The sequence below is a fragment of the Micromys minutus genome (assembly GCF_963924665.1).
Source record: "Micromys minutus genome assembly, chromosome: 10".
NCBI lineage: Eukaryota > Metazoa > Chordata > Mammalia > Rodentia > Muridae > Micromys > Micromys minutus.
In genome coordinates, this window is record NC_137979.1 from 47,377,647 (window position 1) to 47,520,928 (window position 143,282).

General features: G+C 46.5%; 3 protein-coding genes across 6 annotated transcripts; 1 reads left to right on the top strand and 2 right to left on the bottom strand.

Annotated features, from left to right (window-relative positions):
* Positions 1 to 35,331: 35,331 nt before the first annotated feature.
* On the top strand, positions 35,332 to 61,074 carry LOC308426693 (signal transducer and activator of transcription 5A). Of its 2 annotated transcripts, XM_080924580.1 has the most exons (19): positions 35,332 to 35,468; positions 36,224 to 36,361; positions 36,638 to 36,794; positions 38,072 to 38,161; positions 40,682 to 40,856; positions 48,336 to 48,466; positions 48,656 to 48,807; positions 49,242 to 49,397; positions 49,728 to 49,907; positions 52,889 to 52,976; positions 53,054 to 53,176; positions 55,245 to 55,337; positions 55,639 to 55,845; positions 56,317 to 56,411; positions 56,515 to 56,645; positions 57,092 to 57,247; positions 57,815 to 57,866; positions 58,109 to 58,213; positions 59,944 to 61,074. In XM_080924580.1, exons 2-19 carry the CDS (start codon positions 36,234 to 36,236, stop codon positions 60,104 to 60,106), a joined length of 2,382 nt encoding a protein of 793 aa, XP_080780706.1. In that variant the 5' UTR covers positions 35,332 to 35,468; positions 36,224 to 36,233; the 3' UTR covers positions 60,107 to 61,074. The 2 variants fall into 2 exon arrangements, with proteins under 2 accessions (XP_080780706.1, XP_080780707.1); XM_080924581.1 differs by lacking the exon at positions 57,815 to 57,866 and having other exon boundaries at positions 59,944 to 60,074.
* Positions 61,075 to 62,485: 1,411 nt separating this feature from the next.
* Positions 62,486 to 112,490, bottom strand: STAT3 (signal transducer and activator of transcription 3). Of its 2 annotated transcripts, none has more exons than XM_080923354.1 (24): positions 112,324 to 112,490; positions 85,315 to 85,465; positions 82,711 to 82,855; positions 82,064 to 82,162; positions 79,619 to 79,714; positions 79,390 to 79,471; positions 78,979 to 79,073; positions 78,676 to 78,827; positions 77,302 to 77,460; positions 76,945 to 77,037; positions 76,314 to 76,373; positions 73,643 to 73,672; positions 73,455 to 73,548; positions 73,285 to 73,332; positions 71,472 to 71,555; positions 70,461 to 70,559; positions 70,206 to 70,341; positions 69,542 to 69,594; positions 69,237 to 69,331; positions 69,013 to 69,152; positions 68,423 to 68,632; positions 65,558 to 65,600; positions 65,160 to 65,272; positions 62,486 to 64,434 (listed from the first exon to the last, which is right to left on the bottom strand). In XM_080923354.1, the coding sequence occupies exons 2-24, from the start codon at positions 85,440 to 85,442 to the stop codon at positions 64,379 to 64,381; spliced, it is 2,310 nt and encodes a 769-aa protein (XP_080779480.1). In that variant the 5' UTR covers positions 85,443 to 85,465; positions 112,324 to 112,490; the 3' UTR covers positions 62,486 to 64,378. The 2 variants fall into 2 exon arrangements, with proteins under 2 accessions (XP_080779480.1, XP_080779479.1); XM_080923353.1 differs by having other exon boundaries at positions 68,420 to 68,632.
* A 15,992-nt stretch (positions 112,491 to 128,482) lies between these two features.
* Positions 128,483 to 142,035, bottom strand: CAVIN1 (caveolae associated protein 1). 2 transcript variants are annotated; one of them, XM_080923355.1, is made up of 2 exons: positions 141,412 to 142,035; positions 128,483 to 131,088 (listed from the first exon to the last, which is right to left on the bottom strand). In XM_080923355.1, exons 1-2 carry the CDS (start codon positions 141,886 to 141,888, stop codon positions 130,387 to 130,389), a joined length of 1,179 nt encoding a protein of 392 aa, XP_080779481.1. In that variant the 5' UTR covers positions 141,889 to 142,035; the 3' UTR covers positions 128,483 to 130,386. The 2 variants fall into 2 exon arrangements, with proteins under 2 accessions (XP_080779481.1, XP_080779482.1); XM_080923356.1 differs by lacking the exon at positions 128,483 to 131,088 and adding an exon at positions 133,364 to 135,858.
* Between the last annotated feature and the right edge of the window lie 1,247 nt (positions 142,036 to 143,282).

Consider the following 143,282-nt stretch of genomic DNA (forward strand, 5'->3'; position numbering starts at 1 on the left):
GTCTCGAGGCTGCTTTAGAGTAAAAGCTACAGAATGAATTATGCCAGAGTGCACCTTCCAAACAGACACGACTCAAAAGAAAGCTTTAAATTGGGTCTTTCTGGAAGCCTTCAAGTACAACTGGAGGAAGCCATAGGAGGGTTTAGTGCATCTTCATCCTTCTGAACCAATCAGAAGTCAGCTGAAAGCTTGGGGTTGTGAAGGTAAACAAGGGGAGGACCATCCTGTGAGAGGGCAGCTCTCTGGTGAAGTTAATACCTCGGGCCTGACAGCTCCTGGGTCAAAACGGGCAGTGAAGTGTGTTAGGATGCCAGCTGTACTGTTATTTATGACCAACACTAACCATAGGTCATGGTCAGCTCTGGTTTTCATAAAGGGACAGTCACTCATACCAATGATAAAACAACCCACCAACTATCCCAGGGGGCAGAATAGGACTGGCTAGTTTAGGGGGCTGAAGCTGGGTATCCCCTGGGAAGCTGTTCACACAGTAAAATAATTTAGCATCCATTTACCTACAGCTGGTGCACCTGAAACCAAAGAGGAGTAAGTTCCTAGAGGAGTAAGTTAGAGATAACTGTTGCTATCTCAGTATGCTTTAAATATGAGCTGAATGCTAGGAATCCTCAGGGTTCTCCAAGCCATGCTACAAAGGAGCAGATAATGGGAGACAAAGTCTGGATTTTACCTTATGCATGACATATCCAGGGGGAGACTGAGAACAAGGACATCTGACAATCTCAGACTCCTAAGAAAGGTGGTCCCTCGTACACTTTCACTCCTCAGTGAGAAACAGGACCACAACAATGCTGTGTCTTCTGTCGTCTTGAGCACCTCATTTGACAAGACAGACTGCACTAGTCTCTAGAGTTACAATTTACCCCGCACTCTGCTTGGTACATGGTAGGTATTTGGTAATTGAGTATTACATATCATTTCAATAGGTCTCCATGTTACAAAGGGAACCAAATTGGGAGGAATAGCCAGCAGGCCAATTATTTTCTTCAATGTGTTATTTTTAACACATTATTTGAATCCTTATTAGAGGAGTAATGGGAGTGAATCACATTTTATAGAAGCTGTGACGGAGGTTTTGACTCATCATCAGTGTTAATCCACAGATGAACCATCCACAAACATCGTGACGAGTTTGGAAAAATAGAGCTAACGCCTCACAGTAGCGACTCCAAGGGAGAGAATGAAATGGGCTGTGAGACCGCTGATCTGCACCTGAAGCCTCAGGAAAATTCCCTTCATCTCCAAGCACACTAACCTGTCTCCTTTAATGACATACGGAGGAAGACGCTGAGTAGAAATGGAAGAAGGCAGGGCACTCACCGGCAGCAGCACACTCCTCCAGTTACCATGCTTGCCACTAAATGCCACCCAGAGAGATTTAGTACCATGCCAAAACAACATGATGAGGCCTGACATCCCCAATACAGATTAAGGTGATGACTCAGGGCTCACAGCAGCGCCTGTCACACACAGAACCTATGCTATTTTCCCCCATCCCCCACCCCCTGAGAGTACTTCATCTGTAGGACACGATGCCAACTTGAGATATTTTGGTAGAAACAGCCATCTTTGACTACAGACACTTTTTAAATATGAGATGTATTTCCTCCGTGTATGGTAAACTTAGCTATGGATGTCCCCTGTCCCTGCCAAAAATGACAAGCTGCTTGCTCAAAAACTGTCACTAATTAGCTACTGCTGTAAAGAACACCAGAGGAGGTGCCAATAAAAGCATATTGAACTGAAAGAAGGCCCTATAACAAGGAGTGGGAAACAGAACCTATTTGTGGCTGGTAAACTTTATACACACACGAAATCTAAATCTGGGAGAGGTGGGGGTGGGATGATAATGACCATAGATGCCAGTTCCTCTTTAAACAGGAAGGGTGGGAGGATGCTCCCAGGGTACCAGTGCCACAGAGCTCCTACTGCGATCTTTATCGGTCCAGAATGACCTGAGTATGGGTGAGTGTTCACTGTCTGGCTCTCTACGGGTACCTTAGCACCTGTGTTTGTAAACGCCCATAAAAAAGGAACTCTAAAAGCACATTTTACATTCCACTGGCTTCAGCTGAAACATTAATGGTTCCGGATTGAGTTGAACTGTTGGCCTCAAGTTTTACAGGCTGAAAAACGGAGCCAAGGCAGGTAATATGGGTCCACCTGATGCAAATAAGCAGAGGACACAGAGAAAAAGCACCATGGTACAGCTTATGTTCAGAGCTCCGGTAGAGACTTCAGAGCCAGGGGCTGAACACATAGCTCGGCGGTTTAGAGCACTTGTTGCTCTTGCAGAGGACTGGGGCTCAATTCTCAGCACCTACATAATAGATCAGAACTGTCTTAACTCCAGTTTTGGGGATCCCATTCCCTCTTCTGACCCCCGTCAGCACCAGGCACACATACATACCCGCAGGCAGAAACCATTTATACACATAAAATTAAATAAATCTGGAAAAAAATAGAGTCTAGAGTGAGAGTCTGAGGAGACAGCTTCCTTCTGAACAAGCACAGGGACCTGAGTTTGATTCCCAGCACCATATAAAAAGCCATGCTTAGAATGCCAGCCATGGGGGTTAGGGGTGGAGACAGGGGGATCCCTGAGGCTTTCTGGCCAGTAAGAGACCCTGTCTCAATAAACAATCTCGGAGCTTGCCCAATGGTTAGTGTTAGCCACACAAAAGAGAGGACCTGAGTCCATATCCCCAGAACCCACATAAATGTCAGGCGGCATAGGGGCCATCTGTGATTCTAGCCTTGGAAGATGGAGATGGGATCCCCAGGGCAAACTAGCCAGTAGGACTACATCTTCAAGCTCTGGGTTTAATGAGATCCTGTCTCAATGAATAGGCGGAAGAACAATCAAGAATGATTCTTGACAACAACCTCCTGTCTTTAGATACACATGCACACATATGTGTATACACACACACACACACACACACACACACACACACACGAACACAGAAGAAGGAAAAGAAGGTGGAAAACTCCTGAGAAACCGAGGTTGATTTATGCCTTCCACATAGGCGCACACACACACAAGTTCAGAAGGAGAAGCTGAGGTGCAGCTCAGTGGTAGAGCACAGAGCCCTGGGCTCCATGCCCAGCACCAAGGAAAACAAGATTCTATTTAAAAGTTAAATTCAGATTTTTTTAAAAAAAGAATTTTGAGTCAGGGTCCCATGTCACACAGGGTGGCTTTGAACTTGTTAAAGCTGATCTTGAATTCCCGATCCTCCTCTACCTTCACCCCTGAGTGCACATGGTACACAGATAACTTTTCAAATCATTCTCCAAGGCTATCCTTTCCTCCTTGGTATAGCTCTAAGAACACTATAGACCTCCCTGATCCACTTTCTCACCCTCAACTCTCCACATCTCTCTCCTTTAAGGTGGGCTCCGGGAGGATTGGGACTAGTTCATCTCTATCTGGACGCAGAGGGTCATGTTGCTTCTGTACCAACTACTCCAAAATCTTAGAATGAACAATAAAGAAGAAAAAGAAGGGGGAAGGATAGCAAAGGGGAAGGGGAGAAAGAAAGAAAACTAAGAAGGGGGGGTGGGAGGTGCACAGGGCAGCAACAAGCATAGGCTTGACTTCAGGCATAACCACGACTTCACAGTGGGGTCGCCATCAAACCCTCTTCTGTCATAGAGGCCCCTTGTGTGCAGAATGCTAAATATCTGTATAAGCAATTACATCAGTGTACCGGTAAATTTCCAGCCCATAATCAAGTTTAAAGAAGAACAATTTGTTTTATGAAACATGGAGAAAGGCTAATCTCCAATATTACTGTCGGTGCAGGCTTATCAGCAAGACTTGGAGGAGATAAGCCAGCAGACATCCTGATTAGGAATCACAGCTTCAAAGGTTTAATACCCCCCTAGTGGTACACCACAACTGTTGTATTAACTTGTCTCTGGGTCCTTACTGTGCATGTGTCTCTGCATAGGTCTGGGCACAAAGCAGGAACTAGATTATCAGGAAGGAGAGGGCTGCCAGATCTCCGAGGAGGGAAGGAGAGAGGCTGGCAGGACACAGGGACAATTATTGTGTGAATCCACTTACGTGAGGCACATGAAAGAGTCCAGATCATGCACACAGGAGTCTGGTGGTGGCTGGGGTGAGGGGCAGATGGAGAGTTATTCTTTAACGAACAGTTTTTGTTTTGGATGACAGCGATTGCACAATGTGTGTGTCCTTAGTGCCTCTGAACGGTACACTTGAAAATGATTAAAGTCAGGACTGGGGATGTAGAAACTTGGTGACAACCAGCCTAGCACATGTGGGGCTTTGGGTTCCATACCCAGTATAGAGCACAGTCTCCCTGTGCCTGCCAAATTTTTTTTAATAGTATGTTTTATTATGTGTTGTTACAATTTTTAAAACAAGGCAGCGGTTTTATCTAGTAAACACTCCTCCCATTTTAAATACTGAAATCCAAAGGAAGCCAAGTGCTTTCCTGCTTCTTAAGTTTCTAGAAAAGGGTAAGTCTTTCTGAGAGTTGATGTTCTCTGGATATACCAGCTGTGCTGAGGCTGAGGGGATCAATGGAATCCAGGTGTTCCACCGTGGGATCCAGGTGTTTCACTACAGAATCCAGGTGTTCCACCATGGGATCCAGGTGTTTCACCACAGAACCCAGGTGTTCCACTGTGAGATCCAGGTGTTTCACCACAGAATCCAGGTGTTCCACAGTCAATCAGCGGTGATCTTCCAAGATGAGCACCTGTTTGTCATTAACAGAGCCGGAGCAAACCTCTTGTGAAAACACAGTGTATTTACTGGGCTCCGTTACATGCCAGGCTCAGTTACAGATCCCAACATACAGTGATGACCACAGCAGACATACATTCACCAAACGTGGACTCTGGTATCTCATATCAAATGCTTGGAAGTTGTGCAGACTTCAAATGTGCCTCTGCTATATTTTCTGGTCTTGTTTTTCGTTTTCTTCTACTTCTGTTGGGGGTGGGGGGAAGAGGATGCCAACTGAGTCTAAAAAATCCTACAGGTGAGCAATGGAGTGTGTGTATCCAAACCAGTATTTCAAAAATAGTTTTAAAAGTCTGTCAAAAAATGCCAGATCAACAGGAATTACTGACTTTGGGGAAGCCGCAAACGTGTGCGAGCAATTTCTGATCAAGTCAGGACATCTGTCCACCACTGCCAAAAGCCGATCATCTTTATGTGCCAAACAAATCGGGGTCAAGCAGGGATAGCACAGCAGAGAAAGAGTCCAGCTCTTCTCAACGATGCAGTTTTACTTGCAGGAAAACTTGACACAGTCAAACCAAATCCTCTTTCAAAGAGGATCTGCAGATTAAGCTCTACCAAGCATGGAGTTAAATTCCATAAGACGGAAGGACCCACACACAGAGGGAGCAGTACAGGTGGCAGTTTCTTCTCCCCATGGAATAAAATAGAGGTCAAACACTACTAAGACAACAAATGTTTATTTACATGTAACAAAAATGAATATAACAAAAATGCGTGAAACATTTGAAAATGACCACTTGTTTCTTAATTCAGCATTGTTGCAGAATCAACATAAACTTTAAAGCAATATATATACATATATATGTGTATACATATATACACATATGTGTGTGTGTGTGTATATATATATATATATATATATATATATATATATATATATATATATATATATATATATATATCGGTTGCCTTGGACCATGACAACATTCACACAGGCTCTTAAATTTCCACCTTTGCCGGTTGTGGTGGCGCACACCGGTAGGATTTGCTGAAGGAGGCAGAGGCAGGAGGATCACGAGTTCGAGGCCAGCCTAAATTTCCACCTTTAAAGAAATGATTTTGAGATTCTAAATTATGTTCTGATTCTATATTTAGTTAAAGGTGTTTCCCCCCTTTATGGAAATAATTCCTCATTATTAATTTTTTTTACATTGTATGTATTTGGGGAGGGCATGTGCCAACGTTCCTATGTGGAGGTCAGCTGACGACTCGAGGGAATCAGTTTTCCTTTATAACCATGTGGGTTCTGGCGACTGGACTCAGGCTGACAGGGTTGGGAGCGGGCGTCTTCACCAGCTGAGCCCACTCTCCGCCCCATCCCTCATTCTATATGGAGGAATAAATCACGTGTGCTGAACTGCATCAAGATATTTTCAGCATTCCTTACTTTGGCACTGCACTAAGATAATCAGCAGCTTAAAGCTCACTCTGCAGTAAAAGCTAATGAGTACTTTATTTGACATTTTAATGATGGACAAATTTTGCTTAGGTACAAGGTCACATTCAAAGTGACACACAAGTTCTATCCATTTTTTTTCAGAGGCTCCTTCAACACTAGAGAGTCTAAAAAGATTGTTAGGATAAACAAAGTAGGTCCAGATTAGGGACACGTGCCTGTAACCCCAGGATTGAGAGGCAGAGACAAGACAATCATAAAAGCTCCCAGGGCAAGGTGAGTTAGAGCCACACGCTGAGACCCTTTGTCAAAAACCAAACTAAACCAGATGCTCCAAGTCGGAGGTAAACTGAGGAATGGAGAAAGCCAGGGCTCAGCACCGCCCACAGTGGCACTGCAGTGGGCCCCAAAGCTCTGGTCAGCTCTTCATACCTGCTTGGAGACAGCAGCTATCGCAGGGCCTGGCAGTTTAGAGAGAAACCCTTCATCACCTCATTGAAAATCACAGCCTTACCCCTAGCTCCCCAAATTAAAGGAACTGAGGGGGAAAATCTCTGGAGAAAAACAATTCTTCACTTGTGACTAGGTTTCAAGTTTCAAACACTGGCTTCTGTAGAGTTATTATTTCTATTACTGTGTGTATTCATGACGTGTGTGAGAGGGCATGCAGCACACGTGTGGAGGTCAGAGGGCAGCTTTGTGGGAGTCAGTTCTCTCTTGGCCCCCAAGCTCGATCAGCAAGTGCCTTTTACCTGCTGAGCTATCTAGCCAGTCCTTGAGAATCAGCTTTATGTGCCTTGTGAATAGTGGCTGAGTTCAAAACATGAGCATGGGTTTGTTTTTCTCAGAAAACTCAGTTTCACAAAGACAAGCAAGAAAGCAAACCAAAACAATGTACACGTACACATCCTGTAGCCAAACAAAAATAGCAAAACTCCCAGCTGCCTAAAAGTCCTCTGATAACAAGGCACATCTGGAGCAGGGTGGCTGGTTAAGTCTCAGAGTGGGAAGGCTTGTGGATGACCAGAGACTTCTCTGGTGGATGTATCAGACCCTGCTCAACACTGTAGCAAAATCACCCATTTTCCAGGCCCTCCTGCCCCCTGCCCAGTCTCCACACAGATGGAATGACATTCTAAAATTCATTTGCACATATGCTCTTTAGAACACAGAACACTTCCCACCAGCACGTTAGAGACAGAAGGAAGATTTTTAGGCGAGTGAATGCTCACAAACCAAAAAAGCCCAGCTACACTTTATACTTTAGGGGCTTATTTTATTTTATTTTATTTTATATTTTAAATTACAATTTAATTTTGGGGAGGGGTGCCTCTGTCCCATGGCCCATGTGTTAATTTTAGGATTAGCTTTGCTCCTTCCACTATGTGGGTTCTGGGGATCAAACTCAGGTGGTCTGTCTCCCAGAACTAGGATAAGAGATGTGTACCATCACACCCACAAGTTTTACTTCCAGAGAAAAAGATACTAGAACTTCTTGACAGGAACACTGGGAATAAAAAAGGAATCCCCCATGTCAGTGTGTTTCCCCTGCCCCGCCCTAACTAAGCTTCTCTGCTTCTAAGAGGGGAGGGGCCCAGAATTAGAAAACACTGTGCAGACACCAGAATTTGAGTTCAGTCCCCAGCAGCCACGTGAAAGCCAGACGGGAGGAACATTCCTGTAATCAGTCCCTGCCCTGGAAAGGCAAAGGCAGGAAGATCCCCGGGGCTAGCTGGCCAGCAAAACCTGGTGAGTGCCAAGTTCAGTGACAAACAAGTCTGAGGTGGAGAACAGTGAGGACAGACAGACAGACAGACAGGCACACACACACACACACACACACACACACACACACACACACACACACACACACACATATGCTCCTTTACAAGTACAGAAGGAGGCAGACAGTGGGAGTTTGCAGGATGGGCACAGGTCTTCCACCATGGGAACAACAGTTTCCAAACCAGCTGCAGCTGGGGGAGTCTGTGTGTCTTAGAGTGGGAATCTGTGTCCCTTAGACAGCAGTGGCTCCAGGAGACAATCTGTATCCTATTTTACAGTTGGCAGTCCCTTATCCTCAGAAGATACATTCCAAGACTCCAGTGGATGCTAAAAATCTCAGATAGGACCAAATCCTATAATGCATATTGCTCTTGGGTGTTTATAACACACCCCTAGGGCTACATTAAAGTTATATATCATCATAAGAAATTACCAACTGTCCTTGCTAGTTTATTGTCAAAATGACATAAGCTCAAATTACTTCCATAAGATTAGCCTGTGTGCAAGCTGGGTGTTGTGGCACATGCCAGCCCTAAAGAGGCAGAAGCAGGCAGATCTCTGAGTTCAAGACCAGCCTGGTCTACAAAGTGATTTCCAGGACAGCCAATGCTACACAGAGAAACCCCAAACTAAATGCATGCATGCATACATACATAAAATAAAAGTCAGCTTATAGACAAGCCTTCAGGGCATTTTGTCAATTTGAGCTTGATGTGAGAGGGCCCTGCTCATTTCGGGTGGTGCTACCCCTGGACAGGTGGTCCTGGGCTGTACTGGAAGGCTGGTCGAGCAAGCCATGAGGAGTAAGCCGGCATGCAGCACCTCTCCATGGTCTCTGCCTCAGTTCTTGCCTTTAGGCTCCTGCCTTGAGTCCCTGCCCTGACTTCCTTCAATAATGAACTGTGAGGTAGAACTGTAAGTTGAAATAAACCCTTCCTTCCTCACGGTGCTGTTAATTGTGTTCTATCGCAGCAACAGAAACAAATAATAACCAATGAGCTGGAGTAATCGTGACACAGTTATGAAAGTTAGATAACTCTTCCCTTGGAGTGTCTTACTGGTTTGTGCTCAGCCATGGGATGAGATTGTGTGGCTGGTGTAGGGACCGGGATGGATGCACATAAAGCTGCTGGGGATGGACTGCTAAATGCAAGCTTGGCAATATCTCAAGGCTTGATCTGAGGCCGAAGACTAGCTAACAGTGACTGGCCAGCAGGTGACCTGCTGTCATAAATCCTCTGGACAGAAGGATGAGTCAGGCCCAGGTGAGACACACAGCACAGTTCAAGAGCTCATGATCTTGAGAACAGTGTGCAACTCAAACATGGATTATTTTTCTGGAATTTTCTATTTATTATTTTCAGACTACAGTTGACTGTGGGGAACAGGAATCTCAGGAAAGTGGATGCTCGGGTAAAGGGACTGATGTACTTCTATACCAGGGTTAGGACCACCTTGGCCTCTACAAGCCGCATATGCTATAAACTAAGCACTTAAAACAGAGGAACTGACTTTTAATTTTCAATTTAATTAGCTTAGGAAGCCATGTCTGTCACCCAGCGCTCAAAAGGTAAGAAAATCAAGAATGAATAAACCCCTATGTCTACATAGGGAGTTCCAGGCTACCCTGGGCTACATGAGACCCCATGTCAACAACTTCCCATTCTCCTTACAACAAATGAAAAAACTCATGTTCAGTTCAGTTATTGGAAACAAATTGAGTGACTATGTGGATCTACTTTATCAAGAAGAAAAGCTTTACGAAATCTTGCCAGAAAAGATGATGCATGCCTTTAACCACTTGGGAGGTAGAGGCAGGTAGATCTCTGAATTCAAGGCCAGCCTGGTCTACAGAGCCAGTTCCAGGACTGCTGGGGCTACACAGGCCTGTCTTGAAAGGCCAAAAAAAAAAAAAAAAAGTTTTATGAATTCTGAACAGCTTAAAATACACATCAATTGAGATATTACATATGGGTAAAATACACACCGATTTCTGAGCTAGGTATTAAAAATTTAAATAAAATACATCACAATAATTTTCATATTTATTACTTGCTGACACTTTTATATTTTGAGTTACATGCTAATGTTAGGTGGTGGTGGTGGTTTTTGTTTTCCTGAGACAATGTGTCACTCTGTTGTCCTGGCTGGCTTCAAACTGACGGTCATACTCCTGCCTCAGCCTCTTGAGTGTGAGTATTCAGGTGTGCACTACCACAACCAGCTTAAAACTAAACTGTGCCTGGTTTTGCTGTTTACCATTTAGTGTGACGAGTATTAAACAATTACACTTGCTACCCATATAATCACATTATTCTAGCAGGCAAAACTACTTTAGAATATAAATATTTTATATTCCTATGTGCACCCAGTGCTTGAAGTTTCTGGTTCACCCAAACCTCACCCACCCATAACATTGAAACTTTAGTCTATCTATGTTTCGCTGGGGAGAAAACCTTCAGAACTGTTCTGGAGACCTTTTCCTGTATTTACTGAAACAGTAGAATGAAATTACAGTGTTTGAGTTCAAAGTGCAGATACTATTTTTAAAAATTACTGTTTTGTTACATAGTCTCTATGAAAATGTGTCTACAGTTCTAGTAAAGCTTAAAAAATAATTTTTATTGAGACAGAGTCTTGCTATGTAGCTCAGCTGGTCTGAAATTCATTAGCCTCTGGCCTCAGCCTCCTGGGTGCTGGGATCACAGGTAAGCATCATCATGCCAAGCCTACAATTCATTTATTTAGTGACATGAAAGTGTCCAGTGTCTGTTCAAAGAATGTAAAGTCATTTTGACACTTTAAAAAAAAAATCAACCCCAGGGCTGGAGAGATGGTTCAGTGGTTAAGAGCACTGTCTGTTCTTCCAGAGGTCCTGGGTTCAATTCCCAACAACCACATGGTGGCTCACAACCATCTGGAATGGGATCTGATGGCATCTTCTGTTGTGTCTGAAGACAGCTATAGTGTACTCATGTACATAGAATAAATACATCTTTTAAAAAAATCAGTCCCAGTCCTGGGCACACTGGTGCACCCCTTTAGTTCTAGCACTCGGGGGGTGGAGGCAGGCTAGCCTGATCTACCTAGAGAGGTCCAGGCAGCCAGGCCTCCATTGTCTCAAAGAAAGACAACCTACTCTAATGCATATTTCAAAGAGAATGAGTTACTATTAGGGACATCATTCTCTGAAAAAACAAGTAACAATCCAAAGAAAATGTAAGATTTTTGACACATTGGAGACATGCTGAGAGCAGATTTGAACATGTATAAAGACTTAAAAAAAAAGACTTATTTATTATATATAAGTACACTGTAGCTGTCTTCAGACACACCAGAAGAGGGCAGCAGATCCCATTCCAGATGGTTGTAAGCCACCATGTGGTTGCTGGGATTTGAACTCAGGACCTCTGGAAGAGCAGTCAATGCTCTTAACCACCGAGCCATCTCCCCAACCCCACGTATAAAGATTTGATATATGGTAAAAATGTACTGGCACACCAGAAAGGGTAGAAAAATTATAGGTTTTTTTTTTTTTTTTTTTTTTAGCTAATTGTCAAGTCATTTGGATTAAAGTATCAGCCTGTGAAACATTTGCAAAGCACCTGTCTCAAAATGTTAATTATTGGGTGTGGTGGAACATATCCTTAATCCTAGCACTTGAGAAACAGAGGTCGGAGGATCTCCATGGGTTCAAGTACAGCCTGGTCTACAAATGAGTTACAGGCCAACCACAGCTAGTAAGACCCTGTCTCAAAAATTATAATTATATATATATGTGCATTTATGCATACATATTAGTTATCATTAAGAAAAAAGCAGTACTAATTTCCTCTTACTTCTTATATAGTAATTGGAAAAATAAAACAAAAATGTTTTAATATCATTATATTTCTAATTATGTTTATGTGTTGTGGGGTTCAGCTGCCTGCTGAGACCAGACACATCAGATCCCCCTGGAGCTGGAGTTACAGGTGGTTGTAAGCCACCTGACATGGGTGCTGGGAACTGAACTCAAGGTCCTCTCCACCCCCACACCGAGAGTGAAAACTTGTTTGTATTATGTGCACGTATACAGCACACATACGCAGTGTAGCACACATATGCAATGCATGCATGCGGAAGTCAGAGGGCAGCCCACAGGAGCCTGTATTCTTCTTCTGCCTCCACATGGACCTGAAGTCTGGTTTTTAGGCTTTTGTGTCAACTGCTTTTACCTGCCATCTTACCAGCCCCCCAAATATTTTGCAAATATAAAGTTTTGGGAGGGATTTTTTTTTTTTTAAAAAGCATGTCTTCATAACCAGACTAGAAAGAATTAAACCAGAGTGCATAAAACTTTAGCATTTTATACAAAGTTAAATGGCAAAAACAAAAATGGAAGAAAAACACACGACAGAAGGTTTTTAAAAGGAGCATCAGGAATGGCTTCGTTAGATGATCTACAGGCAAACACGGCAGGAAGGAAATGGACTCTGGAGGTGAGAGCCAGCCTTCCCAGAAACCAAAAACTTGCCTCTGCCGCAGAGGCTTCAAAGCTATGGAACTGGAGACCTCAGCATGTATCCGTTAATGGGGGGCAAACAGACCGGGCCAGTTTGGGGAAAAGTTTGTTGTTTATGCAAACGACTCAGCAACTACATTCTAGAACTTTCAGCACAGAGAATAGTCTGACCGGGGAGAAAACAACTGACTTAAGCTAAGTCTTTTCCACAATGTTCACCAAACTGAAAAACTGGAGACAACCCAAGCCAACTATTATTTATAGCGTCATTTTGTTTGCGGATTAAATACCGGGGTGGTGGAGATATATCATGGAATATAAATCTTTAAAATGTTGAACACCTATGGGCTTCTCCAGGGACATTCTTCTCCACTGAGCCCCAAGTAAAACCAAACTGGAGGTCTGTTTTAAGCACACATCTGGACGCCATAACTGTTTCCTATACCTTCTGCGGCCTGTTAGCTGCCCCTGTTAGATCCTACCCTGAGTCTATGAGCCTCTCAAACAGCAGACTAAACTTTTCTGTATATTCTACTAGATCAGGGCAATTAATATGCTCATTAGAATCTTGAAAACCCCTCCCTGGTTCTCAAACAGTTGAAACCTTTGGGTTATATAGTTTAAAGGGTCAATTTGTCATCTACCTTGACCTTAAAAAGCAAATGTGATTACACGGCCCAGTCATTCACTGGTCACAAACATTTACTTGGTTCTAAGTTGTACTTTGCCTGATAACACAATTAACAAAAGATTTAGGGATAAGTTTCTTTACTCACTTTATAAGCAATGTAAACACACGTACACAGATCCCCTCAAGAGCTCAACAGCAACAAGGAGACAAAAGAAGAAAACTAGACTAAGAATTATAAAGAAAATTTTAGAATTAGCTTCCCAAATTAGGGTTTCTTTGGTTTTTTTTTTTTTTTTTTTTTTAGAAATTATGTATATATGTTAAATGTTTTAGCCCCATACTATGTGCTTGCAAGTGCCCACAGAGGCCAGAAGAGGGCACTGGATTCCATGGAACTGAAGCTTCAGACCAGTTTGTGAGCTGTCATGTGGGTGCTGGGAATCTAACCTGGGTCCTTTGGAAGAGCAGCCACTGAGCCATCTCTTCAGCTCCACTTCCCCCTGCCGTCTATCACATCTTCTGTTTGAGACAGGGTCTCACTCACTGTGTTGCCTTAGCTGGCCTGGAGCTTGTGATGTGTAGTCCAAGCTCCAGGACTTGGACACATAGTTCGTACCCGCTCTTGCCTTTGAATTAATGTGCTTGGGTTAAATGCATGTACCACGCTGTGCCCTGCCTCCAAATTAGGTTTTTCGGTTTTGTATTTGTTTCTGAATCATCTCTTGAATCTTATGTACATTGGAACTCCTTAATTGGAGATAACTTTAAAATGTACAGACTTGGGAAAAGAATTGCTATTTAAGTTCAAAAAGTCAAATCAATACTAGGGCACAGGCAAGTACTTAGTTCTAAATGAAGACAGCAGCAAATCTTTTTTTGTATTAGTTTAAAACTATATATTCTAAAATTTGCTAGTATTATGTCAAGTTTGAGGCCCCAAATTTATATGGATTTTTAAGACATACCCTGGTCTGGTGAAAATGACTCCAATACCTAAGGAAGGGAGGGAATATTCTAACTGGCTATCCTGATATCCTCTGGATAAGCCAAGAGCCCAACAAAGATAGCAATAATAAATGAGCTGAACATGAAGAAAGCATATTATTTAGTGTATTTTATTTTCTTGGACAGTGTCTTGCTGTGTACCCCTCACTGGCCTAAAACTCACAGTGTAGACCAGGCACGACTCAAACTCACAGAGACCTGCTCTGCTTCTGTGTACAGGGACTAAAGGTATGTGTCACCACACCTCACAAGAAAACACAATTTGATTTAACTGAAAAAAGTGTATTTTTAAAGGCAGATGAGGTAAGAGGTAATAAAAACAAGCCCCCCCACCAAGTCAATAACAGTGTTTTTTTTTTTTTGTTTTGTTTTTTTTTTGTTTTTTTTTGTTTTTTTGCTTTTTCTTTAAACATTAGCAAGAAGCAGAAACAGGCAGATCTCTGTGAGCTAGAGGCCAGCCTGGTCTACTGCAAACCTCAGGCCAACCAGGGCTCTGTAGTGAGATCCTGTCTCAAAAACAAACAAAATAAAAAGTAAAGTAATCTGAGTCTTTAACATAAAAATGTTTGTTTACATGCATTTCAATCATCAAAGATACACACACATATACATATATACATACATATATACACATACACATACATATATACATATACACATGCATATACACATATATGACACTAAAAGAAATAAATGCTATATTTATTTTATTATTGCCCAAATTGGGTTAAACTAAATTTTTAGTATAGCAAATTCCATTATAGTAAATTATAAAGCACAAGGTAAGGCAGACGTCTAGCTACTTTATGTGAAATAAATAGACGTGCTAGGCTCAAAGGTATTTTCATACAGTTGTCGCTGTGGTCGCTCCAGGGGTGATAAGCCTGAAACAGCTGTGCTCCAGAATCCTCCAGCAACGTCACCTTGTACCTTATTTTTAGTTCTCTTCTGTAATTCTTGTTAAAAATGTTAAAAAAATGTCTTCATGCACAAAGTCACAAACAAACCAATGTGACTTTAATTAGGGGACATGGCAATGGACTCAGGTGTCAGCAATGACGGGTGCCCAAGAGGGACTCTTCTCTGAAAAGGTTTCCTCAACAGACTCAGTCCCAAGTGAGTACAATACACATTGAAAGTCAGAGGCCTGGCTGGTGGGATGGGGAGGGACGATGTGGGTTGGCATCTCTCACAGCTGTCACCAGGACAGGGAGAGCGGTAGCAATGAGAAACAATGGAAGTATCCCATTTCAGAGTGACAGGAAGGTCAGATGAACACCAGACACAAGTTCTTAAAAGATGAAAGGACACAAACACACATCTTCAGTACTAATGAATGGTAGTTTGTCATGAAACGCACATGATACAACAATATCATCTATTATATTTACAAAACAGCATGATTCATCCGTTTCTACCTAAAAACACAGGTTATTTCACCAAGAATAGCAACCAACTCTGTCCTCAGATTCAAGGTTTTGTAATTCTGAAAATACTGAATACAATGAAGACGATTTCAGTGAAAGACGCTACCTCACTGCAGCCAACAAACGTTTAGCAGAAACATCACTACTCACTTTTCTGCTCCTTAGAACTGAAAACAAAAACAAGTTTATATTCTAAGATGAGTCAACACTGAAGAGCCATTTTAGAAACAACAATACGAAAATTCTGTTTGTTATTATCTGTTTGTTACGGAAGGATGGGAAGAGACTAGAAAGTTCCCTGCCCAGAGCTCTAATATCCTACAACCGAGAAATCACTCTCAGGACTTGCTCGTGGTTTTTTCCTAAGGAAAACCGTTGGTGTGAAATTGTTTTATATTTTGAATTTTTCACTTACTAATTGTATTGTGAACTTTATGTAATCACTAAGTATTGTTTTATAACATGGTTTGAAACAGCCAAGTGACATCACATGACAGAACCAGAGACTGAGGAATAATTTAAACTATTAGTTCTCTGAAGCAAAACACCAAGGGTACCAGCCCCCCCAACATAGTATCTTTTCAGTATTATTAGTCCTCATAAATCTAATTGGAAAAAAACTTGTTTTTGACTCGAGTATCATGATTTCTAGTTCAGCTGAACAGTTTTATGTAATTTTTGGCCATTGTTTATCTTCTTTTTGCCTCTTCCTCTGTAGGGCCCAGCTTTTCCTTCTTTTTTATATCAATAATGTAGACTATAATATATATACATTACATATATTATGTGTGTACATATGCATATATTGTATATAATATACATTATAACATATACTACATTATATAAATTATCAATATGTTATATACATGTAACTAAAACAAATATAAAATAAATGAATAACCTATAACCCTAGAATGAAGGCACTGTTTTTCTTATACTGATATTTTAATATCTGAAACTTGGAGGAGTATAATTGTTTTATCATTTCTCTTTATATATATACTTATATATACACACATATTTCTTTTTATAAATTACTTTATAAAAGCTATATTTGTCCTCTTCAAACATTTTCATAACCTTTCTAACTTACTCTCAGCTACAGACCTACAGTGTATCTCACATTTGGGTATTACAAATGCAAAATGGGTTGCTGAGAATGTAGTTCAGTTGCTAGAATACTTGCATTGTATGCACGAAACCATGGGTTCAATTATCAGCCCACCCCACACACAAAAAGATTAAAAATAAATTAAAATTTAAAACCACTAGTGGCCCACTGTTGTGGCAAAACATAAAGTCCTGTGGTGGCCTTCCCTTCGACACTGAGTGCTCTTCTCTGGCATTGTGAAATCAGAGGGTCACACTTCATCGCTAGCTCGGCTTGTACATTACAGCCATGTCATTCAGGAAGCCAAATATTTTCTATTTTGTTTTTGAAGTCTTCAACAGTCGGGGAGGGGCAGCCGACATGTGCTCCAACACGTAGGGTGTTAGCGCTTGATACTCATTGCAAGACCAACTCATCTTGGCAAGACAAGCACATTCAGATTCCGCAAATACATTAGTTACAGAGTAGAGCAGTAGCCACAGAGAAAGCCAGAGGCAGTATTTGTATCATCTGCCTATAGGAAAAGCCTCTCCTGCTGCCTGGTTTTCACTGTAAACATGGCCCTAAAACACTAACACTCCTTCTAAACTGCTTCATCCTGTTAAAACTCTATATTTCTGTCACTCTCCAGATTGCAATATTCTCAGGCTTAAAATATGACCCGGGCCTAAGGATGTAACTCAGTGGGAGAGCACTTATGTAATGTGCACAAATCCCTGGGTCAGTCTACATATATACACACACACACATTAAACAAAATAAAAATATATAAAATAATAATAAAGTATAAAAAATAAAATTGGCTTGACTCTGAAGTACAGTAGCATTCACGCCTGTGTATTCCAGGTCTTGGAGGGCTGAACTTCCTACAAGATGGAGGCTAGCCTTGGCTACATTGAACTGACTCAAAAAATAAACAAGGGCTGGAGAGATGGCTCAGTGGTTAGGAGCACTGACTGCTCTTCCAGAGGTCCTGAGTTCAAATTCCAGCAACCACATGGTGGCTCACAACCATCTGTAATAGCATCTGATACTCTCTTCTGGTGTGTCTGAAGACAGCTACAGTGTACTCACATACATAAAATAAATAAATATTAAGAAAAAAAGAAACTAAACTTTTTAAAAAAAGAACAAAAACAAGTAAATGAACAATAACCTTATTTCTGAGAGAACATTCTGCTTATTTAAAACTCTGGCTATCCTGCATATATTTTAGGGCTGATAAAGTCCAATGTTTAGTAATTTGACAGATTAAGTGTCCTGAGGTTTCCTTCTGCTGTAAGCATGTTGTATTAAATTATGCGGGTGTGATTTATTTAAGACAGTTGGCCTAGGTTGGACTTTTAACATCCTACACTTCCCCCAAACCATGCTCTCCTATCTCTAGGCTTTGCATTTCAGACAACATGAATGAGTTTTCACAACCTTTCTAATTTACTCTCACCTAAAATGCTGGAAAACCCCCACTGAAGGCTTTACCAACTTACAAGACACAGGAAGGGAGACACAGAGGAACAGCTTGAGCCGTGTGCTCTCACCGCTGAGAACATGAGGAAAGTCTGACTTACAGCCATTTCACATTAAGCTTTTTCCACTGACAATGTAACTTTTGTCAACATTCAAAGAAAATTCAACCCAGGTCAAAGGTGCCGGTGATAATCACAGGTGCTGACATCCTGTTTGTTTGGACAGGGATAGACTTTCTGCTCAGGGAATTTGGATTTTTCTCACTGTCACCAGCTCCCGACTTTACAACGCATCCTTTCGGTGGGGGTAGGGGGTTGCCTTGGTTTGAATGCACAGTAATTCATCAGATGGCTCAGCAGTTAAGAGCAGGTACTGCTCTTACAGTGGACCCCGGTTAAGTTCCCAGCACACAAGTGAGGTAACTTGCAACTCCAGCCTCAGGGATCCAACCCCCCACTGGGCTTGGCACTAGAGCTCACCTGCATGTACCCATATGCAAACACATATATACATAGGGTTTAAAAGTAACTCCATGTAAATGTCTGTATTTCCGATTTTATGATTGGTTGCTCTATAAAAGCTTCAGCGAGACAATAATAGAGGCTTAAGTCCCTGGGAAATCAAGTGGTAAATAAAGCTGGTCAGACACTTGGTTCTCAATAAAGAGGCAAATCTCATATAGACTAAAGTTACCACAAATTACCCTTCTGTGAGTGCCCAGGGGCCAAAGGGGGCAGCTCCTAACCCTTCTTCTCCTATGGAAACAACAGGTTTAAGGAAACCACCCCTGTCACTACAAAGCTGCAGGTGGCCTCTGTCCCTGAGCGCAGTGGTTAAGGATAGGTCAGGGTTTAGCCCTGATCCTGTGGTTACTAGCAGTGTGACCTTGGATGAGTTACTTAACTTCTCTGTGGTCATTTCTTCACTTTTATCTGGAGATAATATCCATTCCTCTCAGGACTATAAAACAAGGCAACAGGGAGCTGGGGAGATGACTCAGTGTGAAAGTCTCTGCCACACAAGCATAGGGGCCTGAGCCCACATAGAGACGGTGGGCATGGTGGCAAATATCTGTAATCCCAGCCCTGAGAAGATAGAGAAAGGAAGATTCCACTCCTGGGGACCACTGGCCAGACATTCAAACCCAGTCAGCAAGCCACAGGTCCCATGAGAAACTGTCTCAAAAAGCAAGGCAGATTGCTCCTAAGACTAAGACCTGAAATTCACCTCTAGCTTACACATGCACGTAGGAGCACTCTCATGTGCTCAAGTACACACACACACAACAAGCACACACCTGTAACAGTGTCTGTCTGACAGACTGAACATGAACAATAAATATTAGGTATTATTATCATAATCTTTCTATGAGTTTAAGGCACTGGATCATCTATTCAGCTCTGGATTTGGATATCAGTTGAGGTAACTTTTAATTAATTTTCTGTTTATTTCTTGAGAGATAGCAAACGTAATTAGCATATATTCAGTGTATCCGTTTGTAAGGCCATGTTATACAGTCTTGTAGCTCACTGTGTTAAACAGCAACAACAACAGCATTTAAGACAGGATCACACTATGCAGCCCTGCCTGGAACTTACTATTTACATTAGGCTGGTTTCGAACTCACAGACTCCCCCCTGCTCTGCCTCCCTAGTTCTGGGATGAAAGATATGTGCCACCACATCTGGTCTTCAGCAATTATTTTTTAATACAAATCATACATGTGGCTACGGCTGGTAACTTACAGCCTGGTTCCCCATATACAAAGAAATCCCCTGTCAGGGAAGACCAAACAATTTCAGAAAACCCTGAGGTTTGTCCGATCATTGCTGCAGAGTCAAGCCAACCTCATATCTACTAGCCCATTGGACACTGAAAGTATTACTCACCAAATTAATTGCAACAAATAACAATAATTGATTGGCTCATTGATGTATTTCCCCTTGTCTTCCCCAACCTTTCTACAACCAGTCATAAAGGAAAGTTTTTGTATTTTCTGAGAATCTCATTACAGCTCTCAAACCATCCTCTCTATCTTAGTATAATTTTTAAAAATGAGTCAGTACAAGCACCTCAAAAAAAAAAAAAAAAAAAAAAAAAAAAAAAAAAAAAAACCCTAGCAGTGCATAGGATATGCAGTTATTTCTCTTCATAATAGAAATGTGCCAAGAATTCTTAAAGGGCTCTTCAGAGTGCCAGAGGCAATAGAAGTATTCGTGGAGAATGAAGTGGCCGTAGGTTTGACAGATTAGGGCAGGTCAGAAGAGACAACCTGTCCCTCAACCAGTGCCCAAATTTTTCATCTCCATAGTACAATACAGGGGAAAATGGGTGTAATTACTGTGATTAAACCCCAAGAAGAAAATACCCTGTGAAACAAATTTCACCCTTTCTCTCTTGGACACTGATCTGGAAGGGGACAGGAGGCCAAGATTCCCTGAGGCTTAGCTCAACTTGCAGATTTTCACAATGAGTAGCGCCCCCCCCCCACTCCACACTAAGGAGTGCTATTTCTTTCAGGATTGTGGTCCAAAAGAAAATATAGAAGAGAAAAACTGCTTTGAAACCACAAACGCACCAGCAGTAGAGTGTGTTTCGAGTCTCTTTAGTCATTACACTAGAAGAAAGTTAGTGGAGAGGGAAACAGAAACATGGCTCCTTCTCCCCAAGGCTCCCCAGCACTCCCTCTGCAGCATTTAGACTCACGGTGACTTACTACATAAAAATCACCGAGGGGTTAGCAGCTTAACTGGTAGAGCACTTAGGGACTACTAAGGCCTCCGTCTTCTCTCCAGCACTTCATCAAACCTGTTATTCTAGCACTCTGGAGGTGAACAAAGGGATCAGAAGTTCAAGACCACTCTGGGCTGGCTACAGAGTTCAAGGCCAGGCTGGGCTACATAAGACCCTAGAGCAATGGTTCTCACCTGTCCTAATGCTGAGGCTACCCCTTTAGTAGAGTTTCTCATGTTATGGTGATCCCAGAGGATCAAGAGTCATAACGTTGAGGGTGATCCCTTCAGAGATCTCCTGCTAGACCTGAATTTCTGCTGGTTCTTACATCATTCTCCATGATACTGTGGATGGATTTTGGGTAAGACCAGGAAAGCTGCTACAGTTTGCGGGGGGGGGGCTTCAGCCCCCACACTAGGGCAACTCCTCCTTAGAGCACAAACATTGGACTCTAACTTCACCCTGTGTCTTCTAGGCACCTGGGAGGAAACACCTGGCAACAGCCCCATGTCTCTGGTAACTGCGCCTCTGTTGTGGAGTCTTTAAGGCTTCTTCCAAAAGTGCCCCGCCTTGAAGAGAGATGGGAAAAGATCCAAGAATGCCTTGTGTTCCCAACTGGGTCTTGGACTGAGCTCAGTGATGCTGTTCCATGAAGCAGGACAACAGAGTCAAAAGACAAAGCACATGACGTGTGATGCTTGCCTTCATGTGCTTGAAGCACAGCCCCGGCCTGGTGAGAAGGGTAACGCGGGGACCTAATTTTGAAAATATAAACAGGAAGCACCCCCACCCCAATATTACCATTTAAAAGAAAGAAAGAAAAAAAAAGGAAAGCAAACCTCAAAAATACCTTCCAAGGAAGTCATGGGTGTGACAAAGTAACAGAAGTTATAAGACTGCAACCACCAAAGAGAGAGGGGTTCATTCTGTCAAGATCTGACCCCTGCAGTTTTCCTGCATAGGATTTAATACACCAAGTCTTCTTTAAAATGTCTTCTTCTTTTTTTCTAATTGTTTGGTTTGTTTTTTGGTAGTAAAGTTTATCTTTAATCAAATATCCATTTTTACCATTTCTCTTCAAATAAAGCTATTATAACTAGGAACAAATACTTTTTTTAAAATTTCACCATGATGTTTACAATTTAAATGTGTGTGCGCGCGCGCACACACACACACACACACACACACACAAGCCCTGCTAACCAATGGAAACTGGATTGGAAACTGCACTGTTAAGTTTGACTTTCTTATTCCCAGAAATAATCACAGAACTGCTGAGTCCACACCACTCTAGAGGAAAAAGCCATTTCTTGTTTTAAAACAGTTTTATTCATAAAATTCAAATTTTTAAAAAACATGGAGATAGACCTGTTGACTCAGGCCTGTCCTTGGAGGCTGAGCAGAATAACAGGACCATCACAAAGTCAAGGGGAGATTGGACTATGGAGTAAGACCTTGTCTCAAAAACAAAAGCAGGACAAAAACAAAAACAAAAATAAACAGATTTTTAAAAAAAGATTCCTTTACATATGACACATTTGGAAACCATGATATTTTGAGACCCCCTTCCTCCCCATGGGGGGGATGCCTTTAGGTATTGGATACAGAGACACTTACATACGCTGAGCTACATCCCCAAATCTTTTTTTCTTGTGTTGAAACAGACTCTTGATTATCGGGCCAGGCTAGCCTCAAACTCCGAATCCTCCTGTCTCAGGTTCCCTGTCATCTGGAATTATTAGCATGCATGATTATGCCTGGCTTTTGGGCAAACCAAAACTAAAAAACCAGAGATGGGTGGAGGGGGCAGAGGAGGCGATAAAGTTCCTGAGTTGAAGTACTTGGATATTTTACTACATAATACAAGACTATTCCTCAGGCTGGGCAGTGGTAGCTCATGCCTTTGATCCTAGTGCTCAGAAGGTAGAGGCAGGAGGAACTCTGTGAGTTCAAGGCCAGCCTAGTCTAAAACGTACCAGGACAGCGAGGGTTACACAGAGAATCTTTGTCTTGAAGAGAGAAAAATATATACGTATACGCACGCACACACGCACACAAACACACACGTACACTCTTCAGAAGAACTCAGTAATAGGAGGTAACTTAAAATCATCATCTGCAGCTTAAAAAATTTCTCAAATACTCAAACAACAAAATAAAAACACCTGTGGAGTTTGCTTTCTCTTTAGAGTGCATGCTTTGTAGGGATTCTAAGGTCGTATACACTCCAGATGAAAGGCAAGGCGGCATGACTTCACAGATGCACACACACCTTACTGGGCATTAGAACAGCGGGGCTTCCATCAAGCCCACTTTCAACTAACACCAGCTTTAAGGGTGTTATTTTCCTCTTTGTGGACCCTTTACTGTAAGGCCACATGGATCACCCGTCTACACAACAAGCCAGAGGAACCGCAGCAAGTCTATTCCCCCATGTGAGCCTGATACACTGTAACATCATTGGGAGGAAAAAAAGCAAACATATACCAAAAAGCAGTAAGGGATACTTTTGATCTCGATGGGGTCCTTGTGTATACAGAAGAGGAGGAAGAAAAAAAATCAATGGAGACAAAGAAAATGGAGGTGAAATGAGAAGTCAGGGTTAATAGGAAGTGTTGGCCAAAACATTTCTGTTGCAATCCCCCGAGCACTGATAGCACTTGTTAGCCCACCCCCTACACACACACCACTAAGTACACTCAGAAATATATCCATCTTAAAGTCCATACAACATATATCAATGGCTTCTTGGCAGAAACAAGAAAACAGGGAAGGTAAGAATTAGGGAGATCGCTGGGTCTGCAGGAAAGATTTTTTTTTTTTTTAGAGAAATTTAACTCTGAGTTATGCAATCACCAGACTGCTAGTGGCAGAAATCAACTCTTGTTTTTGTCTTCTTTCAGATGTGAGAAGGGGGGAGGGTCAGGGAGGGGAGCGGTGGGGAGGGGAGGGGGAGAAGAGACAGAGGCTTTTCCGTTCTCTCTGAGCGTTCAACTTCATGCTGGAATTTACCATTCTCCAAAGCCTACAGAAAACATGCTATCCTCTGGTGATACCTGACATGGGGTAGGCAGGTATTTTAACAACTAGAAGCCCCTTCCCGTTTACCACTGTCAATTTTAACAACTGTATTCCTTCATAAAATGGAGATTGCTACCATAAAAACACATAAACAACTCAGAGGCCAGTCCACAGAATTCCCCAGCTGAAAAGGCTCAAAATCAACCCCGTGTTCCCAAATGAAATGAGAGGAACACAAGATAAATAATGCACAAATAAAATACATCCAACAGACACACCAAACACCAAAAGCAAACGGACAAGAGCAGAAAAATGGGTAAGAGGCAAGGGCCCATATCCCAACTGAATGATAACCAAATTATGTGAGATAATGCAGACTCAACAGCTGAAAGCCTATTATGGCACCAGCAGCTATCCAACCGATTTGGAAGCCCAAGCAGATGATAAACGCCCCTGCTACAAGGCTACACAAAGCCATCAGCCCAGTGACACACTAGCCCTTTCAAGGGACACTCTCTGAGGATACTACAACCTACAGAATCTTACTGAGGCAAACATCTACTTCACGGCACAAGATGGGTCCTCGAGGGTGTGAGTCCATAAACTACTAAATAGAAACGCACTTGTGACCTGAGTTGTCAGCTACATCCATCTATCTGGGCCTCAGTTTTTCCAATAAAAGAATGTAGTATTAGCTCAGGGGTGGAGGCTTCCCAAATCTAAGATTCTATAAGCCAGTTTGCCACTATGTGATACAAGTGTTTGTAATGTAATACAAGTTATAACCCACAGCCAGACAAGCACAGAAGTGTGCATAGGTCCTTGAGGAAACGGACTGTATCTCTTCTTGCCTTAAAATCCTTATGGCTCTCATTAATCCTAGATTTCTAAATGCTGGCGCTTGTTTTTCTTTGCCTTTTCCATCACTGCTGGCTACAAGTGTTTGCAAACGCCTCCTGCTCCAGACAAGTTTTTTTTTTCCCCATCTTTGATCACTCTGACCATCTTGCCAGATTCCTTTAGACTCAGACCAGCTTCTGTGATAAGACAGCTCTCCTTCCGACTCCCCATATCTACCCCCGACACCAGGATCACTTTTTTTTTTTAACTCTTTAACCTTGGCTAGAAAAAAAAATAGAAAGAAAGGAAAAGAAAAAGAAAGAACAGCCCACCCGCATCCCACCACCACACATTCAAGCCCAGGCCTGGCAGGTCCTGATGTGAGATCCCGCAGCCCAGAGCCTTATCAAAATGTTCGTATTTGTTGTCTTGACTCCATATAAGGCACTATTTCTTGAAGCTTTGCTTATATCCCCCACCCCACCGGGTACCTTTGGCTCATCTCTTTCCCCGGAGTCTCGGGCACCCCCGTCCCCGGCTTTGGGAGCATTTAATAATAAGAGGAAAAACTGGGAGACAGCAGGGACTCTTCAGAAATGCAACAGGAAGGTGTGAGGCGGCCGACAGCAGTCTCTTAGCTCCCAGGGGATCGGCTCTGTCCCCGTCCCTCACACACCCATCGTGACATGCACGCGCCAATACTTTCCACGGCATCCACTGTGCCCCCTGCCACGGCCTCCGCGCGCCTCCCTCGCCTGCGCCCCGGGCCCCTCTGCAGCTGCCCGGAGCGCGGCCCCCGCGGCCTCCCCACTGCCCCGGAGCGATGGCGGCGGCTCGGCCCTGCCCAGCTTCTAGGCAGCAGGAGCACGGGGCCCCGCCCGGCTCCCCGGTCCCCCGGCCCCGAGCGGGTCGCAGCTCCTACCTCGTTCTGCCCCACCAGAGCCAGCGGTCTCTCCGGCTCCGCACGCTCTCTCGCGCGCCCGCTCGCTCCCTCCCCGTACAGGACCTCCGCGCGTCGTCGCCGGCGCTCGGTCCCCGCCCGGGGTGACGGCTTGGGCCGCGGACTCTCCTCCCGCCGGGGCCCACGGGGGCGCGCGCGCCGCTCTCGCGCCCAGGCTCCGGGGACGCGCGCCCGCCCGTAACCCGGAGCGCGCCCCGCTTCCTGGTTCCTGCCCGCGCGCGCTCGCCACCCCCGAGGTCCCTCCGCGCCCCCCTGCGCGGCCGCCCTGCGGGGCCCCGGAACCCACTGCGCGCAGCGGGGCTCGGGGGCGCGCTCGGCTGGGCCTGCGCCGCGCGCTTCCGCTGCCGGCCGAGCCCGCGCCCTGCCGCCCTGGACACCCCCGCAAGGCCCCAGGACTCCCAACACATGCTGCTTTGTTTGGGTGGGGGGCAACCCTCGTTCAAGGGCACAGGAGGCGGTGGTCTTGGAGATTGGGACACCCCCTCCGCGGCCCGCCCACCACCCTCCCGCCTGGAAAACAGGCCGGCGTTCCGGGTCCTTTAGCTCTCAGGCCGAGGGCATAAGTCCATAGTAGCCCCGATCAATAATTATCCCGAGCTTGCTCCCTGGAGGGAGGCTTAAACTAGGGCCTCAGTCTCACTACCCCGACGGGCACAGGCAGGACCGGGCCAACTGGATCGGTGGACTGCCCCTGGGTGAATCTATGGGGCGCAGGGGAGCTGTCTTCCTCCCTGGGAATTTTTGCTGGTAACTAATTATGGTTATGGGAGTGACAGGTTTATCCAGGGCCGTCTGGGTTCTCTCCAGGGCAAGAGGGTCTCTAAGATTCTTTCCCCAGTGTTGGGAAGAGGTTCTTTCTTGTTTGAGAGAAGGCAACCTGAGTCACCCACTCTACCGTGCTCCATCTCCGGAGCTGGCCAGTGGTTTCCCTGGCAACCCTCCAAGGGCCAGCCCGGCTAGCCCGGAAGCAAGGCACATCAGTGGTACAGAAACCCCAGCTGCAGAAACCTCAGCTGCAGGGGCAAAAGAGAGAAGCCCCCTTCCCAGCCCTGCACAGAACGCCTGCCTATTCTCTATAGTCACCTACAAATTATCAGCTGAAAATTTTCTTAGCCAGGCAGGACCAAGAGGCAAGCTCTCCCATGATCCTCTTCCCAGCAGCCTTCCCAGGCACAAAGGTTTTGGGGTATTAACTGATCACAAAGCCCTCCTGCTCTTGCCCCACAGGCCGGGCCAACACCTGACACGGTGCTTGGCACAAGAGGAGAGAGGTTGGAGGCTGGGCCAGGAAGCTGGATGGCGGCTCTGGGCTTTTCGCGCGGTCAGCTTAGGATGAGTTAAAACTTCAGGGCACATTTCTGCGTTCAAGCATTGGTACCTGTATGCATGCTATCATCTCTTCCAGGCACACACTCCTGGCCTCTCAATGCCTACCTTTCTGTACGAGATGCTTGCTCTAGGGCAGTGGTTCTCAACCTTCCTAATGCTGTGACCCTTTAATACAGTTCTTCATGTTGCGGTGACTCCAACCATAAAATTATTTTCGTTGCTACTTCCTAACTATAAATTTTCTACTGCTATTTATCGTCCTTGTACGTAGCTGTGTTTTTAATGGTCTTAACCACTGTGAAAGGGTGCCTAGATCCCCAAATGGGTCTCAACCAACAGGTTGTTGCTCTATGGCTCAGAATCTAGGCGGTATAACCATTACCCTCCTGTTTCCCACCACCTGCTTCATGGCGTGCCTACCAACATACCTCTGGTGTTGAAGAACAATTTCTTGTAAGCATGTGTCTCCTCCAAAGGTAGACACAATATCCTGTTCACCTTTAAATCCCCCCACCCACACCCAGCCCTGTGCAGACACCCAGTAAATATGCTATACCCTGGAAAAGGAAACTACAAGGACTATGCACATATCAAGAGCACAAGGTCCAAAAGCAGCCGTACCATTGTGAACATTTTTCTGCCTTGTTTTCTGTTCTCACGACATAGCAATATCACTACTGTCTACTTCATGGCACCCTGAGAACCAAGTGAACTCAGAGACATGAGATACTTCAAACACCGCCACCCACGATATTTATGTTAACTATTATTGTTATTAATAAGAGCTAAGATTTAAATTCCTTTCCTGAGATTGGATAAGGTCTAGGACTCAACTCAAGCTACCATAGTTGATGACCAACATCATTCAAAAGACCACAGCACACCTCTGACTACTCCTTAGGTGGCCAGTTAGTCCTGTGTTTGGAGGCACAGAGGATGGAATGTTCTGTGGCTACCTCAGGAAAACAGAAAGCTGTCATTCTGACAGGAAGAAAGGCCCATAATCCCCGTCTGAAAATTCAGATGAGTCCAGATACCTCTTCTTTGGATCATAGGACTGTGCTACTTCTGCTATGTTGTGAGGACACCAGTCTTAGGATACAGAAAGTGCTAGAAGGAAATTGAATAGGAAAGTAGGATCTTGGAAAAATCCAGAAAGATTCCTGGAGGTGTAGAGATGACCACTTGGGGACAGCTCTCAGTCACTCTGACCTGACCAAGAGAGAAAGAGACTGCATGGAAGAGCTCTAAGTAGAGGGATGGAGGTGTAGATCCAGCATGACATAGCTCATGACCTCTAGCCATATATCCTTTCTGTTCTTAGCCAGGACTAACTGGAGCCTCCTTCCTTCATGCTCGTGGATGACCATGTGGCTGCCACAGAGAACAGCTCCTTCATTTCACATCCTTCCTTCATAGCCACAGGGAGATCATGAGACCATTTTCTTGAAACGTAATTGAAACCACAACCATGATCCCTTTCAGCTAGAGACCCATGTTTATGTGGCTTCCTCGTGAATATTTCTCTGGATCCCAGGAATCAGGCTGGCCCTGGAGATCCCCCTGGAGCACATTAGCCAGGGAAGGGCAGTCGTGGGAATTTTTCTTCTGTGGTATGGGAAGAAGTCAGATCAGGCCTTTCAAGCAATAGAGGAGGCTAGACCCTTAACAGACAGGACAGGAGAGACCACAGAGCTCTAGGACCTATGGAAGCTGACATAGCCAATGCCTGTGAGGGGCTCTGGTGGGATGCAGAATTGCTTCTGCCCAAGATTAACAGTAGATTTTCATCCAAATTTCAGGCCACTTTGTCAGCTTATCAGCCATGTTGCTCAAACTGCTTGACATCTCTGAAAGCCTCAGTTTCCCCTCCTGGGCAAGTCAACATTAGGGGGGTAAAGTGAATATAATCTTTCAGGGTACATGCAAGACTCTAATAACAGTGGGTATCCTACCAGAAGGGACATGAAGAACAGGGAAAGGAGACCCAGTTGTTCTCTGTCTGTCCTTTTGGATCAAGTGCCTCTTATATCATGTAAAATGTTAAATGAATGCGTTGTTTTTAAAGGAAAAGAGAAGTGTGGCTGGGTGTGCAGAGGCAGCCCTGCAGTCCCCACATGGGAAGCAAGAGTTGGAGCATCATGGCAAGTTTAAGCCCATGAGAGAGAGAGGGAGAGAGAGAGAGAGAGAGAGAGAGAGAGAGAGAGAGAGAGAGAGAGAGAGAGAATATGAAACCAACTAAGCATGTTGCCTGGTTTAAGGAAAAGCATGTAACAAAAGTGCTTTGTTTCCTTCTTTCAGCCTAGTCCCAGCCAGCTTGCTGGATCGGGAGGGAGTAGATTTTTGCTGAGGGGAGGGACGGGTGGGGAGGGGGAGGGAGGGGAGTAGAGGGATGGAGGTGTAGATCCAGGCAGGACTCACCACCTGGAGATTCTCAAGCACGCCTATCTGGAGCCTGTGTACCTCACCTATCTGGGCACCCTTCCAGGAATAGTTAAGGGGTGGCTCTCTGGAAAGCTCAAGGGCCCCCATGTCTCCTGGGACAGGGTCACCATGCCCTCTTCACCCAGAGTCCTGAGGCGATGGTGCATTAACCAAGGGAGGGTGTGGCTGATGCAGGGGAAAGAACAGTGCCAGCACAACCAGTATCTTGCCAGCTTGCAGGGCAGGTTAGGAACTCAAAAGCCAGCCCAGCAGCAGGCAAAGATGCTGCAGCCGCTGCTGCTGCTGCGGCCACCACTGTAAGCTGGAAAGCAGGTCAGTGGGATGTGAGCAGCCTGAGGCTAGGACTGTGAAAGCCAGAGAGAGCCATTGTGGGGCTCTGGGTTGGGGATAGTGATCTAGGATATGCCCTGAACTTGAAGTTCCAGGAAGTCCTGAGCTGTCTTAGGAGCCTTCTTGTCCAACAAACATGTATAAAGCCTCTGTTTTGAATTTGCAATAGAACACAGTCTTTGGAAGAAAAACAAAACAAAAGCAAAAACAACAACAACAAAAATGGATTAGGGCTGTAAGAAGGGACACACAATACACCTGGGATGCACAATACACATAGTGCCAGGCACTATAACTGAGTCTTGATTGGTTGGTTTGCTGGTGGACCTTGAGTTCACTGTGTAGCCCCAACAATTCTGTCTCAGCCTCCCTGGTGCCAAGATGGCAGGCACGAGGCATTATTCCTGGCCTTGTGGCTGAGTCTCAACAATATCTGGACAGGTCTTGTTGGCCTCCTTTTGGGAAAGAGGGTGTTCAGTTCTGAAAGGTTGCTGAGGTTATGCAAGATCACATGGCAGAGTCAAACTTTGTATCATGTCTGTATAATTCTAAAGACGGGGTTTTCCTCTAGATCACCAAGACTCTTGTGAACAAATAAAAGGGTGTCAGCAAGGGACCAAAGGGGCACTGGTGCTCCAGGTGGGTAGATGGAGAGTAAAGGCTGAGAAGGGGTACAAGGTGACTAGGGTGGCTGAAGGTCAGGGTGAAGGGAAAGCCTATGACCGGGACTGAGCTTGGCAGTACACAGAGACCAGGCCCCAAGCCAAAGGTTTTGGTCTTTTTGAGGTTGTGGTCTCCATTTGCTCCTGGGACCATTAAGCCCTAGTTAGAAGCTTAGAGCACAGGGAGCAGACAGGGACAATGTGGGTGGGTTGGAGACTTAAGAACAATGAGAAACAAGCAGTAAGAAAGAAAGCCCCTGGGGCCATAACAAAGGGAAATGGCCACTTGGGGGGTGGCAGGGAAGGAACCCATTCCCACATACTCCCAGAAGACTCGAGGTCAGGTACAGGCTGGTCATGGCACAAAAGAGTTCTTGTTGAGCTGGAAGAAGGGCAAACTAGCTCAGCGGGAAGAGGGGACAATCATCATTAGGGTGAGGACACAAAGCCAGCCTGGCCTAGGGTGCTCAGAACTGTGGCCAAGCCCATTCCTGCCCTTTCTACCCTCTCCCACCACGTTCCTGGCCTATGCCTGCCATGAGCAGGCGTTCAAAGTGCAGGTTTTCCCTGCACACCTGGCCAGAGAGAAGCTGGGCACCCAGTATAGTATCTGCACCCTCGCCTGTGTGTCTAGAGTTCCTGGCCTGCCAGCCTCTCCTCTGGGTAGGTGGGCATGGCAGCTGGCAAAGATCCTGTCCTCCACTGCACCACCCAAGCTAGTCCCACATCCTCCCTCCCTTCCCTCTATTCCCAGAAACAAAGGACAGTCACTGTGCCTCTGGCAAGGTAGCCTAGCTGTTCTCTGGGTGAGTTCTCTGTAAATTGACTTCTCTGAAGAGTGTTAGAGACCAGGGGACAAAGGTGGAAAGGGGTTTCACCTCAATCCTGAGGGTCCTTCCCCTTCTCAGTATTTACAGAGGACACACACACACACACACACACACACACACACACATTCCCCAACTCCTATTCTGGCCTATTCTGGCTTCATGTTCCTTAATTTCTACATAGAAGTAAGGTAGGTGCTGAGCACTGATCTGTGACCAAGGCTGGGGACTGGAGCAGTTGTAGGCAGTCCAAGCAGAACTCAGATGGATAAAGGAGGATGTTTAAGAGCCTCAGGGGTATCTGCTCTCCCCTTCCAGCCATAGGACACAAACACTTCCTGGGACACCTCTAATTTTCTTGGGAACACTCCTCTGGCTCCCAAGCAGCAGAAACTCTCCTCAAAGAGGAGACAGAGTAAAAGAAGCAGGTGATTCTGTTCCACCTGCCTAACTAGGCACACTGAAGCCAAGGGAGACGTCTACCTCTGCCTGCAGGCCTTTCAAACTAGCCTGATGTCTGAGAGCAAGGCTAAAGGGTCACTTAGAATTATCTTTCCCTTCTCCATAAAGTTAAGCCCACCTTCACACAACACATGGTCACAGGGACTCGCTCTGTACAATGGGGCTCTGCTTAGCATAGGGATGCAGGAGCTGTGATCGATACCAAGAACCATCTGGGCTAGATCAGCCAGTGGAGATCTCTTTACTCTCTAAGTATGGCCTAGGCTTAGAGGCAGCACAACTAGAAATGGTCACTGAGACCTTGCCCACAGGCTGTTGGTGGCAGCAACCACATACAATACCAGACATTCGGCTTCAGCTAGGTCTCTTTCAGGATGAATCACTGGGATGATCCCAACCCTGTCTTCATTCAGTGTTGGCATAAATGTGCCATGATTCAGGTCAAGATGGGTGTGGAGGGAGGTGTGTTTCTGTGTGATTTTGAGGCATGTGGGAATGTGTATGTGTACACGTATATGTACGACTACCTATGTGTGTATCCAGGTGGAGGCCAGAGGTCAACCTCAGGAAGTGTGCACCTTCACTGGGACTTGGGGCAGTTGACTGTGCTAGGATGGCTGGACCGTGAGGTTCAGGGACCCCACTTGCTTTCACTGCCCCTGAGCTAAAATCAAAAAGTGCATGCCATCATTTCAGACTATCTTGTGAGATTTTGTTTCGAATCCACCCCCTTACCCCAATGAATACTGCAGCCCACAAAATGCCTCAGTGGGTGGTTAAGACACTATCTCCAATTCCACCCAGGTCCAGGGCTATTTCTGATCTTCCTAACTCCTTTCCCCCAGGATGAAATTTTCTCCCTTAGAGCTTGGTCCCTTAAAACCCCCAGAGTGCTTTGTGGTGGGAAATAGCAGAGACCAAAACAAAGGACTGAAAGCAAAAGCAAACAAACAAAGAACCCAAAACAAAAACAAACAAGCAAACAAAAAATGCCCCAAAAGCCAAATTTGACACTTCCGGTAGCTGTATTATCTGGAGTCATAACCACAGTCACCGCTGCCCCCAACCTAACTCAACCCCTTCCCTCCTCAGCTCCCATCTTGGGAAGGATGTAAGGATATAGAGTTGCCCTCCTCCCCATCTGCCCAGTGTGTCTCTTCGAGAGAGACATAAAAAAAGCTAGACACAAGCAGTAAAAGACACAAGCGGAGAACTGGCAAAATGCCTCAGTGGGTAGTCAAGGCACTTGCCAAGCAAGTTTGGCAACCCATACATGATTGATAGACACTATTTTATGATTGCTGTCCCCTCCACACAAGGGCCACAGCATATGCACACACAATAGTGTTAAGAAACAAGAAAATGATGTGTAAAGATACAAGGATTTTGGAGCCTCAAAATGGCCCAATGAAAAGAGAGCCAGAGGTAAGTCAGGGAGCCAATTGTCTGCAGCCCTGGTAGAGACTGGGGGCATGAGTGGGCTCCGCAGACTCTTCTGCAGTTCTGCTCAGTGGCACCTCCATCCTAGCTTTTGAGTAAGCAGGCCTAACCACTTTTCCCAGCAAGCCAAGCCCAACCCAGCCAGATGTGGGAGCCCCAGACTTCTGTGGGTCCTGGGGGTGGGGGCATCTGAAGAAGCTAATGTCTGGAAGTGGGTGGGAAGGTCTGTACCACCCACTCCTGCATGTCCAGATGGAGGGTATGACCAGCGTCGTCCTCTGCCTATAGATGTAGCTCAGAGAACTTGGGAAACCTAAATGAATCTGCTGTCATGTCCTGTGAAAGACTGGGAGACACGGGTGCCAAGTGGGGCCCACCTATCACAGGCTTGGATCTGCCACGTGGGCTCCAAGAGTCTGGTCAAGTCGTTTCCATTATCGGGTCTTTTTATTGTTCCCATTGGTAAAATCATCTTCATGGCACTGACAGCTTTGTTTGTTGATGTTCGTCTGGAGCTGAGGGTCTAACTGGATCCCATCCAATCCGTTGTACAGGATAGAGGAGGAAGACGGGGGGGGGGGAGTGGCGTGGGGGGTGGAGAAGCTTATGCTTCCTCCTCCTGAGCCCCTTACCCTATCTGGTCCTGGTAGAGCATCTGAAAGAAAAGCAAGGTCCCTTCCATCCTGCGGTTCTCCTTACAACCCCCCCCCACCTCAGTTTTCAATTCCTTTCCTCGTGATCCTGCCAAGTAAAGTCACTGTGACCACACACAGAGGGCGGGGACAACCCAGACATTTCAACTTCTGCAGAAAAGGTTCAGGTTTTCCCCCCTCTAAAGTAAAAAGAGTAAAAAGAGGAGGTTGAAAGAGCAGAAAGAAGGATCAGGAACTAGGAATGGAAAGAAAAGATACTAGAAGAAATTAGTAAGAGAGGAAGCCAATTAAAATGATTCCCCCCAGGCCACTGGGTCTTGGCCTAGATGGTTTGTGAGTAGGCAGCCAGGCTGGCCCCTCCTTTGGTACTGCCTATGCCAACTGCCAGGCAGAGAGGAGGCCCAGAGGAGAGGGAAGCTGGGCAAAGGGGATGGCAGACTTCCAGCCTGGCCTTGTCCAACCCCTGGGCCTTGAGGGGGACTCTTAGGGATGGGAACTATGATCCAGGCAAAGCTCCAGGGGGCAGGTCTACTACTATGGCAAAGTCTGCAGGCAGATGTAAAGTTAAAAAGTGCAAAATGCCCCTTCCTGGGCCTTTTTAAAAGGTAGGACCAACTTCAGATGTAACCCTCCTAGGTGACTGGATGGACTGAATCGTTCGTGGGTCACAGTCAGCTGATGAGACTGTGTGATGTGACCACAGTGTGTCCTGGGCAGGCCCCTTCTCTTCTCTGGATTGACGTTTTTTACCTGCAAAGGTCGGAAGGGGGCGGAGGGCAGAAACATGATTACCAAGGTCTTTCTTGCTCCGGCTTTTACGGGGAAGGTCACATGGTAAAAGTCACGCAAGGAGGGAGACCTTAGAGGTGGGCTTGGCTTCTCTGGAATCCCCAGTCTTTCTAAAGTTTTGACTCTGAAGGGCCAGAGAAGCTACATACATACACCCTTACCTGAACACACACACACACACACACACACACACACACACACACACACACACCCCACGCAGGCTGCACACCATATTTTGTAAATCTAAAGACAGAGTAGTTGACGCCAGAGGTAGAAACCATCTCTAGTTAGCTTTTTTTTTTCTTCCTCCCTAACCTCCCCTCCCTTTTTTTTTTTTTTTTTTTTTTTTTTTAACAGATGATAAAACTGAGGCCCTAGTTAGGGATTTTCAGAGTTCGGGACTTCCCGGCACCCTCCGGCTGCTCCAACTCAGCTGTCCCAGGACGCTCCTCCCTCACACCCCCCCCCGCCCCCCCAAGCCGCAGGGGAGCACAGACCGAGAGTCCCGGTGTGAGTGTGAGGGGACCCCCCCCCGCGCCGTAGGGGCGGTCCTCCGCACAGCGCCGCCCAACCTAGTGGTGGGTCTTGTAAGCGGGGAGCCCTAGCGCACTCGCTGGGGAGCCGGTGATCGAGGGCGGAGGCAAGGAGGGAGCGACCGCTGCTGGGAGGGGTGTCAGCGCGAGCTCGCGCGCTGTGTATGGTCTATCGGAGGCAGCTGACCTTTGAGGAGGAAATCGCTGCTCTCTGCTCCTTCCTGTAGTAACAGCCTCCACCGCTGCCTCCAAGAGCCGTCAGGAGCCGTCAGAAGCCCGGCCCGGAGCGACAGCGGCGGACACTCCGCAGCACCAGGTGGGTGGGTCACCGTAGCGGAGTCCGCGGCGCGTGGACAGGGGATCTAGGCTGCAGCCATGTCTCCGGGACCCAGCACCCTGGAGTCCCCACGGCCTGACGTGGGACAGGCATCCGTCCTGGCTTCGAATGGGAGCTTCAGAGGGAGCAGGGACAAGGGACCAGTGCAGGCAGCAGCTAGGGGTGGTTCACACAGTGGACACCGACACTGTCAGGCCCCACCTGGAGCGGGCAGACTCTGGAGTGCAGCCTAGGACTCCTCCAATGACAGCGTCGAGCCCTTGTCTCCTGTCCCTGACAGCCCCCAGACACGTGCCTGGGGAGAAACCTGCACCTCCAGTGGCCATCGCTACATTGGCCTAACTTTTAGGTTGGAACAGTTTTCCTTTCCAGAAATTGAGTGTGGGTCCTAGGGTGGGTAGGAAGAATTTTTGTGTTTGTCTAGTTGGGGACTGTGGGCCTCTGTGTCATAAGTTTCTCTTTCGGTGTGTAGACCCCCTTTTCTTTATTTAGTCTGGGGATATCTCCATGAAGCGAAGGTACAGGAAGAGAGGAAGGGGACCTCGAGGATTTCTTGTTGGGAAGAGTGGCCATCTATCTCTCTTCCCAGACAGGAAAGTGTGCCAGGGGTGGGGGTGGGGTGTGAGGGAGGAGCCTGGCTTCACGTCGGTCCTTAGGTCCTTTGGTGGCATTGCAGGGCACTGGCAGGCTAGAGACACCGGCAGAACAAATAAATGACTTATCTTCTACCCCAGGTGAACAGCCATGGCGGGCTGGATTCAGGCCCAGCAGCTGCAGGGAGATGCTCTGCGCCAGATGCAAGTGTTGTACGGGCAACATTTCCCCATCGAGGTCCGGCACTACCTGGCTCAGTGGATCGAGAGCCAGCCGTGGTAGGTGCCCCATGCCCTGAGTCTTCACTTTCAGAGTGTGTCCCTGCTATCCAGGCCAAGGGTCTCCTCTTGTGGTTTGGTTTGACTCTGGTTCTATCTGTCCTTGTGCGGAAGGGGTGTGGTGTCCCTGGGAAAGGGGAAGAGGGAAACAGGAGCTATCAGAGGGGAGACTCTTCTAGAGTGGATGCTTACACAGCTACCAAGAGCAAGATTTGTGGGGCTGGAAAGCCCTGAGTTACTCTTGCTTCTTTTTCTCTCCCCTTTTTACATCCCAAGGGATACTATTGACTTGGACAATCCCCAGGATCGAGGCCAGGCCACCCAGCTCCTGGAGGGCCTGGTGCAGGAACTGCAGAAGAAGGCGGAACACCAGGTGGGGGAAGATGGGTTTTTGCTGAAGATCAAGCTAGGGCACTATGCCACACAGCTCCAGGTGGGTGTGAATTGCTTTCTGCAGGAAGGGGCCCCCTTAAACTTTCTCTCCCAGCATCAGAACCCCTGGGATTTTTACTGGCTTGGCCACTGAGTCACCATGTGACCAAAAGCTTACTGGCAACTTTTCTTCAACTTCCCCCACCCCCTCTTTCTAAGTCAGACCTGTGAGGTCTTTTTTAACATATTACAAAGCAAGAGGTGGGAGTGTGTGGGGAGGGAGGTGGGGGGTGTTTCCAGCAAGGGGGCCGGTGAACAGCACTGTGGATAGATCTAGCAGTAGAGATGGAGACACTTGAGTCAGGTGGACCCCTCTGCAGGACAAAGGAAGCCTGGCAGTCTAGAATAAGGCAAACAGTTCCCCTTGGAGCTCATTTAAAATCAAGACAGCTGCCGAATCAGAATGGCCCTGGAGCAAGAGCTGGATAAAAAGCTTTGCAAGGGTGGAACCTCTCCTGTATATGGAGGGGGCAGGGATTTTTATGGAATCAGGAAAAGGGTGTGGGTGGTGTTCATGGTCAAGCATTTATCAGAACTCATTTGTATTTCTTAGAGATCCCCTCTTACATCCAAACAATGGGATGTAAGGGGAATAAAAGCTCATCCTAGAGAGAGGAAGAAACAGAAAGAACAGGAGAAGAAGCAAAATAGGAACCCAGGACCAGGTGCCTAGAGAAAGCACCTTGATGCTGGCCTCACATGCTCCTAGTCTGTCTGTCTGTCTGTCTCTGTCTCCTCTCTGTGTCTGTTTCCATCTCTTTCTGTATCTCTCTCTGTCTTCTCTCTGTGTGCCTCTGTCTCTGTCTGTCTCTGTGTCTCTGTCTCTCTGTCTATCTCTGTATCTGTCTGTCTCTTTGTCTCTGTCTCTTTGCCTCTGTCTCTTTCTGGCTTTCTCTGTGTCTCTGTCTCTGTCTATCTCTGCCTGTCTTTTTTTATCATTTGCCTCAGGACACATGCCTACCCTATCTGAACATCAATTTTTCCATCCATGACTTGAGAACAGTTTGAGTTTCTGTTGTAGGATTTCCGTGTGCAAGAGAGTCAAAACTGGTGGGAGGCTGGAAGTGCTTAGTGTTTAGACTATGAGTTTCTAAATCATTATAAACCCAGTAAGAAGTTCTAGGAGGAAGGGGCAAAGGAGAATTGAAGGTGTCTCTGATAATCCTGGGGCTCCCCAGGAAAAGCTGAGGCTTAGGGGAGAAGAAGGAATGGGCACAGCAAGGAAGCCAGTGCGATCAGAACCAGGTGGCCATCTGTGGTTCCTGTGTCCTCTTTCAGAACACTTATGACCGCTGTCCCATGGAGCTGGTTCGCTGTATCCGTCACATTCTGTACAACGAACAGAGGCTGGTTCGAGAAGCCAACAATGTGAGTGTCTGCAGGCGTGGGGAGAGGAGCTGGGGAGGCTCCTATGACTTCCTCTTTAGATCCCACTGTGTTTATGTAATGTGGTTAAGAGGAGTGCACAGGAGAAATAAAAGACAGGTGTGAGAGACAGTGTATTTTAGGCTGTGAACAATGTGACCCCCTGGGCTCAGCTCCTGGTTCTCTAAGCCTTTACTTCTTTTCTTTCATTTCCTTCCCTTTCTCTGGCTTTCTCAAAAATAAGAGTTGTCTTACTTTTGACTTTTAACCTCATGTGCAAGTGAGCTTGGAAACTGGAGGCATCAGGTTCCCTGCAGGTGGTTGTGAGCTGCCTATCTTTGGGTGCTGGGAACTCAGTTCGTGTCCTCTGCTAAAGCAGTGTGTGTGTTCTTCATGCTGAGCCTTCTCTTCAATATCTTTCATCTTTTCCTTTCTTTTCTTCCTTCTTCCTTTCCTGGTTTCTAATAATGACCCAAGGCTTCTAACCTGCTAAGCAAGTGCTCTACCAATGTGTCACCAGCTCCCACTGTTGTAAAATGACTATAGTAATAGTGCTTTCGAGATAAGGTTATCATGAGGAGTAAATGAATTTGTGTGCGTGCTGATGGTGGACAGCCGCACTACAGGACGGAAGAGAGTTTTACTCATGTGCATGGCTGTGTGCATGTGTATGTGTGTGCTCACTAAATAAATCTTTAAAATAAAGTAAATACTTAAAACAGCAGTCTCCACCTAGGAGACCCAGCAAAGACAGGACTGAGTTGTAGGAAGATACAGGACAGTTGACAGGAATTTGTCCTGAGGGGAGAGGAAGGAAGGAACAAGGACGAAGGATCCCTTTTGTATCCTAAAATCACAATGGTGTACTTTGGGGCAGGAAGGTGTTGGTGATGCCTTACGGTTGAAGACTTGCAAGTAGTTAGCACAGCAAGAAAAACAACGGGCATGGAGTCGAGAGCCAGGCCCTGCATCCCCCAGCCCAATTCTGCATCCCTGAATTGTTGAGATTACAGAGCCACCTATAAAGCACACAAAACAATTCACCTGGGTTGAGAAACTCTGTGTCTACAATATGGGGTTGAAGTACCCGTGTCAGGAAGATCTACCAGGATGCTCGAGGCTGATTGCATAGCAAGTGCAAAGGTCCTGGGGTAGGCATATTCGAGGTTGAAGAAACAGATGCAGAAAAGCACACATACCTGCTGCCCTTTGGCAACAGGAAAGCTGGGAGACACCAACAGAGGCCATCTGCCAGGCTGGCTAAAGCCGGGCCAAGGATTTGAGTTTTATTTTGAGAACATTTAATTGGAAAGTCTCTGAATACATGGTTGCCTCTCAACCAGACGTTGTAGGAATGGTGAAATTCAAAGAGACATTCGTGATGTCTCTCCCTGTCACTTTAGTATGCCCCCTGTGATGGGTTTGTTCCTTTCCCTGTCCCTCCAGGTGTGAGTGAGGACGCAAAGACTGTGTGTGCAAGGGCTCTGTCTCTTACTTGTCCCCAGCACTTGGAGCAGTCAGTGGCGTTGTGTCAATAGATAACCAAAAAACTGGGGCACATCATCCCTAGGAAGATTCCCCTTAGGGAATCATGGGATGCCTGCCATGTGTTCCCTCCCAGTTTCTCTAAAGGAGATTTGATAGACTCTCCATAATCTCTGGTGTAAACCAAATCAGAAACAGACATTTCTTTTAATTTTTTTTAATTGGATATTTTCTTTACTTACGTTTCAAATGTTACCCCCTTTCCTGGTTTTCCCTCTGGAATCCCCCATCCCATTCCCCTCCCCCTGCCTCTATGAGAGTGTTCCCCCACCCACCTACCCACTCCCTCCCACTTCCCTGCCCTGGCATTCCCCTACACTGGGGAATTGAGCCTTTAAAGGGCCAAGGGCCTCTCCTTGATGCCTGATCAGGCCATCCTCTGCTACATATGGGGCTGGAGCCATGTGTCCCTCCATGTGTACTCTTTGGTTGGTGGTTTAGTCTCTGGGAGCTCTGGGGGTTCTGGAGGGGTTGGGGGCTCTGATTGGCTGATATTGTTCTTCCTATGGAGTTGAAAACCCCTTTAGCTCCTCCACTGAGGAGTTAGAAAAACCCCGTTCCAATGGTTGGCTGAGAGCATCCACAGAGACATTTCTGTCACAGACTCTCCACTATTTGCCAGATGCCCTGTTTAACTTCTCCTTTTCCTTTCTGTTCCAAGTCTGCCATCTTCTAGTCCCCTCTTCTAATCCCTGATTTGGGGTTTGGGGTGTCTGGTGTTGATCCCCTTCTTTCTGTCTGGCACCCAGCTCCTATCACTTTAATTGACTCTATCCTTATTTGGTTGTTTGCTTTTTCTTCCTTCCTCCCTTCCTTTCTTTCTTTTTTAACTTTGGTTTTTTGAGACAGGGTTTCTCTGCACTGCCCTGGCTGTCCTGGAACTCCCAGAGATCCACCTGCCTCTGCCTCCCAAGTGCTGGGATCAAAGGTGTGCACCACCACTGCCCACCCAGCTTAGTCAACCTATTCTGTCCCTAGTGCAGCTCCCCTGCTGGTGTCCTGGTTGACGCCATGTCCCAGAAGCACCTCCAGATCAACCAGACGTTTGAGGAGCTGCGCCTGATCACACAGGACACGGAGAATGAGCTGAAGAAACTGCAGCAGACCCAAGAGTACTTCATCATCCAGTACCAGGAGAGCCTGCGGATCCAAGGTGAGGCCTGAAACAGGATCCAGGATGCTGGGAACATCTCATAGGTGGGAGGGAAAAACATTCTGTGATTTCCAGCAGGAGGGGAGACTCACCATCCCTTGGGCACTCTACCCAAAACCTGGTAAGAACCATCATGACTTCCAGGGGCTTTGAGCCTCTGCTGAGCTAAGCAACCTCCCAAGGAACCTGCAGAGGGCAGAGCCTGATGTCTTTGTTTTACAAGGGAAGTTTAAAGAGAACACATAACTTGGCCTAGGTTGCTGTGAGTTGCAGGAGCAGATCTTAACTAGAGATAGGTCATAAACCCCTGTTATCTTCCTCACCAAGAGTCTCCCCCTAGACTCAGGCAGTCAGTGAAATTCGAGCAAACAAAAAGATATGGATCAAATGTGCCCCAACCAGAAGGAGCACTTGACATGGAGTCTGCTGGTCAGATGGGCTGAGAAGAACAAATATACCAGCTTTCCTTCTACTTGAGATTCCATGGGGACCTGGTCCTAGAGCAAGGTGGCTGACATTTTTTTCTGCTATCTCCTAGCTCTGGAGTTTGTCATTGGCTGTTCCAGTAACAGTGTGGGGAAAAAAACCATTGTTTCCTCAGGTAGAGACCTAGCTATGGATTTTAGTACACTAGTATGTACTGAGTTATATAAATGTATAATCAAAACTCAACTCCATCTATTTATATGTACTTATCTACATAAAATATTATGTCTGTCACAGGAACCGTAAGAAAGAGTGATTTTTAGTTTGTTGAGACAAGATCTTACTATGCAGCCTGGGAAGACCTAGAACTCAATGCAGACCAGGCTAGATTCGAACTCACAGAGATCCACCCACCCTGACCCTCCTGAGTATGGAAATTCAAGGCACAGAAAGAGTGAATGTCATGCTCTCTCTGTGTATATTTTTCAAAGATAGAAATCTTCCTTTACAAACTGCTTTACAGTTCCCTGTGCTTTTGAAGATACTATGAGTGTTCTTTGAAATATTTCTAATCTCTCTTGTGATTAAGCCTATCACCTCTGTTTTGTTTAGAAAGGCACTGTCTGATTTCCATCTGTCTGCCAAGTTTCAACGCTGCACTTTTATTAACCTTGATACTATCTTTTTATCGAACTCTTCCTTGACTAGAGAATATGTTCCGTATGTTCTCAGAACTAACAACTTTACTGAGACTTTGATATGGCCCAGAATATGCTCTGTCTTGGTGATCTCAACTTGTGTGCTCGAAAAGACTGTGTCTTCTATGGCTGTGTCCTTAGACAACAGCAGAGAAAGCAGACATTTACTAATGTGCCCATAAAAGGAGAATTTAAAAAATTACTCTAAAGGGCTAAAGAGATGGCTCAGTGGTTAAAAGCACTGACTGCTCTTCCAGAGGTCCTGAGTTCAATTCCCAGCAACCACATGGTGGCTCACAACCATCTGCAATGGGATCCGACGCCCTCTTCTGATGTGTCTGAAGACAGTTGCAGTGTACTCATCTATGTAAAATAAATAAATAATTTTTTAAATGCTCTAGATTTTCCAAAGTCAGATTTAGTGAGTAGTATGGAAGTGACCGTCCCCCACCCTCTTAGGTTTGTCCACATGGAGTTTCTCTGTGTAGCCTCCCTGTCCTGGAACTCACTCTGAGCATCAGGCTGGCCTCGAACTCACAGAGATCTGCCTGCCTCTGCCTCCCAAGAGCTAGGATTAAAGGCGTGCACCCTCCCCCACCCCCACCAGAGTAGCTCTCAGCTATTCGTGTACCACACAACAATGCCTCGGTCATCAGTGGAACACAGCTCTATGTTACCTACCACGTAGGCTAAGTGTATGTAAGCCATGACATCTAATCTGTGAAGTTTTCTGATATCCACACAATGACACATCCCCTAACGATGCATTTCTCAGAATATATCCACATCCTTAAGCAACGCATGACTGTATTTGTGAATCTCGTTCATGTTAGCCTTGATAAAGGATGGCTGTGTCTTTCAAGCTGTGGTAATGTCATGTAGCCGCTGGAAAACTCCATGGTACACTTGTTAGCTATCAAGAATGAAGGCTCATCTCTCTAATGTGAGTCCTGGCCATTGAACTTGGAACTTGGGTCTCCGGGCTTGCCAGAAAGCATCCCTGACCCGGGCTGATGACCCTTTTATTTCAAAAGAGTTTTTGTTGTGGTGGTCATTGGAGATTTTTGGTTTGGTTTTTTGTTGTTGGTTTAGATGATTTCACCAACTACTAAAAGAAGGGGATCAAACTATCCTACCATGATTGTGCTCTAGTGCTTTTTGTAAGCATTTCCTTTATGAATTTTGAAAGTATATGAATTATGAAATTTGAAATGTTAGTAGGTGCAGGTGCAAATACTTACAGTTAGTTTGCTTCTCTGATCAATCATCCTGACAGTTTGGTTTCTTTTCTTTTCTTATTTATTTATTTGTTTATTTATTTATTTTAAGGCTTTTGAGACAAGGCTGTGCCATGTAGCCTTGGCTGGCTTTGAACTCATGATCCTCCAGCCTTAGCCTTCCAAGTGCCTGGATTACAGATTGCTTTGTCGTGCCTGTCACTTCCTTCCTTTCTTTCTCTCTCTCTCCTTCACTTCCCCCTTACTCTCTCTCTCTCTCTCTCTCTCTCTCTCTCTCTCTCTCTCTTTATACCTTCCTTTTCTTTAGGATTTATTTTATTTGTGTGTGTATGTATTCTGAAGGCACAGGCAGTTGTGAACTAGGACACAGGATCTAGAAATCAAACTGGGGTCCCTGGAAGAACAGTAAGAACTTTTAAATACTGAGTATCTATCATACCTTTTTTTCCCTTTTTTTTAAAGGCAAAATCTTACTGTGTAGTCTTAATGATCCTGGAACTCACTATGTAGATCAGGCTAGCTTTGAACTCAGAGAAATTTATCTGGCTCTGCCTACCAAGTGCTGGGACTAAAAGTGGCTGCTACTCTTGGTTTATCATGGTCATTCTTAAATTTTCTCCCCTCACCCCCGCCCACTCTTTCTTCTTGTCTTCTGTGCATGTGTGCATGTGTGACTCTTTCTTCTTGTCTTCTGTGCATGTGTGCATGTGCATGTGTGCATGTGTTCATATACATGTGTGAATGTGAGCATGTATACATGTGAGCACTGGTGTCCTTGTGCACTTTTACCCATGGAGGTCAGAGGTTGGTACCTAGTGTCCTGTTAGTTTCTCTCCATCATAATTTTGGATCTCTCAGAGCTACAGAGATCTTCCTTCTCTGGCCCCCACCCCCACCCTACCCCCATCTCTGTATGGAGCTGGGGTTTCAGATGAGCCCCTTCATGCTGGGCTTTTATGTGGGTGCTGGGATGCATGCTCAAGTTCTGAAGCTTACAAGTAAACACTTTAGTCACTGAGCAAGTTCACTGGCTCCTTATCCATGCTTTAAAAAAAATGTATGACTAGTTATAACATAAAAGGGGTTATAATGTAGACACCATGCTACTGAGTTTTGCTTTGTATTTATTCTACTTCATTTCTAAGCTCAGGCAAGCCCCAGACTCCCTATGTACCTGACAATGAACTGTCTCAGCCTCCCAAGTGCTGGGGTTTCAGGCATGTACTATTGCCCCCTGACAATCCGTTTTTGATTGGGCTGTTTTCGTTGCCTGTGTACAGTACTAGCTTTGTGTTCTGAGTGAGGTCTGCATCCATATGTGTGTGGTGTTGACTTGTCTTGTTTATCCAGCTCGATACCATAAGCAGGTTGGACATATAGTTCAGTCAAAGAACATTTGGCTGGCAGGCACGGCGCTCTGGATTTGCTTTCTAGCACTGCAAATCAAAACACGAAGTACTGATCTGTTTGCAGAAGAGAAGACCCAGTTCCTCCGATGGAGCCAATGGTTGTCTTGGATCCTCTGGCCTCCTTCCCAGAAACCTGTGCAAATGGCCAGGAGAAATCTAAACGGATCCTTGAAGGGGAGTCTGGCCCAGGGCATTGGCGATACTGTGTTCAACAGGAAGTTCTGAATCTAGTCAGCAATCCTTCCACCCACCCACCACACTGCAGGAAGATGGGAACCATATTCCTGTGAGCTTGTCCTGGCTGCGAGTGTTGCTTTTGTCTGTCCCAGCTTGTGTGTCCCTGGGGCAAGGATCAGGTCAGTGTGACATGGTTCTCGGAGGCCAGCCAGGAACTTGAATAAGACATGCCAGTTTGCACAGTTTCTTGACTAGACCTAAGTAAGGATTAAGGAAGGCTCAAGAACCACTAAGAGAGTGGTAAATGCCAGCATTGAGGGCCCTTTGAATGTGGCACAGGGGAGGGTTGCCAGCAGAGAAGATAGCTTCAACCCTGAACGTGTCTGACGATGAGCTGAGCCGCTGAGTTGGTGTTCCCTGCATGGCTCTCTCACATGAGTCTCAGGATCTCTTCTCAAATGTGAAAAGGGTGCTGGGGTGAGGGGTGAAGCTCAGCTGGTAGAGCACTTGCCCGACATGCAGGAAGTCACCCAGTTCCCAGTACCACAGACAGCTGTGTATGGTGGGCTCCGTCTGTGGCCCCGGCACTGGAAGTAAGTCAGGAGAATAAAGGTTCAAGATTATCCCTGGCAACACAGTGAGTTCAGGGCCCTCCTCAGTTCCATGATCCCTGTGTCAACACCCACCTCTGACACAACATACACACACACACACACACACACACACACACACACGTACATACACACATACATATGTACATACACACATGCATACATACATGCATACATATGTACATACACACATACATACATACATATGTACATACACACATACACACATATGTACATACACACATGCATACATGCATACATACATATACACACACGCATACATACATACATGCATGCATACATATGTACACACACATACATACATACATACATACATATGTACACACACATACATACATACGTACATATACACACACACAAACACACATGCTGGAGCACATGCACCCCCATGGACATACCCATGCTCATTAGTATTAGAACCTCAGTCAACACCTGTTCCTGACACCCATGGGCTTCCCAACAGTTGATGGTGAGACCCTGTCACCTCTCACCTTGTTCCTTATGAGAATCTTGCTAGTTGTTATGGCTGTTCCTGATTGTCCACTTGACTATATCTGGAATGAACTACAATCCAGAATTGGAGGGCTCACCTGTGATCCAGATCTTGAGGCTGGAAGACACAGGTTTCTGACCTGGATCTTGGCGTGGAGCTCTAGAAGCTGCTATACCAGATGCAGTTTCCTTACTTGAACAAATTAACACATCTCCTGGTCCCTGGTATGCAGCTATTGATCTAGCAAATGCCTTCTTCTCAGTACCTGTCCATAAGGACCACCAGAAGCAATTTGCTTTCAGTTGGCAAGGCCAGCAGTATACCTTTACAACTTTGCCTCAAGGATATATTAATTCTCCTGCCCTGTGTCATAACTTAGTTAGAAGAGATCTTGATCATTTGTCTCTCCCACAAAATATCACATTGGTGCACTATATTGATGACATTGTGCTGATTGGACCAAGTGAGCAGGAAATAGCAACCACTTTGAACACATTGGTAACACATATGTGTATCAGAGGATGGGGAAAAAAATCCAACCAAAATTCAAGTATCATTTACCTCAGTGAAATTCTTAGGGGTCCAGTGATGTGGAACATGCAGAGATAGTCCTTCTAAGGTGAAAGAGAAGTTATTACACCTGCTCCCTCCCACCACCGAGAAAGCAGTTGCTCAAATGCCTATGGTTTTTACTCCTGTTACAATACCATCTGCTGCTGAGCATGCGTCTATAGCCTCATGGGGTGTTCCCTATGACCGGCTGACTAAAGAAGAGAAGACTAGGACCTGATTTACTGATGGCTCTGCACGCTATGCAGGCACCACCCGGAAGTGGACAGCCACAACATTACAACCCCTATCCGGGACAACCCTGAAAGATACAGAGGAAGGAAAATCTTCACAGTGGGCAGAACTTCGGGCAGTACATATGGTATTACAGTTTGATTGGAAGAAGGAATGGCCAGATGTACGATTGTTCACTGACTCATGGGCTGTAGACAATGGATTGGCTGGATGGTCAGGGACTTGGAAAGATCAGGATTGGAAAATTGGTGGGAAAGATATCTGGGGAAGAAGTATGAGGTTAGATCTCTCCAAATGGGCAAAGGATGTGAAGATATCTGTGTCCCAAGTAAATGCTCATCAAAAGGTGACTTCATCTGAGGAGGAGTTCAATAATCAAGTGGATAAGATGACCTGGGACAGTCAGCCTCTTTCCCCAGCCATCCCTGCCTTTGTTCAATGGGCACATGTGGCCATGGTGGTCAAAATGGAGGTTATGCTTGGGCTCAACAATGCAAACTTTCACTCACCAAGGCTGACCTCGCGACAGCTGCTGCTGAATGCCAGATCTGCCAACAGCAGAGACCAACACTGAGCCCCAGATAGGGCACCACTTCTCAAGGTGACCAGCAGCAACCTGGTGGCAGTTGACATTTCCCTCCCTGGACCTCCCTGGATATTCCAGGAAACCCTGGAAATGCTTGTGTGTGTCTGTCCATCTGCCTCTCCTTCCTTCTTAGCTGGGTGCTTGACTGAGCTCTTGGTGGCCCACCCTGGTCAGACATCATGGGCACCATGCAGTCCCAGCCAGTTATACTGCTTCGGAAAAAGCACTGCTTAACTCCAGGGATGAGATGGAAGAGCCAGGGCCTCTGGATGGTGCTCCCATGGCAGGGACAGGGCTGAAGGAGCTTGTCTCTGTCACCCCTGCACCCCCATTTCTAACTTTCGTCTGTCCACCAATTAGGACCAACCTGCATAGATCTCACATGTGACAGGCACTTTACAGTACGGTCAGCTTTTCAATCACCATAATAGCCCACTGAGCTTTTACAAATGGGGAAATTGGGGCACTGGAAAGCGAGGTATTTGTCCATCTTCACCCAGCTTTTTTTTTTTTTTTTTAAGATTTACTTATTTATTTTATATGAATTGATGTTTTTCTTGCATGTGTGTCTGTGTGAGGGTGTTGGATCTCCTGAAGTTGGAATTACAGACAGTTGTGAGCTTCCGTGTGGGTGCGGGGAATTGAACCCAGGTCCTCTGGAAGAGTAGCCAGTGCTACTCTTAACCTCAGAGCAGGGCCTACTTGTGCCCATCTCCAAACCCTGTGAGGAGGCTTGCTGACAGTCATGGGGGTGCAGACAAGGGCCACCAAGCAAGGTTCTCTTCTGCTTCGCTCTGGACACTGACTCTCACTACTAGGGGAGATTCATCAGGAGGCTTGTGAGTACAGTCTGGAAGCATCTTCCAAGGGTATGACCTCGGGCACTCATGCCTGTAGGCACCCTGACTTGTGACTGATGGAATGCCAGACTAGAAGCTCACTCCAGAGCACATGAGCGCAGATACTAAAAGGTTCCTGATGGACGACCAGAGATGATGTCCTGTCCCCTCCTCCAGCTCAGTTTGCCCAGCTGGCCCAGCTGAACCCCCAGGAGCGCATGAGCAGGGAGACGGCCCTCCAGCAGAAGCAAGTGTCCCTGGAGACCTGGCTGCAGCGAGAGGCACAGACACTGCAGCAGTACCGCGTGGTTAGTGGTTCCTTCATCCCTCTGAGAGGGGTTCGGAGGGGGGGCTCTGTCACCTGAGATTCGGGGCACCAGGTGGGGGACAGAGCCTGGGAGAGCAGGTCCCCTCTCTGCTGGAGTGGAGCAGGTGTGAGAGGGCCAGGCCCCGAGGAATGCTCCCCGGAGCCAGAGAGCTGTGGTGTCCTCACACAGGAGCTGGCTGAGAAGCACCAGAAGACCCTGCAGCTGCTGCGCAAGCAGCAGACCATCATCCTGGACGACGAGCTGATCCAGTGGAAGCGGCGGCAGCAGCTGGCCGGGAACGGGGGTCCCCCCGAGGGCAGCCTGGACGTGCTGCAGTCCTGGTGAGGCTGAGAGCTGGGTGGGGTGGGCAGCTCGGGCAGCTCAGGCGAGGATGCCAGCTGCCTCTTCTGTCCCTGCGTTGGCGTGAGCAGCAGATTCCCACTGTGTGACAGCTCTCACTTTAGCAGTATCTTGGCTCCTGGTGGGACTTGGCTCCTCACACCTGTGCCACCTCCCCCAAGGGACAGTGGTGACTTGGAATGGGCAGGGCTACTCTTGAGGTGTGTGGTGCCAAGTTGGGGCCACCCTGACTGCCCTCTGCTTTTGGAAAGTGGGACTGTGCTCTGTGCCTGTGCAGGGTAGCGGTGGCCAAGGCCAGCACCCTCTGGGGGGGGGTGCTCTGTTGGGAAGGAGGAAGACTCTCATGCATCTTCCTCCCCTGGCCTGGGCTGGAACAGAAGCCACTGTCCCTCTGAAGGCCCCGGGCTCTTTGCAGGTGTGAGAAGCTGGCTGAGATCATCTGGCAGAACCGGCAGCAGATCCGAAGGGCTGAGCATCTCTGCCAGCAGCTGCCCATCCCAGGCCCCGTGGAGGAGATGCTGGCTGAGGTCAACGCCACCATCACTGACATCATCTCAGCCCTGGTCACCAGGTGACTGCTGCCTCCTGGCCAGAGGGACATGGCAGTTCACCCAGACCTCTGCCCTAGTCCTGCTCAGCTGCCCTTCCCCTGCCCACTGTGGCTCCAATAACTCTGCTGCTGTGGCTGTCCTGGCCCGGTGTGTGTTGGGGACACTGAGGGAAGCTTCCCTCACACCTGTCTCCAACCCCCATGTCCTCCCCTGGGAACAAGGCCAGGCCCCTCCCCTTCTGCCTGTCTTCCTTCTCCCATCAGGTCCCACAGCAAGACCCTCCCTCCTAGCTGGCTTCCCAGCTCTCTTCCCTGAGCCAGCATCTGTCTGGTCACTTGTGTCCCCTGCAGCACATTCATCATTGAGAAGCAGCCTCCTCAGGTCCTGAAGACCCAGACCAAGTTTGCGGCCACCGTGCGCCTGCTGGTGGGTGGGAAGCTGAATGTGCATATGAACCCTCCTCAGGTGAAGGCGACCATCATCAGTGAGCAGCAGGCCAAGTCCCTGCTCAAGAACGAGAACACCCGCAAGTGAGTGCGCCTGTCCCTCCCTATGGGTGCTGTGTGGGGTCTGTACGTGAGCATAGCCCAGGTTTTGTCCCTTCCAGGCATTCCTGTGTTCCTGGTTCTCCCTAAGTCACCCCTCTCCCTCTGCTTTCTCAGCCTTGCCTGGGTGACACCTAGTAGGGAGCCATTACTGGTACATTCTGCCACTGCCATGCGGTCCTATTGTGTGCGCTGAGCAGTGGATACACAGCTGTAATCAAAAGAGAACTTGCCTGTTTCCCCACTGGACCACTGACCAACCTTAGAGCATTCTTACAATGAACTGTCAGGGCTGGCACAGCTCTCCAACAGACAAGTGCACACACGGTGCCTTATGTGGCTGGTGGTGAGGACTGGCTCTCAGAGCCTGGAGTGGGGTGTGTGTATGCCCAGTGCCTGGCAGAGGCACAAGGGATCAAGAGTTCAAAGGCATCCTCAGCTCCATAGTCAGTTTGAAGCTGAAGTTTGAGAGACGCTGTCCAAATCTAAACCAAACCAAAAACTCCACAACAAGCAAACTCAGCCGGGCATGGTGGCACCTACCTTGATCCCATCGCTTGGGAGGCAGAGGCAGGTGGATCTCTGTGAGTTCAAGGTCAGGAGGATCTACATAGAGAATTTTGGGCCAGCCATGGCTACATAGTGAGACCCACAGTGAGACTCTGCCTTACAAAATAAACAAACAAAAGTTCCAGGTCGGGGTTGGATAGGGAGTGGCTAGTGAAGGGGGTTGTAAAGGGAGTGGCTAGTGAAGGGGGTTGGATAGGGAGTGGCTAGTGAAGGGCGGACAGGACCGGGAGGGGAGAGAGGAGTTGTTTTCATGCAGACAGCACGTGGTGGTGAGCTGTAAGAGTGTAGAGAGGCAGGTGAAAATGGAGAAGCGGGTCAGGACAAGCTATCTATTTGGTGCTTGAGTGAGTGAGTGAGTGAGTGGGTGTGTGGGTGAGTGGGTGGGTGAGTGAGTGAGTGAGTGAGTGAGTGAGTGGGTGTGTGGGTGAGTGGGTGGGTGAGTGAGTGGGTGAGTGAGTGAGTGAGTGGGTGAGTGAGTGAGTGGGTGGGTGAGTGAGTGGGTGAGTGAGTGAGTGGGTGGGTGAGTGAGTGGGTGAGTGGGTGTGTGGGTGAGTGGGTGGGCGAGTGAGTGGGTGGGTGAGTGGGTGAGTGAGTGAGTGAGTGGGTGAGTGAGTGGGTGTGTGGGTGAGTGGGTGGGTGAGTGAGTGAGTGAGTGGGTGTGTGGGTGAGTGGGTGGGTGAGTGAGTGGGTGAGTGAGTGAGTGGGTGTGTGGGTGAGTGGGTGGGTGAGTGAGTGGGTGAGTGAGTGAGTGAGTGGGTGAGTGAGTGGGTGGGTGAGTGAGTGGGTGAGTGAGTGGGTGGGTGAGTGAGTGAGTGAGTGAGTGAGTGGGTGTGTGGGTGAGTGGGTGGGTGAGTGAGTGGGTGGGTGAGTGAGTGGGTGAGTGAGTGAGTGAGTGAGTGGGTGAGTGGGTGGGTGAGTGAGTGGGTGAGTGAGTGAGTGAGTGAGTGAGTGGGTGGGTGAGTGAGTGGGTGAGTGAGTGAGTGGGTGGGTGAGTGAGTGGGTGAGTGAGTGAGTGAGTGGGTGAGTGAGTGGGTGAGTGAGTGAGTGAGTGAGTGGGTGAGTGAGTGGGTGAGTGAGTGAGTGGGTGAGTGAGTGAGTGGGTGAGTGAGTGGGTGAGTGGGTGTGTGAGTGAGTGAGTGAGTGGGTGAGTGAGTGGGTGAGTGAGTGAGTGAGTGAGTGGGTGAGTGAGTGGGTGAGTGAGTGAGTGGGTGAGTGAGTGAGTGAGTGAGTGAGTGAGTGGGTGTGTGAGTGAGTGAGTGAGTGGGTGAGTGAGTGGGTGAGTGAGTGAGTGAGTGGGTGAGTGAGTGAGTGAGTGGGTGAGTGAGTGAGTGGGTGAGTGAGTGAGTGAGTGAGTGGGTGTGTGGGTGAGTGGATGAGTGAGTGGGTGTGTGGGTGAGTGGGTGAGTGAGTGAGTGAGTGGGTGAGTGGGTGGGTGTGTGAGTGGGTGAGTGAGTGGGTGGGTGAGTGGGTGAGTGAGTGGGTGTGTGGGTGAGTGGGTGTGTGGGTGAGTGGGTGAGTGAGTGAGTGAGTGAGTGGGTGAGTGAGTGGGTGTGTGGGTGAGTGGGTGAGTGAGTGAGTGGGTGAGTGAGTGGGTGAGTGAGTGAGTGGGTGAGTGAGTGAGTGAGTGGGTGAGTGAGTGGGTGAGTGAGTGAGTGAGTGAGTGAGTGGGTGAGTGAGTGGGTGAGTGAGTGAGTGGGTGAGTGAGTGAGTGAGTGGGTGAGTGAGTGGGTGAGTGAGTGAGTGAGTGAGTGAGTGGGTGAGTGGGTGAGTGAGTGAGTGAGTGAGTGAGTGGGTGTGTGGGTGAGTGGATGAGTGAGTGGGTGTGTGGGTGAGTGGGTGAGTGAGTGAGTGGGTGAGTGGGTGGGTGTGTGAGTGGGTGAGTGAGTGGGTGGGTGAGTGGGTGAGTGAGTGGGTGTGTGGGTGAGTGGGTGAGTGAGTGAGTGAGTGGGTGGGTGTGTGAGTGGGTGAGTGAGTGGGTGGGTGAGTGGGTGAGTGAGTGGGTGTGTGGGTGAGTGGGTGAGTGAGTGAGTGAGTGAGTGAGTGGGTGAGTGAGTGGGTGTGTGGGTGAGTGGGTGAGTGAGTGAGTGAGTGAGTGGGTGAGTGGGTGAGTGGGTGGGTGTGTGGGTGAGTGAGTGGGTGAGTGAGTGGGTGAGTGTGTGGGTGAGTGAGTGGGTGAGTGGGTGAGTGGGTGGGTGTGTGGGTGGGTGTGTGGGTGAGTGGGTGAATTCATAAAGGATTGTATAGGAGGCTTATCCATCTCTGATGGCTCCATGAAAGCATGTTGCCCAGGCCCAGGGATGTCAGTTAAGGATGCTGTGCCTGTCTAGTGTGCACAAGGTCTGTCCTGGGGCTAGACCTTGGCACCACACTGTGACTCTGAGCGCTTCTCTTTGCAGTGAGTGCAGCGGCGAGATCCTGAACAACTGCTGTGTCATGGAGTACCACCAGGCCACAGGCACCCTCAGCGCCCACTTCAGAAACATGGTGAGGAGCGGTCTGCCTTGGAGGGAAGGTCTGTCTAGGATTGGGGCTTGGTGGCCATTTCATCCTTGGCTTTGCAGTCGCTGAAGAGAATCAAGCGTGCCGACAGGCGTGGTGCCGAGTCTGTGACGGAGGAGAAGTTCACAGTCCTGTTTGAGTCTCAGTTCAGCGTTGGCAGCAATGAGCTGGTGTTCCAGGTGAAGGTGAGGCTCCAGCTACTCCACCCGTGAGGGCCATCCAGCTAAATTAACGGACCTGCCTGAGGTCACCTCCCTCCTGTGGGAAAGCTGCAGATTGAGCTAGAAGTGATGGGCTAATCCATCTAATCTGTAGTCTGTAATCCCCAAAGTCAGGAGCCAAGGTTCAGGGAGGCCTAGGCTCTGTAATAGGTAAGTTCCTGACCAGCCTGAGCTAACAAGAAACATAATGTCTCAAAAGGCAAAGAAGGGCTGGAGAGATGACTCAGAGGTTAAGAGCACTGGCTGCTCTTCCACAGGTCCTGAGTTCAATTCCCAGCACCCAAATGGTGGCTCACAACCATCTGTAATGGGATCGGATGCCCTCTTCTGGCATGCAGGTGTACATGCAGACAGAGCACTCATACATTTAAGAAACAAATCTCATTTTTTAAAAAGAGCAAGCAAAAATTGTTCTTAAAACAAAAAAACAAAAAAACAACAACCAAAAAAAAAAAAAAAAAAAACAAAAAACCACGGGCTGGAGGGCAGGAGAGATGACTCAGTAGTTAAGAACAATGGTTGTCCTTCCAGAGGACCAGGATTCAATTCCTAGTGTCCACATCAAAGCTTACAACTGTAACTCTGATTCCTGGGGATCTAATACCCTCTAGGGGCACTGCATGAATGTGGGGGTACATACATGCATGTAGATAAAACACCCATAAAAATGAATAAATCTTAAAAAAAAAAAAACAAAAACAAGCTGAAGAGATGTTTTAACAGCACCTACGAGCATTTGATGTCCCTTCAAAGGACCCAGGTCCTGTTCTCAGAACCTACACTGGATAATTTAGAACAAACTATCACTTCAGTTCCAAGGGATTAGACAACCTCTCTGGCCTCCACAGTCAACTCTGTGCATGTGGTCCACATATAGGCATTAGGGCGCATGCATGCACATGACAAATCTTTAAAAAACCATCAAAGATGTGGCACTTGTAAGATGGCCTACTAGTGCAAGCTCTTGCTAATGACCCTGAGAACTTGAATTTGATCCCTAGAATGTACAGTAGATGGTGAAAATAGACTCCTGAAAGAATTGTCCTGGGCTGGAGAGATGGCTCAGAGGTTAAGAGCACTAACTGCTCTTCCAGAGGTCCTGAGTTCAATTCCCAGCAACCACACGGTAGCTCACAACCATTAGTAATGAGATCTGATGCCCTCTTCTGGTGTGTCTGACGACAGCTGCAGTGTACTTATATATAATAAATAAATAAATATTAAAAAAAAGAGAATTGTCCTTTGGTGCCTCGATGCATGCTGTACCAATGCTCCCCCCTTTCAAATGCATATAATAATAAATAATAAAATAATAATAATAATAATAATAATACAATTTAGAAAGCGGGTTAGGAAATCTATCTTGGTTGGTAGAGTGTCTACTTAGCTGCAGGAAACCCTAGTTTTGATCCTCAGCACCATAAAAATAAAAAACAACAGGAACAGTGGTGCACAGCTGTAACCCAAGAGGTATAAGAAGTTCATGGTCATCTTTACTTACATAGGGAGTTCAAGGCCAGCCTGAGATATATGAGACCTTGTTTACCAAACAACACAGCAACAACTCACATATATAATATAATACAAAATATCAAAGCCAGGGAGTGGTGGTGCATATTTGTTCTAGCACTCCAGAGGCAGAGGCAGGTGGATCTCTGAGTTAGAGGCCAACCTGCTCTACAGAGTGAGTTTCAGGACAGCCAGGGCCTCACAGAGAAACTTGCCTCAGCCTGGCTGTCCCGTAGCTCCCTGTGAAGCTGGATAGATTTTGCAGCCTCCTGATGGCTGTGTTCCAAAATTACTTGAGCAGGGCTGTTTTGACTCCACAACCTGCCTCCGTTATCCAACCACTGGGATTACAAGCATCTGCCAACAAGCCTGGCTCATGCTGTCTGGGCTTTGCTTATGTTTAGAACTGTTGGGAAGGGCTGGTGGCTGAATGGTGGGGTTTTCGATCGGGGTCAGGTGTCTTGCGTCTGCACAGGGCACACTGTGTTGAAAACCCTCAACTCTTACCCTCTGACCTCCATAGACCCTGTCCCTCCCTGTGGTGGTCATCGTTCATGGCAGCCAGGACCACAACGCTACTGCCACCGTGCTGTGGGACAATGCCTTTGCTGAGCCGGTGAGTTCTGGGCCTGCTCCCTTGGCCCACAGGCCCTAGAACTGTCCTCGGGTTAGTCCAACTCCTTAGGCCCCAGAGCTGAGCTGGCCAGTGAGGCAGGCAGGGTGAGTTAAGTGCTTGTCCCATTGTCTGGCACGTCCCAAGGTCATGGATAGGTTTTAAGCATATCTCGTGTGTGTGTGTGTGTGTGTGTGTGTGTGTGTGTGTGTGTATGTATGTATGTGTGTGTGTGCACGTGCGTGCTCGAGCACATTTTCAGCTCCCTCAGTCTTCCCTTTACCATTTCTTCTCTCCCTCTCAGGGCAGGGTGCCGTTCGCCGTGCCTGACAAGGTGCTGTGGCCGCAGCTGTGTGAGGCGCTCAACATGAAATTCAAGGCTGAAGTACAGAGCAACCGGGGCTTGACCAAGGAGAACCTCGTGTTCCTGGCACAGAAACTGTTCAACAGCAGCAGCAACCACCTCGAGGACTACAACAGCATGTCCGTGTCCTGGTCCCAGTTCAACCGGGTGAGTGGCCGGCCACCAGCACTTGCTTTTCTCTTGACGTCAGGCTGCCACCGTCTGAGGCTAGCAGCCCATCCTCTGCTCCTGACCACATTCCCCATAATCAGGAGAGGCTGACACTTAAACCACAGAAATGCAAATAGGGACCACGAGGCATCGTGTTCACCCATGTGACCCCAAAACAGGGTGATAAGGGGAACCTTGAGCTGAGATCCAGTCCTGGGTCTGCCATTAATCTTTAGGACTTGTCTGCCCTTTGTGCCTCAGTTTCTCCATCTGTCCATGAAAGGATGGGGGCAAGAATGACCTTGATGGATCTTTCCAGCCCAGACAACTCTTCTTAGCTTCTGTCCCCACTCACAGGACGACCCCGTGTGTAGAAATGTGAAGACTTGAGTAGGGGTGTCAGTTCATGGCGTGGTGGGAGCTGAGGCTTCTGGGCTGCTGTGACTTGGGGTGTCCTGGGGCTCACAGGAGAACTTGCCTGGCTGGAACTATACCTTCTGGCAGTGGTTCGACGGGGTGATGGAGGTGCTGAAGAAGCATCATAAACCCCATTGGAATGATGGGTGAGGAGCAGGACCCCGGGGGCTGGGAGGAGCAGGCAGGTGGAAGGCTCTATGAACAGTGCCTGCCTACCCAGCAATGACACCAAATGTACCACACACCCAGGGCCATCCTAGGCTTTGTGAACAAGCAACAGGCCCACGACCTGCTCATCAACAAGCCAGATGGGACCTTTCTGCTGCGCTTCAGCGACTCGGAAATCGGGGGCATCACCATTGCTTGGAAGTTTGACTCTCGTGAGTTGCCATCTTGCCCACATTCCAACCCTGTGAGCTCTGGCTTTCATTTCCTCACTCCCGTATCCATGAGCACTCCTGTCGTTAGCCGTTCTCCCACTTCCGGTAGAGGCAGGAATCGAGCTCAAAGTATGGGAGGTAGGGGAAGGGAAACGGCACTTCTTCACATTACTTTTGGTCTCAAGGACCTAAAACCACTGACTCCACAGAGAGCAGACACCTGGTGAGACCCTTAAGTTTCATCATTCCCACCCCTTCCATTCAGTTTGATGAGTAGAATGTTCCAGCATGAGCTCCCTTGAGTGAGAAAGCAAGAGGGCTAGGGTTGCAGTGCATGCTGGGAAATGCTCTGAATTTTTTTTTTTTTTTAAGCAGTTCTTTCTAAAATCCCATGATCCTCTGGGGCGGCGAGGGGCAGCTTTTGGAATAAATTATTCCTTTTGTAGCGGACCGAAACCTCTGGAATCTGAAGCCATTCACCACACGGGATTTCTCCATTCGGTCCCTGGCGGACCGCCTCGGGGACCTGAACTACCTCATCTATGTGTTCCCAGACCGACCCAAGGATGAGGTCTTTGCCAAGTACTACACCCCTGTACTTGGTGAGTCCTTCCAGGGGGGCTGGACAGGGCCATCTCCTTTATGAACTTTGGGTCTCAGCATGGAGAATTTCAGGGCTCACACCCGAGGAGAAAGTGAATCCTGTGAATCCTGCCCCCACTTGCTTCTCTCTGGAGCAGGAAGCTAAGGTCTCAATTCTACATCCCCCGAGGAAGAAGCAAAAGAGTGGGGGGGGGGCACTCCCAGGAAGAGTTATTTTTCTGCTCCTCTAACCAGTAGTTCTCACCACCCTCCGTGTCCCCTCGGCGCGCCCCAAGTTAACTTAGAAGAGCAAAATTGATGTGCTTCCCTCTTCTGTCTGGCCCATTGGTGGGGTTTGTATCTTGATGCCATTTCCTTGGCAGACATGCAAATGGCCAGGAAAGAGACCAGGACAGAGAATAGGATTGAAGCCAGGCATCCCAGTGGCCCCCAGGCTGGATCCATTAGCAGGAGTTTATCGGAAGTCCTTGGGAAATCGCATTCCTCAGAAAGCTCCGGGGTGGTGTGGGCAGGATGAGGGCATGTCCTTCTCATTATTCTTCCCTCTCCCACCCCCTGCCCGGCAGCAAAAGCAGTTGACGGATATGTGAAGCCACAGATCAAGCAAGTGGTCCCCGAGTAAGTGTCCAGAGCCAGCTCTGGGGCTCCTGATAAAACTCTTTATCCTCTTCTTGCTCTTCCCCCAGTACTGGGAAATGTGGCTTCGCCCTTGAGAAGGAAAGATTCATGCCTGCAGCCTGAGCCCTAGAGCCCAGTGGAAACACTTTGACCAAATGACATGAAGATGCTAGGAGCCCCTCCCCAGTCTGTACCGATGGTCTCTCTGGACACTGAGGTTGAGTACCGCTTCTCTTTTGCAGGTTTGTCAATGCTTCTGCAGATGCTGGAGCCAGCGCCACCTACATGGACCAGGCTCCTTCCCCAGTAGTGTGCCCCCAGGCACATTACAACATGTACCAGCCGAAGTAGGTTTTATGGGGGGGTCCGTGGGGAGAAACTGGGGCTGGGCCTCAGGCTAGACTCTTGAGGGACAAAGGCATCCAGAGGTCCCCTGGATTTGACTCCATCCAGACTAGGCCCAGGATGTAGCTCTGCTGAAGATATAGGAAGGTGAAGTCAGCCAGGAAAACGTGCAGAGCATTTTGGAACTAGACAACCAGGGTACTGCCCTTATTCTGGAACGGTTTATGTAATCCTGAGAAAATTTTCTCAGATGCACATGTAAACTAGAGGCAACAGGTGTTCCTGTTCCCTTGGGATTGGGATCAAATGGAATGGTGATGCAAAACCTTTACATGGAAGGTTGTTGGAAGGGTGTAAGACAGTAAGTAGCAATTGAAGAGGGTACGGGGGTGGGAGGGAGCAGAATGCAATTCATCCTTTCTAAGCTATAGTGGCCTAGGCTGGGTACCTGGGGTCAGAGAGGTCGCACACTGAAGTTGGACAGCATGTGGAAATCACAAAGACCTAAATTCTTTCCCCCTTTTTAAAGTTTTAAATCGTGTGTGTGTGTGTGTGTGTGTGTGTGTGTGTGTGTGTGCATGTGTGTGCATGTGTGTACAAATGACTGAAATGGGGCATCGGACTTCCTGCAGCTGGAGGGACAAGGCAGTTGTGAACTGCCTGCATTTTTACATTTTGAAATGTGTGTGTGTGTGTGTGTGATAACTTGTATGAATCAGTTCTCTCCTTCCACTATGTAGGTTCCAGGACTGAACTCAAGTCATCAGGATTGGCTTGTTGACAAGTGTCACTGAGCCGTATCACCAGCCTCTATATTATTTATGTGTATGGTGTATATCCACGTGTCCATATAGCTCTGTGCATTCGTATATGCATATGGAGGCCAGAGGTCGATGGCAGACATATTTCTCAATTACTTTCCACCTTGCTTTCTGATTCTGTCTGTCACCGAATCTGAGACTTACCCATCTGCCTAGACTGGCTGGCCAATGAGTTCCAAAGATCCTCCCCGTCTGCCTTCCCTGTCCCCTGTGCTGGGGTTACAGACACACTGCCACACCCAGCTTTTTATGTAGGTGCTGCAGATCTTAGCTCGGGTCCTCTTGCTTGGGAAGCAGTCCCTTGACTAAGCCACTGCCCAGCCTCCTTCAAAAGTTCTCCATAGCAATGAGTATTCTACCAAGGGATGAGCTCGTGACAGCATTGTCATCCAAAGCCTGGGCTATGATTCATTTGCGTTTTGAAAAAAGGACATGGTCTATGTAGTCTTGGCCTAGAACTCACAGAAATCCTCCTGTCTCTGCCTTACAAGTGAAAGGTGGAATTAAAATCCTGCACTCCCACACCCAGCCAAGCTCTAGACTGTGATTTTAGCTACAGGTGGCTCCAAACAAGTTCCCTTGTTCCTAATTCTCACCTTAAGATGGTTGAAGGATTGGTGGGAAGTGGGCAAAAGCTTCGTGAAGGATGTGGTGTCATATTAAGTGAAGAACATCATAGGTGAGTGGCTGCAGGCAAGGGGAAACCACGCCCGAGATCGTGGTATGAAACAAGAGATAGGAGTGGTGGTAGATTATCTTCCCAGGTCCAGCCTGGTGGGAGTTCCAGCCAGGTTGCCACCGGTCTTGTCCTCATGAGACTCCAGTCTTTGTGAGGAGCAGCCTGAGGACTCTCAATGGGGGTTTAGAGCCATGAGACCCGCCAGTTTCCCCAATATCCCTCTCTTCGCCAGCCCCGACCCTGTCCTTGACCAAGATGGCGACTTTGACCTGGACGAGACCATGGATGTTGCCAGGCACGTGGAGGAACTTTTACGCCGGCCCATGGACAGTCTCGACCCCCGCCTCTCCCCACCTGCTGGCCTCTTCACCTCTGCCAGAAGTTCCCTGTCCTGAATGCTGGACTCCTTGCTTCTCTTGGAAGAGCCCGTGTCAGTTGTAGTTTCTCTGTTCATACCAATGGGTTTGCACACTTGCAGTGTCACCTTGCCCACAGAGTTCTGGGTCTGTGGCTAAAGCAGTGGTGGCCTTTTGGTTCAGACCCTCAGGGGCCCCCTGAGCTAGAAGCTTCTCTCAGACTGGTGTGCACCTATCCTCACACATGTGGCAGCCTAACTGATGCATCCCCTCTAAAGAGAGATTGGGGGTTCATCAAACCCTTTATACTTCAGTGAATACGGGCAGCAGACTTTGTGAATGCTCACAGTGTGCTTAAGCTGCTCCCATCAACATAGCAGCCCCGGGTTTGTCAGGGTTGGCAAAGCTGAGTGTGTCAGTTATTGGGCCAGGGCAGACATGGGATTCAAGTCTAATGGCCTTGTCCACATTCCTGCCGTCCCTTTTTCCCCATCCAATCTTCCTCACCCTACTGTATAGATTCATCCTTCTTGCTTTGTTTTGCTTCTTTGAGACAGGATCTCTCCATATATCCCAGGCTGTCCACGAATGATCCTCCTGCCTCAGCTTCTGGAGTGCTAGGATTATAGGCTTGCATGACCACACCTGGCCTCAGCCTTTCCTCCTTTCCTGTTTGCAACCTTGCTTATTATCAGGAAAGAGGGGAATACTGGGTGTCTGGGAGAAGACCTGGGGCGAAAAACTTGTCGCACACAAAAAGCAACAGATCAGCTGCTTACTGAAGGCAGCGCAGTCTGAAGGGCCAGGGGGAGGCGCTCAGCCTGGTCCACTCTGCTGGGAGGCATGACCTGGAACATGCCCTGCATTGTTGCAACATAGTCTAGAAAGGCCTCTCAGCAGCTCTTCCCTTGGAGACTGACAGAGTAGCCAGGATTAGCTGACTAGAGGCTTCCAACCCCTCTGAAGGAAGCAGAGGATGCAGAGGGATGCTTTTTATATTTTGTACATAGAACTCACATTTATGTAATAAACTTTTTGAATAAAGTTTTTATTGGTTTGTTTTTGCAAATCTACCAGTCTGCCTCCTAGTTTACTGGGTGGGTGATGGATGGATGGGCTTTTCACTAAAGCTGAAGCTGCTTTGTTCCCATTTTACCTTGGAGTTACCTCTGATCCCTCTGTTGTGATCTCAAGGGTACTGCTGCCTTACAACAATGTCAGAAAGCTAAAGAATTGTGTGTGTGTGTGTGGGGGGGGGCTGTATGTTAAGGAAAGCAGGGGCTTAAGGGTTTGGGGAAAGAAGATACAATAACTGAGGGAGGGGTCTGGGTAGGGAGAGCGAAGCTGTAGATCCAGGCTACCCCTCCCCAGCTGCCCCCTAAGCAATCAGTGGGGCCACTGCCAGAGTGCCTGCTAACCTTCCTGTGGCCAGGGGCAGTAGAGAGCCTAGACAATAGTCCTTCATCCCCTTAGCCTCTTCCCAGAGCCTAGCAGGTGACACCAGCCAACTGCTGCCATAGACTGAGAGAGCAAAGGAAGCTGGTAAGGACAGAGAAGCCCGATTTGCCCTAGGTGGACCTCTGGCACATAGGCACAATTAGTCCAGGACCTCGGGTTGGGGCCTTAGACTTAGGAACACACTCCTGAGGGTTGAGGTACAAGGAGCTGTAAGACATGTTACCTCAGAGCATGGTTAGGGGCAGGAGTTCAGGCCACAGCCTGTCCCAGGGAGGCCCAGGGACCGGCCCCCCTGCCCCCCGCCTCAGCCTTGTTAAACACTGATCTCTGCTTCCATCTCTGCAGGGGAAGAGCTGGTATCTCTCACAGAGGCACCCAGAGCTGGGCTGGGCTCCAAGGTACTGAGTAGGGAGTGGAGTAGGTGGGGAGATGCTAAGAGCAGGCACCTTGTCTGTGGCCTTTCCTAAATTATCATTACTGACTGCCCAGGGGCCCTGCAGCCACCAGCCAGGGAAGTGTCGGCAAGTTGTCCCCACTGATGGAACTGTAAAGAAAGTGATAATGGGCCAACTGTGGAAGGAGAGGCCTTGGTCTACACCCCAGCCCTCCCACCCTCCATTAGGGAGCTTATCTGACTCCAGAACAAACACAGCAGCTTTGGGAGGGCAGAGGGAGGAGGCCACTCTGACACTTTCCAGCCACTGGACTATGACCCCTGGCTCCTGGGTCACCCTCTCTGGAGGATAGCTGATGTAAGATGGGGGGAGGCTGCATCACCTCAGGAATGAGAAGCAAACAGAACCTCAACCTGGCTGGGCTGCCATTCCCCCTCCTGATTCTCACGTGTTCCTAGCCCAGCTCCACCAAGGTCTCTTCCAAGCGCCAGCTCAGCAAAGGTGGTCCCACCAGCCAGGCAGCCCCCATTGCCACACAGTTGCTATATAATCTTTATTTCTGGAAGTTAAAGTAGTTACAGCAATATACAAAAACAACAACAAAACCCCACAATAATATAAATTTTTACACTGAAAAGTATACATTGGAATCTGAGTGCAGTGGGCAGGACAGAATAGAAGCCGCTGTACTGGAGGCTAAGCAACCCGCAGGCATGACTGGGTGAGGCTGGGACAGGTGGGGCCAAGGGGAGGGAGGTGGGCAGTTCCGAGGACTCACTGTGGGGGGTAGTTAACCCAGATACAGACTTCCCAGAGCCCCTGAGGTACAATACCTGCCCCAGAGAAGCCCTCACCTTGTTCCTGGGTCCCCAGGATTGGAAACCATCAACATGCCCAAGCCTTGCCTTCCTATTCACCCATTCAGTGTGAGTTCAGCTTATTATGTAACTAAAGAATGTCACTGGGGAAGGGAGAGCAGAAGGCCGGGTGGTCAAGGCAAGCACGTTGTCTTGGAGACAATGTCCTCACTGCCCTTAATTCAGAAACCTGTTAATTAACTGGAGGGAAACAATTCCACAGACAGTGATCAGCTGAGCGAGGTGGCTTTGAGTCACTGAATCTAGCCACGCCCGTGTCAGGGGAGGATTGCCTTGAACCAGTGTTCAAGTATGCTGAGTGACTGAGGCAAGCAGGTGACATGAAGGCCACAGTAGGTGCAGGCACTCTGCTCCACTTCACCTGGGAGCCCCAGTGGGGAGCATGCAATCACCAGTCTCAGGGAAGGAGTATGCTGCTCATATGAAGAGCAGACCTGGATTTTATCAGTCAGCTTTGTCCTGTAGCTACAGGAACCCCTGGGAACCAAGCACATAGAATAAGGACTATACTCCCTGAGCTTTGCTGAGGACCTGTAGTCTGAGTCAAGTTCAAACCTGTAAGGCAGTCCCTCTCGACACAAGGTCCTGAGGCAGGGATTCCCAATGTAAGCAGACAAGGGGCCTTTGGACGTGGGAAGGAGACATACCACTAGCAAGATCAAGTGGGAAAGGAAGCCAGGTTGACCCTCGGCCCAGTAAGGCACCCACAGGGCAGGGTGACCCTGAAACAGGGGTCCCAAGTCTGGGTTGGGGATGGGGGTATGACAAAGGTTTTCCAGTGCCCTTGGCCTACTTTACCTCTCCAACAGACAAGCATGCTGGGTAAACAAAACCTAGTTCGTGAAGAGAGTCTGGAATATCTAGGTTCTAACCTTTGTGTCTGAACCAGAGGCCAAGCCACAGTTCTCATGTCTTTTACAGATTTGATCTGAAACCATTTCAGGGTTTATATCGATGATCAGCCTGAAGACAGCTTAAAGCACCGAAGAGGCTGTTTACTGGGTTTTCTTTGATATGGAAAGACTATGCTGTTGCTGTTTCAATGTGTTTTGCCCTTTAATTCTTTATATATATATATATGTATATATATATATATATATTTAATTTAAAGAGAAACCTATGGGCTTAGTCCTAGCTCCTATGTGGACATTAGCAAGGTAGAAAGTGCAGAGCCGGAATCCCCAGCCTGGGGTGTCAGCTCACAGAAAGGGGCAGCAGAATGCCATGGGCACCAGGAGGCACTTGTCTAACAATAAACCAGGAGCTGCTGAGAGAGGAGGGCAGGCAGACAGAACACAGGTGTTTCCTTATGCTCCCTCCAGCCTCCTGCTTTCACACCCCATCACGGACTCAGAGGTACTCTCCTCTTTACACAAAAGCACAGCACCCACACTCACTTGTTTCTCTATTTTAAAAAGTGCCCAGATTGCCCAAAGATAGCAGAAGTAGGAGATTAGGAAAAAAAAAATTCTGGAACCACAAAATTAGGAGTTTCAGATGATCTGGGGTTTGGCTGCCTAAGGGGTGGAGCACGGGGCCGGCGTCTCAGTCACAGCTCTGCAGCTTCCGGTTTCAGCTCCTCACATGGGGGAGGTAGCACACTCCGAGGTCAGATCCATGTCAAACGTGAGCGACTCTGCAGACACACAGAGAATGCCAGTTCAGCCCCCTGACTACAGCCAACTCACAAGCCCGCACCTCTCTGTAAGCCTACAGGGCTCAGGAAACACTATTAGCCAGTCTCCTCCTGTTCCTTCAGTCATGGACAAATCAGAGAGCCAGATTTCCTGCCCCTTACAGATTTCCTTGCCCTCCAGAAGAGCTCAGTCTCCACCTCAGCCCCCACTCCCTATTTCAGGGGTCTGAGGCTGCCCTGGATGTGGTAGCCTTAGCCACACACAGCCACTAAGTGCCTGAGACTAGCCTAACTCAAGGTATGAAACCCAGTACATTTTAAGACTCAGTAGAGGAGGCCGAGATAGGGGAGGACAGCTCCATGACTTCTCAGATGAAGTGACAGTGTGCTGCTTACCTAAAGTATCAATGTCTCTGGCCACTTTTTACTGTGGCTACTGGGAAATTACATGTGTGAGGCTCATTTCCATAGCAGAATATAGCTCTAAAGCCACTTTTTATTGTTTGTTTTGTTTTTTAAGACCAGTTTTCTGTGTAATAGAGCCCTGGCTGTCCTGAACTCATTTTGTAGACCAGACTGGCCTTGGAACTCAGATCTGTCTGCCTCTACCTCTGCCTCGGGACTTGGGCCTATATCCAGCTCTAAAGCAGATTTCTACCAGTGTGGATGGCAGGCTCTGGCTCTGTAAAGCAAGCATCACTGGGCCTAACCCTCCAAACACTCACCAAACTGCCCTCCTGCTGAGGGCTCAGCACCTTCACCGTTATTTCCAAACTGCATCAATGAATCTAAAGTGCGGGGGGACATCGGCAGGTCAATGGTATTGCTGCAGGTCGTTCTGTAGGAAAGGGGGACGGCAGGAGTGGGAAGGGCCAGGTTGACAAGACACAATGGAGGGGGAAAAAAAAAGAACAAACACACACACACAAGCCATCAAACTCTGGTCTCCAACAGAAAAAATAAAAACTCAAGCTTTTTAAACACACAAGGTCATTCTGAGCACTAAACAAGCTCAGGAGCTTCCAGCCCATCACGGGTAACTCTCACCCCATGTCCTCCCTATTCCTGGGGACAACTGAGAACACTAGAAATGAATATGAAACTGGGAAGGGCAGCCACTTACGGTGTCACACAGATGAACTTGGTCTTCAGGTATGGAGCAGCACCTGCGGAGAAGAAACCCGGGCTTTAACTGATTGTGACTTGCTTTGAGAACATGCAAGAGGAATAATCCTCATGCCTCTCCCGGATGGCTTGAGCCAACCTTACACAGAGACTGAGAAGACCCTGCAGTCTCCCTCTCAGAGCTGCCCTCCTTCATCAGACATGGTTTGACATCCAATCTTGCAGTTTGAAGTTCTGTCTCTTTCATAGGATTTCCTGAGCTGCAAAGACTTCTGCAGAGACACCTGCCCCACCTATACCTGTACCCAGCCTACCACCAACTCTCATGCATCCTTCCCTACCCTGCCTCAACAGTCAATCATTCTGTGTAGTGTTAGAGGCTTCTGTGACCTCGTCATATTTGTCAATTGACTTTCCTGTTTGGTGACCAGCCCAGACACCAACAGGACTGAATGTTTAAGATGGTTAGTTCTGAAGGCTCCAAAGCCACTTCCGAGCAGGAAATCACATCCCAGGCACTGGGAAGGCAGGACACCAGGTCCAAGTACATGTGCAACAGCCAGGAAGCCTGGCCAAGGCTCCATCTCTCTCATGTGTTTGATGGGAGAGAGAGAGACAGGGCTGGCTGTCTTCCACCTGCCGTTTATGTTGGAAATGTGAGGGCTGAAATGTTAGGCCAAAAAATCAGGAAGCCCTGGGGACACTGGCATGAAGCCCTGGGGGTTCAGTTAACAAAGCACTCAGCAGGCCTGGGGCTCTGTGCACAGGCTAAGAAAAGCAGACGTAGCACTGGGGCTTACAAGCATCCAGCAAGACAAACCCCTGGGAGAAGCCACTGGAAAGTGGTCCTGGATGAAAATCTAAGCTCATCTGTGCCAAGAAATAGGTTAATTCAGCACAAAACCAAGGGAATTACTGAGACAACTGTGCTGTCCACAAATTCAACTGCTCTGGTCTCAAAAAGTTCTCTAGGGTGAGAACTGTCAACCTAGAGAGAGAAGCAGGAAGATGGCTTAGTGCTAAAGTCGTCTGTCATCAACCCTGATGACCTGAGTTCTGTCCCCAGGGACTTCATGGTGGAAGAAAGCTGACACCATCCTCAAGGTCCTCTAACAAGGACACCCCCCCCACATATATATATATACAATTCCTTATCGAGAGGGGAAGAGAAGAACTTTATTTTCCAATAGTCAAGAGAGCTGAGAGATATACTTTGACTCCAGGTAGTAGTGTGGGACACAGAATGGAGATAGAACACATCAGCGGTCTGTTCCTGCTTGAATGAACTTGCTCAAAACCTCTAAAGGAACACAGGGTATGGACTCCTGGCAGACAAGAAGACCCAGGAAGAGGCTCTGGGTGATTTGTATATCATAATACTCCTGTAGCAGAGACAGAGGAAGGGATCATCACAGACTCACCTCCCTACGGGGTTCATTTGAACCTCCTACCCTTCCTTCACCAGGCTCCCTGAACCCTAGTGCACTCTCTTGCACACAGGCAAGCCCAGTGGGTTCCCTTCTCATGCCCAGGGCTTGCCCTGAGGAATGTCTCTGGGCAGCATACAACAGGGAGGTGGATGCCTCAGACCAGGGGCCTGGGTCTTGAAAGCAAAATTAGTCAAAAGGATCAGCGCTTGGACTTCAAAGTCCTCTGTGAAAAGAACAAAGACTAGTTTGAGAGGGACTGATAAACAGATCTTCCAACTGAAGGCAAGGTGGAGGCAGAGATAAGGGACAGACAGGAAGTGAGAGCTGAACTCCTCCACAGAAGAAGAGAACTCAACACCCGAACAAAGAGAAAGGAAAGTAGCTGTCAACCAGCCCGACTCCTCCAAGAATGGCGGACAGAGGCAGGAGGAGCTGTGCACAGGTGCTATGTGAACAAAAAAAAAAAAAAGCAGTCGTGTGAAAAAACGCCAGAGCAAGGAGGCCAGCTCACACTCAGAGTGCTGCAGTGCAATGAACAACGGCCACAGAAAACCAGACTCCTCACCAGCATGAGGGCAGAGGCAGAGTCAAACCAACAAGTTTGAAATGGCTTCAGACCAGACATCCCTGACTCTATGCTGGGGACAGCCCCAGACACTACAGACTTAACACAACATAATTTTTTTTTCTTTTTTTGTATAATTTATACCATCGGTTCTCACCCTTCCTAACACCGCGACCCTTTAATACAGTCCCTCATGTTGTGGTGACCCCCAACCACAACATTATTTTCATTGAGACTTCATAGCTGTAATTTGCTATGGTTATTAAATGCTGACTTACAGCCACACTCACTCCAGCAGAGTAAATGTGTCTTGTTTCAGCAGCTGTACAACATTCTAAATGCCAAGTCCACATTCCCTCCAGTCGTCATCTCCCGAGTATCAACACCCCCAACCCTGCCATCAGCTCTGCCCCAGGCTGCCCCAGAAAAGCCTTTCTTCAGACTCCTGGCACTGCTAACTCAGGACAGCAAAGCATGCTGGGCTCAAATCTGCCTCAGGTCTTCTGGAATACACTCTGTAAGAAGCACCAGAGAGACCTGTCCTCATTTTCTCTTCCTAGTGATTTAAGGTGTGTGTGTGTGTGTGTGTGTGCCAGAGAGAGAGAAATGCCATTTTCATCTTCAGACTTCAAGCTCCCAATGAAGTCCGATTCTGGTTTTTTTTTTTTTTTGTTTTGGTTTTTGTTTTGTTTTTTTCCTGTTCTCCTCTTGAATCTTGCATCACCCTAACAAGCCACCCAATAAACTGCTCCTTTCCATAAGGAATCACCAGCCCCTGCTCCCACAAGATACCCCGTCATGTCCTTGTCTCTATCCCAGAGACATTCTCCCTAAGAAGGAAGCAGAACCATGGAAAGTCAACAACTACCTGGGTCAGCTTCAGGGTGCTCCTGGCTCTCAGGCCGACAATACTTTCCGAATGCCTCCTCCTTGGGAATGTCGGGGTAGAGGTAGACCAGTGGAGATACCAGGATGTTGGTAGCATCCATGATCTTATAGCCCATGATGATTTCAGCAAATGACATGTTGTTCAGCTGCTGTTTGGTGTATGGTTCTACAGACTGAATCTGGGTCTTGCCTGTCACGGAACATGGGAAGGAGAGATTATACTAGTCTAGTGCTGGAGACTCTGAATGTCCTACCCAGTAACTTGAAACTGTCAATATTCAGGCTGGTTTTTAGAGATCCAGCTGGCTCATAGGCAGAACACTTGCCTCAGATATATTAATGGGGTAGGCAGGAAAGGAACACAGGAGTAATATTTAAATCACACTTTTCTACACAAATATTAGCCAAATGAGTGAACAGAACCAACGGGCAGGAAACCCCTTTAGGAGGCACAGGCCCTCTGTGCCCTCCAGGGGGCAGTAGCACACAGCACATGGAGCAGCCAGGTGCTGCCAGTGGCCACCAGGTGGCACATGTGAGTCAGCAGGAGGAGCAGGTGCCAGTTCTTACCACTGATGTCCTTTTCCACCCAAGTGAAAGTGACCCCTCCCTCTTTGCTGCTCTCGCTGAACCGCAGCAAGAAGGTGCCTGGGGGCTTTGTACTTAGGATGGCCCGCTCCCGCTCCTTGCTGATGAAACCCATGATGTACCTGCAGCCAAGGATAAGCAATCATAAGCTTGCTGGAAGCAGGTGACTTGGTTACACAGTGCCTTACAGCAGAGTTCAACCTTACCCTTCATTCCAAAGGGCCAAGATATACTTTTTCACAAGGTCGATGATATTGTCTAGCCAGACCCAGAAGGAGAAGCCCTTGCCGGCCATGTTTTCCTGGGGAAAGAATAATGGGAAAGCCAAGTCCACCACCATTCATCCCAGGCCTTTCCTGCCAGAGACTCCTTACTCCACTGCCGATTCCCTCAGGTTCCTCTATCCTCAGCAGCTCCTGGAAAGGGGGTCCTGGGCTTTGAGGATTCGTACCGCCCCCCAACCACCTTACAAATAAGCCTCCTAACAGAAGGAATCGACAAGATCGCTTACTTTGCAAAATTTAGCCCATGTGATCTGACACCCTGAGTAGTTCACACCAGGCCCTAGAAGAGAAAAAAACAAAACAAAAACAAAAACAAACCCAGAATTTCAGCCTTGATCAAAGTTATTTCTTAAGCAGAATTTCAAATATCGGTTATGTATTTGCTTTCATGTACTTGCAGGGTACCAGGTTGTAGGTGCATGTGTGCACAAACATGCCCATGCACAGCCAACCCCAATGTCCTGTTGGACCCCTGCTCGTCCTTGCCTTGTGTGGTCTGAGCACTGGCAACACAGTGACCAGGATGACAGCTGGGGTCACAAGGCTGTATGCTACTTTCAGTCCAGATTTTTTTTTTTTTTTAAAGGAAGAAAAAATTTAAACTTGTGCCTATGGCTTCCTAAAGAAATGGGCAAGAAATGTCAAGTTTTTAACTGTCTTTAAACACACAAAATATCTCCCTAGATAAGAGCACAGTGCCTTTGATGGGGGGGGGGGGGGGGAGCCCCACCCTCCTCCAAGTGTCCTAAAAAAAAAAAAAGAAACACCAGGCTATATCCCAACTTCCCAACCTGGCCCTGACATAATGTCCCAGGCTGACCCTGGGAAACACAAGCAGAATGACCACCCCGCCCCGGTCAGACATGTCTGACACTTGTGTGAAGCTCCCACCTAAGAGCTTCTCAGCCAGCGTGGTCAGCTGCTCGATGCTCAGCCCTCGCTTTGTGGTGGACGAGAACTGCCAGCTGAGCACCTCGGCCACTTGGTCCCAGGTTCCAATCGGAGGCTTAGTGAAGAAGTTCACGTTCTATTAAGAAGAACACATTTGTCCACTTGGGTGAGCAAACAAAGCTGACAACTTGCGCCAGGGCAGAGAAGCTGCAAGGTTCAGGGATTTCAGAGAGGGTGTGGGGGCAGGACACTCACCTTGGGGTTATTGGTCAGCATGTTATACCATAGGATTGATGCCCAAGCATTTGGCATCTGACAGATGTTGGAGATCACCACAACTGGCAAGGAGTGGGTCTGTAGTGTATGGGGACAGGAGGGGAATGATTTAGTGAGACACATGGGCTCTCACAACTCCCAACCCTTGTCACCTGTATCTCAATAGGTTAGAATTAAAAACCACACCACGGCCTCCCTGATGCCATGTGCAGGTAGAAGCGAGAACACCAAAAGGAGAAAGACCAGCCTGCATCAGGTCTGACCTCTGAACATAATCAGCGACTTAGAAAATTTAACTTGTTCAAAGTCAGGCCCTAAAACTAACACTGACCCAAACCCTAAGGCTAACCCAAACCCTTAGCCTCTCCAGAGACAGACCTGGAAGGCAATCTCCAAAATACAATCTCATCGTTCCATGAAACTGAGGTGTTAAAAATCAAACGTAAGGATGTCTGGTTTTCTAGGTCTAACTTAAGATCAAGAAAGATGAAAAATGAGCTGGAGAGATGGCCCAGTGGTTAAGAGCATTGACTATTCTTCCACAGGTCCTGAGTTCAAATCCCAGCAACTACATGGTGGCTCACAACCATCTGATGCCCTCTTCTGGTGTGTCTGAAGAATGACTGTGTATACTCAAAACATAAATAAATCTTTTAGAAAGAAAGGAAAGAAAAAAGGAAGAAAGGAAGAAAGGAAGAAAAAAAGCAAGCAAGCAAACAGGTTAGAAAACAAAATCTAAATGGTGGCTACTAAGACTCACTTGCCCAAACTTCATCAAATTGGTTCTAAACAATCACTAATACTGATTTTCATAACAGATACTCAAGCAAGACTTTTCTCTTGGGGCAGGGGGTGGCTCTGAGGGACTTTTCATAGATAATGAAATAAACCCAGGCTGGGCAGACAGCCATCATCCCAGCAGGCAATTTGTCCTGGCATCCCTGTACATACGCCTGGAATGTAAGCTGCCTGGCTCTGTGAAGGCCTCACCTCTAGGTCGATCTTGAGGCCTTGGTGGTACACCTCAGTCTCAAAGGTGATCAGGTGCAGCTCCTCAGTCACAATCAAGGAGGCCTACAACAACAGCAAGAGCTCTTCTTCAGAGAACAGCACTGAGTTCTCAAGCCAGCAACAGAAATATAAGACATATAAGGTCTCAGTACACTAAAACGGTGGCGGCAAAGACTGTCAGGGACACAACTCTGCCTTTCTTCCACACAAAGACCCTCAAGGACATGATCCTCAGCCTGATCTTCTATTATAATATAACTGCATAATACATAATCATATTTTATAATACACATTCACGGCACAAAGAATAACAAAGCAATGAACATCCAAGGATAAGCTGCCCAGCTTACTTCCTTATTTGGGGGCCAGCAAGATGGCTCAGTGGGCAAGGGCATATGCTACCCACCAACCTGAGCCTGATCCCTGGGACCCACCTGGTGGAAGAAAAAACCAATCCTGCAAGTGGTCCTTTGACCTCCACATTCACACCATAGCACATGTGCAGGCATACACAAACACAGACACATAGAAAGGAAGGAAAGGTAGGAGGGTAAGAAAGAGGGAGGGAAGGAGGGAGGAACAGAGGAGGAAGGGAGGGAGGGAGTAGGAGAGAAAGGGAGGGAGGAGGGGGAGGGAAGAAGAGAGAGGAAAGAAGGGAGGGTGAGAAGGAGGAGGGGAGACAGGGAGGGGGAAAGGAGGGGGGAAGGGAGGGAAGGAGAATTGGAAGGAGTAAGGAAGGCAGGCTTCTTAGGTTTCTTTTCTCTCGCCTCTTCCTGTTATATAAACTAGGGAGCAAACTCAGGGTCTCATGCATACTATGTGTACCCCAATAGTGAGCTACAGCCCAGCACTACCATCCAGTTTAAGGACAAGCCATTACCACTGATATTCCCCAGGTGGATTTCCCCTTCTCTTGCAGTCTTTATGTCTCTGCTGTTTCCCAGCCCCACCTAACCACGTTCATGGTTGTTCTCCAAGCGTGTGTATGCCACATGGTGAACTGTCCCTGCTTCTGATCCCCCTCAGCCTGACAGGGTCTGTGTTTCCATGCAGGTCTCAGTTCTTTCAGAGCTGTAGAACTTACATCACACTCATGATCATGATCTGTGTGTGAGAGTGAGCCATGGCTGTGACTGTGACCTGTCCCTGGTTCACCTATGCAAACTTTCTTTACTGTTAATTCCTAAGACTGGAACTGCTGGTTTACAGGGCGTGCTCATTTCCAAAGTGACTGTCACAGCCTTCAGTGCCATGAGCAGTCAAGCACTGCATCCACCTGTCTGAATCACTAATGAATTCTCAAGAGTGAAATTCCAGCTCTTTTACATGTGTGTGCTAAATTACAGAATAACTCAAACTCCTGAGTGCTGGGGCCTTTGCGGTGGTTAACTCTGACTTGCTAACTTGATGCCTTTTGTCTCACCAGGCACTGAACCTGGAGCCAGCTGGCAGGTGGTGGCAAGGGACTTTGGGAAGCCCCTGGCAATGTGGAAACTTTTCTACCAAATGGGTGTAGAAACAGCTCAGCAAGGGACTTCCCACTGCTGAAAAGGAGCCAGCTCCCCAACACTCAGGGAAATGCTCTGCACCAGAAAACTCCACAGTACCTGTGACTTCCGAGCATGTCACACTGGCTCAGGGTGACTAACTTTTCTAAATGACAAACAGCTGAAATTGTGGGTTTAATTCTGGGTTGGAGGAGAGGCAGGGAGAGGAAAAGGAGAGGGAGAGAGGGAGACTGTCTTCCTCGAAGAAAACACTGCAGTTAGCTTTTAGCCTGAACAAAACTTACATCACAGTTGGCACGGCCTCCATTCCCACATCTCTGCTCCCTTAGGGTCTGAAAGAAGGAAAAAGAAGGCAAGTGTCACTTGAGGCTATAGCAGGCTCCCCCTCCACCACTTGTCCTGTGTGGGGACCGAGCCCTCCTCCCGGGACCCCCCTCCCCCTCGGACGACCGACCAGGTGCTTGAACTCTGCAGACAGGCTGCCGTTGTTGGACTCCTCCATGTTCATCACTTTTGTGTTTGTGCCCAGAATGTTAAATTTCCGAGACCTGAATCATGGGGAGAAAAACCAACGCATGAGTGAGTGCTGAGTAGCCAGAGGATAAAGCTGGATGAAAGAGAGCAAAAGGCGGCTGAACTCACCCTCTGAGGGCAGCAACATCCCCAGAGTCTCTGTAGAGAACACAGACAGACGTCAATGAAACAGATTATATAGACGCTCTTTCTCTCCAGAGCCTACTCTGACTGCCTGCTAACATCCTCTGATGGAAAATGCTTTAATATGTTCAGTTACATTTTAGGTGTGAAACAAAACTCTGCATGTTCTTAAGCAGCAGCCTTAGCCGGGTGCCTGCTCCACAGCCTCTTTCCCTTCCTAAGGAAACCTCCATTCTGCTGAGCAAGGGAACCCTGATCACCACATTCATCAGACAGAGGAAGTGAAGATGGGGTCTGCCTTGTCTTGTCGGCTTTCTGAGGCAGAGCTCTGTGTGCAGCCCTCCTGGCTGTCCTGCTACTTGCTCTGTACACCTGAACTCAGAGCACCTGCTTCTGCCTCAAGGGTGCTGGGATTGAAGGCCTGCTCTCGGCTGGTCTCAATCAGACCAAGGAAGCAATATCCTAGGCTGCTCTTCTGTCCACAGCCATGGAACAGCCTGGAAGGGAACCCGTCTACAGGTGACACGGTAAGGATGGCACAGAAGACCCTGGGTTCCTGAAGACACCTGTGAGTCACTGACCTCGTCCTTAGGTACTTGCCCCAGCTGCATTTCCAGTTACACAGGTTGTGAACTTCCTTATTATCTGAGCCACGCTGGGTTTTCCATAAAGGTGTTGTTACCGAAAACTGACAACACCTCCCACGACACAGCTGGAAACGCTATCCCCATATGACCACCGCTGCGTCTGTCTCTGACTAGGCCATCTTTTTATATTATGGTATTTCTGTCTTTATCTTATTTCAGAATACTATTTTACAAGTTCTTAGGCAGGCATTGTGGCAAATACCTTTAATTCTAGCACTGGGGAGGCAGATGCAGGTGGATCCCTGTGAATTCAAGGATAGCCTTACACACTCACAACACTAGAAAACTAAATTATCTTGTTATCTTTACTTCTTTGAACTGTGATAGAACATGGCAAGTGTTACTTATTTACATCTTTGTTTTCAGGGCCTGTGTATGTTAGGTGAGTATGCAACACTGAGCTGTGTATACTCAAGCTTTTTTTATTTTATTTCCAATGCTTGAGGCAAATTGGTAAGGTTTTGCAAGGTTTTTGAACAGTTGTTCACAAAAGATCCCTGAATGGAGACATCTCTAAAGTCAAATGTCTGTCAAAGTTCTTGCTTCTCCATCCCTCATTTGAAAATAAGAGTTAGGTTTAAGAATTGTTACTTGCTATTGGCAGCCTTCAGAATGAGAAAATTTCATTTTGTTTTGTTTTACCAACTACACATCTGATAGAGGGCAAATATCCAAGAAGAATTTAAGAAAGTGGATATCAAGAAAATAAAAACCCAATTAAAAAAATAGGGTCCAGATCTAAACAGAAAATTCTTAATACAGGAAACCAAGTGGCTAAGAAAAAAAATGTCCAATATCCGTAGGCATCAGGGAAATGCAAATCCAAACTACTTTGAGAGCCCATCTTACCCTTGTCAGAATATTAAAATGAACACAGCTTATGCTGTCGAGGATGTGGAGTAAGAGCCACGTCAAGGATGTGGAGTAAGAGCCACCATGCATATTGCTGGTGGGAGTGCAAACTCATCCAGCCAGCCATGGAAATGAGTATGACCGCTCCTCAGAAGACGGAGTCAATCTGCCTGAGATCCAGTTATGCCACTCTGGGACACACACCCAAAAGATGCTTCATCCTACCACACAGACACTTGCTCAGTCACGTTCACTGCTGTTCTCTACATACCAACCAGAAACTGGAAACAACCTAGATGTCCCTCAACAGAAGAATGGAGAAAGAAAGTGTGGTACATTTACATACAGAGTATTACTCAGCCATTAAAGAAATTATAAAACCATAAAAGTTGTGGGCAAATAGATTGAACTAGGAAAAAATAATCCTGAGTGAGGTAACCCAGACCCAGAAAGACAAATATGGTGCATGTACTCACTTATATATGGATATTAGCTATTAAATCAACGATAACCAAGCTTACAGTCCATAGAACCACAGAGGGAAGAAACTATAGTAGAAACAAATAGAGCTAATTAGGAAAAGAAATAGAATATATGGATGGATGAGGAGTCTGAAATTGGAAGGGAACAATTGGAGACGGCAAAAATCATGGAGCATCTGTGGGGTAGCATGGGAATCGAGTACAGTAGAAACCTTCTAAAGCATAAACATATATGAAGGTGATTAAATTAAATCACTAAATAATGGGAGAGAGTCAGGGTCCCAACTGGCCATCACTGGCAGTTTTGGAAATGCAGTTCTCACTCATGGAATGGCACTGGCTTTCTCAACCACTCCACGCAGGTCCCTTGTGCCGGACAGTTGACCAACAAATAGTTTGTTGTGCAGGCTTATATTTACAGTTTGGTGATTTGTTTTAGTTCTGTTTTTAATCCTTTTTGGGTGTCATTTTGTTTCCAAATTTTTGGGGGTTTTGTTGTTGTATTAGGGTTCTAGGTTTTTTTGTTGTTTTTCTTTTGTTTTGAGAAGAACTTAAAGTTGGGTGGGTAGAGGAGAAGAGAATCTGGATGTACTTGGGAGAAGGGAAGTATATGACCAAAGCATATCTAAATTTAAAAGTTGCTTTTAAATAAAAAATGATATAAAGAATACTTACTTATCAATGCACACTTTAATTTTAAGCTGATAATTCAACTCAGGAAATTTGACCAGCAACCTATTAAAAACATATAGTCAAGGAAAGTTAGGCTCCTTACCATGATCTCTTGTTTAAAAAAAAAAAAAAAAAAAAGAAGAAACCCCTAATACTTCAATTCCTAATCAGTAGATCTACTGCTGGGCATTGTGGCCACACCTCAAATTCCAGCACCTGGGAGGCAGGGGCAGAGGATTTCTGAGGTTAAGCCAGCCTTGTCTACAGAGTTCCAGGCTAGCCAGGCCTACACAGAGCCCTGTCTAGACAAAAAGAAGAAAAATTTATATTTATAAACCCAAATTCCACTTCCACGAAGAGTCATCTTTGATTATTAAAGCTGAACATTGAGCCAAAAAGTGCTGAAATGCCTAAGAACGTGAATCAAACTGTAAGAGACTTATAGGAAGCTAATAAAAAGCACTTAATGAGAAATATCGCCCTTGTTCTGATCCAAGGTGAGGAGTGGGCTTCACCACTCACCCAATGGGGCTCCTCAGCTACAGCACCATTGAACCTTCCTTCCCTTAAAATTCTCAAGGAAGAGGACTGTACATCAATCTAAACTTCACCCAAAGTGTAAGGACAGGCCCACCTGACTTTTGTGGTAAACTGGACACCAGTCTTGATGACTAAGGGCCGGTCCGGGTGCATGGGCATGCAGGGCTGCCGCTCCACCACAAAGGCACTGGAAGGAAAAAGGATGGCATCTCAGATGCTGTGGTGACCAGTCTTCTGCCTGTTTCTTGCTTTTTTTTTTTTTTTTTTTTTTTTTTTTAATTTATTTTATGTATGTGAGACACCAGAAGAGGGCATCAGATTCCATGACAGATGGTTGTGAGCCACCACGTGGTTATTGGGATTTGAACTCAGGACCTGTGAAAGAGTAGTCAGTGCTCTTAACCACTGAGCCACCTCTCCAGCCTCATGAACAGCAGCTTTTTAAAGTTACCTCTTCATTAAGTTTCTGAACAGATCCACGATCCTCTCCTCCAGCATCGGCCGGTGCTGCACAATCGGATCCCCCTTGTATGACACTTTCTGCTGCAGCTCTTCCAGTTTCTTAATTTGTTGGCGGGTCTGAAGTTGAGACTCTGCTAATGAAGTTATCCTGCCATAATGAAAGGAAGCTCCCAGTCACCTCTGTGACCTAGTGACCCCAGCACTCAGGAGACTGAAGAAAGGGACCTTGAGGCACCCTTCCTATCACAACAAAGGAAGGAAGGAGACAGGAAGCTGCTACCTGCAACTGAATTTCTAGCTTCATATGTATAGTTATGACATCACATATATATTCATGACATCACATGTATAAATAGTGACATCACATGTATAATCATATCACATATATATTTACAACAGATGTCTACAGAATAATTGTCACAAAGTCTGGTGACTTGCTAGTACTACTGAAAGATTAGATTTTAATGTTTTTATTTTATTAGTTTTATATATTCAGCTACTCCCCCCTTTGCAAAGAACATATATTGTTTTAGATTATTAAAAATAATGAAAATAGAGAATTTAGTGTTAAATACAATGAAAAGTATTATTTAAATTTAAATACCTTACATGAGTGATCTAAGCTTTATTTATCTTTGTAATTAAAAACTTGTCTGCTGGGTAATGGTGGCCTTTAATCCCAGCACTAGGGAGGCAGAGGCAGGCAGAATTTCTAGGAGTCTGAGCCAGTTTGGTCTATAGAACAAGTTCCAGGACATAGAAAAAAAGTTAAAATTGGGTAATGGTTTTAATTCTTGGACTAAACTTGTGTGTAAAAGGGGCCACCTTATACTAGCCCTAGAAAGCTCTGAATACCCAAGAAACAACCTTTAGACCATATGAAGCTCAAGAGAGAAGGCCAAAATGTGGAAGCCTCAGCCCTTGGGGGGGGGGGGGGAGAAAAAAACTGTGTAGTCATCATATGTTATTATGTAACAAATTTTGTGAGCTATAATATTTTATAAAATAAATAAGTTTTTTTTTTAAAAAGGGGGACACTTTAAGGCAGGCATGGTGATACATGCCTGTAATCTCAGATATTTGGGAAAATGAGGCAGGAGGATTGCAAATTCAAGGTCAGCCTGGGCTATACAGTGGGTATAAGGCCAGCCTATGAAACTCAGAGAGATTCTTTCTCACAGAAAAGAGGTGCCCATCTTAGCACTAATGCTCAGTGCTTGGAGTGCAATACCTTGGCTCTAGCACACTTGTCTGCCACACACCCACCCAGCACTAGGAAGGAAAAACAACAGCACATCAAGGGAGCAGCCCTCCCTCGGCAGGCCCGCCACTGAAGAAAGACAATCCTTTCTCCAGCTCTCACCAGTTTTCCAGACGGTCCAGGCAGATGTTGGGAGGGCCTCCAATGCACGCTATCTGCTGCCGCCTCTTCCAGTCAGCCAGCTCTTCGTCGGTCAGTGTCTTCTGCACGTACTCCATTGCTGACAAGAGTCCTGCTAGCTCACTCACAATGCTCTGTTTGGAAACCAAAACAAAGTCAGAATACATTTCCCCAAACTATGTCTAACCACAGTCGATAGTCAGTTCTAGAGAAGGAACCCATCAGAAACTGTCAAATCTTCCCACGACAGGTGTGTGATGCTCAGGAAGCATCCAGACTGCTTACTCTCCGCATCTGGTCCAGGGCCGTGAGCATCTGTTCCAGCTGCTGCATCTTCTGTCTGGTCACAGACTGGTTGTTTCCATTCAGATCCTGCATGTCTGATGGGAGGAGGAAATACTCCTTAAGCAGAGGGGATCCTCACAGCCTTCTCAAGGAGGCTCTACGTTCTGTGTGCACCTGCAGTCCCTGCTACTCAGGGAGCGGTGGTAAGAGGGTAGCAGGCTCATGGCCAGCCTGAACTACATGGTCGAGTTCCATCTTAAAAACAAAAAATCCAAAGGTTGTCCCATGAAGGGCCAGAAACTCCCCCTCCCACCATGAAGTCCCATGAATGAAGGCAGGTCCTGAAACTCAGCGACACCAGGTTAGCCTTCTACAGACTTTAACATCTCTACCGCTCTACCCCTCACTTGCCTCCTTGACTCTTGAGGGTTTTATAGTTGAAATCAAAGTCATCCTGGAGATTCTCTACCACTTTCATTTTCTGTTCTAGATCCTGTTTAAAACAAGCAAACAAACCAAAAACAGAAGTAAAACATAGGTTACCTTTGGGAAAGGGAAAAGAAAGTTTTGAACATAATGAAAGTGTGCACGCAGGACCACACTGCAGCCCAAGCACAGCTCCCTGGGTGAAGCCTGATACCTGAACACGCTTCCGGACATCCTGAAGATGCTGCTCCAGCATCTGCTGCTTCTCTGTTACTACGGCAGCGGTTGGGTGGTTGGCCTGACCCCCTTGCTGCAAAAAAAAAAAAAAAAAAAAAAAAAAAAAAAGCACATGAATTTGTGGAAACCTCGTCTGATCTCCATTCCACCCTAGTACCTGCTAGTACCTGTCAGTGATGAAAAGGGAAGGATGCTGGGAAATCTCATTGTTCTTCACACTGTTCAATCTATGTCACTGGCTTTTTACCAACAGGAAGCACTGCAAACCCATTTTCTACATTAAACCAAGAGCCCACATGTTGAACTAAGATGTCTCACCCTTCAAGCAGCCCAAGGGTAAACTGTCAAAAAAAAAAAAAAAAAAAATCTAGAAAGAAGCTGGGGTGTGGCTCAGTACTGGAGATTCTGCCTAAATAAGTGAGGCCCAGGCTTGACCCCAGCGCTGAAAGAATATTAAAAATAAATTAAGAACCGATGACGGCAGAGTACAATATATTTTCATGAAAAAACATTTCCCAAGGAATTTCAAAATTGTACTTGCCAAGGAGAGGCTGATGCCTTAAGGGGTCATTTAGTCAAAACTAAAATGATGGGCTTTTCAGGAAGCAGAAACAGACATGTGATGACAGAAAAGACAAGCAGAAGCTCAAACAAGATGGCTCGACAGCAGCCCAAGGATAATGACAGCCATCTTGAAGAATGTGGTAAGGAGAGGTGTTATCCATCAAGTTTTCCAAGCTAAAAATGCTCACACCCTGGGCCTACACACTAGTTGCACACACCCATCACATTTGTCACGGGCTCAAGTCAGGTTCCAATTGTTAGCTTTTTACTTTTTTTTTTTTAAGTAATTGTTCATAATTCTGTGTAGTGTGTACATAGTCTATGCTATGTAGTCTGTGATTTTTTAAAGATTTCATTTTAGGTATATGAATACACTGTAGCTGTCTTCAGACACACCAGAAGAGGGCATCAGATCCCATATTACAGACGGTTGTGAGCCACCATGTGGTTGTTGGGATTTGAACTCAGGACCTCTGGAAGAGCAGTCAGTGCCCTTAACTGCTGAGCCATCTCTCCAGCCTGGCTTTTTACTTTTTACTTTGTTTTCTATTTTTTAGGCTTATTTACTTATTTTATGTGTATAGCTGTTTTGCCAGCATGTGTGTACATGCATCCCATGCGTGCCTGGTGCCTAAGTAGATATTGGATTCTCTGACACTGGAGTTATAGATGGTTGTGAGCCACCTTTTGGGTGCTGGAACTTGAACCCAGGTCTGCTTTCCTGCCCGGCCCTTTGCTTCTATGATCTCTCACTTCTGCTCTGTTCTCTCCATCATGACCAAAAGTTTCCAAAGCAGGTCTGAACAGATCAATTTTAGAGACATTCTTTCCACTTCTTGTGGATACCCAAGCTGTAGATAACAAACCTCTCAGAAGACTTGGAAAAACAACCTAGCTGCTACATTTTTCTCCATTATGGGAGCAACCTTGACTAATAAGACACAGAAGTATCACAGACAGACCTTCACAGGGTCCAGTCCCAAAGCTGTGCCTCTCCCTCTCCTATCTTCTAAACTTGCCTAGTGCAAGAATGAAGGCTTCACCCCTAAAATCAACCTCTGTTTGGCAAGCAGACGTCTAGGGCCTCTCAAGCGCCATACGAATTGCTAGGGAGGTGTGCTTTGCCAACTGCCAAGTTCTAATTTGGGGGTCAGGTTCTGAGAAGTCCCTGTAGACCAGGCATGGTGGCTCACATGGAGGCTAAGGCAGAAGGATCTAGAGTTTACTATACTGGGAGATGTATTGAGACCCTGTCTCAAAAAGGAAGCCAAGCCTGGTGGTTTATGCCTAAATCTCAATGACTAGAGACTGAAGCAGGGCACTGGTGTGGGTTTGAAACAGCTCAGCCCACACAGAGTTCTAGGCAGCATGGGCAACAGACTGTGATTCTGTCTCAAAAGCCAAAATGAATACAAGGGTATATGGAAAGTGTGATAGCATCAACACAGCCCTAGCACTTGGGTGGCAGAGGCAGGAAGATTATCCCAAACAGGAGGTCAGTTGTGCATAACAAGGGCCTTACACAACAACAACAAAAGTCTTGGGCTGGGACTATGGCTCCGAATGTGTGTCTACCCAGCACAGAGCCCTGGTTCTGTCCCAGCATCTCATGTATAGGATGTGGCATGAGCACTTCAGCTCCCAGGACTCAGGAAGAGGCAGGGGATCTGAGCTCAAGTTCATCCTTTGTTGATTAGAGTGTGAACTGGAGACTGTATGAAGTTTTTGGTCATTTTCAATGTATGTTTAAGGGCTTTGATCTAGTCCAGTGATCCCTTCCTCTTCAGCAGTATGAAACCGCTTCTGTTCCACTTATTCATAGTCCCCTGCTCCCCACTTTGCTTCTTCTCAGTCTCACCTGAGCTGCTGTAGCTGCTGTCTGGAGAAGGCGAGACTCTTCCCACAGGCATCGGGCCACAATCCGGGCAATTTCCATTGGCTTCTCAAGATACCTGCTCTGTGAGACCAAAAGAGTGGAAAGCTATGGCCAACTAAGGAGGTGTGGAGTGAACTTGGCTAACTTTAAAAGTCACTTCCTCAGAGCCTCCATGAAACAACAGACCAAAGGCTTCAGCATCTTTCAGCATCAGATGGAAATCCGTAGGGAAAGGAAGGGAGGAGAATGTGGCCTCTGAGATGGCAGAAGGCAGAAGTGTGAGTCCATCCTGAAACGATTTGTCATCTGCTTTTATAGGAAGTGGTTGACTTTACCCACGAGTGTCCAACTGATAGCTAAACTTTTAACATTTAGAACTGAGAGTCATGTATAACAGAACAACATTAAGCCCTTGCTTATTGCTTCAACTGTAATATAAGAAGGGTATTTCTGGTAATGGTGCCCAGGGGCCAGTGTACAGGGAATTGAGGAGCTCATTACTCTTCCTTTGATTTAGAGTACAAGACAGGCTTTTGGCATTTAGCCAAATGAGGAAAGAAACACTTCAGGGAAGAAACACCAGCACTCCACTCTGTGGGGCCAGCGTCTCCCACTGTTTCCCATCGCACCTGCAGGAACTGCTTGATTCTTCGCAGGTTGTGCTGATAGAGGACATTGGACTCTTGCAGGAATCGGCTATACTGCTGGTCAATCTCACCCAAGAGGTTATGAAACACCAACGTGGCATGCGACTCTTTGCTGGCTGCATATGCCCTAAGAAGAGGAAGTGAACTGCATAAGTTGGAGAGCCTTTTGTGAGAGCACATATCTGTAACCAGGGCGGTGGAGGCGGGAGGATCAAGAGTTCAAGGCCAGCCTTCCCTACCTAGAGAGTTCTAAGCCAGTCTGGATGACTTTCTCTCAAAAGCAGTAATAATAGGACTCTAAACCATACACACCCAGAATCCACCATTAAGGGAATGTTATGACATCTGATGTCATAACACATTCATCATTTTCCATGTCTCTTGCTCAGATCAACAATACCATCAATAGGAGGTATAACTCAGTGATACACACTTGCCTAGTGTACTCAAGGCTCTGGGTTTGATTCTTAGCATGGAAAAAAGAATTTAATAGGAGAATAATTCCAGATATTATTTGTTTTTATAGTCTATAGGACTAAAATATTTGAGCAAGATGGACAGATACAAGTCTAGTGTGGTGCAACATATGAAATATGAAAACTACTTGAGAGGTTGAGGCTGGAGAATTACAAGTTGGGAGACCAGCCTGGGCCATACAGTGAGTTCCAGGCCAGTTCTAGGCTGTATAGTAAGACTTTGCTTCAAAAAAAAAAAACAAAATAAAACCAGACCTTAGTATGGCAGCACACACTTACTTGGGAGGTAGAAGCAGGAGGGTAAGTAATTCAAGGGACCCTCAGCTGAATGCAGCAAGTTCCAGGGCTAGCCTAGACTACATGAGACTTTGTCATAAAACAAAACAAAAACAGGAATAGCAAGATGGCTCAGCAGATAAAAGTTCTTGGTAGAAAAACCTGACATCAGTTTTATCCTTGGAAAGCAGAGACCTGACTCCATGAAGCTATCCTCTGACCTCCACGTGCACACAGTGGCACGTCTATGCACTGCCCCAACACCATATGCACACAAAAATAACAACAACAACAACAAAAGGATAGACTGGTTCTGGGCATTTGGTTCAACCTTAAGAGCAACGAGGACAGAACTCACATAAAAATGCTAGGCATGCCAGTAGAAGATGGCAGATATATATGGTTTTCGGTATTGTGTTTATTTCTGTGTGTGCACATGTGTCACTTTAACTATGGTTTCTTACACTTTTTCTTTGGCACCTTTTTTTCTATTGGTTTATTTCACCTTATCCCAGTCTGTGTTTGCCTTATTTTATTGCTGATTTTTTAGTATCTGTTTATGTTCTAGTAAGAGACAGGAAGGGTGTGGATTTGGGTAGGAGAGGAGTTGAGGATGATCCTGAGAGGAGTTGGGGGAGGAGAAAACACAGCCAGAAATACATTATATATTTTTTAAATTATTTTCAATAAAAAAAAATGCTGGGCACACACAGTAGCACATGCTTGTAATTCCAGCAATGGGGCATCAGAGATAGATCTTGAGGGTCTGCCCTGATTGGTGCACTCCAGACCAACGAAAGACTGTCTCAAAGGACCTAAAAGGCATTCTTAAGGATGACACTTGAGGTTGTCTTCTGGACACACATAAAGACACACACACATTTGCACATACACTTGAACCTATAGGAACATGCACACATACACCTCAAAGTTTTGTTTTGTTTTTTTAAAAAAGGACAGATAAGGCTGTTTGCCTTTCATTCTCAGTCAACTCTGTGTTCAGGCAGATTAGTGTCATATAAGTGTTTATCAACATAATGAGCAATGTCAGGCTGAGATGTTCTCCATCATTTCCTTGGCCCTTCACCAAATCAGGTATGTATTCTGAAAAAAGTAGGTCACATGCAGATAGGTCTGACTGAGGTCAAAACTAGCAGATGATCCTGAATACATTAAAGTGAGGTAAACAGCTGGCACTTCCTCTATGACTCTATTTCCCTTTATCCCACGTCTCCTCTTTAACAGGGGAAGCCACATGTGTGGTGGACCCCAACTTCTACCTGACATAGAATTCTAAGAATTAAAAAAAACATCTGGGGCTAAAAAGATGGCTCAGCGGTTAAGAGCACTGACTGCTCCTCCAGAGGTCCTGAGTTCAAATCCCAGCAACCACATTGTGGCTCACAACCATCTGTAACAGGATCCAGTGCCCTCTTCTGGTCTGTCTGAAGACAGCTACAGTGTACTCAAATAAATCTTTAAAAACAAAAAAACAAAAAAACAACAAAAAAAAAAAAACAATAAACAAAAAAACTGTATCTCACTGTTAGAGTCAAAATGTGCAGAGATCTCACCAAGTGAGACACAAGCCTGACTTCAAAATATCTACCAACAAGCTGTTTCAAGGTGCAAAGGGGCCGCTGGCCAAATGCACTTTGAACAGAGACACTTTATGAGACTACATTACCTCTGCTCTCCTAATCCTTCCCCAGCACCTGCCCTCATGTGTCTTTGATGAAAGGGTTAGTAAAGTGTGAACCTACAAAGAAAAAGTTGTGTTCCCTGGATCAACACCAAGCCCCCCAATTCAGGGAGCTTCTCAAGAAGGACTTACCAATCTTGACTCTCAATCCAAGGTGCCAGGAACTGCCGCAGCTCCATGGGGAAGCTGTCACTGTACAGCTGGTGAAGCTGCTCCAGGTAGCGTGTGTCCAGTTGCTGTAGCTGGTTCCATTGAGCCATCCTGCTGCACTCAGGGGTCACACCTGTAAACCAAAATGTATATATGGTCACTCTAAGCCCTCATGGGGGATACACAATGTGAAAATATCCTAGTACCCTTGAACCTTGCACAGCTATACTAGCTCTCCACCACTGGGCTAATCTCCAGGTCCTTGGTTTTCTGAACCAGGGTCTCAGGCTAGCCTTGCTATTTCCTACCTCTGCTTCTTAAGTGCTTGATTTTCAGGCATGAGCTGCCACACAACTTCTTCTGTTACAATCAGGTGGGATTCTAAGTCTAGAACCCACTTTCAAACCAGGCACAGCAACTCATACCTATAATCCCAGCACTTCTATGATATCCTGACAGAGAGGTCAAGGCCACCCCGAGCCCTACAGCACCCCCCCCCCACCCCATGAACACAGGAGAGCACTGAAGAGGTGGCTCAGCAGTTTAACGCACTTGTTGCTCTTGCAGAGGACTCAAGTTCAATTCCCAGCACTCATATGGTGGCTCACAGTATCCTTAACCCCAGCTCCAAAAGATCTGATCCAACACACTCTTCTGACATCTGAGGGCACTGGACAGTCACTTGGTACACATGTGTACATTTTGGGAAAATACTCATTAAGATAAAACAAAACTAAAAATTAAAAAAACAAACAAAAACTGACCAAGGCTGATAAAATGGCTCAGAAATTAGGAGCACTGACTGCTCTTCCAGAGGTCCTGAGTTCAATTCTCAGCAACCACAGGGTGGCTCACAACCATTTGTAATGGGATCTGATGTCATCTTCTTGTGTAAAGACAACTACAGTGTACTCATATAAATAAAAATAAATCTTTTTTAAAAACCTAACCAAATGACAACAATAAACCTATTATCTATCAGAGGTTAAGTGGGGTTAAACAAATGTTATGTAAGGTTTAATAGTTTCTGAATTTCTATTTCCTCCTCTGAAGTGAAGATGATTACTTCTCCGTGGGGCCACTGAAGTAATAGTCCTAAGCCTCATCTAAGAATACAGCACCCAGCAGATGTCCAACACTTATCAGTTCCTTCCCACAGCCACTGCATCCAGGCCAGCTGTGAGGCTATAGAAAGCAATCCTGCACTGACTCAGACCCAGTGCTCAGGGACAGAGAGCTGCAGGCCACCCATGTGCCTGGAATCTGCCCACTCAAAAAAAATGCATTGTTTGTGTGTGTGTGTGTGTGTGTGTGTGTGTGAACATTTATATAAATATTAACATTTATATATTTAGAAGATATATAGTCTAAGTCTGGGGTTAAAATGGAGAGCTAAATACTACATAAACAAGCTGATCCTGAGATGAGGGCCACCCCACTGAGATGCTCAGCTACGAAAACCCGACCCAGCTAACCACTCATGACAATGTCTCTCCAGAACAAGTATGTGGAGGTCTAAAAATAACCATGAGTAAGAGCCCAAGATTAGAGAGTGGTGCGTGCACAGCAAACACTAGCTGGAATAAAAGCCTGCCGGCCAGAGCCCAAGCTCCAGCCTGAAGCACTGTGTCTCTCCAAGCAGCACCCCTGGTAAGAAACCAAGTGCAATTAGGGCCTTCTTATACCAAGGCCAAGTCAGAACCAGCCTCTCCCGGGTGAGAAGCACTATGTTGTCCTGTGGTTTTCAGGACCAGATTTACACAGCTATCCATACCAATTGGAAGCTGCGGAAAAGGCTCAGTTGGTTGGTACTATGCTTGTCTCTCACAAGTGCCGGGGACCTGAGATTTGAGTCCCAGAACTCACATATTAATAAAAAGCTGGGTGTAGCGGTATGCCCATAATGCCAGTGATGGCAAGATAGAGGTGGAGACCCGTGAACCCCTGGAAGTTCAATGGCCAGTCTAGCCTACTTGGCAAAGTTTCAAGCTAATGAGATACTGTGTCAAACAAAAGGTGAAGGAATGACATCCACAGTTGCCCTCTGACCTGCACATACATGTACTTACACACACATGAACATGCATACAAAGAAACACGAAAGAAAATCTATATGACAATTTATGTAAACATCACTGCACAGGACTTCATTGAACTGAAAGACTGCACAGTTCAGCATGGGAGACACCAACCACATATGGCTACTGGGCAATGAAAATGTGGATGTTCACACCCATATATGCAGCATTTGAAAACAATGAGAGAAATAAATATGCAAATCTCAAGATTGAAATAGTATTTTGAAAATGTTAAGCTAAATATATTATAAAATTATTCTTCCAAAATTTTTAATACAATTACTAGACAATTTAACAGGCTAGGTGTGATGGCACGTGTCCTTAATCCTATTACTTAGAAGGCAAAGGTAGTCAGATATCTATGAGTTTGAGGCCAGCCCAGTCTACATAGTGAGTTCTAGGCAAGCCAGAGATACATAGAGACCCCATTTTAAAACAAAAACAAAAAACAAAAAAACCCTAAGAAAATGTAATATGACACATGTCACCTGATTTCTATTAAAAATAAGAACACCATCACTCTAGGCCACATTATAACAAATGCTGTGGTCCTAATTAAATCATCTGCTTAAAATAGTAAATTTCAATGCTATAAATTACAAAACCAGATTATTTCATCATTTATCTTGGACATAAATGCAGAGCAAGTCCGAAGACAAAGATAAAACTGCACCCCCTCTGCCTACTCCCTCACAGATGATCACTCCAGCAGGGTGAACAATTTCAAGCTAACAAAAAAATGCTAAGTTATTAGTTGTCTTATTTCTAGTTTGTAACTCAGAGGCTTGTTCCATTGTTGATATTTGGTGTTTTTAGCTAGTAAATGGTATGCTGGTTTTTTCTTACACCAGAGACCAGCTTGTGCCTTTTGCCAATTAACTGACCCATCAAGAATGTCTAATTTTTGTGTTTTGTTTTGATCTAACCAAGACAGGAAATGCTGCCAAACTATTCTACATAAAGGAAAATTGTCCTAAATTAAAAGCATAGAGCAGGCATCGTTTCCAGGACAGTGTGAGTGTCTGGGTGACATGGTTTAGCTCTGAGTGTCCAATAGCCATGCCCTCATATGCTGCTTAGCTGAAACCATGCCAATTAACAGAAGACTCAGAGCAATTTGAGTAAACGTTCTCCACATGATCTGAACAGCAGATCGTTTAGAGATAACTAGCCAAACTGTCCAGTAAAACCACTGCCAACGGGTTTTGCTGTATTTGTTTTCCTGGAAAACATTTAAGAGACACTTGACAACCTCAATTCTGCTTTTCAGATTACAGCAGATTCTGATTTAGAGGCTGGGGACTCTGCTTAGTGGCACAGTGTTTACCCAGCATACTCATTGTCCTCGGTTCCATCCTTAGCATCACAAACACCAGCAAAAACAACTTAATCTGACCTACTCTGCTATATATATTTTTAGCCTGATATGGCTGGGTAGTCTAGGCTGGCTAATCTCCCTACCTCAGTTTGAGTACCAAGACTGGAAGGGTACACACCATGCCCAATTTAAGTTCTAACTGAAGTGTTTTTGTCTTCAAAATAACTTGAGGCCTGTGCTTCATCAGAAACCAGAACACAAAAAGTGATCTACCCAACAGTTTGAATGCCAAGTACCATTCTGGGTGCCAGAGTACAGTCAACTCATTGCTCCAGTGGCTGGATTAGAGTATGACATAGTCTTACTGCTCTGCTGGCTTTCATGAGACTTAGATGAGCAGAACACCAACACAATTGTACAGAGGAAAGGTAAAGTGTGTGTGGTCCTTTGAGAATGTTGCTCATGTGTGTGAATACTTGGACATCAGTCAGTGGAAGTGTTTGGGAAGGATTAGAAGGTGTGGCCTGTTAGAAGGTGTGTCACTGTAAGCCCTTATCAGGTTTTATCTTTCTCTGCCTGCTACCTATGGTCAGGATGTAAAATTCTCAGCTACTGCTCCCTTGCCTGACTGCTTCCTGTCATGTGATGATCACTGATTAGCCCTTTAAAATTGTAAACAAGCCCTAAATTAAATGCTTTCTTTAGTAAGAGTTGTTTTGGTCACCTTGCTTTCAACCCCACCCCCCATTCCTGAGAAAATGAACTTCCTGTTGTTTAAGTCTCTAGTCACCATGTTCCTTCTCTAGTAACATAAATCATAATGCCTTCCCAATAGAACTGAATACCTCTATGTTCCTGGAGACACACTGAGCCTTGGTCTCTTCGCAGCAACAGAACAGTAACTTAAGATGCTGTGATCCTATTTTCTTTTGTTTTAAGGAATTTATTTTATTTTATGTATATAAGAGTTTTGCTTACATTACTTACACGTTATGTATGTGCAGTGTGTGTGTGTGTGTGTGTGTGTGTGTGTGTGTGTGTGTGTGTGTGTACCAGCAGAGGCCAGACAGGAGTGTTGAATTCCCTTGAAGTTGAGTTACAGATGGTTGATGCATGGCCACGTGTGTGCTAGAAACTGAACCTGTGTTCTTTGCAAGAGCAGTCCATGCTCTCAACCGCTAGCCATCTCTCCAGTCCCTGATGATTCTAGTTTCAATAACTCAAGAGAAAAGGAAAGTGAAAGAGCAAGTCACCAAAGCCTTTTAGACTTCTCCAAATAGGAATTTCTTAGCCCCATGGGGATAACCTACCAACTGCAAATCATAAGGAAAATAACTCCAGTCTAATGAGGAACCTCTTACCAAAAAGATTACCATTAAAGTAATATAGTCCTCGTTTGTATAGTTCAGTCTAAAGAAATCAAGGGAACCACAGGGGACCACACATAGAAAGGGCTCATTATACAGCTTTCCAAACTTTCTAAGTAAGACGTACATATATGAACCAGTAAACCTAAAATGGAGGAGATGGAGGATGAAGAGAAGGACAAAACTCAAATGAACATAAAGATCCATAATAGGAAGTGATAGAGACATTTCTGCAATGGAGTGTAATGGGACTCGCCCTTAAGCCCAGCACCTGGACGGTAGAAACAGCAGGCTCGGGAGTTTAAGGCCTGCCTCAGCTACATAGTAAGTTCAGTGTCCACCTGAGCTATGTGGGGTCCTATCTTTAAAAAAAGAACAATTCCTGTTCTATTTCACAGCGTCAAAAAGTCTTTGGGGTAACATATGTAGCTGTGGCTGACCTGAAATTGGATATGTAGAACTGACTGGTCTCAGTGTCAGAGATCTGCCTGCCTGGCTTCCTGGGTACTAGGATTAAAGGTGTGATTCACCACTTCCTCATCACTTCCAGCATATCAGGACGGGGGGTGGGGGGGAGAGGGATTGTGGGGGAGAACACAAAACAAATGATGCCTGATGCATTAATCAGTTGACACTCAGTCTGTCCCTAAATACTGTAATGCTAAATACTGGCCCCCAAGGTCTGGTTGCCCCAGGGATGAGGAAATCCTCGTGTATACCAAGTAATGTTATGTAACCTTGCTCCGTGGTTTAAAATTATTGGTTGTCTACAGCTATAGCTGGAAAGAAGAGAGATGGAGTCAGAGAAAGGACCATGAAGGAGAAAAGAGAGAAGGTAGAGAGAGGAAGATGCCATGGGGTAAGGACTATGAGATCTGGCCACGAGGGCTGGCCTGCTGGAGTAAGAGCAGCCCAAGTGGAACAAAGCAAGTCATATCTCAGGGTTACTTGACCAAAATTAGACAAAATAGCCATAGAGAATTGATATCTGCTCAGCTTTAGTGCTGTTTAAGGCTTATTATAAATATAAAAGTTTTGTGTCTTATCTGGGAACTAAATGATCTAAGGCAGGGTAGAAACCCCCAATTGAGATTAAATATTTCCTACAACAATCCATAGTTCATATGGGATATACGCCATATATCATTTGATTTCAAATACTGCAGATAAAGGAGCCAGAGGACAGCAAATCTTTAGATTGAAAGTGACATAGCCAGCCATGCTCTGTCAGCCACTAAGTGTGTGGCTGGAGCTGCTCTAGCCCTAAAGAGAATGCAACAAGACTACACTTGTATGTAAGGCCACCTCCCCACGAGGCTCGACAGATGAATAGGCCTCTTCAGCAGAACAGGGACTATCCCACCTCTAAACTTAAGTGATGTCACAGGTGAATAGTAGCCTTCTGATGGCATTTATTTGTTCCTGTGCTGTTCCTTCTGAGTCAGTGACCCTCATCAGCATTTAACATAAATTCCATTTCCCAGTGCCCCCGGGAGCCAAATAGCTACATCAGTTCATCCAATTACTTAGGTGTTACCAGAGATAATCACAGAGCTTCCCCAGATATGGAGAAGCATGTGAATTATAATGGATCCTGCTGTTATATATCCTGAGGTGGGCAATTAGCATCTGGTGACTGCACCTCGGGACAGGAGCTGTTGATCAAATCTCTCCACACATATTTTGCACAGGATAGCTCTAGGCTGAACACTAAATATAAAAATGCATGCTTTCAATTCCTGCCCTTAGAGCTTAGATTCAGGAATACCAGTTTAAGGATATCCTCCACTAAAAGATGAGTTTTAAGCCACCCTGGACTCTACTAGAGCCTGTCTTCAAGCCACCACCACCAACTACAATGAAAAAAATCCACTAAATACTATTCAAAATAAAAAGATGAATGTCAAGAAGAACCTTGGTTGAAGAACAATCTAGGAGCTAGAGGTGTGGCTGAGCTGGTGAAGGGACTGCCTAGCACATATGAGGCCCTGGGCGCCACTGCCAACACCGCATAAAATCAGGCATGGCATGGTGATCCTCACCCATGAGCACTCAGGAGGTAGAGGCAAAAGAATCAGAAGTTCAAGGTCATCCTTATTATAGTGTGAATTTGAAGATAACCTGGGCTACATGAGGCCCTGTCTCAGAAACAAAAAGGAAAAAAAAAAAACAAGCCAGTGTCTATTGCTAAATACTATATGGGACTTTTTATCATGTTGGGTGGGCAAGGTCTTACGCATCTGACATTCGTTTACTGATTCATCTCATACTTGTGCTAACCCTATGAGATGATATCACCACCACCATTATTGTGTGTGTCTACAAGACGATCTTCAGGGAGTCATTCCCCTCCTACTCACTATATATGTGGATGGTAGGAATCAAATGTAGGTTGCAAGCATCTTTACCTGCTGAGCTACTCACTGGTCAAGACAATATTTATCTTCATTTTACAGAGGAGAAATGAAGGCACAGGGTTTTACATGATTTATTCAAGGTCTCACAGGCAGTAATGACATGCATCCTAATGCGGCCTGCTGTCAGAATTCCTGGGGATTCAGATCTGGGAATTTTCTAAGTAAGCCATGAGTCAGGCACAATGCTAAGTCAAAGAACTTTTCTAGAGTTCCAACAGATATATGGTGCCTGAGCCAAAGGGTCTGTTAGTCTTGTGGCTGGCTACATTTGGGAGGTCACAGTAATTGTGTAGATCACAATTTAAATGAAGTTTTAAACTGGGCAATGGTGTCAAACACTTTTAATCCTAGCACTCAGGAGGCAGAGGCATGGAGGATCTCTGAGTTCAAGGCCAGCCTGGTCTACAGAGTGAATTCCAGGTCAGTAAGTGCTGAGAAGCCCTGTCTCCAAAAAAAAAGATTTCTTGGATATAACCTCAGTGGGAGATGGCATGAAGGTTTTGAGATGAACATCTACAGATGAAGTAGGAGAGCCCAAGTTAGAGACTCAACAACAACAGTGACAGAACGAGAAAATTGCAGAGCAGCTGTCTGGTTCCTATTGCATTTGACACTTGGAGATGCCCTTCCTTGAGGTGTCATAGCCCATAATGCAGCAAGGGCAAGGGGCTGCATGGCCTCTAAAGCTGTTTCAGCTCCACTTGCTTGGGACACTGAGATTGCTGCATCTCAATAATAAACATACATTGAGACAAAGCAAATTGACATTTAACCAATGTCAGATGCGGTCAGATGTCCAGAGTCTGTACTCCAGCTGTTTCTAAAACACTCCTGAGATTCTACAAAACCACAAGATCTTTTAACTGTTTCTGCACATCTGCCTGTATCCCTCCAGGCTTTCTGAAGAGTTGCTGTCCACCTCCATAAAGGCCCACTGACCATGTTTTGCTCTGAGACTAAAACTCATAAAAACTATAAAACTATAAAAGCAAGAGACTGTGGGCCCTGACTCCCCTCCAAGATGCATGCCAGGTGTCCAGCCTCCTCAGGCCTCTATTTCCTTATGCAGAAAAGTGGAAGACAGCTGGACTCACTTCACAGGGTCAGGGTCAGACCTGACTTAAAAGCACACAAAGCTAGCAGGACACAGCCAGCACGCATGGCAAGCACCTGTAAGTATTGCTAATGTGATCAATGGCCTAGATGGCCCTGTGCCTGTCCGGCTGTCACCTGCTTGCTGGCTACATTCCTAGCACCTGGTCATTCTAGCTCCTTCATTCATGGGCTTTCATGTGTGCAGACTTGCCTTCAGTATCAGTGGACCCATGCCTTGCTTCAACTCCTGTATTCTAAGGTCCATGATGACAGGAAGAGCCTTGGCTTCAACTTACTAATGTGCCCCTCCTCAGCATCCAGCACACTGTCCAGTTCATAACAGAAGAACAAAAAGCAAGTGTTAGCAGTATTGAGGAACTGCTGGAGTGAATATTCGGCATCAAGGCAACTACATTCTCCCCAGTGGGGACAAGCTCCCAGCAAAAAGCTATTCATTGAGGAATCCAACTCTTCCTGTTTTGCTGTTTGGAAAACTCAACATTTTAGGGATCTTTTAACAAGAGAAATGTTACTCAATCCAAAAACAAACATTCAGGGCTGAGGAGACAGCCCTGTGGGCTTGCCACATAAGCATAAGGACCTATGTTTGGGTCCTGGCATCTGCAGTGTAGGCCTGTGAGCTAGTGCTAGGGAGGTAGAGATATAGGATCAAAAACAAAGCCGATAAAGGAACATAAACTTTGGAATTTCAAAGTCACAAGCCTATATGATATGGCTCAGTGCTTGCTGGAGAGAAGAAAGAAATCCCAAACTCACTCAGGCCCTTCCCTTTAAGTGACCCTAAGGAAGTCCTTACTTATTCAGCACAGGCTTTACACCTGTAATATTAGCACTCAAAAAGCAGAGGCAGGAGGACAGCCATGAGTTCAGGAACAGCCTGGATTACAAAGTAAGACTCTGCCTCAAAAAAGGAAGAGGAAAGAAAGGGAAGGAGGAGGGGAAGCGAGGGAAGGAGGAGCAAGGGAGGGGAAAGGGAGGGAGGGAGGAAATTCTTTTCTCGGGTGTGTATGGTGGCACACACCTACTCCTTCCCCTTAAAGTCACCGTGGATTTGTAGTAAAGCCTCACATCCAAACATCCTGTGGTGGGTGGATAGCCTGTCCTCTTCATTCTTTGCTCCTCTTCCCCTGGACCTGGCTACAGCCATCCCTAGTCCAGCATCACAATACTGAAAGTGGGAAATGCACTTCCTCAGTGGTACTGAGGAAGTAAACCTAGAGCCCTGACATTCGAGGGCTTTTTTTGGGGGGTGGTGTTGTGTTGCTTTTAAACAAAGTCTCACTAAATTGCCTAGGCTGGTCTTGAAATCACTCAGTAGTATAAGCAGACCTTGAATTTGAGATCCTCCTGCCACAGCCTCCTAAGTCTCTAAGGTTTCAGACTTGTGGCATGAGACCATGCCTGATATGAAATCTCCAGTGCTCTCGTGGGATTCTCCTGAAAGGACAAAGGCTCTCATTCTGCAAGAAACACAAGACAGACGAGCCACATGCAGCCACTTGACCCACCATCATAGCTGCAATCACATTAGGCCAGGCATGGGCTGGTAACTGAAGAAAAGTCCAGATGTTCAAGGCTTCCCAGCTGATACCTCAGATATCAAGTAGTAAAGAAGCCCCCCACCCCACGTGTCTACCAGAATCCCTGCCCACAGAATGAAGTTATTACAATGTTTATTCATAAAGCTACTGAGTAAGGTGGTTCAGTGCATTTGTTGATTCCAAAAATATTTTTCCCAAACAAATGACTCAATGCAATCTTTACAGAGTCTAACATTCATGAGAAAATATTTCACAAGTTTACAGGAACAGGCTTTGCTATAAAACTCTTAACATAAACCTCCTGCTTTCTCTGAAACTCACTTTCTAAATGACTCCTTCAAAGCACTCTATACACCACCAGTCCCTAGATCTCACCTCTAGCCCCATCCTCTCTCATGAGCGCCAGACTCTGATGTCCAGCTGCCTCCTCAACAACTCCACTTAGATGACTAAGACTTTGTCTGAGGGTAGCTGAGGCTGCTCAGAGGCTATCTAGAAAAAGAAAGTATAATTGTGGCCTTGGGAGAGTAACATGCAAAATGCATGCTTTTCTCTGTGGTTTTCTAACCGATAAATGGGTTTAGGCCAGCTGTACAGGTCTTCACTGGCTTGAATATTCCAGTAACTCTTTGCCAGGTACTTTGCTAACCCCAGACAAACACAGGGGAAGAGTCAGAACCCCCACTAAGACAAGGACAAAGCCTGAGAGGCAACTTGGGGTAGCACCTGATAAGGCAAAGTTTCCCCACGAGCTATGCACTTTGGCTCTTACTGTCTAAGGCACCCAAAACTGTTTTTGATGAAATGGCAGCCCTAGAAATAAGAGAGCTACCTGAAACTGGGCTCAGTGCTACTCAAGAAAATTTCACAAAGTATAGCAAGGCTACAGGAGAGATGGCCATTCTGGAGAGGAAGGGCAGCCAGTCTAAGCAGAGGGAACAGCATGTATAAACAAGAAATGGAACACGTATCATGACCCAAAAGCCAACATGGCACATAGACAAAGAATGAAAAGCAAGATGGTAGTGGAGAGAAAGAGAGATCGCACATGCCATAGAATTCTAGAGCACAGAGTACAGGATTGCTACCTGAGCTAGCATAGCAGCTAAGAAAACATTGCGGAAGAGCTGTTGATGAGAAGTATAGCGCACAACTTCAAACAGCCCAAAGCTGGGGTGGAAGCTACAGTAGATGGTCAGAAGCCTCAGCGGATAGCAGGAGAATCAGTGATGAGCCTATAAACTGGGTATGGTAACACATGCCTAACAGCCCAGCACCTGGAAGGTTAGAGTAGGAGAATGGCGAGTCCAAGACCAGCCTGGGCTATGGGATGCACAGTTTAGCTAGGTCAAGGTGTGAAGGGATAGGGGTAAGAAGGTGGGCAATTCCTGAAGCCTAGCATGCTGGTCTGTGCCTACAATCCAGCACGCAAAAGCCTGAGGCATTTTAGGGCTATGACTGGGAGTAATGCTTAGAAATGGTGTGGGATGAAACACCATCTCTGCCACTCCAGGCCAGCATCTGTTCTTTCTTTTGATGAGACTGTTTGCTTTTGCGTTTTAAGTTTTTGCTTTTTTACTGGAGAGTTCCATTTATCCAGCATTTTGAGTTTTGTACAGGGGCAATTTTAGCATCTCCGCCACAGAAAGGACGTGACAAACAGAGTTGAGGAAAGCCTGAGAGGTGAAAGATTCCCTGCGATCTGAACAGGAAGCAGAGGTATGTGGGAGGGAAGGAGTCAAGACTGGCTGTGAGACACTGGCTTGCACAGGGTGGTGATTTAAATAGGAATGGTCCTCACAGACTCATGTGCTTAAATACTTGGTTCCCAGTTGGTGAAACTGGGAAGGATTAGGAAGCATGGCCTTATTGGAAGAAGTATATCATGGGGGCAGGCTTGGAGGTTACAAAAGACTGACAATTCCCAGTATGTCTCCCTTTCTCTGTATCTCTGTCTCTATCTCAGTCTCTGTCTTCCTGCCCCATGTGTCTGTCTGTCTCTCTGTCTCTGCCTGTTTCTCCCTCCCTCCCCCTCCCTCCCTTCCTCGTGATTATATCTCAAGACATGAGCCCCCAGCTATTTTTTCAGTGCTGTGTCTGCCCGTCTGCTGCAGCCTCCCTGCCATTATGGTCGATAACTCTCTGAAACCATAAGCCCCAGACTAAATGTTTTCAAGTTCCCTTGATCATGGTGGTTTAGCACAGCAACAGAGTAGTAACTAAGACAGTAGACCAAGATCTACCATTTAATTCAATGTTTGACTAAAAGAAGCACAGACCTTCAGAGAGGCAGCTATAGGGTTAAGTTTTCAATAGGAGGGCCAAGAAGCAAGTATGGGGAACTATCAGGAAAGCAGCAGAAGGCGGGTGCTAGAAGCCCACAGGGTGGAGATGCACACCTGGTAGTTATTATCAGAGCTAGGACCAAAGTAATGGCTAAGTGAGCTAGGAACTTCGCTCAATCAGTAGGGTGCTTGCCTTCCATGCACAAAGCCCTGCGTTTACTCCCCAGCCATATAATAAACATATACACATCAAAGTAATGGCTGAAATAACCTACACAGAAAACATAGAAAGCAAAGAGAAGAGAACCCCACCCAGGGAGGCGGAAGGCATTTCAACCTTTGAGTTCAGAGGAAGGATGACCAGAAAGGGCACCAGGAAAGGTCAGTGACATTCAAGAAAAGGGGCTGGAGAGCTGGCTCATTGGTTGAGAGTACTGACTGTTCTTCCAGAGATCCCTGGTTTGATTTCGAGCACCTACACAGGAGCTCCCAACCATCTGTAACTCCAGTTCCAGGGAATCCAATGTCCTTTTCTGGCCTCTATGAACTGCAGACATATTTGCAGGCAAAACACCCATACAGATAAAATAAAAATCATTTTTAAATTTTTAATTAAATAAAATCCAAAGCTCCCTTGAAGGCTATTTTTTTTACTTTTCTCCTTTAATTTATACCCACAAAAGACAAAGATTAAAAGGGGTGCCAAGAAGACCAATAAGATGGACTAGCAGGTAAGAGCTTGTTGTATAAGCCTGTTGACCTGAATTTACCCTGGGACTCACATAAACATAGAAGAACTAACTCCACCAAGTTGACCTCTTGACCTCTACACAAACACCAAGCACCTGCATTCCCCCCACTAAAAAGCATATATCACACATATAAACAATTTTAAGTTTAAAAATAAAAATGAAAAAGAACCCAAGAAGAGTAGTTCTAGAAATGGTTCTTCTCAAATGATTATTTTGGAAGTTGGATATGTGCCTTAATAGCAAATGTTCACCCAAGGTTCCATTCCTGACACCAATTTAAGACCAGTTTTTTCTACATAGCTTGTTGGATGATACATAGCAAAATCCTGTTTCAAGAAAAACATTCCCACAGAGGCAGGAAGATTGCTCCAAGTTTGGGGCCAGCCTGGTCTATATACTGAGTTCCAAGCCAACCAAGACTACACAGAGAACCCTGTGTTAAGAAACCAAACCAGGACAAAACAGTAGCAGCAGGAGTAGAAGCTGGACAGGATCCAAGTCGGCAGGCTCAGCTCGGAAGGAGGAGTCAAGAGATAATCCAGGGGACACATGGAAAAGCAGAGACACCAGTCGGAACACAAGTGTCAGCATCTTGGTATGTAGTTGGGGCTGAAGCCTTATGCCCAGCCTTATCTACATGCAATGGAGCTAAAGGTTAAAATTATAATTACCCAGAGGGGTGGTGAGACACAAGTACTTCACTTCCTTGTCCCTGGTTCCCTATGTTCAACCTCCCAGCATTAGTGTCTGCATGAGACGGAATTCTCCAACAAGAAAAACTAAAAACTGTATGCCACCTAAAATGTTCTGAGAAGGCTGGAGGCAGAGTTCAGTCTAACATTAAACATCCAGAGAGAGTGTGACTACAGACCAGTGTTGGCACTGGCCCTGTGTGTTGTAGCCCTGTCTCCTCCCCAAACGTACATGGACACTTATATCCAAAACACACTAACAACACCTTTAAAACTCTCAAAAATTGGGCTGGAGAGATGGCTCACTGGTTAAGACCACTGACTGCTATTCCAGAGGTCCTAAGTTCAAATCCCAATGACCACATGATGGGTCACAACCATCTGTAATGAGATCTGGTGCCTTCTGGTGTGTCTGAAGACAGCTACAGTGTACTTATATATAATAAATAAATATAAAAGGAAAAACTCTCGACAATTAAAAAAAAATCTCAATGTAAAGCTGGGTGAGAGTCAGGCCTGGCAGAGCAGGCCTGTAAGCCCAGCTACTGGGAAAACAGAGACAGGGGCTTCCCAAGGTCACATCCTGCCTGGACTACAACACATCTTCAAGACTAGCCTGCTCAATGTTGTGAGACCCTGGTCTCAAAGTAAAAAACTTTAACAAGGATGGGGAGTATAGCTCAGTGGTAGAGAACACTTGCCAGGATATGGGACCCTAAACTCTTGTTTTGAGGCAGGCTTTCTCTGTGTACCCCTGGCTGTCCTGGAACTCCCTCTGTAGACCAGTCTGACCTCAAACTCAACAAGGATTTGCCAGCCCGTTTCCTGAGCACTAGGATGCCAGCTGTGGAACTCTAAATTCAATTTCTGTTGTACTGTGAAAAGGAGCAAAACTGAAAGTCTGATCTGGTGTCACACAGAGCACACAGAACGAGTACGAAAAGAACGCACACCAGACACCATTAGAAGACTGCAAATCAAAACAGCAACAGCCCAAAGGACAGAGCAAAGATGCTCTTCAGATGAATGAGTACATACACTGAGGGAAGGGCCAAACAAGGCAGTGTTAGCCACCAAAAGACAAGGAAGCAGCTGAATTCCTACTGCTATGTGAAAGAAGGCAACCTGGAGAGGCCACCATACCACTGCCATCTAGAAGGCTACTGCTTGCATGATAACATCAGATGAATGTTCTAGAAAACAGGACTATGGAGATAGAAAAAGATGAGCAATTGGCAGGGGGCGCAGAAGGGGTGAGTGGGTAGAGTACAGGGCTTTGGAGGCACTGTATACTTTAAATGGTACTGTACTGGTGGGCACACAACACATGATTTTGAAAATCCACAAAACAACCCAAGCACAGAGGTACACACCATCTGTACTCAGGACTCTGGAATCTGAGCTAGACAGATTCCAAGTTTACTTTCACGCTGAGCTACAGGAGAGAACATGTCTCCAATACTATCAAGCAGCAAAGAATATGTAAAACAGTAAAGTGTGATAGAAACTGTGTGTTCTTTAATTAATAACAATTTATAGCTGTTATTATCAATTACCACAAATGTATCACCCTAATACAAGATGGTAACAATGGAGAAACTGAAGATGGAATGTAGAAGGTATTTTCTACTTTGTCAACCTACCTGTATCCCAGCACTCTGGAAGCAGAGACAGGAGAACTGCCATGAGTCTGAAGTCAGTGAAGACTATACATCAAGTAACAGGCTCACCAGAGCTTTATAACAATGACTCAAACAAACTGTGTATGTATGAGTGTATGAGTGTGTGTGTCTGTGTGTGTGTTTGAAATGAATTTAACTTTATGGAAAGCTTTTTTAAAACAGAGATAGGGATGTAGCTCAGTTGGTAGGGTGTTTACCTAGAACACAAGAGGCCCTGAGTTTGATCCCTAGCACCACATAAACCAGATATGGAAGCATATGCTGTAATCCTGGCAATTCAGGAGGCAGAGCCAGGCAGATATGAGTTCAAAGCCAACCTGGTCTACAAAGCCAGTTCCAACCCAGCAAGGGTTTGTCTTGAGGGAAAAAAAAAATCAAGGTTATTCTCAGCTATACAATGAGGCCAGCCTGAGATAAAGACCCTGTCTCAAACAAACAAAGCAAAAGAGCCAAGTGAAAACAAGTATCAGTTTGATTCCAGAAAGGTTAACTACACAAGCTTTTCTATAAAGTCTTCTCAAAATTAATCACATACTGAGAACAACCAGAACACAGCTCTCATGATTAGCTCCCATACAGAAGGCAAAAACAGTGTGAGATTAGTCAAAAGATGGGTCAGCAGGGGCTGCAGCCAAACCTGAAGACCAAAACTCAATCCCCAGGACCCACGTGATAGAAAGCAAGACCTGACTCCTGAAAGTTGTCCTCTGTCTTCCACATAGGGATATACACACACTAAATAAAGTTAATTTAAAAATATTTTTGTTTACAAAGAAAGGAACAAACTGGGCAGTGGCAGAACAAGCTGTTAATCCCAGCAGAGGCAGAGGCAGGTGGATTTGAGTTCAAAGTTAGTGTGGTCTACAGACTGAATTCTAAAAGAGCCAGGGCTACCCAGAGAAACTCCACTTTAAAAAATAAGGAAGAGAAGAAACAAGAAAAACAAAACAAAAACCACTATCCCACCATCCAGATTTCTAAATAACCTAAATTCTAAAACACACCCACATGGAATGTGGCCTGAAGCAAGAATTCACAAGGGATCTATCTCACCAGGAATCTCTCAACCAAAGGGAACCCTGAGGGGAGGCAAGATAACATCAGCATGCTCCCAGTAAAGCCTTTCCCACATCATAGAGAGGGGCAGGAAAAGCAGTGACTACAAACATACAGGGAAGTGAGTGCAAAGCCGGCCACAAACAATGAGCACCTCCTGAACTTGCTAGACAATCATAAGAAAAACGTCTTCCTTTGATTTATATCTGATTTAAGTCAACCTTTTTTCCAAATTAAACTAACTCCCATCAGAATTATCTTTAAAACTTATAGCTGGGTGTGGTGTTGAAGGCCTTAATTCCAGTACTCAAGAGGCAGAAGCAGACAGGTCTCTGAGTTTGATGGCCTAGTCTACAAAGTGAGTTCCAGGACAGCTAGGGCTATCCAGATCCTTAGAAAACCCACAAATCAGCTAAGCACTCAGAAGCTACTAGAACTTGGTGAGGTATGGCTCTTTAGACTAAATTATAGTCAATTCAAGATTCATTCTCAGGGACGTAAACACCAGGAAAAATCAAAATGAAAAGAAATCTCCAAAGCAGTTTATCTTTAAAATAATTTCTAAACCCCTGGACAGGACTTCATTCATCTGAAGAGTTTATGGCCCTTGTAAAAGTATTTCTCAAACTAAGGACCAATGTGTACCATGATATGTGGCACAGTGGTTACAATGGCCCTAGACCAACTTAATCAAAGCCACAGGTTTCATCTCCCTCCCCAATCCTAGCTCCTCAAATAACACAGGAATACTTCACTAAAACCTTTGTTTTAACAGTTTAACAATTCTCAAAAATGCATTGTTTTCAGGACTAGCCATGACCTCAGACTTTGAGGACCCTAACAAAGCTTTGTTCAGAGATCATATTAGAGATGCCTAAAAATTTGTAGTTGTAGCACACATATTTGTAATCCCAGTACAATGGAGGCTGAGGCAGGAGGATTACCACAAAATTGAAGCCAATCTAAGATATGTGAGTTCAAGGGTACCTGGAGACACAAGACCTTGACTCAAAATGCCAACAAAACAAAACAACACCCTATTAGATATTACCTACCAATAGAAGTATATACATATATATACATATATATATACACACATATATAAATATATGCTAACCAAAAGGCCCCATACCTGAAATCCCAGACAATGAAAGCTCCCTAAATCCAAGGCCAGCATAGGTTACACAGGAAGACACTGTCTGAAACAAAATTCATTTAAACAATTAACTTTGCATAGCACATTAACATAAGTAGCAGTAATATCTTATGAAATGTAACCACATTTTCCGAAGAGGGAGACAGCAATGGAAAAAGTGGCATTGCTGAAAGTTTCACAAATGTAGGGCTACAGAGAGGGCTCAGAGGGGTTGGGGAAAAGGTTCTTGCTGCACAAGCCTGGTGACCCAAGTTCCATTCCCAGAACCCATAAAAAAAGTGGAAACAGATCTGACAGCAGAAAATTGCTCTCTGATCTCCACACACATGCCTACACAGGCATATCATGCACACACACAGAATCATAAAAATAAATGTGCATTTTTGTTAGTTGGTTGGTTTTTCAAGCAGGGTTTTTTCCTCTGTGTACTGGAACTCTGTAGACCATGCTAGCCTCAAACGCACAAAGATCTACATGCCTCTGACTCCCAAGTGCTGGGATTAAAGGAGTGTGCTGCCATGGTCTGGTTAATAATGAATTTTTTAAAAGAGAACATTTTAGTAATCTAATTTCTGGCTCAATAAAAAAGTATTAAAGCTAGGTGGGTGTGATGCATCAAGCCCGTTATCCCCCAGCACTTGAAAAGTGAAGGCAGAAGGATCAGGTGTTCATGGCTAACCTTGGCTATTATACAGCAAGTCTTAGGTAAGTCTAACATGCGTGAGATTCAAGGAAAAAAGGAAGGGAAGGAAATGTTGGAGTCTCAGAACAGCTTGCATATGCCTGTTGCAACATGTTGTTTTGGCTACAGTACTTTAGTGAGAGTTGGCTTTACCCAGATAAACTGAATAGCAAATAGCAGATTATACATTCTTTCAAGGTAATTTGGAGGTCTTTACTGCTGCTCAAAAACTAGCAGGTGACAGTCTAAAGGTGTGCACTCTGGGGTCATCCTCAGCTACATTAAGATGCCCTCTGCCTTGTACTTTTCATGGAGTGTCTGCCATGTGCTTTTGTAAGATACATTAGTCCATTTAGAAAACATAGGTTTTAAGATATACAAACCTAGACACTGACATGTTTTAGTCTCTATCGTCCAAAACAAAAACAGAAAAATCCCATCTGATAACACTGAAGAGTTAGTCATTAATTCAGGAAACTACCGAATAGAAGGCTTTGTCATTTTTTAAATTTTTACTTCTAGGATCAATTTTTATAATTTTTAAAATCTTTTTCTAAGTTCAAATTTTACAAATTGCAGCAAACACTGCCACTTTTCGCCCTTAGACAAAGGCGTCTTCTTTCTTTTCGGAGTGTGTCTGCCACATCTCAGCTCATATCCTTTCAGGGCTCTGCACAGCTTAAGCATGCACTGGGCCAGCTGCACCTCAAACCCCAACAGAACACTTGTCATCCAGGACACCCCAGATACTTCTGCAGAAAGTAAATTTAATTAGTAAATTTTACTTTGAAAGCAGCTTTTTACATAGAGAGGAAATTACGTTATTTATTTTCCCTGTCTACTTACTTATTAACTGCTCACAGTTGGCATTTTGAGATATGTTCCCCCCCTTCTGTAGCCCTGGCAAGTCCGGTACTTGTTAGGCAGCCCAAGTGCCCTCAAATTCATCAAGATGCTCCTGTTTCTGTCCCCCAAGCACAAGGATTACAGGCAAATCCCACCACATTTAGCTTTCAGAGCAGTTTTGGTTCTCAGCAAAACTGAGCAGAGAACAGCATTCCCAGTAATTCCTGCCTGGTCTCATGTGCAGTGCCCCCATTGTAGACACTGAATCTCCCAATGACTCCATGACCCTGAGAATCTTCAATACAGTCATTAGGGCTTGAAAGGGTCCCACGCCTAGAACACTCCCCATTATAGAGTCCTATGCAGAGCCTGCCCAGATGAATGAAGTCACACTGGACTTTTTTCACATGTAATTAGGAATGAGTATTAAGGAGACTGAGCCAGGGGGAATGCTGAGAGTTCTCTGGGCTAGACAGAAACCTGTTAAAATACAAACACATGCATTTATACACACATGTATTTATATATACACACACATACATTCACATACACACAGGCTTCAGAGCATTTTAATTATCTTACCCCCTCTTATGCATGAGTTTATTTTGATTAATGTTAAGAAATTTGTTTTTCCTAAACATTTTGACAGAAAGAAGACCACAACAAAACTGATTTGCCATGGAAAGACAGCCTTACATTAAATATTTATTGTGTCTAAACCACAAGTAGGAAAAAATTCAAAGGCTAACTATTTTAATGATAACTCACATTGTTTGGCTTATGGGAAAGGTAATTACACAGCTTGCATTTGAGTTTTTTGAGTTTTGAGGTTTTTAGGATTTTGTGGGGGTGGGAGGAAAAAGGAAAAGTCTAATGCATTTAGATTCTGTCAGAAAAAAAAAACTCGCTAAAAGCAAAACAAATTTAGCATTAGAAACGTGGAAAAACATGCTAGCAAGCTTTCACCTAGCAGGTGCTGAGTCCAGACTCAAATGCTCCACTCTCATACCAAGAACGAGGTCAGGACACCACAAACTAACAAGTCAATCAGCCATCGGGAAAGCAGATGGCTCCACAGATGGGGCAGGGTTTTCCTTTCCAAATACCAAGCAGTTTTCAGAAATGGCTTCTACAAAAACTACCCAAACAGCCCCCTAATAAACTGCACCCCTCCTCCACAATAGGGAAGCCATGATTTACAAGTTTTACTTTCTCTTTCAAGCTTGGCTGGCTTCTTCCTGCTCCACATGGGCCCATTGGGTTGGACCGGTTCCGGTTCATTCCTGTCTTCTCCAATCCAAACTTACAGAGGTGGATAACAAGAACAACTTAGCTCTACAGGAGTCAAACTTATCTGTGAGGCTATTCTGAACACTTGCTACCATCCAAAGAAGTTACAGAACAGGAAAATAAAGCTTTACTTACACAGTGAAGGATCTGCAGTGAAGGATACTCACACAGGCCTGTACTCACACAGGCACAGATGTGAAGATGTTATCAGCTGCACAGGACACAGCAAAGCAACTTCCAGCATCATGTGGGTCATTCATGGAGGTCATCCAACATCCAAGCCACCTGGATCCTGCCTTCTCACCTACCTTCTCCCTCCCCACAAACCAAATTCTGCACTAACTGAATGTGGTAGCTCCTGCCTGTAGTTCCAGCTACTCAGGAGTCTGAAGGATCCTCAGATCTTTCTAAAATATAAATTTAAAATAAAATTTAAAAGCTGATGTATTTTCCTCACCTGATTCAAAACAGAACTACTCCTGTCAGCTTCTTCCTAAGAAAAATTCAACTCCTCTACCGTTCAACTGTTCAAGAGTATCTGTACCTTATTTTTTTGTTTTTGATAGGATCAGTGTGTGGTAGCACACACCTTTAATACAAATACCAGAGAGGCAGAAGCAGGTAGATCTCTGTTCTATGAGTTTGATGCCAACTTGGTCTATAAAGTTGAATTCCAGGCCTGAGACCTTGGCTCTGTCTCTGTCTCTCTCTGTGTATATGTGATTTTATATATATATATAAAATTTTGTGTGGCACTGGATACTGAACCCAAAGCTCTATTTATATTAGGAATATGCTCTACCACTGAGTTATATCTCTGGCCCTTTTTCAAACATCTGAGACAGAACCTGAGCACGTTCCAGCCTGGTCTCAAACACCTAGTCTTCCTGCATCAGCATCCCTCAGCCTTCAGCATCACTGGAGTTATGGGCACCACCAATCATACTCTGCTTCTTTTTTAAAACATCATTTTGCATTAATCTACTTGTGCATATGTGAGTGTGTGCACATAAACCATGTTGCAGGTGTGGACATCAGAGGACAACTTGTAGAGAACAGTTCTTATCTTCCACCACAAGGGTTCCAGGAACCAAACTTGGGTGGTCAGGCACCTTTACCCACTGAGCCATGCCACTAGCAACACCCACTGCCACCACCCATGTCTCAAGACAGTGTCTCATATAGCCCAGACTGGCCTCATACCCCCCCATTGTAATCCACAGTGACATCAAACTTCTGGTCTTCTGTCTCCACCCCACAAAAGCTGGGGTTTTACAGAAGTGTGCCACTACATCTGGGTTTACATAGTCATAGGGATAGAAGCCATGGTTTCATACACACTAGAGAAGCATTCTACCAACTTAGCCACATTCTCAGCCTATAGCTGTACTTCTCAGAGCATGAAAAGCTCCAAGGGACTATTACTGAGTAGTGATCAACTTTCAATGTGTTGACTATTACTTAAAATACTTGGAGAGTGGATCATAGCTACCCAAAGGCTCATCATGAGAGCCTTTGTATAACAGGAATGCACAGTTTGCCATATCTATGTCTCTATGTGAAAGGCTCCATCTCCTGTCAATGTGTAAATCCCCAGGCCCTTGTCACTTAGCTTTCCCTATAGATTAAAATCTCCCAATTACTCTTTCTTTCCTTCAGGTCACTAATAGTCCCGTGAATCATAACTTGCCCAACTTTGTAGCCTGAGAGAAAGACTGCAGATTTTGAAAATAATGAATAGCATTTGAATGTTAGCTATGCACTAGACACTATGCAAAATATCTTATACATACCAGATGATCTCACTTGGTCGTCACAACTACCCTGTGAGTGGGCTGAAACTCAGAGACGTTAAAGCAACGAGCCTTAGGGACAAAGAGACGTTGTATCTGAAAATTCAAACCCAACGTGTCTGGCCTCAAGGCACTGCTTTAAAATGCCATTGCATCTGTCCATATACCACAAAACCCTCAAACACATTACCCAAGCAATAGTTACCTTAGCAGAGCTCAAAAATGTGAGTTTGACTGATGCAATTAAAAGGTCAAAGGTCAGGTAAATTGTTCAGTTGTTAGTAAAGGCATTTATTATCACAGATAGAGCTGGCAAGGCAGAAAGCCAAGGTCTAAACATCATTTTTTATGGGGGGAAGATTTGCCTTTCATATTATTTTGTTGAGCTGTTAAGATGATTTTCAATAAATAGATCCAAGATAAACAGTAAGTTAAAGAGTGTCTGGGGAAACACATATTGAACTATTAACGGGAAAACAGGTTTAGTTTTTTAACACAGCATCAACCTTCTTGAAGGACAGTTCTAGTGTCTTATAAACAACAAAAGAGAAGGGATAAAAGATGTGGCTTTGTGGCCTCCTTCCTGTTTCCTTCTCCTCAATTAAGAGCTTCCACTTATAGCCCCTGAAACCCACTATGCTGTTTTAAGCTCTGCACATCCACAACCCCCTCCACCTTGAATGAACTGCACACTGCTCTGCAAGAATTCCTAACCCTCCTATAGGTGCTCCGGTGTCCCCTGAAACTAGCCCTCCCGCAACCTTTCACCCCTGGATAGAATAAGCCTCTTTCCTTGTACCTTTTCCTAAGAACTTAGATGCACAGGGCTCTTGCTATGAACCAGAATGCTGTAAATACTTCACTTGCAACATCTTAATGAATTTTTTGTCTGCTTCATTTTGAGATAAGGTCTCCCTGATTAGCTCAAGCTGTAGACATGGGCCAATAGGCCTCTCTTTTTTTTTTTTTTTTTTTTTTTTAAATCAGGTTAGAAAACAGGCTCAGCTGGGCAGTAATGGCATACACCTTTGATCCCAGCACTTGGGAGGCAGAAGGAAGTGGTTCTCTGTGATTTGGAGGCCAGCCTGGTCTACAGAGTGTTCCAGAATAGCCAGGGCTACACAGAGAAATCCTGTCTCAAAAAACAAGTACAAGAGGGGAGGCGTGGCAGGATGGGCGGGACTGAGGCTTAGATTCTGACCAGGAAGCAACCAATCCAGGATCCAATCCCAGATTTCTCTGCCTGTGTAGGCTCAATTTTGAGCCACTCTTAAGTATACACTGCAGTAGCTTGTGCGCATGTGCTCTGGTCCCCACTACTCCTACAGGTCCATAAGAACTGGGGTGAGATTTTGAATACTCATTCTCCTTGGATCCTGCCCAGCTTCTCTCTGCTGCTGCTGTTTTGTTCTGGTTTGGTTCCTTAGCATGGGGTTCTCCACAGTCCCAGCTGGCCTGGAACTCAGTATGTACACCAGGCTTCCCTCAAACTCAGCAATTCTACTCTGTGGAAGTGTTTCTTTTTGAAACAGGGTTTTGCTATGGAGCCTCCGCTAGCTACGCAGAACACCTGGCCTTAAATTGGTAGTGGGCCTCCCAAATCCTTGAATTACAAGCATGTACCATCAGACCTGGATCTGCCTAGCCTTTTTTGGCTTTTTGTTTTTTGAGACAGGGTCATATTGTCTACTCAAAGCAGGCTTGGAATTCACTATGTAGCCCAGGTTAGTTTCAAACTCAGCCATTTTCTTGCCTCAGTGTTTGGCTAGCCACATGCTAAAATTGCAGACATGAGACATCATGGCTTACTTTGCTTAGTGTTTTGTTTGTTTTAAGTCAGGGTCTCAGCTGGCCTGGAACTCGATTTGTTGATCAACTGGCCTTGAATTCTTTAGAGATCCAACTGTATCTGCCTTCTAAGTACTGGAATTAAGGACCTGTGCTAACAGCTCTGTTCATCTGAGTCTAGGGTGTGAGTGTGTTCTCGCTGAGCTGAATAATATACCAAACATAAAAAAAAAAAAAAATAAATGATACCCATGGTAAAAATTCATTCTTCCAAATGCTACTCCTTTAAACAAATTACTTCTAAGAATTTGCCACCAAATACAATCTGGTGACCCCAACTATCTGCCCACAGCAAGCCACAGTTCCCAGCAACAAGCAGAACATCCTTTTCACCATCAAAGACAGCAGGGCAATGCCATCCTACACTAGCTCGTTGAGGCTGATCCACAACACCAGGAGCCCTTCAAGATTTAGGGCTATTATTCTTCAAGCGCTCTTTAGATGAGTTTTTAAGACCCAAAAGTTTGGCTGGAAGTTTAAAATACAAATGACATAAAATGTGTTCCACGTTAGAGATTTGCTTAGCAAGATGGGTTGCTAAGAAAGGGAGAAAAGGAAAGTGAAAGGGAGGGAAACTCTGAGGGAAGAAGTAGGGAGGGACAGAAGAGACAGGTTGCAAGTGACGCCTTGCTCTCTTTAATGACATCAACCTGTTGTAGTAACCGATAAAGCATTTATCAAGTTGTTCTAACAGCCTGCATATTTTACACACAAGATGTATCTCACTCTCCCTAGAGAGGAAAAAAGTCAGAAATAAGTATTCTCTGAGCTGCACACTATCATCTCAGAAAACATCAGCTAAAAGGCTGCTGGGCTTGGGCATCTAGAATGGTATTCTTCACCTCCACCCTTAGCACGTCTGAATGTCAAGATAAAAGAAAAAGGAACTTTCATCTGACAGAAATGACCACGGACCACAAGGCTTTCTGGCTTAAATGTCATTGAGGTCACAATCACCCTTTTGCTAAAATGTGCCTAAACATCTCCATTAATCAATAGCTGATGTCTGACAGTAAATTATGCTAACAAGAGAGAGGGAAGGAGGGAGAAAGAGGACCAATTACTTCCCAGGTAAGACACAGCAGTTACTGAGCAGTCAAGTTGCTGGTACCTGAGTTTCTCAGCTGGCTGCCAGAGTTTCACTAGCCAGACTTTCTCTGACACTTCAACAGGGGACATAGTCACTCTAAGTTAAAACTGAAGACTTAAGCATGGACCAAGAAATATGTAAACAGCACAAGTTTCACCATGACAACACACGATGCCTTAGGCAAGTGTCTTGTCCTTTCGGCCTCAAGTTCCTTATCTACAAGATGAGGTTCACATTTTGTGAACCACCTACCTCCCAGCCCCTTTGAAGGGCCTCATGATTGAGGATTCTTTCTAAGTGGTTATTTGTCCCTGATGAACTACAGATGAAAATAAAAGATTCATGAATCTGCTAATGGTTCCTTGTGGTGAGTGTGTTGACACTAAGAGCAAACACTGCAACCTTTTCATTATTACTATTCCAGATTTTCTTCCCAGTGCTTCTTCCAAAAGCTCTGGGTTTGATTTCCCAGGACCCACCTGGTGGTCCACAACCATCTGTAACTAGTTCCAGAGGATCTGATGTCCTCCTTCTGACCTCCTAGGGTACTGGACACACACTGGCATAAACAGGCATGCAGGCAAAACACTCAAGACACATAAAATCTAAAAAAAAATAAAAAATAATAAAGAATAAAAGATCCTGCTAGTGTTCTGGTCTGGTACATGCAATAATGAGACAAACATGTTTCCTCAAGGAACACATTACTTAATATAAAAAGAAAAAATGGCTGACTGAAGGCCTAACAGTCTAATTCCACATACAAAAAGGTGGAGGTGATTTATTGCCTTGATACATTCATGCACTGACAGCCCAACATTTACAATGCATACATACATAAAAAAGCACTTTATTGTAGTAAACAGTAGTTATAAACTACAGTTATAAACTACCACTGACTGTATCAGTACCCACATCAATTGATACAACAGAGTGACGTGAACTAGGTATGAAAAAAGCTACTTGAGGGACAGCCTGGATTTCACCAACTTACCAATCTACAGTCACACGCTCCCAACAGGTAAAGTTTACACGCAGAACTCAGTCAAGGCCAGCCTATCTTTTGTTTCCCTAGCTTCTGCATTTACCCAAGAGCTTGGCTCCTAGACAGAAAACTCCCACTCTTGATTGGCTCACTCTGGCCTATGCAATTAAGCAACACCACAATCCAGTAAATGCAATGGCTCAATTATTTATCGTCTCATCGAGTTTACCAGGTGTGTTTATAAGAGAACAATGTCAAAGAGGAAAGCGGTTTGTTGCTCCTTAGAGCTGGTTTGGCCAGGGATTTATTTTGAATTGAAAAGAAAATGCTTTTAACAAGGTGAGAGAAAGCATAGCTTAACACAGAAAGAGATGGGAGAGAATTTAGAAAGAACAGAGGTTTGTCAATTTCCTATAGGAAATCTGATTAAGGAAAAAAAAATCTAGCCAGCCCAAGAAGCTTCGGGAAGGGACACAACAGTTCCCACCTCCTAAGTGGGTACAGCTAGCTAGCTACAGAAGGAACAGGAGCAAGGCTAAGAAAGTGGTTCAGCACGGAGAGGCCAGGCCCAGCACAGGGGCAGGAAGGAGGCTCTAACTCCCCCACCCCAATGAGCTCCACCTGAGTGACAGTGGTTCTGGTGGCCCAAACGTCCCTAGCCTCCGGGTGCAGTCACTGGAGGGCCACTTCTGTTACCCTCAGCCTAGAATGCCCTCTCCCACGGTCCCAACCCCCACCCTCCACCCCCCCCAGAACACCCCACTATTCTTTCCGCATCTCCCCCTCGAAACTTACAGCGTCCCTTCCCTTTCCAGACTGGTTCCTGTCATCCGAAAAGCAGTGCCGCCGGGGCGACCCTCTGTGTCTCCTCCTATCCTCCCGCCCCACGTTAAGTGTCCATTCACTACTCCAAGCACCCCCATAGCCGCAACCGCGCGACGCCCCGTGGGGTCCCCCGTGCCGTCCGGGAGGTGGCCCCACCCTACACCCACTTCACCTGTCTCCCGGGCTGAGGCCCGACTGGCCGGCCTGCGCTGGCTCCAGGCGCAAGCTGCTGGACTCCCGAGAGCCGCCTGGCTTCTCCTAGCCGACGCGGTCAGGCAACACCGAGCGGGGCTGTACCTCAGCGATCCGGTTAGGGCTCGTTCCCTCAGCTGCGACGTCGGAACCCCACGCTCCCCCTCCTTGTCTACTCTGCAACTCCGGAAACCGTTGAATTACAGCCCCTCCAGCCAATCCCCACCCAGCTGCCACTGGCCAAGACACGCCTCCACGCATAATTAAAGAATGGCCAGCTGGCTAGGCCACCCTGAGGCCTTCGGGCGAGCGCTTTACTTCCGAAGCCCCGCCCACTAACCAATGAGAAACGCCTCTAGGGTAGAAGGTGGGGTCGAGAACGCTGGGCACACCTCCCTGAGTTGGCTGTTCCGAGAACTTCGTAGTCCTCCCTCCGCGACCAAGGAAGCGCAGAGGCCTGGTTCACAAAAAACCCCGGGGGGAGGGAGGAGACATTAGCGGAATGTCCTGCTGAAAACTCAGCTGAGTTCCTGGCAGTGCGTGACGTCAAGACACTTTAAATGCCCTGATACGGCTCGCATCTGCCCGCTCTCCCTTTTCCCGGCCCTTGGCACCACGTGGGGGCGAGATTGTGAGCCTCTTACCACGTGGGAATTAGCCAGTTAGGCGGTCCCCAGGTAATCACCTCACTTAAGCATTTGGGTTTGTGGGCACATCAAAAAGAACATGGGCGACTCCTGCCTGCTCTGAACTTCAGTTTCTGCGTGATTCTGGGCATACACCCGGAAATATGACGTGGAAATAGAGTAATTACTAGATTGCGTGGGGGAGAATAGTGGCTATAACCCGGTGCCCTGTTCCATCGTTTCAAACCTGAAACTCAACAGCAAGCCTGATTGGTCAGCTCACAGAAATGCAGAGCTTATACATGACAGCTGACCGAATACCCAGGATTTGCCATTTCCACCTGTGTCTGAGTTTTTTAACTTTGTTATATTGGGTCTTGAAATTCTGTAACAGTTTTGACCAACTTGTTTCCATTTAAACGTACTTTAAAGGTACCTATTTTAGGAGCTGGTGGGGGGAAGGGGAATGCCTCAGCAGTTAAGGGGACTTCCTGGTCCTGGTAGAAAATTCAGGTTCAAGTCCCAGCACCCCACATGATGGCTCTTGGCCATCTGTAATTCCACTCCCGGGGGATCTGAGGCCCTCCTCAGGCCTCTGCTAGCACCAAAGACACACACCTTGTGCAGAAACATGCATGCAGACAAATCTAATTTAATTAATTTTTAATTAGGTGCTAATTTTAAAAACTGAAACACACACACACACAAGGTGGAGGGGGGAGGGCAGAAGGGGAGGAAGAAGGCCCATAAAATATTCTCCTGATTTTTTTTTAAGATTTATTTATTTCATGTATATGAGTACACTGTCACTGTCTTCAGATACACCAGAAGAGGGCATCAGATCCCATTACAAATGGCGTGAGCCACCATGTGGTTGCTGGGAATTGAACTCAGGACCTCTAGAAAAGCAGTCAGTCTCTGAGCCATCTCTCCAGTCCTTCTCCTGAAGTTTTTTTAGGGTTCATTGTTAACATTAATTAATCTATCACCGTCAAGCTCAAATGGCCAATTAAGACAACCAGCTCTTCAACATTTTCCCACCTGCTGAAGACTAGGCTATCACAGGTTAGGGATAGCATTCATTTGGTCTTTTCGCTGAGGTCTCGAAGCTCTTGAAATTATCTGACCTATTTCACACCTTGTATGTTGGGTGTGCAGGTTTTGCTGAGTTGAAACTGACAGTTCATGGTACATATCTATGCTTAGCTCTGTGTCATAGAGGATGAACTTTGCATGCTGCAGGGATTCGTTCGTATGTGTGATGATGGGGATTCACAATACACCAGTAGGGCTTGTATTGCTGGTGATAGCCAAAGAGGGATAAAGATAAAATCTACAAGGGTTTGCTATCTCTCCACGAAGATAACCCCAATGGTATATTTTTAAACACAGCTAATATGCACAGTTCAGGAAACATGAAGTTTTTGTTTTATTAGTATCCTGTTTCCTTGAGAAAAATCTCAAGAGATTTTTCCAGCCTCTCTCCTTAGTGAGCTGAGATTGCAAACATTCCCCCACATCCCTGAAAGGCTGCAAATTGGTCTTTTTGTTTTTTTTTTTTAAGATTTATTTTTATTTATTTATTTCATGTATGTGAGTACACTGTCGCTGTCCTCAGACACACCAGAAGAGGGCATCAAATACTGATTACAGATGGTTGTGAGCCACCATGTGGTTGCTGGGAATTGAACTCAGAACCTCTGGAAGAGCGGCCAGTGCTCTTCTCTTAACTGCTGAACCATCTCTCCAGCTCTGTTTGTTTTTTGAGACAGGGTTTCTTTCTGTGTGTAGCTTTGGCTGACCTGAAACTCAGTCTGTAGACCAATCTGGCCACAAACTCTCAGAGATACAAACCTGCCTCTGCTGTCCAAGTGCTGGGATTAAAGGCATGTACCTGGCTAGATTGAATTTTTTAATAAAAATCTTAACCTTCCTCCTCTGACTTTTTCCCTAAAGATAGATATCGTTATTAATATCTGGTGAGAAAAATCAATGATTCTTAACCTTTCCTGGGTCACGGATACTCTGTAAGACTGACAGAGACTATGGATTCTAGGCCCCAGGAGAGAGACAGCCAGGGTTTTACTCACATTTACTTACTGGCTTCCAAGATGCCTGAAACCTGTCCAAAGCCTCCAGATGGAGACCTCAGGCACCACCTCAGATCCATCTTAGGAGTGTGTGATGTTTAGAATAGAACCCGTACCTTTGATCATTGATAAATCATGAACACATGGTTTATCACTGAGCTACTTCCCCAGACAATACCTATTTTCAAAGCAAGAAGTGAACGCATCTAGGTAGGGTAACTTAAGTTGCCCATTAGCTGGGTGATCCAATCCAGGGTGGAAACTGTTATGTATACCTAGGGAGGGGTAGGGAAGGAGAAAACAAGCATACACACACACACACACACACACACACACACACACACACACACACACACGGTAGATAGGTAGATAGACAGACAGATACACATGCACTTAGGGAGATGTAGAGAGAGAGAACACACACACACCGAAAGAGAGAGAGAGAGGGAGAGCGCGCACAAGTATTTGTCTTCATGGCAGGATATCCCCACATATCCCCCATATCACCTAATTCTCTTTGAGCAGTCTACTAGCTCCCTGATAACATAGTTTAGTATTTGCTTAATGAATCCCTGATGACAGAGCACATGTAATCATTGCCCTTTTGTCAATGTTTGGCCTAGTCAGGATCTCTCGGTGGAACCCAGGCTGGCCCACAACCACATTCCTGGCTCTGCTCCCAATGTTAAGATTGCAGGTATAGGTCACCTTGCACTTCACATTGTCCCTATTCCTTTTTGCACCAATCATTTAGCAAATAGGAAAGGCCATGTTACCCACTAGTGGAACACTAAAGTTGGAAGGCATACTTTGTGGCTCAAACTTGTAAACCCAGTTGGGGGCCGGGGAGATAGCGTATTTGATGGCATGCCTGCCATGCAAACCCAAAGACCTCAACCCAGATCTCTAGCACTCCTGTAAAAATGCCCGGTGTGCTCCTAGTATTGGTGGGGCAGAAACAAAAGAATCTCCAAAGATTGCTGGGCAACCAGTCTAGCACATCAGTGAGTTCTATCTAGGTTTAGTAAAGGACCACTTCAAAGGACAAGGTGGAACTTTCTAATGGGCTCAGCTCATAAAGGCACTTGTCACTGAGTCTGACAACCTGAACACAATACCCAGATCCCACATAATTGAAGGAGCAAACTGAAAGCTCCAAGTTTTTCCTCTAACGTCTCCCACACATGCTATGGCATACAGACATGCTAAAAACACATACATACATATACAGATACACAGATAAATGACAGCTAGATAGATGATAGATAGATAGATAGATAGATAGATAGATAGATAGATAGATAGATAGATAGATAGATAGATAGATAGGTTTGGGCTTTTTTTTGTTTTGTTTTGTTTTGTTTTTTCCCAAAAAGATGAAAGCTAGGTATGGTATTGCTTCTGTCTGACATCAGATGGCTAAAAGGATGGAAGGACCAGCAGAAATGCTCCCATCCCTGGCCTGCAATAAAGAGTTAAATATGTATTAATGACCATCCAACATAAAGCTAGGCATACAGTAGGAGCTCAATCTATGCCCCTCCTTTCCTCTGGATTTGACTCACCAAAGCCAGTGCGGCCTGAACTCCAGCCTCTTCCTAGGCATCCTAAATTCCAAAGCTGAGTGTATCTCCTTCCTCTTGAATGTATCAGTTCCTCTGTAACTTTGTATCTTTGTGGTTATACTTTCTTCCACCTAGAATATGTTCTCCTATGCCCTAGGAGAAAACCGTGGTTATTCTAAGAATCGCCTTTCCTTGGTTACTCTAGGTACTTTCAGCAAAGTTAATCTCTTCTCCTATAAAGTATCAGGAGGTCCTCCAGCCATGTAGAATAACACTCAACACCTTGAAGTGCAAGGAATCCATTTGTTGGCCTACTTCCTTGTAAATAAAATTAATGATGAACATTTATTAAGTAATTTCTACGTTCCAAGAACTATATTGGGCATGTAACCCAGTGAGACAGATAATATAATTTTCAACTTGAAGATGTGAGACAGGGTTTTGCTTTGTAGCTCTGGCTAGCCTAAAATAAACTACATAGACCAAGCTAGCCTCAAACTTGCAACCATCCTCTTGCCTCTGCCCTCCACCCCCTCTATTCTGGGATTACAGGTATGAACTCCAACTCCTAGATGTTTTCCCCCACCTGAAACAGTGTTTCCTATAGCCCAGGCTTGCCTCAAATTTATTTTGTAGCTGAGGCTGGTCTTAAAATTCTTTCTTCTCCCACTTTTCAAGTTGTAGGATCAAAGGCATATTTTACAGGAGAGAAACCTTAAGATTTAGGAAGTAAAAGCCTACTCTAGTGTGGTGAAGCACACCTATAATCCTGCTACTTGGGAGGTGTCATAGCAACAAAAAGGCAGAAAAATGTGATCTTGTGACCTGTAGTCCAGCACTCTGTTATAGACATTTCAAAACCTACCTTAACTATGGTTCTTTAATGTTTCAACCCCCCCTCTTCTAGCCCACTACCCACAAGAGGTAGGGGGAAAGAGAGAATAATAGGACATGAGGGTTGTAAACCTGTTCTTTTGGGGCAATTCCAGTCTTCATTGTCAGCGATCCAGACTACAAGCAAAACACCAAACACACATCAGTAGCAGTGGCTTGATCCAGAAGAAACTTCGAGGCTTTGTGTGAAGTCATGGCAAGTGAAGATAAGTCAAGAAGGTGAGGCCAATTAATGCCAGAATATCATCATCAAAGACCAGTGTCAGGAAAGCCCAACAGTGACCAACAAAGAGCAAGGTGAACCAATGCAAGAGCATCATCCACTGTCTGTTGGGTTATCCCTATACTCTTTCCAAACACTACACATCCTCTCAAGAGTCCACTCCAACAAAGCATCACACGACACATCTGAGTCTCCAAGAAAACCAGAAATTCCCACTTCACTCTGTCATGGGCTCTCAGAAGGCTGAGGCAGGTCAGGAGGACAGCAGTAGCACATAGTAAGTTCAAGGCCAGTCTGGGCTACATGAGACTTTATTTCAAAACACAAAAACATGTAAGCTCATCCAATGAGCTTACTCATCTATAAGTAGTCTGCATAACTAATGTAATCCCAGTCTCTGAAGGACTTGCTTTATTTTCCCTGGTTCTCTGAGACTGGGTTTCAATTGGCCCAAACCAGCCTTGAAAGTGATCCTCTTACCCTCATCTCCTGAATGTTATGATTACGAGTACACACCAGGACAGCCAGCATACTGACACTTGTCACAAACACAGTGAAGCAGAAAGGTGGCTGTGTGCTTTCTGAGTTCATACAGCTTCCACCTGACTCTGGCTTGAACATTCACCCTTGGAAACCAGCTACCATGTTATGTGAAAGCCCAAGCTCCCTGAGGAGGTCTGAGAAGGTGTTCTGGCTAACAACTCAGCTATAGCTCAGTTGACAGTAAGCATAACTGGAAAACCAGCCAGTCTGCTGAGTCCAGACCCCAGCAAGAACAGAGGTGATTAGTTAAAACTAAGGCCTACCCAGATAGCAAATTTATGAGCAAAATAAAGTACCATTGCTTTGAATGACTAAAATGTAGGAATGGGGGCTGGAGAGATGGGTGAGAAGTTAAGAGCTCTCAGTGAGGGTCAGGAATAGTGACCCATACCATTAAACCTTAATCCCAGCATTTAGGCAGAGGCAGATTGTCTCTGTGAATTCAAAGCCAGCCTGACTTACACAGCAAGTTCCAGACCAGCCAGAGCTACATAGTGAAACCCTGTCCCCAAAAGCAACGTAACAACAACAAAACCTCACTGTTTTTAAAGAGGACCTGGGTTCAGTTCTTAGCATCTACATGGAGGTTCACAAACACCTACAACTCCCTCAGTTTACAGTATGTACTCGATGCACACACTCAGTGCAGGCAAAGCACTCAGGTACATGGGGTAAAAAGAAATACATCTTTAGGAAAATGTATGTGAACTGGGCGGCAGTGGCACATGCCTCTACCCAGTGCTCGGGAAGCAGAGGCAGGCTGATCTCTCAATTTTCAGTCAGCCTAGTCTACAGAGAGTTTCAAGCCAGCCAAGGCTACACAGAGAAACTCTGACTTGAACACACCCCTCCCCAAAAATGTGTGTGTGTGTGTGTGTGTGTGTGTGTGTGTGTGTGTACCTGGGAACCAAACTCAAGATTTCTGGGAGAGTAGCCTGTGTTTTTAACCTACAAGCTGTCTCTCCAGCCCACTTCTTTTTTAAATTAAAAAATAATCATAAATTTTAGGAGCAGCTCATCACATGGCAATAGGTAACCAAGTTAGTTTTTCATTTATTACTTGGAAGAGTTAGGAACTATAAGCTAACTCAAGAACTGAAAGGAAACAGCTTTGTAAGGTTCTAGAAACATTCTGTTTACTCTCTGTTCCCCAGAGGAGTTCTCCTTGATCCTACATAAGAAGAAAGCAGGCAAAGACAAGATTTGGAGAAGTGCCTTGAAGACGCTAAGTGGGCATTAAGTTGTTGAAATGATCACATAGTACAAGAAGCAACTGGGGGTGCTGGGATCCCCATGTCTCTTACAACACAGAAGCAACTGGGGGTGCTGGGATCCCCATGTGTCTCTGGCACAAAAAGATTCAGGCAAGAGTGTGTGAGTTCCGTTCTTAGCTTCACAGAAGTTGGCAGGTTTATTTATTTGGAACATCTTAGACTTTCCTACAAAACACTCCTCAGGCACCAACATTTGGGTATCTCTCCTCCCGTGTAGAAAATGTTCCTCCGAATTTTCCCCATTCCAGGCCAAGGTTTTTCCCTACATTGCTTAAGATATTATTTAGATCCTGTCATTCTGTTCCTACAGTGACTTCCTGTAGGGTCCTGGATAGAAAGAGTTCTTTATCTCACCCTTCAAAGCCCTGCTCACTACCAGGCTTCCTGCTGCCCACTGGATTCCAGCCAGACCATTTCCCAGCTTGGGGACTTTGCCGATGATGTTGCTGTCCCTTCCCTGGCTTTGGCATAGCTGGTTCCTCCCCTTGGTTTTTTTTTTTTTTTTTTTTTTTTTTTTGTTTTGTTTTGTTTTGTTTTGTTTTGTTTTGTTTTGTTTTGTTTTTGTCTTACTCAGACAGGCTTAATCTAACCACCTATGTCTAAAATAGTTTCCCACCTCTTCACATCTGTTTCTCTGTCCAGCTTCCTGTGAGCTCATCACAAGTTTTCTTTATCTGTCCAGTCTTAGCTGCGCCTTCATCATACTGGTAGTTCCAGGAAAACGGTTGTCTGTTCCTTTGTCTCCCTAGTGCCTAGCTCAATGCACATCATATATATTTGGTAACTAGTGAGTGAAGGCTTTAAATGCAACTCAGTAAAATGTGTGTGAAGCATAAGTGAAGAGCTGGGTTTGATCTCTGTGTCACATAAAACAGGTGCGGTAGCACACACCTGTAAGCCCAGCATTTAAGAGGAGAGTCAGGAGGATCTGGACTGGCTATTTGGTGAGTTCAAGGCTAGCACAGGATACATAAGACTCTGTTCCCCCCCCCCAAAAAAAATAAAAGGCTAGAGAAACGGTTCAGTGGTTAAGAGAGCCCCTAAGTTGGGTCCCCAGCACTTAGGTCACACAGAGCATAACTTTCTGTAATTCCATCTCTAAGAGATCTGGTGCCCTCTTCTGACTTTTGTGGGTGCCTGGAATCATAAATCTGCAAATAACATGTTATAGACTAAACAGGTTGTGTCTTTATGTTTAGAAAATATACACATACAAATATGTGTGTATATATATATCACATATATGTATATATGACATATAAGTGATGTATATTTAACACACACATATATGTATGTATGTATGTATGTGTATATATATATACAAAACAAAGAGGCCATGAATTTGAGAGAGAGCAAGGGGAAGGATGAATACATGGGAGGGGTTATTAAAGAAAGGAAAGCAAAAAATAATGTAATTATATTTGGGTTTAAAAAAAAAAAGTTGGGCTGAGAGATGCTCAGAAGTTAAGAGCACTGGTTGTTTTTCCAGAGGTCCTGAGTTCAACTCCTAGCAGCCACATTGTGGCTCACAGCTAGATCTGGTGGCCTCTTCTGGTGTGTCTGAAGAAAGCTACAGTTATATAAATAAAAATTAATAATTTTTTTAAAGTTTAAAAAAAGAAGTGAGAAAGCTGAAATTGCTCTCAAATTGAAAAACAAAAACTTGAGCAACTATGCTATGGGAAAGGCAATTCCAGGACCGGGAGTTTGTGGAGTGTTCCATTAGAGGGGGGTCCCTCTAAAGTCCTGCCCTCTGTCATGACTTGATTGGAAATGTTCATTTCTACAAATGTCTACTCAAAACTGTCAGAACCTAAAAGTTCATCGACCCAGACAGGACTTGACATCCATCCTTACTCAACAAAGCAGCTGAGGGCAGGGACAAGGGTGTCAGCCTACAGATTCAAAGCCGTTGGAGGGAAGGAGCAGGAGTGCATTTCTGAGCAAGGGATGTCCATATACACCAGAATGGTCCAATGTGGTGCCTATGAAAGAGACCTAAACCAGCAGGGAGGTGTCTTAGCTTTCTATTGGCATGAAGAAACACCATGGTTAAGGCAATTTTTGTCTTAATTACAAAATTAATTTTTGTAATTAATTAAATAAAAATATTTTGTAATTAATTAAATAATTAATCAAATGCCTCATTAAGCATTTAATTGAGAGCTTGTTTATAGTTTCAGGAGATGAGTCCATATCATCTTGGCAGGGAGCATGGCAGCAGGAGGGCAAGCATGGTGCTGGAGCAGTAGCTGAGAGTTCTACATGTTGATCTGAAAGTGGGAGGCAGAGAGAGCAAGCAAGACCAGTGTGGACTTTTAAAACCTCAAAGTCAGGGCTGGAGAGATGGCTAAGTGGTTAAGATGCTCTCCCAGAGATTCTGAGTTCAAATCCCAGCAACCACATGGTGGCTCACAAACCATCTATAATGAGATCTGATGCCCTCTTCTGGTGTGTCTGAAAATAGCTACAATGTACTTATATATAATAAATAAATAAATCTTTAAATGTTAAAAAAAAAAAAAAAGAAACCTTAAAGCCCACCCTCAGTAACACACCTTATCCAACAAGGCCACACCTCCTAATCCTTCCCAAAACAGTTCCACCAACTAGGTATCCTAACATTCAAATATATAACCCTATGAGTGTCGTTTTCATTCACATCACAGCAGATGGCCGCCTATTCTCTAATCATGCCACAAGCTACTCACTTTTTAGACCCACCATCTCCTAAAGGTGGGCTGTCCTGTCTTTGTTTACTTGATTGTTTTGGGTGTGCTAGGGATGAACCTAGAACCTTCACCATTGAGCCACATTCCCAAACCCCTGTCTCTAATTCTACATCTTGCCCTTTTATTTATTTATTTTTCTAACTCCATCATCCTTCAGCCAACTCATCTAATCTATCCACTTCAAGGATGGCTTTTTATTGGCCTCTCTTATGTCATGTTTCATTCAGTATAGAGAAATGTCTTTCTTCCCTGCATCTGTAGCATTTCTGTAAAAACGTTCCATTCTGTTTCCTCTTCTACAAAGCAAGATCTCAGCTTGGTATGGTGGCACATGCCTATAATCCCAGCACTTGGGAAGCAGGAGGCATTTATTGGTCATTCTCCATTACATAGTGTGAAACCAGCCTTGGCTATGTGAAATCCTGTCTTGAAAAATAAATAAAAATAAACACTGGGCATGGTGTATACTAGGGAGCCAGAGCCAGCCGCATCTCTGTAAATTTGAGGTCAGACTGAGCTACAGAAATAAAGATGTCTTTCATGCAAGATGCCTTTCATACTAACTTGCTGTCTTTTCATCACCCTTTTGCCCACTCTTTGTTTTTCCTGGGGGAAACCACCATGCTTCATCTCATTGTTTTTATGATGCAACCAACATGCATGAACACTTGTGGCTTAGTAGATGTCATACCATATGCATATATATGTGTGTGTGTGTGTGTGTATGTGTGTGTGTATTTATTAACTTATAATGTGCATATACATATGTATAACGTATATGTAAATATACAATGTATATATTTATATATATTAAAGAAAACAAAACAAAACAGAACATGGTGGCCAGCATCCTTCAGGAATGACATCATAGGCTGTCTTCCGGCCTATACACATAGGCATATGCACACATCAGGAACAGGTACACACATGCACAGATCCTGTCCTCCTGGCTATAGATGATTAAATCCAGGGTAAACATAAGTGTTAACTGATTTAATCAGATTCTCTCCACTAGGAGAGTGGAATTTGAAACTGAGACAAAGAGCCTGAAAGCCCTTAGAGCTGAACTCCATTAATGTCATCACCTCAGAGAGGGCTGTCCATCAACCACATCTGCAAGAATCCCTGGAGATCCCCTAGCCCCACTCCTTTCGGTCTGTGCTCAGGGATCCTTTGGAGACCAAGGGCTGTCTTGGCTGCTTTCCAACACACACTATCCTTTTCCCTTTCAACTAGCCAATGTCCTTTCTCACACAGGCATGTGTCACATAGCAACCTCTGAATCCATGACAGATTGCACACACTCCAGTGGTCCCCTAAGACTGTTACCTTCTGGTGATGTCCGAGCCTCTCAGTTTATATAAAAGTTCACTGGGTGATGTTTGCACAATGTGAAAATGGCTGTGGACTTAAGTAACACATGGTTGTACTTTTAACCAAAAGCAAAAACCCTGATGCAAGAGATGTTTAGGCGCGGTGACCTGAAAATCAGGCAACAGGCCACTTGAGCACTCTGGCGTTGCTGAAATGCTACCTGTGTTTAGAACAGCGATTCAAAAGGCCCTTCCTCTTTTAAGCTTTCCACATTCCCTCTAGGGAGAGGGAGTTGGGAGCGTTGTCAATGAGCTTTGTATGCCATCGCAACTCTTACTGGCTTTGGAGCTATTTTGAACATCTGCTTCTACCACTAATTACAAACCCTTTCAAGGCCAGGAGCCATTTTAGACTCTGGCTCTTAGTACAGAGGCACAGACGTCCTTTAGAACGAGCACTCATGTTGTCTGTGTGCCTTCTTCTCCCTTTCTGTTGCTGTCACTGACTTGGTTTCTTTTATCCTTTAGACAAATGGCTCTCCTTCACTCTTTTTCCTCCCCCTCTTCTTTTGTGATGAGTGGTTGAATATAGTACCCTATAAAAACATGCTTTATCACTGAGCTATATCCTCAGTCTTTCATTCCCTGCTCTCTCTGTTCCCACCCCCCCCCCGTGTGTGTGTGTGTGTGTGTGTGTGTGTGTGTGTGTGTGTGTGTGTGTGTTCTTTGATTTTATTATACTGGCATTGATGCAGGGCTTTCCTCACTCATTCAAGATGAAGCACAACACTGAGCTTTACCCCCAGTATTTTAATTATTTTTCTGAAGAAAGGCTCTCAGCATTGTGGTGAGATGCCACACAACTAGAATCCCAGCACCTGGGAAGCAGAGACAGGCAGATCTCTGAGTTTGAAATCAACTTGGTCTACAGAGACAGTTCCAAGACAGCCAAAGCTGTTACTGAGAGAAACACTGTTTCTAAAGAAACAAAACAAACTGACAGACAGAAGGAAGAGGAGGAAGAGGAGAAAGGAAGGAAGAAAGAAAGAAAGAGAAAAAGAGAAAGAAAGAAAAACAAAAGAAAGAAAGAAAGAAAGAAAGGAAGGAAGGAAGGAAGGAAGGAAGGAAGAAAAAGAAAGAAAGAAAAAAGAGAAAAGGTTTTCACTAAGTTGCTTAGGCTGGCCTTGAACTTGCTTATGTTACCCAGGCTAATATCTACCTTGAGATCCTCCTGTCTTGGCATCCAGAGGGCTGAAGTTACAGACATGGGCCATCATACCTGGCCACCTTCACTCTTCAGTCCATGTTTTCAGTAGGGAGGAGGGGAGTCTAGAAATGATTACATGATTGCTATTTTCAGAGGCACAGAAACCCCAAAGCGACCAACAAACATCCCAGCTAACATTGTAGCTGAAAGTATTTGGAAAGCAGACCCCCTCCCTGAGCATTCTCAACTGTAAGCCTGCCACTGCTTGCTGGAGGTCATCTTCACCAACACATGGAAAGTGTGTGTCTTATTTAATGATTCATGCATTGCAACCCAGGAAGAGAAACAAGAGAGCTATATTTCTGGGCTATATGTAATCAGATCCTGGTATGATATCAAATACATATGAACTTATTTGGGGGAGTTTTTCCCCCTAGAGATCTATTTGCTTATTCATTTTATTTTATTTCATTTTTATTTGTGCATATGGGTGTTTGACCTGCATGTATGTATGTGTGTTTATATGTGCACCATGCACATCTCTAGTGCCCTCAGAGACCAGAAAAGAGCATCAGAGTCCCTGGAACTAGAGTCACAGAGGGTTGTGAACTGCCATATAAGTGATGGGAAATGAACCCACATCCTCTGGATGAGCAGCAGGTAATTGGCTTTTATTATGTAATATATGTGCACTTGTGTTTGCCTTAGGAGACTAGAGGCCCCACTGCAGCTGAAGTTAGAGGTAGACATGAGGCACCCAGTGTAGAGGCTAGGAGCCAAACTCAACCTCTCTGCAAGAGCAGTATGCTCTCCCAATCACTGAGCCAACTCTGGGACGGGGAGCTTCCTAATATGGAAATTCCCTCCGGGTTTATTTTCAACTTTAGCGTTTTGTCTGTTTGTTTTCAGCAATGAGTTTACAATACTTACAAGACCAAGAACTTTATGCTTTATCTACTCATTCAACCAGTGTTTACTAATACAAAGCTCTAAGACTGTCCGAAGTGATGACCATGACTGACATGGAGCTGGGAAGACTCCGTAGTTCTGCATGCTTGCTGCTCTTGCAGTAAACCCCAGGGTTAATTCCCAGTACCAACACAGCAGCTCACAACCATCTGTAACTCCAGTTCCAGGGAATCTGATATCCTTTTTTTTTTAAGCCTCTGGGGGTTCCTGCATGCAGATGCTACATATAAACTCATAAAGGTCCACACATATACACAATTTAAAAAATCTTTTTAAAAGAGGTTGATGTAAGAGGAAAGATGAAGTCTCCGAGTGTGGTTCATTGGTAGAGTGCTTGCCTAGTGTGTGTGAAGTCTCACGTGCTAGAACTAGTTCCACTTCTGGGACTACTGAAAAACAAACAAACAAACAAAAAGAGGGATGCACAGGGCAGTTATGGTGACATGCCTTTATGCAGAGGCAGGCAGATCTGAGTTAAAGGTCAGAATGGTCTACAGAGCTAGAGCCAGGACAGCCAAGGCTAGATGGAGAAACCCTGTCTGGAATGAAAGGAAGGAAGGAAGGAAAGGAGAGAGGGAAGGAGGGAGGGGGGATGGAGGGAGAAAGAAGGGGGCAGGAAGGAAGGGAAGGAGGGAGGGGGGATGGAGGGAGGGAGAGAAGAAAGAAGGAAGGGGCAGGAAGAGAGGGAAGGAGGGAGGGGGGATGGAGGGAAGGAGAGAAGAAGGGAGAGAGGGAAGGAGGGAGAGAGAGTATTATCAGCAGTGGCCAGTTTAACTTGTGTGTGTGTGTGTGTGTGTGTGTGTGTGTGTGTGTGTGTGTGTGTAAGTAATGAAGGAACTTGCTGGCACACACACATACAGTAAGGCTGTCTCAAAAACAAAACTGAAAACGAAGTAAATAAAAACAAAAAGGGGACTGGGAAAATAACAGCAAGTGCTTGCTTTTTAAGCACAAGGCTCTTAGTTCAGTCCTCAGCGTGCACACAAATGCCTGTCATAGTGACATCCATTCCGAATCCCATCACTGGGAGGTAGTGGGTTCTAGCTGAGCCTGGCTAATGAGCTCCAGGCCAGTGATGTCTGAGGATGGTATGAGGAGTTATTCCCCCAGCCTCCACACACATACTCAGGTGCACATGTGAATGCACAAATATTAAAAAAAACAAACAAACAAACCAAGGACTTGAAGGTGTCGTAAAAAAATAAATGAATGAATAAGGCCTTGGAAGGTGTCATAAAGAGACCTGCTAACTTGAGTCTACAAAGGGACTTCATAGATCCATGGTGACATTGAAAGGATCCCTTGGCAGTTTCCCTATTTGATCATCTCAGTGTAACTATTGGGAATTAATGCCAATGACTGGTTAGTGGAAGATACCAAGTGGGTAAGGACCTTGGAATATCATCCATTCCTCCTAGTGGGCAGTGGGATGTTTAATCCAAAACCCATGAGCAGCCGTCCCTGTCTCACTACAGTGAAAGGAGCCTCTCTGATTCTGGAAGGGCTTTGGGGGAGGTAAAAGAGGGAATGGGGTGCCATGGTACCCATTAAGGTGGCTAGTCAGGAATATTCATATTCATAGGAGGAACGGCCAGACTGGAATTGGGTGAGAGCAGCCCAGCGAAGAACTTGCTAGTGTGAGAAGGATGGATAGAGGAGCTAATGGCAGACAAAGAAAAAGCTGGTAGGCAAGCAGATTGAGAATGGCTGGGTATTTCCGGAGTATCCGATTATACCTGGGCTCCTGGTATCAGTTCCTGCTTCACGGCCGCATGTGCATCCACAAGTGAGACCCTGGGTTTGTGTCTCCTGGCAGATGGGAATGTGAACAGCTGGGAGGCTCTAAATCTTCAATATCGGTGTCCATTGCTCTTGGTAGGAATCCTTTACAGAGGGCTTAGAACTCTAGCCTTGTGGACTCTGCTGCTGAAGGCACACACAGAGGATTGTGTGTGCAGCTCCTAGGAACTCGCCTGTTTGAGGTGGGATTATGAAGGTGAGGTGCAGCCCCAGAAATGGCATTACTTTTACAAGGGACGTCCTTCCTGAGATTCTGAGATAGTCAGAACCCATGAGGATATCAAAAGCCCCATGGTTTCAGGAAATTCATCATTTGCAGGCAGGATACGTTTGGTCCAAGGAGAGATGGCCAGACAACAAAACGGATGCTCAATGCAGGGTTGCTGGGGCATAAAAATTGATGTGTGGGCACAACGGGTGTACTCCTTTCTCTCCCATGCACTCTTCTGGGACAGCCTCTCCTTCCCATCCTCCTCCAGGCCTATGACTGGGGTGGAGGAACATCTGGAGGTTAAGGCCCTAGCTATGAGGAAGTAGATCCAGGCAGGATCCGGAGTGCAGGATTCAACCTTTAAACAGTTAGTGCAGACAGACAGTTTTGCCACTTGCATGCTGTGTGACCTCAGATAGGCCACTGTTTCCTCTGCTCTGAAAGTAACAAAGGAATCCACCTCTCTCGGAGCACTACCAGGTCAAATACAGAATCTCACTACACAATGTTAAGAAGTGTTCCAGTAGAGAATGCTCAACATCTCGACAACCGTTGTCTAGCTCTGCCATGCCAGTCCCACTCTAGGAAGCCAGGCAAATGTAGATCCTCCCTCCTTCCTCCTCCCACTCCTGTTTTCCCTTAGTCCTACAATACCCTCAGCAACTGCTTTGAACAATATAACCCCACACAAATCCTTTTAGAAAAGCAGGTTTATTGGTCCGGCTGCTCACCAGAACACAGCAACTCGAGGGGCTCCCCTAGAGCCCACAAGAAACTGCATCTGCCCACAACGTTAACCCATCAGCACAGGAGACCTCATCCTACATTCACCCCCCCTCCTCAGCTTCTTTGTCTCCAACCATTCGGAGGAGGGAAGGGGTCCAAGAAAAAAAAAAAAAAGGAAAATAAAAAATAAAAAGCAAAGCTTCGTATTGTATAAAAGATTTGTGGTTTCCATTCTCCCCCCCCCCCCATATTAATTGGATGCAAATCTAAAAAAGCAGGGAAGACTCAGAGGTGGAGAGAAGGAAGTAGCCTGTAGCCTGTAGCTGTCATTTGGGGGAGGTGTCATCTTTGCTCCTGGTCAGCCTTTAAAGGGGTAACTAATGTGTCCAGGAGAAATCCTGGTCAGTAACTATAGAAATCAAAAGTTGGGCAAGAAGCAACACCCCACTCTCCCCAACTTTCAGGTAAAGGTGCCCCAACAGCAAGGAACTTAGGAAGATCTTGGCAAGTTCTGCAGTTTTCATTAGGGAAAGATTCATGCTAGGAGCAGCTGAGAGAGAGTGAGGGCGGGCAAGCCAGCAGGCCCTACTTCCCCAACTTCCGGCTAGGGAAGTTCTGCTCTAGGCCTGGCCTTTAGCACCTTGCTTTCTCCCTTCCTCCCAACTGCCAGCTCCTCACAGCTCGCTGCTGCCCCCTGCTAGAACCCTAGTTTTCTGGGCTTGGAAAACAAGGTTTCCCAGAAGGCAGTTCCCAGATCCTGGAAGACAGAATCCGGTCTGGCTTACCTCTCTTCGGAACACACTTTCTAGAACTGACTGCCCTCCTGATCCAGAGACTGACCTGCTATCCCGAGATCCTCTCAAAGTTGGACTCTCATCTTGAATGTCTTTGTGTTGCTAATGAGGGTATTTCTTTCTTATTCCATTCCAGCCCTCTCCTATCTTCCTCTCTCTTCCCAAAGCCATACTCATATGCTCCTGTGTGCTGATTTTGTAGATTTGAAAATGTACCCCTCTCCCGACACACCTACCCTCCTTTCCCAGGCTCTACTCGCTTCCTGCTTACTTTGGTGGGAAGAGTCACACCCTGCCTTCACCCCACTCCATTGCCTTTGGTTCCTCCAAAGACCCTCAGGTCTTCCAGTGGGCCACCTCCTGTGTGGGCAAAGGCTTCCCTACACACATGTTATCTTCGTGGTACCCCCTCCTTCTAAGCAAGGGCTCTATCAGTGATACACCCCCGATACCTCTTATTTTGAAACATCTCACTAAATTACTCAAGCTGGCTTTGAGCTCACCCTGCAACCCAGGCAGGTTTTGACCTTCCAAGTCTCCTGCCTCTCTACCTTTTAGGTATCTGGGAGAGCAAGCTGGCACTAGAAGGCTGCCCCTACACGAGTTGTTTTAAGCATTCGCTCTTTCCTCTTGCGGAAATTTTGGCTTTGGAGTCTCCCAGGGTAAGGAAAAGGAGAAACTGCTCAGGGAAACAGGGTGGTGCGGCCAAGTAGGAAGCGGTGTTGGGCAGGGCCAAGGGGGCCTAACTAGGGAGCTTAGAAAAAGCATTCTGGACCAGGACAACCAGGTCATGGGGTCATGCTTCCCATATTCTACCCAGACTGTGTCCAAATTGAGGTTGTCCATGGTTAGAGACCACCTCCCCTCGGTCTAAGGACTGTGTTTTGGAGGGCTGCTCTTCCACGGGATATGTTTCCCCCCGCTTTAAAAACAAAACAAAACAAAAGTCCAACCAGACTGGGGCTTAGAATGCAAAAGAGAAAGTTGGAAAAGAGAAAGGTGGTGGGCGGGGTGGGGGGGTCAGGGAGCGGCAGGGTCAGGCGCCGGCCTCCAGGGCAGAGCCCCGTGAGTCCTGCTCAGTCGCTGTCGCTCTTGTCCACCAGGACGGCATCCGACTCCTCGGTGATCTCCAGCAGCGTATGCACGTCGGGGCTGCTCCCGCGCAGCAGGTCAGTGGCCTCGCCACGCTCGGCGCCAACCTCGTCGTCATCGGGACCCACCTCCACCATCTCGGTGGCCTTCAGCACCTCCACCTCGCCCTCGCGGATCTTCTTGACGTGAAAGGTGAAGGGCGGCACCTTGTAGACGGCGGTCTTGGAGCGCGCGTACACCACGTGGTCGGGCGTGAAGGACTTGCGCAGCTTGTCGCGGGACGTCTTCAGCTTCTCGCGTCGCTCCACGGGCACCAGGCGCGTGCCCAGCTTGTTCATGCGCTTCTCCAGCGTGTGCCGCGTCTTCTCCAGGTTCTCCTTGGTCTTCAGGCGCGTCTTCTCCAGGTTCTCGCGCGTGCGCACCTTGGTCTTCTCCATCTTCTCCTTGGAGAAGGCCTTCTTGAAGTCGTCCACGCGCCGCAGGCCGCTGCGCTTGATGCGCTCGGCGCGGGACTCCTCGATCACCTCCTCCACCTCCACCGCCTCGTCCGACGACAGCTCGATCGCCGCGGTGTCCTCCTCCGGCCGCTCGCCCTCGCCCAGCTCGTCACCCTCCTTCTCCGGCAGCGCCTCCGACTCTTTCAGAGACTTGCCGACGCTCAGTTTGGCCGGCAGCTTGACTTCATCCTAAAAGGAGAACAGAGCCGAGATGAGAAATGGCACTGGGGAGGGCAGAATAAAGGCTAGATGGGACCCCGGACGAAGCTGAGTGGGGTGCTGGCGATTCTGGGGAAACCTATGTGGTGAGGGTGAAATCTACCAGACTTGTTCACTCAAACACTCCAGTGCCTGGTACAGAACTGATCACAACCTGCGTGTCGAGTGGTCCTTATACAGAAAACACGCGAAGAGAGCAGAGCTTCGGTTCAGAAACTGATCACCGTTCTGATTAAACTAAATATGCCCAGGGACCCTCAAACCCTTGCACACTATTGCTTCATGCCGCTGTGACTTCGGAAGAGACAGCCTAACTTTGGAAATACCAGAGCGCCCTCTGGTGTCCTAATTTACACACTGTTCCAAACGAGACAAAAACCATAACAGTTTGGGAGAATTTAGAAGTTGAAGCCTCTAGGGGGGTACAAAGCCGATCCCAGATGGTCTCCAAGTGAGGTAGCTTTATGCTAAAGTAAAGAAAGTTTGTTGTCAGGAGTTAAACCAGTTTGGAGGAAGGAGAGCTCTGCCTACAGCAGACGGTTTCCGTCCTTGACTTTCTTATGTTCTTTGGTTCCACTAGTGGGCATCTCCTACCCTTATGGTAAGTTCATGGAGGAAAAGGAAGACATTGGCTAAATGCCAATGATCTGTTTTCTCCACAGTCCGAACATTTCTCTGGTTCTGTTTTCCCTGTCCTGGAACAGAAAGAAGGACTGCCATTTTTTTAGTCTTGTTTTGCTTCCCAGGCCAGAGTTTAAAGATCCAGGAGTAGGAATGGTTTTCCCATCCAGGACTGCCTATAACTCTCGAACTCTTAGCTCATCCCTTCCTCTCAGAGACCCTGGCACCAGTCTTATTCTTGACTCTTCAATTCTTGAATTTTCAATAACTTGACTTGTGATCAACAATTCATTTTAGGGTTCCCCCAACATACCACTACCAAAGAAAGAACGTGGGTGAGCACAGAACGAAAAAAAAAAGTCTGACCTAGATCAAATGGGAGCTCCTAAAATGGCCGGAATCTTTTTTAGGTATTTAAGTCCAAGGACTAAGGGAAGGGGGCGCAATTTTTCCAAAATGTTTTCTCCAGGTCATTTTCCAGAATTATAAGAAAATCCCATCTCCTGAGAAAACAAGGCAATGTAAACGATTCTTCACACACACACACACACACACACACACACACACACACACACACGAAAAGGATACACATAGACACACCTATCTATTCATAGGCTACATGAAATCTTTATACCACCTGCTACAGAAATCCCTTCCCCACCCCCAAACCCTTTCCTATTCCCTCCCATTCACATCCCCTAGGGTTTCCTGGTTTACACTAGAAACTAGGAACACCTCCTCCCAACTTCCTTCCCTCCTTGTCAATAACATTAGCAGGAACAAAAAGGGAATACCGTCTCCACTTCATCTTCCAACTGGGCACTAGCTCTGGGCACCAAGCCACCTCATGCTATCTATTACATTACTACACCTCCCAGCAGGCAAGGTAGCCAGAGCACAAAGCATGCTGGGATTTGTAGTCTCCACCTGCCACAAGTGGGGCTTAGTTCGACCACTGGAATCTTGGGGCATGTGCCATCCCTTTGTCTCTTATTCACCGAGGTGCTGAAAGAATGTTTTCCTTGTACTGAATGCAGGAAGGCCCCAGCCTCTCCCAACATTGCTTTGACTTTTGGCAGTACCCTTTGAGTCTCTTGCAATCATCTTGTCTGTGCCCAAAGACTTCTGTATCAAGACTGAGATCATACACATCATCTTAGGTCTCCCTAAGATGAAACTCTCTGCCACCTTTTTCAGACATCTCAACCCAGATTCATTCGTGGTTCGTTGCAGGTCTTTGATCTCAGCACTTGAGAGGCAGAGGCAGGTGGATCTCTGTGAATTCAAAGCCAGCCTGGTCTACAAAATGAGAGCCAGGCCAGCCTAGACTACACACAGTGAGACCCTGTTTCAAATTTTTTCATCTCTTATCTGCCAGACTGAACACCTACCCATGTCTCACCAAAGAATGGAAAAGAGCACATGTGTGTATATGTGTGTGTGTGTGTGTGTGTGTAGAATCATTTATGTTGAATCACACACACACACTTTTACTAAGGTCCAGCAATGTGGATGGAATAAAAGATAGTCAGGAAACAGTCTCAACTCCTGGAGGACAAATCCCTGCCCCACTACTGCCCCTGTGACTCTCCTCCTGTCCCACCCTAACCCCTGAAGATGGAGCTAGCTGGTTTTCATGGCCTCTAGCTTCTAGGTAAAGGTCTCTGCCAGCTGAGTTCAGAAAATAAGGCTAAGGAGAACACCACAGGCTTCGCTTGCCTAACCCAATTTCTATTGCTACAGTGCTGGGGAGTTGTCCAAGGGAAGAGAAGTTTATGCCTTGGCTTTTTCAAGAAAGGTGCCTAGGAAATATAAGGAAAGCTTCATGGTGGGTTTCCCCGGGATTGATGGCTTCTACCAGAGGCACCATCTTCTGGATTAAAGGCTGGGATCTGGGCAAGAAGAAAGAACTTGGCTTGAGTCCCACACAATGTCCTGTAGGCCTGCTCTGAACATAGCACATCACCATGAGCTTTCCCCTCCATTAATGGATTTCTCTTTTCCACCCCCATTTCCAAGTCAGGCTTCCCTCATGACTCACAGCCTTGGAGTGCTGTCTTGGGCCCACCCAGTCTGTTGCTACAACAGCCAGCAACACAATCCAAAAGCACCTCCCCTTACACTGGCCAGGCACCTTTGTCTCACCCCTGCGTATCTGGCAGAGTGATTAGGGCAATGGAGGGGCCTTGTGGAGAGCAAGAAGGGAGGGTTCTGCTTGTTCCAATTTCCCGTTTTTTTTTTTTTTTTTTTTTTTTTTTTTTTTTTTTAATTAAACAAAACCACCACTCCCAGCAGGCTTGGTTTCCAGAGTTACCTTTAATGACCAGGTCTGAACAAAAGCATGCACGGTTTCCCCAGCCCCTGCCAAGCATACATAGCTAGCTCCCCAAGCCAGGAAGGCACCAGTCCAGGACAGAGGTAAAGAGGCCCTCAGGGAAGTTCCCACCTCTTACACTTCACCTCCCAACCCTGCTGCAGAAAGTAAACCCTTCTTGCTTAGAAATGTCACTATAAGATTATAATCTGCTGGCCATGGTAGTGCATGCCTTTAATCCCAGCACTCAGGAGGCAGAGGGAGGTGGATCTCTTCGAGGCCAGCCTGGTCTACAGAGAGAGTTCCAGGACAGCCAGGGCTGTTACACAGAGAAAGAAACACTGTCTCCGGGGAAAAGAAAAGATTATCTTGTAATGGAGCCATTATGCCTTGGCATTTCATATTTGATAGAGAGAAGAACAAGTATTAGCCAGCTGGGTGTAGGAGACTCTCTTGACTTAGTGCTGACCAGTTCTGTCTGCACTGGTGCTGAGAAAGATACTGGAGTTGATTCTGAGACCTAAGATCTGCTTAGAGAGACCTATTAGAAGAAACGACATTATATGGCACAAAAGATGCATTATGAAGAAAAAATGAAGGGGAGTCCTAAGAGCCCAAGACCTCGGCTTTGAGTCAAGGAGACAAGGCAAGAAGGCTCTTTCTTTATAGCTCCCTCAGCAGCGACGGACATTGTTCCTAAGAGGAACAGGATTGACTCTCAGGAAGGTGGAGGAGCCTCTGTTACTAGGATGGTTTGTGGTGTGTTCCAAAGAGCCCTCTTACATAAACAATCATACAGCGTCGCCACAGTATTGAATTTTCATGAGGGCGGTAGATGGGGAAAAGAAATCTACAAGGGTTCCCGAGGGGGATGGATGATAGTGGAGAAAGGACGAGCTGTGGAGTCAGCTAAAATGTCCTCCCCTTTGGGCCTCTCTGAGCTGGCAGCTTTCGGGTGCCCCACCCAAGGTAGGATCTGGCAAACATAAGGGATCCCTTTGCAAAACAGTTTCTAAAAGAAAACGGAAAAAAAAAAAAGTAAGTGTAAATGTTTTCCTCAGCTACAGGGAGTGGGTGAAGAGGGCACGGAACAACTCCCAGGCCTGGGCCTCATGAAGGCCCCCCCCCTCCAAAGAGGCTTTGAGCCAAGCTGGCCTGTCCCTGAGGGGTAGGGAGTGAGGGGGCAGGGAAGAGAGAACCAGAAGACACACCCAATTTCATGCAGCTTCATGCAAGGCAGCCTTCGGGTGCAGCTCAAGTCTGGTGCTGTGAGAGCTACAATTTAAAAAGAAATCAAGGGATACAGTTCTGGGGTTGAGCATTTGCTTAGCATGCAGGGAGTTCTGGGGTCTATTCACAGCGCTGGGAGAGCAAAACATCCCCACCACCACCCAAGAAGGGGAGAACCCTCCTCTTCACCCTCCACCCCCACCACACACACAACATTTGCCTGGGCACTGCGGAACACAAGCATTTTCCAGCACCCATTGCCAGCCAAAACAGCTTGGGACGACAGGCCATGAAGGCACTGACTTTCATCAGATGATGAGCCAATAGGAACCAGGAGGGACACCCTGTGCCCAGGGGGCCTGGTGTCCCAGGAGATCCTAGATACTCCCACCAGCCGTTGGCTCTTCTGGGGTGGATCAGAGCCCAGGCTCTGGGTAATAGGGCAGTGGGCTGGGCATCTGCTCAAAGGCTGGGCGGTCGGGCTTCAGGTGAAAGGGCTCAGTCTCAGGCAGGAGGTCAAGAGGCACGATCTTGGGTGTGGCTGGGCCAGAGGGTACATTCGGCTTCTTCTTGGGCTAAGATGAGGAAAAGGGGTTTAAATGGTACTTGGGATGAATGCAGGGAGGTTGACAGAAGGAGGCCTCTGTGGCATGCAGAGTGGGGTCTGGTTGAAGAGGGAGAGGCCCCGGAATGAATTAGGGTGTGCCGAAACCACATTTGAAACGCTTCTTTAGGAGGGCCCTAGGGCTAGAAGGGGTGGGACAAACCCAAGCCCATAAATTAATAAACACAGCTTCAACTGAACCCCCAGCCACCTCCTTCCTGTCTTCCAGAATGTTCCTTAGTTCTCTCCTCCGGCGCATATGGTCTATTGTTCTGCACAAGATGGTCATGGCTACTGAGAGGCTTGAGAGAAAGGGAAGAGATGCCAGGTATGGAGAAGGAAGGTTTTGAGACCAGTTGGTAAATCCTAACAAGAAGGCTTGGCTGAGTGAGAAAGACATACACTCCCTTTCTTCTTGTTATTCCCCAAGGCAGGGTAGGCATGCATAGGTGCCAGCCTGGATCAGAAAAGGGACAGGCATAGTCGAGGGACACTCTGGCTACTTCCCTCTTGGCATTGTTTCTACCCCCCGCCTCCTTTGCTATGCAGAGCTTTGACTACCGGACACTATAACACAGAGAGAAATCAGAATCTAAACACAAGCTGTCTTCAGGACAGGTGGGCCTACGGGGCTCCCAGCAGCAGCTTCTGACCCTCTCCAGCGATGATCTCACAGAATTTAGGGTAGTCAGAACTTAGGGGAGGAACAGTTGGGGGAACAGCAGATTCAGACAATAGTGATCTTCAGTAAGGCACATAAAACTCCCAAGGCAGCAACAGGTTCCAGCTTGCAGAGTCTGGGGAAGAGGCAGGAATGGCAAGGAGGTGGGTGGGAAATGACTCTCCTAGAAAGGGAGCCTAAGCCAGGGACACCCATGGGTGCCCTGGAACTTACTCCTTATCCCGGGGGGAACTTCTCCCCCTGCCCTCGTGTGTCTAGGTGACCCATCTTTGCTTCTGCTTCAGCCGATGATGGCCATCAATTTCCACTGCTGGCCACTTGTAGCCAACACAGCACATGTGTCTGCATGCATTTGTGCAAGTGTGTGTGTGCACACCACAGAGCATCCCAATAAGGAGCAACATATCCGGGTTCTTGCCCAGTTTGCTTGTTGAGTTAGTGTCTCCTGTAGCTCAGGTTGACCTCAAACTGGCTATGTGGCCAAGAGGGACCTTGAACTTCTGATCCTCCTGCCTCTACTGCTTAAGCACTGAGATTACAGGCACATACCGCCTAGCCAATTTATGTGGTGCTAGAGATGGAACCCAGGGCTGGAGCATGCTGAGCAACCACTCTAGCCAACAAAGCTAGATTCCTATTCCCTATTTGCTAGTTTAGGGTGGTGGTTGTTGTTTGAGAGGGTCTCCTTAAGTAGCCCAGGCTGGTCTCAAACTCGCAATCCTGCTTCTAGAGCCTCCAGAGAGCTTAGAGTCCAGCTGTGTAGTACCACACTCAGCTGGCCCCAGTTTTAATGTTACCTCATTGCTTAAGTGACAATAGGCAAGTAACTAACCCGGTCTGGGCCCCAGCTTCCTAAGATACACAATGGGGAGGATGAAGCCGGTTATCTTCTAGCTCAGAGGGCTAGAGCCACAGAAGGATGAAATATTCACATGGGTAGTGTGGCAATTAGCATCGTTACCCCACCTAAGCTCTGGGAACAGGCCGCACCACCCTCACCTCTGAGGTTGTTGCTTAGAGGCTGTCCCCTCTTGTTGCGGCTGCCAACTTTACACCCTTCTCACACCTTTTCAACCTGGACTTTTACAACAGTCAGATTTGACTTTTAAAACAGGGCGGTAAGTGGGCAGATAGTAAGATTTCCTTCGGTCCTGGCGAATGCCCCTAAAAATACCCTGTCTGCTTTGGATTGCATGACCAAGAAAAACAGCCCAAAGCCATCAGTTAGACTTGGTAGAAACAAAACACTCCACAGGGATGAGGCTGGGGCGATAAAAGGGAGCAGAGCAACAAGCTACGAGTATTTTTAGATAAAGGTTTAGGGCTCTTGTGGAGAAAGGTATCTGTGATTCATGTGGCGTACCGGAAGGAAGGAATTAAAGGCTGGTGAAGGTTTGAGAAGCCAGCAAGCCCTCATTCCAGCCATACTGTCCTCTCCTCTAATGTCTGAGTAATCCAATCTCCTCAGGGCTTCTGGGTCTCTCCCCAAAGGGTATCAGCTGTGCCTCAAGCAAACTAGCCCACCTTTGGGGAATATAGGGCAATGGTAAATCGATTTGCCTAGGCTGCTGGAGCTTGGGAAAATTACAACTTCCAGAGAGTATTTGTTTCCATTTTGTCTTCCCTTCAAGATTCCAGTCTAGCACTGGGAGAATCGAACCAGTGCTGCACATGGGGCTGTGTGGATTTCAGCTCTCCTGGGCTGCATGGTGTTTCAACTGCGTCCATCTGCACAAATTACCCAGACTTCCTAGAGGCCCTCATTCTATAACCTTTAGGCTTCACTGCCCTGTCCGGTAGTGGTGGCCACACCTTTAGTCCCAGCACTCGGGAGGCAAAGGCAGGTGGATCTCTGAATTTGAGACCAGCCAGGTCTACAGAGGGAGTTCCAGGGCAGCCAGAATTACACACACACACACACACACACACACACACACACACTCACTCACTCACTCACTCTCTCTCTCTCTCACACACACACACACACACACACACACACACACACACACCCACCTCTGTCTCTAGCAATACAAAATAATAATAATAATAATAAAAGAATTCACTTATTTCCTTCACCAGCTATTGCCCATAACTGTTACCCTCTAGGACCAACTGAGACGCCATACCGCTTGCTTTTGTTTATAGCCAGACCAGGAATGGGGCATGTGTGAGTAGACATCCTGATCCCAGCACTGAGACTCCCAGACCCTTGGGGACCTTCTTCTACAGTGTCCCTTTTCCATATCATGACCTCCTACACCTAGAGGGGGAATGTAGAATCTCCTTTCTGCTTCCTTTCTAAAAACTCCTATCATCTGGGAGCCCCTTTCCAGCCACACTATCTCCCATCCTCCACTCCCCACCCTGCCTGCCTTGCTCTCTCTGCCTGGCCATCTCCTTATCCTGAGTTTCCCATAAACTCTGCCGCCCCCAGTCTTCCCTATTAGGCCTGCCAAGACACACGGCTATTTTTACCCCATTCTTTTCTCAGACCGTGGACCTCTGCAGACCCGGGATGAGGGACAAGAATGGGCTGCTTTTCTCAGACCTGGGGAGCTCCACCCCCTAGCCCCACCTGGATCCTTGGGGCAGCTCTGGGAAGTTCTGCCACTCTGAGCCCTACCCCTATGTCCTGGAAGCCAGTCCTTACCTTTGAGCATGTCATTTAAGTGACTCCTTTCTTTTTAGACCCCCCCCCCAGTTTTGTGTATGGGTGTTTTGCCTGTATGCACGTCTGTGCAGCAACCCTGCAGAAGAGGGTGTCAGACCCCCTGGAACTGGGTTAGATTGTTGTTAGCTATCATGGGGGTGGCTGGTTCTCTGGAAGGGCACCTAGTGCTGTTTAGGACTGAGCCATCTGTCCAGTCCCAGTCCCAAACCCACTCTCCCTTAACTCCCTGCCCTCCTCACCCACTGGCTTGGTTCAGATGTAGTCAAAGCCATCTAGTGAGCACCCCACCCCACCATTCAGACAGTGATGACTGTCTAACACTGGGAATGGAATAGAACAGACAGGACACTGACCTCAGCAGATAAGTCCCCCGCCCACTCAACACTTGTTCTCAGAATCACCCTCCTCAGCATGGGGAGGTTTACTTCCAGGCTGAGAATATCCCCCAGTTTGCACAACCTGGGACATTTAAAATGAGAAAGTCACCTATCCGAGTTCTTTGTGACAAGCACAGAAGAGAACTAGCTTACTTCTCTCTCCCTAAACATCACCCTCGAGGGCCACACAGATCTCAAAAACAACCCTCAGGACCCAAACCTCTAAGCAGTTAGATTGAGTGGTAACAGCTTTCTTAAGTGAACGCTTTTCTCCTACCTGGTGCATGCTATAAATGGGAGAGACAAAGCCTTTTGTTTGGTTGGTTTTAGATTGAGCTGTGTTGCACGTCCCAGGCTGCCTTGGCCTCTGGAATGAGGGGGCCACTGGTATGCGCCAGCAGGGCAAAACATTTTGCAGGCTCCTTGAAAGAGCATCTCAGCAGCATGCAGAAGCAGGAGCTGGGAGCAGCTCTGCTCTGCCCTGTCTACCACCAGGGTCTCCAAGCATACAGACTGCTCAGTGCTTCCCCAGACACTGTCTGCCACCTGCATCCTCAAGGTCCTCACCTCACATCACATGGTTACTCTGAGGCATCCTAATCAAGCAAGTCCCAGAACCTGGCGATCACAGTTTCTTTACACAGGTCCTTGAAGGTGGGAAAACTAGTCTCCCCTCCCCCACCCCCGCCCCTTTCCCCTAAGAGGCATAAACTAACCCTACAGTCCCCACTCCTCTTCTGAGTGGAAGCATCAATCAGGCCCAAGCTGGAGGGCGCGGGGCTCAACACATTCCCTCCCTGGGAAAGAGCACTAATTCCACACTCAGCTCAGGGTGTCGGGGATGGGGAGCGCAGGGATAAATCTGCACTGAGACTCTCGGATGCTTTAGGGGTTAAGATACGACAGTATCCAGGCAGGAGGAACCCAGAAAGGTGCAAAGAATGCAACAGGGTGGTGCCTGAGGACGGCAGCCTCCACCCCCCAGCACCTTCAGAGCTCGGGGACGTGGCTCCCGCAGTCATGCGGGGGTGATTCACTGCACTCAGACCGCCACCTCCAACAGTCCCACTTACAAGTCTAACGCCCACCCTACCTGCCCCGCCCGCTCCTAGCAGGCGCCAAGGGCGCCCGCGCACCGCAAGACAGGGTGTCCCCAGGGAACTGAAAGTGACTGGAGGCCAGGGACAGATCACGGCCTGGGGACGTGCGTGGGTAGCCGAGGTTGGTGCGGGGGCGCGGGGATAGGGTGAGGGGGGGCTGACGGTCATGTCCCTTGCATGGCGCCCCCGCCACTGCGTGCCTGAGCCCTGAATCACCCGCTATATCGGGCCCGCAGCGCCGAAGGCCCCAGGCCCCACCTTTAGTGTCTCCTTACAGAGGGGCACCCCAAAGACCACCAGGGACCTCAGGCATTCCCACCTCCCCTCACCCCAGAAAAATAAAATAAAAACTTCCTCCAAGTGGAAAGGCGTTTGACAGAGACAAGCTGGGAGCATTCAGCGTTCCCAAGCCTAGCCCGCTAACTTTTCCAATAGGAGTTAGAAACGGAGGGGAGGAGCCTGGGGAAGAAAGCGCTGGGTGCGCCCCTCTGTGAGCCCCAGAGTTCGCCACTGCCTGAACCCCTCTCTTACTGAGTTCGCAGGAAGGAGGGGGAGCTCCTGACCGATCTCACCCGGCCCGACTGGCGGAGAGACAAGCCACAGCCGGGTGTCCCCACCCGGATCCCAGGCCAGGGCCGCGGGGGTGGGGGTGGGGTACCCCCAGCTCTGGGCGCGGTCCGCCCCGCGGGCTCACCTGGTAGATCATGACTTTGAAGTTGCGGCGCCGCAGCAGCTCCGCCTCGTTGACCTCCAGTTTCTTTATCTGGCCGGCCTGACGCTCCAGGCTGCCGCGCACCGTCTTCACGTTGACGCTGACCTTGCGCACCTTCTCCAGCAACTTGCTCACGGTGTTGCTGGTAGTGGCGTGCGCCTTGCCCAGCTTGCTCAGCTCTCCCTGGATGCTCTGCACAGCGCCCTCCATCTCCGCCTGTCGCTCCTCCAACTGGGCTTGGGTCAGCTGGATCTGGTCAACGGCGCCGATGATTTTATCGAGAAGGCTCAGCACCAGCACACCGTTTACCTGGTCCGACTTGATCAGCTCGTCGGAGCCGGTCCCCGATGGCTCCTCCGTGGCCCGTGCCTCCCCTGGGGTGGGCTCCGGGCCCTCGGAAGAAGCATCGGGGAATCCGGAATACGGCCGCTCGACGATATGGAGCGTGACATCCTCCATGGCTTCCCGGAGCCGTGCGGGGCCGACCGGGTGGAACTGGAGCGAGAGACCCGGAGAGAAGGAGGAGCGAGAGAGGGGGAAAACGAGCTGGAGCCCAGAGCGGAGGAAACTCGAGCCACGTCCGTGCGCACCGGGACTCTAGCCAGAACTGTGGGGCGGGGAATCTGCGAGTTGCCCGGCTCCCAGACCAAACCCGGAGTCACGTCGGCCATTGGCTGGCCCCACCCCAGAAAGGGAGGAACCGGGGCTGGAGGGGAGACCAACCCCGGAGGGGCAGCGGAGAGGGACCCAAGAGCCGGGAGCCCCACCCTGTTCAGGATGGTTGGAATAGTTGGAGCGGGAGTCTAGGTCCCCCCTTGGCAGTGGAGGCTGCGGCAGCGGGACTGGGGCGGAGGAATGTGAGCTGGGGAAAGGAATTAGGTCCTCGGGAGTGTGCTCTACTTTTTCTGTTCCCTTTTCTTTTTCCTCACCCACAAACCCACCCCAGCCTTTTAAGATCAAGCTGAGGTCCAAGTGGAGTGTGAATTGGGTGTAAACGAGTATTTGTGTCGCGCCTCATGTTCTTATAAGGTCCTTGCCCTATACAATTTTTTTTTCAAAGATTTGGAGGTCCACCCCACCATCTATCTATACACTGAGTTAAACCACTGTCCCCCAAAACTTGTGTAGCTGTTAGTGAGAGGGAGGGGAGAGATGAAATGACAGAAAAGGTGACAGCCTATTTAGGGCCTCCAGGTTTCTCTTAGGAATTGTCAGGGCAGGGCAGGATTAAGGCGAGAAGTAAATTATAAAGTAAAAACTTTGGTCGCCTCTCCCCGTGTTCCCTCCAGCACATATCTAGCTGACTGACTCAGAGAATGTGGCATTGGACTTGTTTTTCCCTCGGGTTACCGGATATTAGGTGAGCATTCAGGGAGATCATGGAACCCCATCTCTTTATCTAGCAGAAATAGGAAGGCCAAGAGGAGGCAGGTGGCTCGCCAGGGTTCACTCCAGGTTACTGTTGCCATCTGTTCTTCGCTCCAGGTCTCTGAATTCCACAGGCACTCAGAAGCTTTCTCTGGGGCAGGAATTGGGGCAATTATAACAACAAACAGAAAAGTTCTGAGCAGACTCAGCAAAGTCCTTAGCACAGAGGTCTAGAGACACAGGCTGCCCTGCTCCCACATCTGACTCTAAGCAATCCCTGGAGCCACCCCAATTCCCTTTTCCACAGAGACAGTGAAAACCTTTTCCCTGCTTAGGAAACCAGGCTTGGGGTTCCCCCGCTGGATGGGCTCTCGGCAAAGGGTCATGTCCAGTTTGGTGTCTACCAGCATTAAGAAGAGTTAAATGCTGCCCTGTGGAGGCCCAATCTGGTCAATCTGGTCATACAATTCACCAAGGTGTAGAGC

What these genes read in the sequence shown, in the direction of transcription:
- CAVIN1 (XM_080923355.1), bottom strand. Translation starts at nt 141,888, where the DNA reads ATGGAGGATGTCACGCTCCATATCGTCGAGCGGCCGTATTCCGGATTC. An exon ending in TCAAAGTCATGATCTACCAG is followed by an intron (nt 131,089 to 141,411) that starts GTGAGCCCGCGG and finishes TTCTCCTTTTAG; the next exon opens with GATGAAGTCAAGCTGCCGGC.
- LOC308426693 (XM_080924580.1), top strand. Translation starts at nt 36,234, where the DNA reads ATGGCGGGCTGGATTCAGGCCCAGCAGCTGCAGGGAGATGCTCTGCGC. An exon ending in AAGAACGAGAACACCCGCAA is followed by an intron (nt 49,908 to 52,888) that starts GTGAGTGCGCCT and finishes TTCTCTTTGCAG; the next exon opens with TGAGTGCAGCGGCGAGATCC. An exon ending in AGCTGGTGTTCCAGGTGAAG is followed by an intron (nt 53,177 to 55,244) that starts GTGAGGCTCCAG and finishes TGACCTCCATAG; the next exon opens with ACCCTGTCCCTCCCTGTGGT.
- STAT3 (XM_080923353.1), bottom strand. Translation starts at nt 85,442, where the DNA reads ATGGCTCAATGGAACCAGCTACAGCAACTGGACACACGCTACCTGGAG. An exon ending in ATGTCCGGAAGCGTGTTCAG is followed by an intron (nt 79,472 to 79,618) that starts GTATCAGGCTTC and finishes TGTTTTAAACAG; the next exon opens with GATCTAGAACAGAAAATGAA. An exon ending in TGCTGACCAATAACCCCAAG is followed by an intron (nt 70,342 to 70,460) that starts GTGAGTGTCCTG and finishes TCTTCTTAATAG; the next exon opens with AACGTGAACTTCTTCACTAA.